The sequence below is a fragment of the Tyto alba genome, unplaced genomic scaffold (assembly GCF_018691265.1).
Source record: "Tyto alba isolate M040663 unplaced genomic scaffold, T.alba_DEE_v4.0 Super-Scaffold_14, whole genome shotgun sequence".
NCBI lineage: Eukaryota > Metazoa > Chordata > Aves > Strigiformes > Tytonidae > Tyto > Tyto alba.
In genome coordinates this window covers 53,052,103-53,196,281 of record NW_024881276.1, presented here as the reverse complement: position 1 = coordinate 53,196,281, position 144,179 = coordinate 53,052,103, and the positions used below count along the sequence as shown (strand labels likewise).

At 40.0% G+C, this 144,179-nt stretch overlaps 4 protein-coding genes across 10 annotated transcripts; 3 read left to right on the top strand and 1 right to left on the bottom strand.

The window, feature by feature from the left end:
- The first annotated feature begins 36,246 nt into the window (after positions 1–36,246).
- On the top strand, positions 36,247–61,514 carry CCDC80 (coiled-coil domain containing 80). The gene is made up of 8 exons (XM_033005245.2): positions 36,247–36,924; positions 37,295–39,195; positions 43,137–43,293; positions 48,291–48,427; positions 49,062–49,210; positions 52,458–52,561; positions 54,176–54,256; positions 56,948–61,514. The coding sequence occupies exons 2-8, from the start codon at positions 37,303–37,305 to the stop codon at positions 57,292–57,294; spliced, it is 2,868 nt and encodes a 955-aa protein (XP_032861136.2). The 5' UTR covers positions 36,247–36,924; positions 37,295–37,302; the 3' UTR covers positions 57,295–61,514.
- A 1,041-nt stretch (positions 61,515–62,555) lies between these two features.
- SLC35A5 (solute carrier family 35 member A5) lies at positions 62,556–73,968 on the bottom strand. 6 transcript variants are annotated; one of them, XM_042788655.1, is made up of 7 exons: positions 73,823–73,968; positions 72,624–72,776; positions 71,733–71,831; positions 69,909–70,042; positions 66,652–66,719; positions 64,792–65,587; positions 62,556–63,633 (listed from the first exon to the last, which is right to left on the bottom strand). In XM_042788655.1, exons 2-7 carry the CDS (start codon positions 72,751–72,753, stop codon positions 63,565–63,567), a joined length of 1,296 nt encoding a protein of 431 aa, XP_042644589.1. In that variant the 5' UTR covers positions 72,754–72,776; positions 73,823–73,968; the 3' UTR covers positions 62,556–63,564. The 6 variants fall into 6 exon arrangements, with proteins under 6 accessions (XP_042644589.1, XP_042644590.1, XP_032861196.1 ...); XM_042788656.1 differs by having other exon boundaries at positions 73,880–73,966; XM_033005305.2 differs by lacking the exon at positions 73,823–73,968 and adding an exon at positions 73,010–73,774.
- A 352-nt stretch (positions 73,969–74,320) lies between these two features.
- On the top strand, positions 74,321–98,577 carry ATG3 (autophagy related 3). Its single transcript, XM_042788791.1, has 12 exons — positions 74,321–74,479; positions 77,577–77,618; positions 80,862–80,911; positions 82,116–82,186; positions 83,934–84,041; positions 86,081–86,130; positions 88,125–88,206; positions 88,732–88,766; positions 89,522–89,677; positions 90,319–90,446; positions 96,631–96,699; positions 98,340–98,577. The coding sequence occupies exons 1-12, from the start codon at positions 74,408–74,410 to the stop codon at positions 98,419–98,421; spliced, it is 945 nt and encodes a 314-aa protein (XP_042644725.1). The 5' UTR covers positions 74,321–74,407; the 3' UTR covers positions 98,422–98,577.
- Positions 98,578–99,338: 761 nt separating this feature from the next.
- Positions 99,339–141,980, top strand: F5 (coagulation factor V). Of its 2 annotated transcripts, XM_042788704.1 has the most exons (26): positions 105,573–105,724; positions 106,306–106,491; positions 109,535–109,626; positions 111,013–111,135; positions 112,413–112,625; positions 115,507–115,650; positions 116,585–116,806; positions 117,553–117,718; positions 119,349–119,526; positions 120,545–120,647; positions 121,032–121,243; positions 122,032–122,182; positions 122,594–122,806; positions 124,564–126,505; positions 128,390–128,555; positions 129,729–129,965; positions 130,454–130,661; positions 131,670–131,849; positions 133,604–133,720; positions 134,170–134,241; positions 135,476–135,570; positions 136,893–137,048; positions 137,908–138,052; positions 138,211–138,359; positions 139,131–139,313; positions 140,081–141,980. In XM_042788704.1, the coding sequence occupies exons 2-26, from the start codon at positions 106,331–106,333 to the stop codon at positions 140,267–140,269; spliced, it is 5,817 nt and encodes a 1,938-aa protein (XP_042644638.1). In that variant the 5' UTR covers positions 105,573–105,724; positions 106,306–106,330; the 3' UTR covers positions 140,270–141,980. The 2 variants fall into 2 exon arrangements, with proteins under 2 accessions (XP_042644637.1, XP_042644638.1); XM_042788703.1 differs by lacking the exons at positions 105,573–105,724; positions 106,306–106,491 and adding an exon at positions 99,339–102,500.
- The last annotated feature ends 2,199 nt before the right edge of the window (positions 141,981–144,179 follow it).

The following is a 144,179-nucleotide window of genomic DNA, read 5'->3' as shown; positions in this document are numbered from 1 at the left end:
AAACAAGTTAGGCAATGTGGCAATGTCTTCTTGCATGACTCAAAACTAGCTTCACTTTTTTTATTCCAATTGAAATATTTCAAGCCACTGGAATGTATTGTAGTCTGGTTCTTTTGTGCATTTGGGATTACAAATATCCAAGATACTTCATTTTTTAAATAGTCTTCTATACTGTGGAGCTAATTTTTTCCTCCTAATAAAAAGTTAATTAAAGTCTGCTGGATACAGTTGGATTAATTTCATAATGCAGAACAGCACGTGAAGCACAGATCTACCACAAAAAACCCTCAGTTCTCTCTGTTCCTCTTTTCTATTCTTTTGGCTTGTTTTGCTTTAGCAAGGGAAATTTCATCATGTGAAATGTGCAGCAGGATAAATTCTGCACTCAGTCCTCCCCACTCTCACCCATCCAGCCACGTACATTTCAAAGAAGTGTCCCCATTCCGCAAGGATGTTCCTTTTGAGCAAGCCAAACCTTCTGCTTTGGCACAATCACACTAGAAAACTGGGTGACGAAGCCTAGAGCTGCACTATGATCTCATATGATTTGTTGCTTTGAGATATTCAAGACAGCTCTCCTATGCTCCCAAAAAAACTGACTTGTCAAAGAAGGAGACATTTTGCATCTCTGCAACCTCCCAGGCTGATTCTCTCCCACTGACCTGACTCACAGAAAGACTCTCCATGTGGGGATGTGCAGCCCAAAGTCCATAGCTGCTGTCAAATATGTCATGAAACACACTTGACACTGTTAGCAACTTGCATGCTCTACCTAAAGGTAGATACCAACGTTTCACTGAGTGCACCAACCAAATTCTCCACTAATATGTGCAAAATAGCTTTTTTCAGTGTCAAATTCATCACCTAACAGAGGAAAAATTGAGGGACTCCAGTGTAGAGCACAGAGAAATGTGTATGCAAGAGAAAGAATATATATGCGTTATTTGACACCTATCAGCATTAGTGCCATAACTGAAGCATCACCATAGCCCCGCGACCAGTCTGTTGAGTATTTAGTGTGACCTTCAGTGTTTCACCCTCATATCTCAAAGCAACCTACAAAGAGCAGGGAAGGTCTTTTGAAGAGATCAAGATATTTTACTGAGGAGGAAAGCGATGCAGGCTGACATAATGTAAACAAGGTGAGCAATTTAGGCAGCAATATAGTGGGACATTTCTGAGCACCTGGTGAATCTCTGGAAGAGCAGTATTATGTTCTAATCATTTTGAAACTAGATGAAGGAAAACAGAAGAAAGTTCCTTTTTTTTTTTTTTTTTTTTTTTTTTTCCTCTCAATAAATCCATCATAGGTCAATCTATGCTTTCAGTAGCAACAAAAATAAAAGAGAAATATCATCTGGTTCTTCATCAGCTGTGGAGTACATACTCTACCAGTTACGGTAATTTCCTAACTCTTCAAAGGATTTAATACTCTCTTATTCACCCCATCCAAAACAGAACAATAAGGCCTGTAGAGACCAAAATTATTCAACTACATAGTACAGTTTCCTCAATAAAAAACAGCTGGTACTGCACAAAACAACAGAGCCAGGGACTAGCATGCTATTCGCAGTCCTGCACCCTCAGTAGTAAGAACCATATTTCTTTATTTAAGCAGAATGCAACTCAGCATGAGCCATGAGATGAGAAAAATAGATAATTAAGACACAGCCTCCTGCTACCTTCTAGTTCTCTTTCACTGAGTTTTAATTCCAGTGTTAACAGTTGCACAGATTTGATTAGAAAATGAGAGCATTACTGCTCAAGTGTGGCAGGTGACATAAAGCATTTCAAGGGACCTTGGACAAAGGCCAGACAAAAACACTATCTTGTATAAACATCAGAAATACAAGTTTCAACATTTTTACAGAGCCAGACAGAGCATTTTATTTAATTAAAACCTGTGATATAGATATCACTTTGTCCCAGCCTTAAAAATAAGCTACTAACAAGATCTGATCAGAGCCCATTAATCTAATGAACATCTACTGGCAAATATGAACATCTATCTGACCAAATATGAAAATAAAGGTTGCCCTGTCTTACTACATTTTTCTAAGAATCTCTCATGATAGTTTCATTTCTGCAAGAATACATGTGCTTTTAGTAATCTATTTGTTCACAACCTCAAGTATGGTAGATGGATCAGTTGGCTAGGAGACCCTAAATGACAGCTTGGATGACCCAACCAACCTTGGTTTTCTTATATATACACCTTATTCACAGAGGCATTTTCATATTTCAGCTTTAAAATAACTATATTTACTGGGGAAATAAATAAATAAATAAATTTAAATGTTCCAGGTAGCTAAAGGATTAGCAGAGAGAGAGCTGAAGAACGGTGGGCTGGGCAAGGTTATCTAAACTCTGAAGAGAAACATCATTTTTAATGGAAGATTAATGGAGGCCAAGCAAACTCATCTGGAACATGGAGATGAAAAACATAGGACAACCTGAGTAAACAGTGATGTCATCAAGTGGCCAGGCAAGATATGCTAAGCATCATTCTGAGGTCACAGGTGGCCGTGAGATGAATAAATCCAAATGAAACCTGAAGGTCACTTATCCTTGTCTCTGCAGCAAGAGAATTAATGCAAGGAGAGAACATTACAAGAGTATTTTGTATGTGTGGCCACTCAGCCACTAATTATGGATGAGACTACTGCTTCCAAAATGAGCTAGCTACAGTGCCCTGCTGTGACTGGCAAATGAGAGAGCTTGTTCTGCAGATGTAATGGTTGCAGCTTGGTATCATGATGACAACTCTTAGGGTTCCTCTGAGCAGAAAGCCAGCTTTCTGGTCAGGAGAGATACTCCAGTTCTTTTTTCAGAAGCTACAAGAAATTGCCTCTACTGTTGGGAGCAGACTCTGGCCTGGGTGACTGCATTCCACCTTCTGTGGGTAGCCTGGACTCTGATCCATATTCATCCAAACCACCACAGTTTGGGATTCAGATAAAAGGTTTCAGTTTATTCTTATTTCTGCTATGAGATGTAGATTTAGTTTGGTGTCACAAAACCTCACCAATTTTGGTTTTGTTCCACTAGTTCAGGCATGGGATGGTCCATACCACTGTTCCTTTATAACTAAACCTCACTGGATGGATGGGTAAGATGGTAAAATTCCAGTTTTAGATAATTTCTCTTTATAAAACACAGATGAAACTGGCAATGGCCTTTTACCTTAAATTACATTAATTTTTGCTAATGAAGTGGTAGAGCTTGTCAAAAAGAGCTTGAGTATCTCACATTTCTGATGTTCTGAAATGGGAGCTACACAGTATCTACTCTTTACATTAACCTTACCAGGCTTTTCAAACAGCAGAGGATATAACGATTGGTTCCTTTTCTTTATTTGCATGAAACATACTTTAGTATGTAAAGTATACTTTGCAATTTTCTGCCATGTAGAAAATACTGTTGCAGTCTTATCTCTGAGTAAGATCACTCAGAAGAAACTCATCAAGATTCAATTATCCATTAAAAAGCAGAAGAATTTGTAATAGTAAAAGCAAGAGGCAAGAGTCAGAATCCTTCCAAGGCAGAAGCTCAGTATAGTCAACAGAACTATGCCACAAAGCTGTCCCCTCTTTAGAAAAGTTGCTTTATTTAGTAAGATGCTTCCCAGCACATCCAGTGGAAAAGTTGTTTTTGATGTTTTTTAACCAGTGGAGAAGTCATCTTTCTTGTGGCAGGGCCTCAGGACATTGGTCAGCCACAGTTTTGCAACCAAAACTATCCTATGGTTAGAGGATATAAATACCAAGGTTTTAAAAAAGGAAAGCCGAGACAAGCTCTAGGAGCAGGGCTTGTTTTTTCTATAAATACTCACCTAAGTGCAGTGCAGTAATTTCTAATACATCGAAGACAGATTTCAACAAATATGTCTAGGAACTAGCAAATCATTGGACCAAATGTTTTAAAATTGTTCCCTGGCAAAATTTTGGTTTTTGTCATTCCCTCTAATTATTAAAATTATCTTCAGCTTCTCAGAGATAACTCCTGGCAGGTTCTTTCACAGCACTGTTGACTCAGGGTACCACAGAAATGGCTATAAATACTCAGATGCGTTTAGCATGTACAGACAGGTTTTCATCCGTAGGGCTCTACATGCTCAGCAAAGAAAGGAAGGAGCAGATTTTCATCATTCAGATAAGAAAGATTCTTATCACACGCAAGATTTTTATATCAAGACAACAGCTGTTACTGCAGCTAGCTCCTGCCTCCTCTGCTGATCAGTACTGCTTGCGACAGCAGACCTGTTTGTGTAGCAAGGCACTGTTTACCACGGGCAAGGGCACAGCAGTCTAGCCAAGTGCAACTTGTCTGACACAAGTCTGTAGAAAAGCCAAGTAGATGGATTCTTGAGATTTGCAGCAAAAATGCCCAGAGTCTAAAAAAGATTTTTAAATGATAATTTGGTGAATATGCAATTGGCTGTTGACCTAAGAGAGCAGTTAAATAAAAAGAACAGATTAGACTGTGATGTCCAGGGCAGGGATATCAGATCTCACTTTCCCACTGTAACAGACAAATTGAGAAGACTGCAGTGAATATGAAATGCAACAGTTTAAAAACTACTAAAATTACATTATTTCCTCACATCTTTACTGCTTTTGCCTCTGCAAAGTCAGGTTTGGTGAATCTTTGGACCTAGTTAGATTAGTTGAAGAAGTTAGGAACATGGATAAAGGCAACTTTTAGTACAACTTCTTTACTTACAGAGGTCCTGTTTAACTGGGAAGAGGAATAGTGAAAACTACTAATATGTTTCTTCCAATAAAAATACCTTCTTAATGCCTCACTTATTCACCACAAGTACATAGCTCTCTTGGTTTCCACTTCTGTTTAAGATATCTGTTTATTATACTGTTTCCTCAGCTGCAGCAGCACCAGATTTTTCCCAGCACTGGGAAGCTGAATAGGATAAATTCCTCATCTTCAAGTCCACCTTTCTTCAGTAATGGACCTGGCTGAATTACAGCTAAGCTGGTACCAGACAAAACCCTGGGTCAGGATACAGAATTGTTCAGCCAGCATACTTTGACAAGAAACATGCAATCTCTATATATCCCATTAGTTCCAGTTCACAATCTTTTTCACTTTCTTTCTCTACTACCACTGACTGCAAGATTTTCCACTTTATCTTCCCAGACTTGATATTCTTATCCGCCCTCCAGGAAGACACTGTCATCCAAAGAATAAAAAAAGATAACTGCAAGAAATATTTATTGACTTCTATAGAACACAAAGCATTGAACTGCCTAATGTTGCTCTATCTTACTGATGTTATTTATTACCAGCGGGGGCCAATATTTTTTTGTGGAGTATTTGGAAAGGAGTTGTCATTCATAAACTTAGTCCCTGTAAGCTACAGAGGGACTCTAGATGATAAATTGTGATGATGGAATGATACTGGTTAATCCTGTTTTAATCCAACAGTCTGATAAAACAAAGTTTATTGGATAGTCTAGTTCTCAGACAGTCTGGTGCTTGCTTCCCAGTCAGCAGTCTTCACTTCCAGATTTTCATAAGAAAAGCCTTCTTCAGGTGAAGTACCATGTCCCTAATGTTTGAGAGCCACTATCCTACCATGGTTAAAAGCTAGAATAGAGGGTGACCACACTGTGAACTAATGCATGAGCTGCACAGGGTACTGCTCTAGCAACACAGAATGGGAGAGTTAGATCAGCTCAGGCTACAGAGCAGGTATGTCGCAGATGAGCCTGCTAGAATTAAAAAGTGTCAGTCTACAACACAGACATGTGTAGGACTCAAGGCAGACCAGATTAACGCTGAACTGAAGATGCCACACTAGCATTTGCCCCCTTTTCTTCATCTGTCAAATGGGTAGGACTAACACACCGGTACTTTGCAGTGGGGGTTACCAGAATTAATGCATTACTATTCATAAGTGCTCAGTTGCTGCAGAAATTATGTCTTTTCTGTAGCTAAATAATAGCACACACTTAAGTGCCCTGTAGACTGACTAGTGAGCCAGTGCCAGATGCTGGAGGGGACAAGAGATAGGTGCTAGACAAGGAGGCTTTTTTTATCTTGCATAGTAATTTCTTTAGATCAATCATTTTCTTAGTCACCTCAGGCAAGTTTAGCCCAGTGATATATTTAGAGTTGAAAGTTTGTGCCTTTTGCCTCCATTGTTTCAGTTTTGGCATGTAGAGATAATGAATTTCAGTAACTGACAGTACATGTATTCATTGGCACTGTCTGCTGTTGATCATGGGAGTCAACCCGACTTCTTTATGCTCCTTTTTGGGAAACTTTCAAACAGGGATGAGGAAAGGAAGTTGACTCTCAGTCAGCATTTTAAACGTCATTCCCTACCCCTCTGCCCTCCGCCCTCCTCCGCAATAAACAGCAGAAATATTACAGTTTGCCTAAGTCCTCAAACTGCTCTAATTTTGATCAGATGTTATGAAGGAACTTCATCATAACAGAAGTAGAATTAGTTTACATTCTTTACTTTTCTCTGAGGCATTGAAAATATTAACACTGGCTCTGCCTGAGTAGCATTTAATGTCAGTATCTCATCATTTGAGCCAAGTGCAATGCTGACTTCAAAAGCAGGCTACAGTTTAAAAAGTGGCTCATTGAAAGTGATATCGGGGCACTTCATGTTCAGTCTTGTTTATCTCTTGCAGAAAAGATAAGAGTAGAGCCAGTTTATTCTTAATTTTTTAGCTGCCAATGCTCTGGTATTAAAAATACTGGAAATTCTACCAGAAATAAGCACCGAGAGTTCAGTTGACAGCCTGATGAAGAAAGGAAACAAGTGCTAACTCATCTTCCTGTAGCAGGAGTGGCTGGATGTCACTAAAAGAAGAAAATTTCTCAGTAGCTCAACTTTCTCTTCCTCATATCAAAATCTGCAAACACATAAAATAATACCTCAAATCCTGCCAGTGCTACCTTCCACAGTTAACTGATGTTTAAAAGGATACCTTATAGAAGCTCTGCCTTTCAGTTTTACTCATCATTTTTTTGTTGTTTTTGACAGAGGAAGTCAGGATATGCAGCCTTCATTCTGTGTGCTTTGTGTTAGTGTAGGTAAAGTAACTTCATACCCATGTTAGGCTTTTATTTGACTCCATGGTTTTATGGAGAAAAAAAGAAGACCCAAGGCTTCAAATGAAAAGATTGCCTACTCACCACTGATCAGACTAAGAAGCAATGAAAAGATACATGACCTGTTTTCTTTTTACCACCACCGCACACACCACTCTCCAGTAGAAAGCACATCAGACACGAACAGCTTCAGTACAAGAGGGTTCAGGCAGAGGCTTTGATTTCATTAGTTGAGAAGATGAGGTCTACTTGCAAGTATTTGGAGATGGGCTGATCACCCTCAAAGATCATGGCCATTGCTTCCTTCTGCTGTGTAAAGTAGCAAAGAAAAAGGAAGTTAATCTGGAATGAAAATATTTGGTGGGGATGCTTCCCAAAATAACCTATTTATTAAAAGACCACTGTTAAATATTTTTAAGTTAGACCAGTTAATTAAACAATTAAGGGTTGCAGAACTTGCCCTGAATATAGGTCAGGTGCTGAAAGACTCTTTTGTAAATGAGGTAAACTGCTGTGACTAGACAGAAAGCAAACTACACGCAGGATCACAAGCCCTCAAAAACCAGTCGCACGTAAAGGACTTTTAGAAAAGCAAAAAAACAAACAGGGAGCCATTCAGTTTTCAAATCAGCCAGGAACAAATCCTCTTGCTTTTGAACAATTTTTTTCCTGCCAATAGCAACAAGATGAGGACGAAAGAGCTCTTTAAAACAGTTATTTCAGATCTGCAGAGTGCAAGCCCACCATTCTAGGTGAGATCAAAAGCATGACTCCACATGATACTTCCTCCTCAAGGTGGCTGGAAAACAGAATGAGAAAACTCAAGACCAAGTTACCCAACTCGACAAAGACAACTGCAACCTTTTAAAATGATAGTCTGAAACAGCCCATTTTGTCAGTCAGTTTGGATGCAGGAGAAGAGAAAGAGAAGTCAACAACAACCTGAACTCCTAAATGAGTGAGTCCAATTATCCATGCCTTAGTGCTCTGCTTAAACTGAGGACCTTGGAGGCAGATGACAGGAAATGTTCAACAAATACAAGTACAAATACAAGTTTTGGGCTGGGATAACTGAGCACTCTGCTGGAAAGAAAGGAAAAGCAAAACAATGTAGCTGTATTGAAAGGACTTGCCCATACACAAGTGACAACTACAGATGCCTTAGCACCCCACGGCAGCAGGAATTAACACAGTATAGGAAGTTATTTTCTTGTCCCATGAACAACTTCAAAGTATTTCCAATCTGAATAAACTGTCAAAGGACCAAACATTATGCATGCACCATAATTATCACGAAAAATTTTTCTATCTGAATCACTAAAACATTCCGTTTCTATACCCTTTAAGTACTTCAATGAGAACTTGAGAGTGCAGTTTTTTTAAAAAAAAAATGTTATCTTGCTTAACAAAGCAAGTCAAGTCATTCTGCATTTAAAAAATCTTTTTTTTTTTCCTTTGAAAATTGCATTTTGATGCATTTTTTCTTGTAACATGAGTCAGCATTTGAAAGTGACTCTTTCCAAGTCGTTACAAGAACTTAGGGGTTTTCCGGCAAGCCGAAACATTTAAACCAGGCCTGCTCTGGAGAGGATGCAGTTCCCTCCCATCACTGCCATCCATACCACCCCTTTTATCAAGGCCACTCTCAGAGAAGAGGATAGTCTCCTTTCTATTTATGCAAGATCCTACCAAAATAAAGGGTTCAAGTACTGGCTGTTTCTAATGCAGTCCATCCTTGCCCACCTCTGATTTGCTGATCTAAGTATGCCCAGTGCTTTCCAGGACCATAACTAAGCCCCGATAGAGTAGGCACAGGCCTTCCTTGTGCAGCTCATGGAACAGAGTTGTTTCTGCAAGGTCTTTTGTGCTGGACCTTGAAATCCTGTCCACTCTGCCCAAATGCTAATAAACCCACTGTGTTCTTCAGAGTTATCAGGGTTGTCCTTAAACAAAATCTCACTTCATTTTCCCTGTCTAGGCAGAAAGTCCAGACCTAATCGGATGCATTCTCTCTCTTCTTCAATGACTAAATGCAATGCTGATGTGTGTATATAATGTCGGAATCACGTTATTCATAGGCACACAGATTTCAAAGCCAAGAGTGCTGGTTGTGATGACCTAGTCTGATCTACAGTGCAACACCAGGCATAGAATTTCTGCCAGTGATTCCTGCCTCAAGCCCATGAGGGCTTGCACCTCAGCTCCCATCTGTATAAACTGAGTTGCAGCTTCCAGGCACAGCGTTTGTTATGCTTCTCTCTTCTGCATAAAAGAGTTCTTTGTTCCCAGAAACCTTCTACCACACTAAAGTCTTGTGGGCTCTGACCAAGCCACCTCTTCACCGTCTCTTTCCTAAAATGAATAGATTAAGCCTCTTAAATCTCTACCCCCAAGGTAAGGTTTCCAGGCTTTGAATTATTCTATAAAAAGACCACACAGGCCTACGCTCTTGCTATCTCACAAAAATCTTGAAGATATGAGGCTCTTCAGTATGGGCTCTTCAAAGGCCACACAGTTAATGATTCAGAAGTTAGTCATTTCAGGCCTCCAGTTGGATCCACAGCCTTTGCTTTGTCCCTGAGCATGTGTGTTATGTTTTTAGTTATGTCATCACCTGATATTTCTCAGTTTATCCATTAGAATATCCCTGTTCACAAAGTAAGTTTTAAATGGATCTCAGCAGCTGCACATAAACAGGGATGTGGGTCCATATTCAGAGCAAGGGCTCAGAAACTTCACACACACTCATAACAAACGCAGGGCTTGCACCAAAAGCAGTTATCAGAAAGATTTAAGCAATTAAATGGGCTATCACATGAAGTCTTGGCTGTTCTGGTCTGGACTTAGACTTTTAGTTTGGTCTGTTATTGCTGACTTAGTCCTTTAAAAAACAAACTTGGCTGAAAGAACTGCTCTCAGCACTTCCCATTACTCTGCTTGAGCTGCCATACTTGTATGCACATCAAATGCCAGCTCACCAAATGTGATGTTCCTGTAATTGCTAGCAAAAATGCATGTATCCATGTCAAACTAGCCCTAATTTTCATGGCAAGATTCTCAGGTTTTGCAGTGATCTGATGTGACAGAGATCTCAAGTAGTTCACAAATATTGAAAAGGACTAACATTGTCAATGGGTTCATGAGGAAATTAATAACATGCAGAATCCCCTTTGTCCTAGTATCTTAGTATCTATCTTGGATAGATATATAGAGATATATGCACACACAACTCCAGTTTTCAAAATCCTTGCACATAATTGCATTGTAATAGTCACTGATTTTAAGAGAGCAAGTGAGATTTGGGAAGTTTAACAGAGATGCTTAAGTGCCATGTAAATCCTTTAAAATGTCTAAGATATTAAGCAATTCATAAGAGGTGCATGATATCATAGGGAAACCATCAGCAAAACTGTTATCTAAATTGCTCTAATCAAGCTAGTGAGAATTGAGAGCTCACTTTAGAGAATAAATTTGAAGTGTTTGTTTTTCAATGTTTTTTCAGATTTTTTTTTCATTTGCCAATTTCAATCATATTTTCAGTCATATTTTTTTTAATAAGTTAAAAGGTTATTCGTCCAACCCCCCCTTGCAATACACAGCAGCTTTTACCTGCTTATATTTACCACCTTTTGCATTTTTAAAAACTGGGAGTCAGAAGAGGGAGAATCTTGGCAAACAGAGCAAGAAAAACAGTATCAACATTTTTCACTAAAAACTGTATTTTAAAAACAACTTTTTCAACAAAATATATTTGTGAAAACCACTGCTCTTTTTTCATTTTATTATTGAAAATCCATCAGGTATAAATACAGCAAGTATAAATACAAACAAATTTTTAAGCTGTTATTTTGAACTATCTGCAGACTCCAAGAATGTTTTAAGGTTATTTTCACATACAGTAAAACTAGACACGTCTCTTTCTTTTCTGTGAATGCCGGGAGTCTCAAGCTCTGTTCAGTGGTAATAGATGGTCTAAATTTTTGACATACATTTGGCACTATTAATATTTAAGTATAACATTACTTTTTTCTTGCCAAAGTCTGAGGTGCACAGTTCATTGCCTGACTCCATACTGAGTGTGAGGTAATGCCTCCAGTCGCTGGTCAAGAGGAAACCTAGGAACCAGAGAGCTGCTTTTTCAGCAGAGTCGAGTTGGTGTTTTCATTTTCAACATGCTTTTCACTAAACATCACTAAAGCCCTTTCACTAATTCTGATCTTGTGATTTCTGCCATTGACAAGTAGAAGCAGAACCCAGCAGAGCAAAGTGATGTAGCATTAGGGTATTGTTTCAAAAGCAACATCTAAATGTGACGGCTGCTCCATTGTCTGGCTCTTTAAACCCAGCCTAGTATTTTCCTTCTGGGACAGTGCTCCAGCAAAATAAATAAATGGGCTGTAGTCTAAACTCCAAAGCCCTCTATAAGATGTTATTGTGTTCCAGGCTCAGCAATAATAGGAGAGACATCACATTACAGCAGACATACACTTCTGCACTTTTGGAAAGATCAAAGCTTGCCTTGTCTGCAACAACTTTGGATAGATGCAAGGTGGCTTGAGCCAGCATGCTCTAAAACACAGCAGGGGAAAATGTCATCAACATCCTATGGGTTGATTTAAATCCCAATTTCTTCATATTGTCTCACCAACTGAAAAGCCTGAAAACCAGCATAGTTGCATGACAGCTGGTAAGTACCTCAATGGTGGTGGAAACTGCAAGCAGAGGAAGAAGCACCATAAAAGGGCTTGTGCTTCTAGGGGACTCTGGAAAACAGAGAGAGCAAAGAGCCCATACATTCAGGTTGAAATGCTTTAAAAAGAGCTTAATTACCAGAAGGCACATTTCCCATATTTTCTACACATCAGCCTCAAAAACCAAACACTCCACCAAATCTTGACCATTGCTCTTACAAAATGGCACAACTCAGGCAGAGGCAGTTCAAGTCAAGTGGAGCAGTTATCACCAGGTGCCAGATTACTCCCCCATGAAAAAAATCTCTGTGTAGGTCACTGGTTTGGATCCTCCATTACCTCCAAACAATGCCTCCATACATTGAGGTAGGGGGCCTGACGTTTCCCTCATCATCTTTGGATTTTCTGCCACTAGCTCTGACAGAAGCTGAGTGAGATAAAGGCTTGTACTCACTTTACCCTACCCGGGGGATGAAGTCCAGACTGTGCCTGGAGGTCCTTGCCCCTTACAGCAGGGAGGGCTGTGTGGTGGCTGGCAGAGTCAGGAGCGGAGCTGAGCTGCTGTTTGCCCACAGCCTCCCAGGGATGGCACAGCATGGTTGTAACAGGCTGGGCACACCACCAGAGAGTGCACTGGCTGAGTCTCAGTGCACTTTACCATGTCACAAATCAACCTTCAGAAACAGCCCTTAACTTCTGAATTACCTCAGCTTGAGGATATTGGCTTTTGGACATGGGGCCGTTTCAAGAGCTCAGCACCCCCCCCCCCCCCCCCAGATATTGCTCTCCTGAAGGGACAGTCCCAGTGCCTGGCAGGCTACAGCGATCCCACAAGAGCTGCAGCCCCAGGATGGTCAGTGCCCGGGACACTGGGAGGGCCACAGCCCCAGGCTATGGAGTGGGGGGCTGCCAGGGGGGCCATGGGCTGGCTGCAGGCAGGGAGCAAGGAGGTCCTGGAAGGTGTTCCTGAGGGCTGCCAGCTTCCCCACAGGAACCCTTGGCTGCATTTTCTGCTGTGCTACATGATGATCTGTGGGCTGTAAATCTGGATGTTCGTGCAGGAGCAGTGTGTGCTCCTATACAGAGTCAGGACTCAGCCTTTCTTACTCACTAGGGACAGCAATGCCTCTGGAAAGTTAAGAACAGGATGATCATGACTTGCTCAAAGACACCGAGTAGTTAAACAGGACACATGATATAGCTCTCACTTCTCCTTTTGCCTTCAATCTATTTCATTCAGGGTTGAGGGCTGATCTCACAGTCTTAGGAGTGCTATTTATTGGGCAGCTAAACATGGGTTAGCTGACACGAGGTCTGGTTGCATCATGTGTCTTCGGTCAATCCCTTTTGAAACAGAGTAGTTACACTAGTTCAAAGACACAAAAACTAGTACGTAGCACAGTGTATTCTTCCAAAGTATGAGATCCTACTGCTGACTTGCTGCTCTCTGGCGAATACTTATAAAACATCAAACGTGTTCCTCGTGCATCATTAGATAATCAGCCACGGACCCTTCAGCTGAAACACACTGTATCACAGTCATCCCACTACAGATCAAAGGTAATATTTCATCCAAATCAACACAATAATTATCCCAGACTTGGTTTAATGCTTAACTGCAGCCACAGATAGAACTGAGTTTTGTGAAAGAGTGAAAGTAAGTATTAATATTATTATTATATGCACTATTTCTCCTGTAGCATCCTTTGGGGTTCCAGTGACAGAAAAGAACCTTGCTATAAAAAAAAACTAGAGCTAAATGCTCTTTTGTCACACAAAACCAGAGCGAAATGCTGAACTTTGTTCATCTACAAAAAAAAAAAAAAAAAAAAAAAAAAAAACCACACCAAACCAAAACCATGTTCAAATTTGATGCAGTAAAACTATAAAACCGGGACCATTTGGGTCTACAACCCACCATTTTCATCTGGCAGTATGAAATGGCTCAAGAGGATGATACAGGAAAGCACCTAAATGCAGGGGCAGGAAGGGTGCAGAGTAGAATAGGAAAAGATGAAAAGAGAACTGATTGCAAGCAGCTGAAACTAGCCAAGATTAAACTGAATTTGTATTGGTGGCAATACACAAAACTGACTGGAAATGTGGTGAAATTCTGGGATCCCATTTCTCCAGTTTCCACCCATCCAGCCTTCTCACAGACCTTCTAAGTGCAATAAATCTACAAGTCCCTAGGCAGCCATTGCTCAACTATCCTTATGGCTAGAAAGAGTTTTGGGGTTTTTTGCCTCCTTTCTTAAAGAACTAACACAAGTCACCTTTGCTGAATTTAGACCAACTTCTTGCCTTACCCCATCTTGACCTGTAGAATCGATTATTGTCCTATCTGTAACACCCTTAAAAATATCTGAAGACTATCATATTTCCCACCTCTGCTCCTGCCATGTTCGCTTCCCTAGATTAAACAAAACCAGTTCTCTCAGCCTTTACTCACAGTTTATGTTTTCTAAGCCTCCTATCACTCTTGTTGCTCCAACAGTGACTCTTTCAAGTTCATCTACATCTTACTATTGGATGTACTGCACTATCAGAGAGATCTGTTAGGGTATGAAATAGACTTACAAAGAAAGGAGAACACTTGTACTGTAAGAAGTATAACAAATTAATTATCAGCAGTAGAATAGTAGGATGCATTTCATACTGCTAGAGATTAATGAGGCGAGACCAAGCATATTGTTTCAACCTTTGGTTTCTTCTGGAGTGGAAGTAGATGCAGATGCTGCAGCACTGACTGTTTCATCAACTCATACTTTCACAAAGTCACTAATAAGACAGCCCCTCCCCTGTCTCTGGAAAGCAGTCAGTGCCCTATCAGTGAAAAAGCTGGAATGGAGGATCCTGTGGCTCATAAGCTCTAGTGCCACTAACATGCTTTTGTCTAATGCTGAAGAAGCAGCAGCATGATGCTATCAGATCACAGGCACACACATACCCTGTGAAGCAAGGGTGTAGCAAAAAAAGCATGTCCATCCTGTGCAAAGGAACATGGTGAAGAAGCCCTTCAAACTGACGTCCGGTGTGCTGGCCCTGGAATAGGAGGCAGTACTGTTGTATCACACAATTTTGTATCAAAACAAAGCCAAAACAAAAACCCCCTCCTCTCTCATACCATCTTCTAGGTCCACAGAGGATTCTCCTTGTGCAGCTTTTCAGCCTCACCTAGTGTAAGCCTGGTTTGGTTTATGTTTATTCGCAGGTGGTGGGTTTGGTGGGTAGGTTAAATCAGAAAGGTTTCTTGCAGAATGGAGCCCCTGTGGCATGTTTATCAGCCAATGCAAAGCCCATCAAAATCCCTTATTTTTTTCTGAGCTCTGAGCTGACTTTTTTGTTTGGCACTGTCTAACACAGAGGTGGACCTTAGCTGCAGAAGTAACTTACTCCTCTACCTCATTTTTTGCCTTTCCAGAAAGATCAGAGATGGACCCAGCTCTGCCCCATTCTGCTGTGGGAGTTCACTGGGTCTCTTGCTGGCCCATCTGTCAGCATCAGCAGCAAAACCTGAGAATCTTTCACAGAACAAGCTGGAAAAGTGTGAGAAATTGGGGGTGAGGGGGGGCTAGGAGGGTGGGGTGTGGGTGTGTGAAATTGGGAAAGAAAAAGTGGTTTACCTCTAAATCTTAAAGGAAAGTTTAAGCCCACAGTATGTTTATATTTTTATTTTATTTGAACTTTACCATGGGAAATAAGGAAGGGGAAAGCTAGGATTGTGTGGAATAGGCTCAGATCCAAACTATGTTGCTGAAAAAAAAAAAAAAGAAAAATAGTCAGAATAGCCACATGCACAAACAGACAGCTAATTCCACCAATTCTTTGTTTGACCACATCGTTTCCCACCCTGTGCACCTCAATTACTGCCTTCGCCGACTTCATACTAGGGATTATGCCATGCTGCTTCTCCAGTACTCCCATGGGCTCACAGCCCGATTCTTTACTGTCCTGTTTCTTTAATCATTCGCACCAATGGCAAGAGTAAGTAGAAAACTGTCAGGTCAAAAGCCAGATCTTCAGTTAATGGAAATCAGATAGCCACCATCTGTGTTAGCAAGAGGCTTTCCCCTACTGCACACCACTTCAGAGTGAGATAGAGAGAAGGGAGCCCTGTGATTCCTCTCTAAACCCACCTCAGTCTAAACCTAGACCAGTACCAGTACTTTCATGAATATCCCTTCACATTACCTCTCAATAACCTTTTTCTCACTGACTCCCCTTCTGCAGCTCCCACCATCTCCAGCAGCATTTGTAAGAGGCCTTGTGCCCTCTCAAATCTTCACCCCACGGAAGAATCCTTCTCAGTGTTTCCTCTTATGTGTTTGTGTGGAAGGGGGAGGAGGGTGTTTTTCAGGTTCTCTTCCTGCTTTGATCTCACTCCGTGGGAGAATTTCAGACCTATCATTTGCAGAGAGGGAAAAAAAAAAAAAAAAAAAAAAAAAAGAAGAAAAGAAGACTGCATGGTAAGCATCCTGTTGCAGCACATCCTCTATTGCTAACCTAGATCCCTTGTCAGAGACTAAAAAAAAAAGGGGGGTGGGGGAATTAATTTAAATCAGAACTTAAGTAATAATACTATCACAAAATAGATATGTCTATTCTCCTTGAATCTTTGATGTTAAGCATTTACAGATGGGAAATATGGACATCCTTCTGCATATTATTTTTCCCAATGCATTTTACTTGGCAGCTCAAAACCCTTATAGCAGGAAGATGGCTGTAGAATTTCAGGATCAGTTCAGTCTTGTGCTGTAGCAGATCATCTGGTGTTTGAACTACACACAAACTGAAAGCCTTGGGAAGAACACCTCCCTGGGATTTTAAGAGCCTTTAAAATCAATATCTGTATGGGCACTGTGCACATACACATTACATCTAAAACACACACAGGAGTTCAGGTCCTAACAGGAATTAGGACCCCACTTGATACCATTCACACACAACAGCAAAAATAAGCTGAATTTCCTATATGCACTCTGCTCACTGACCAAATTCAAGCCTAAGTTACAGCTCAGGTTAATGACTTGACATATGCCAGGCCTTTCACTAAGGTTGGAGCTATAATACTGTAATTAACAGGTTAGGCAGTCTGAAGCATACACAGTTCTGGCAGCTCAGGTGGCCTGAGGTAATCAGGCAAATGACCATCACCTCACCATCTGTCTGAGCCAAAGGCACCTCAGTCTCCCTCCATAAGGATGGATTGTAAGATTATGAATTTAAATTGGCCTCCCTATTCCACCTAGTCCCTGCGCTCCTCGCCTAGCCAGGGAACAAGTGTTTCCAAGGGCATTGTTTGCGATGCACACGTTGAGAACATCTACATCTGCATTCATAACCTCCAAGTTGGCTTCAGGCGTGCACAGCCCAGGCACACGCAGGCTGCCCTGCTCCCCCGGGCCTGGGATCACACGCGTGATCCAGTCTGCCAAAACACGTTGTGTTTATCTGCCTACCGGAGCCAGCACTCCCCTCCTGCCAACAGCCATTTTTGTTTACTCTATATCTGTCTGCCCTTCCTGGCACACCGTGTTACAGCATCTAAAAGCCAGCAAGGCACAAGCAGTTGGATAGACAGACTCATTTCATTCAGGTGCCCAAATAGGCAGTGGGTGGGTAATGGCTTTTGGTCAAAAGCCATGCTAAGACAGTGTTGAAAGGAAGGCTTGACAACAAACTACAGAACTTTAAGTGCCTACTCTCTAATTGCAATGAATTTAAATGAACTAAAAACCTTAAAAAGCAATTTCCTTGGGCATTGGAGAAGTTCAGATCACACTGGGAGTTCAGGATTCACATTGTGACCCATCCTAGGTGACATACTATGCTTTTATTCACTTACTTTTCTCCAAAACAATCACTTGATGCTTTAGAATAAACATCTGTCAGGAAACAGATCATATCCTATAGGAACAGAAGGAGGAAACTAAGCTTTGTTCATGAAATGCTAAGAATTTATTTTTAATGACAGAGGCCTGGGGCAGTTTCCCATAATTAGTTTACAGGAATAAGTCAGAAAGGCTCTGGCAGGCTGCAGAGTGCTCATAAATCTGCAGAATTGCAAAGGGTTCCAGGGTCCCTTCAAAGGGGCTGGACCAGAGGCAAAAATAGCAGGATGCCCTTCATGTGGTAATCCCAGCCTCTGCATACCAGGAGGTATCGGAAATCTTAACGAGGAGTCCACTCTCTGGAGACTTTTACCTCTAATCTACAGCAAAGAGAAGGGAGGGGAGAATAAATAAATAGAAGTGTTCACATTCTTTGACAGATCCCAAACAGTCTTATAGAGTCTTTAATGTTCCCTCACTGTTGACTAACCATGACCCTGTAGACAAAAGAAGTCAATATATTCTTCATTAGAAATAAGGCCAAGTTCCCAGGCAAATTTAAACACATTTCCACTGCGTCACCTGCACTTTCTCCAAGAGAATCCCTCCAGTGTTGTATCAGGTAACGTGGAAGGTAGGATGTATTTTCTGCCAGAGTGTAGGAGAGAATCGGAGCTGGTATGTTCAAGATTCAGAATGAGACACCTGCTTCGGTGAAGTAGTCACCCGCAGGCAGCCTCACAGCACTGGGAAGCTGTTTGAACAGGAGAGCAGAGCAGCCGCCTGTATACCCAGGAGGGAGAGGTGGGCTTTGTCTCCAGTGAGGTACCTCCAGGAAAGACTGCAGTCGTCCAGTGGTTTTGGTTTGTGGAAATGGTTTCTTCCCATGAAGATGCAAACACCCATATAGCAAATTGAAAACAAATTTCCACTAGTTTCTCTTAATTTTTCTTTCAAACCCTGGAGGTGGTGTACAGAGGCCCTGATGCTATGCTGATACTCTTGTAGGTGCCACAGCAATAATGGAGAATCTTCTGCTTGCTTGGGGGTTTTTTGCCACTAGGGAAGAAGGCAAATGGCCAGAAGACTGGATGGCCAGTCATCATTGCTAGCCATCCTTACAGCCCCCCAACACACCTCCTTTGCTTGCCCCCCGCAAAGCCATGGAAACATTTCTTTATTCTCTGCTTGTGGTTTCCACAGACTGAGGATAAAATCTGAGCAAATCAAGAATGAGGAAAGAATGAAATCGAAACAAGAATACTAAAAGAGAGAGCAGTGCTTATTAGCTACTTCAGACCTCGTATTCAAGCATCTTAAGGCACTTCACACAGTCCTGATGTGCTGGTGTTGCATGGTAAGTGCTATTGCCCTTTTCAAAGCAAGGGCCACTAAGCCAGAAAGTAAAATGCAGTCTACTGACAGCCAGATCAGTGTTTTAGACCAGAAACTGCTTATTGTGGGGAAAGGTCTTACCAGACCCCAGTCTGCATGTTAACACTGAGATAATAAACTATTCCAAAACAGGGACACTTCCATGAAAAATCTCATTTCCACACTGTTTAACAACTGTTCTCCTTAAATTAGCTCTCACATATTTCTTAGTGTTAAAAGTATAAAGTGGGTGGAGTTTTTTAACTTCCAGGTAGTGTGATGTACTTTATTCTTAAATATGAGTTAAAGCACATATTCCATTTGTCAGCTGTTATCATTCATCTATTTTTGATCATAAGACCAGATGGTTTTGCTTTCTGGTTCTTGTGAACTAGCAAAGTCCCTGTGCCTTTTGGAAATATGGTGTGACACAGGGCAATAACAGTAAGTTAAATGCATTCAGTGAAAGAATGAAAAAGCTTTATTCAAACCTTCTCTTGAAATAAACAGAGCAAAGCTTGCCCTTCAGCAAGTCCTTTTAGAACATACGACTTTGAGTCCATCCTGAAGTGTTTATTCGGAAGTAATACAACCTGAGCACACCAAGGAGAGTCAAAGCCTCCTCTATCTTTAATTCCTATAGAATTTGTCATAGTTCTGTCAGTGAGAGATCTTGGGACCACCCCCTTGATTCAGCAGCCTAAAGAAGCTCTCATGAGGACCTTCACCAGGTTAGACAACATGATTTGCCTCTTTCTCCCTCCATTTCTGCCTCCTATAAAACAAAAATGCTTTCACTTTGTAAAGATCTTTGAAAATTACAGAAGAAAAAACTGAAATACAATGAACTATCATCCAGATCACTTACCAGTATATAAACTCAAGGATGCCAAGATCTGATGCCCAAGGCAATGCCTGCTGAAGATATTTATCTTTCAACCTTAGCTGAAGTAATTGTCCAATATTTTGCATTTATACCAACTCCAGACAACTAAAAGCAACACTGAAACCTGAGCAGCCCCACTGAACCCGTGGCTTTAATTCTCATTATATTCAGAATGGTGGGGCCCAGCTGGGAAAGGCAATCAGCTAACTTCTCACCAGCTGGCAACAATCAAGAACTAAGTGCATGGAGTGAGTGAGTGCTTCACTTCAGACACTAGAATGAAGTAATGTTTTACAGTGCTAATGTAAATATAGTTCAATGGATATAGTTCAAATGGATGCTGGCAGGAAGCCACAGCAAGGACATAAATTCATGGTGCTGGAAGACCAGCTTGGCTTGGCCTGCTGAGGTAGTTCACAAAGCAATTCTGCATCTCATACAAATAAACTTTTTACCCAGATAGTAAACCAAGAGAAAGGCTGGATTTTCTATCAGATGTCATGATTTAACAGATGGTTCCATTTCCTCCACAACTCACCCTTGTCCTGAAAAAGAACACGTAAAATTAAAGAGGTTCTCAGATATGTCTGAGTTATCTCAGGTAGACAGTTTAAGTGAACAGTGCACAAAGCAAATGAGAAGCTACTTTCTTCTTGTTCGTTCTAATTTGCATCACTTAAGATGTTAACTGATACTGTTCCAAACTGGGAGATATGGGCTGTGAATATATATCTTCAGTTGCACCTCCAAAGAGAAGAAGCTCTCCAAATGTTCTTCCAAAGAGAAGCCATAGAATCTTCTTGGATTATTAGTTACTGGCATTCTGTAGCCTTCCCATTTGTCTCTTGCAAGTTCTTTATAAACACTAAGTCTTAGGAATGGTTGGGAATCCCTCCAGCACCTAGTTCGACTGACACAGGAAGAGCAGTGGAGGCGGATGATGTCTGTAGGCATTTGTTCTCGCTGGCATCTGCACATAGTCTGATGAAGGCACTCAGAACCCAGTGGAAACACCACAGAGGGATTTCACCTGTTTTGATCCTGGTAAATCAAGCAACTGTATCTTCCGTCATCAGTAATGGATTATGCCATAGATTTAGTGTTTCCTCAAAGAAGGTCCTCAGTTTACCTCACTGCTTGCAGGCTCCCACTGAACTCTGCCAGTTGCAAGAGCTGTAGGGCTATCCCTTGCAGGCTTTCCATTTCCTTCTTCAATACCTGCTTCCTTCAGCTTGAACCTGTGCAGTGGCTGACCACAAGTAGCTACTACATTTTTGCTCCCTCCCCCGAACAACTCTGCTCATGTTGATATTTTGGGAAATTTTTTTTATGGTTGTCTTTGTTCTCTCACAGTATTTCAAATAAGCTGGAATCACATGTTCCTCAAACCACCCTGCCTTTAATTAGAGAATCACTATGTCTGAAAACCTATATGTGGCCACCAAGACTGCATATTGTAGCATAATGTACCTACAAATTCCTTCTTCCTGTTCTTGTTTTGGGGACAAAGCAAAATTCTCTTTTCTCTCAAGTCATATGAGATCACAGAGCTCCACAGACATTGCCAGCAGACGTTCCAGAATCTTACATATATCACAGCATTCCCTGGGGGAAAGTGATCCTTTGTACAGCTGTTTGCGCAATGTTCAGAAACCAAGGGAAATACAACAAGCTGTTGCTGTACAGAGGACACCAGCAGTGCAGCATGCTGTCTCTGCTCTGTAGGATGACACCTGGGATGACTGAGCTCAAGAGGAAGGCTGCGAGTGCAGGGTCTCTGCTTATATCTGGAATTCACATAGTGCAGTACACAGTCCTTGTCCTCACCACTGATTAGTCCTTCTCTTATCTCCATAAGCATCAGTGCAGACTCCAAGGTGTGATTCAGTATGGGTGCTTTTACCTCTAATATCATCCTGTGTCCCCAGTATGATTTTTGAGTCTGCATTTGCCTGAAGAAGCAGAAATTAGTTTTACATAAGGAAGAATAACATGAATTACTAGCAACTTTGGATACCTGAGTAGAGATGCCATCACAAGGGGCCTGGCTTTCCAAAAAGTACCAGATTCACAGTTTTACCAGTCAAACATCTTTGATAACATGTTACCTGTACAGTAAAAGAATGAGGCAAACATACCCAAGGCATTTCTGCAGTTTGCAGACCCGGTCCAAACAAACGTGAGTCCTTTCTGAAATCAGTTGCTTAGGCCATCTCTCCAACATGCTCCATCTCCTCTTCCTCATCAGAACTTCTAATGTGCTAACAGCTGGGACTCAAACTTTGGACTTGGAGGGTCAGAATTCTCACATCTGGGACTGAGACGTCATTGCCATCTCAGACAAGTCATGCTGACAGTGGGTGCTGCAGGCGGTGATTTAAGATGTGGACATTGCAGAAGTGGAACTGAACTGGACAAGAAGCATCAATGTAGTCATTCATACGCAAGTAAACTCCAATCTCACAGCCAGGGCAGAAAGAGAGAGAAGAGGGAGAAGGGGTCATACCCCATGAAAGAAATGGAGAGCTGCTGACACATTCAGAAACAGTGGCATGTGTGGAGAGTTAGAACAGTAGTGCATACAGAGCTACTTTTAAAACCCAAGGAAGAGGAAAACCTTTCCAACCATGGCCAAGGTAGAAGGGAAGGTACTGAGCACGGAAGGTTTAGTGATGAGTTGCAGTTCGTATCCTCCATCCTGCCATCAACTGCCAGTCCATCAGCCAGGGTGTTTATGCTGTGGTAGGCAAGGCCCTTCTGTCTCAGTCCACTTCGCCTGGGTGAGCCTAGAAGTTGTCACCTAGCCTTGAAGCCTGCCCTCTGCTCTCCCTATCACTGCTTTCCTAGTGTGATCTTGGATCTTCATTCCTTTTGGTTTTCCTTTTCTATGCACAGATGACTGCCAGGCTTGCCAAACTCTAAAAACCTTTCCTGACATAAGGACTGCGTAGCCATTGCTAGCCATGCAACATTCTCGGTAAACAGGAGCAGGACACTTTGGGGTTTTTCAACAGATAAACCCACAGCTAATGCTGTACCATTCTATGGGATGGAAAAACTGCATGAATGGGAATCCTATCTTTTGTGGCTAAGGACAGGAAAGGCAGAAATACACAGATGAGGTGATGAGAGGCCCACTAGTAGCAGCAACAGAAAAAATACATTTTAAAGAATGAATCATACATTCCATGGTTCAAAACAGGCAGTGTGCTAAGACTGGATGCTTTTAAAAGGACATTATGGGCATTTATAGGCCATGCATTTTAGAATTAAAATGAACTCATGTCATATCTTTAGGAAGCTTTACAAGGTGATGCACAAGAATGCAGGATCATCCAAATGTTTGTTCATGTACTGTTTCTCCCTTCTGCCTAGTCCACTGTTTCATTGACTAGAAGAGCTGATAAGAGATAAACCCACTTTCAAGAACAGCAGGTCTGAGTCCATGTACTGTGCAGACAGAAAGGGAAAGGGAGCTGATATTGCTGAAGTCTATTCCCAATAGGAGTGACAGATCAAGTCACTGAAATTTCCTACACCTTTGTTTCCATATTTGCAAACTGGCTAACATAAAGGCTGTCATGAGGCATAGGATGTATTTCAAAAGTGCCTTGCAGAGGCTTGCATATTGCTAAATGTCAGCTTTCAGTTATAGGATCTCAAATAGGAAATAATAGATATAGACAACATTATCCTCTAAGATAGGCCACAATGTGTGAAACAGGAAAAAAAACAGCATTGCCAGAACAGCTCCTTTGTGAATGGCGCGACAGGGACTGAGGCTTGTATTTATATGAGTCTGTACAGATCCACACATAAACACTGGCCTGAGATGGGTCAGTGGATGTACTAAATGAAGGCACCATGACATTGTTCTGCATTGTCCCACTTGATTCTAATAAAAACACTTAGCAATGCCTAGCCACATGTATTTGTGACCTGCTAAATAGTGTGTTATTATACTTGCTTCCTGGAATAACAGAAAGGGAACTTAACTTCTACAGAAATGGATCTGTGGTCAGAGATTTTATGACTAAAATAGGCTTATCACACAAACAGGGCTTCTAGTTATTGCTGCATTGCACACTCACAGCTTCTGTTCAAACAACAGGCTGCCTTCTAGAGGGCACCCAGTATTTAGCATGGGTGATGGAGAATTCCCCTGGTCTGAATGTGTTCAGTTTTTCCCCACACACAGATGGAGTGGAAAGTTTTTAAGTACCATTTTTCCCCCTACTTGTGAGTTTGGCCGGCGCTGAATGCTGCTGAAAGAAGAGCGTATTCCTTAATCACATAGTCCTCTGGGTGTAGAGTCAGCTACAGAGGGGGATAAGGGAAGAGACGTCTGTTTCAGATTAAGGAATTGTTTCAAAACTTTTTGTTCAATGCAAAAAACACAACACCAAATGTTTGCACTGTGAAACTGCCGGAACTCTTCAAAAGGGATGGGTTGGGAAGAACACAGTAGATGCAAAGTAACTTCTTGTTATGACCTGTCCAAGGATGGCAAATGGAAAATCAGAGTAAGAATGGTCATTAGAAAGGGTGAGAATTAAGTTACAAGCTTGCCGCAGGAGAATAAGGGCTTCACCATTCCTCAGAATCATTACATTTTTCAAACATAAGGTTTTCATTAAACATTTTTTTAAGTAGAGAAAAAAAGTATCAGTTCCAAAGTAAAAAATCCAGCAATAATTCAACACTTTCCAAAATATTAAAGTCTGAAAAAGTATGGGGAAAAAATTATTTGTGGCTTTCTAGACAGCTAAAGATTATGGAAGGAGGTTATTGGCTTTTCTGTGAGTCAGTATCATTCTTTTTCCCTCTCATTCCTCACAGATTTATAAATCTTGGAAGCTTGCTATGTAGCAGGCTCATCAAATGGGGGACTCATCAGTAACTTCTCAGCAAGGCTTCTATTTTAATGGGTCTCTGATTAAGCAAAGGATATTTTAATTCACTCAAACAAGAGCACTGGTATAATTTACATACTGTGTTTACTCAGGGGTTATTTTTCCATGAAACAGAAATGGAAGTGTTTTTTTATTGACATTAAAAGTAGAGGAGCCCTTGTATATCATGAGGCCTCACACTGAGACCTGAAGTTGTGGTAGGACTGTGAGTGACAACCCAAATTCAGTACAGCCTGGGAACAGATTATTGCTTCAGATTCAGATTCAGCTCAAATCCTATGGATCAAATGCTCCTCTCATATCCGTTGGTCTAATTGTCACTGCTATTAAAGGTAAACATTTATTTTCCTTGCAAAACCACTGGCTGTTCTATTCAGTTCAATAAAATTGGACAAAAGTAAGTTTGAGTGCGTTTGAGGCATCCATATGTGTCACTAGATGGCGTTGCAAAACAGTTACGGTATAGTTCAGTGGCAAATCACAAGGCTGTGTTACCGAGCAGCGCCCCAGAGAACGTGTTTATGTCCACATGGCCACTAAAACAGGCTTGGGTACCAGCTCCAATCTCTTTTAAGCTTGTCTAATTCACATGTGAACAGATTGAAAGAATCAACACATAGAAATAATCAGTTTCCTTTCTCTAAAACAGCCCCTGCATGCTGCTGCTGCGAGTGTAGCGACACACTCGCTCATACCAAGCTAATCCACTGAAACCAGGGACAGTGGCAAAGTTAGGGCTGTTTCCATAGTGAATATGGCCCTTACTTGGAAAATCTGCCAGGCACATTTCTAATGTCAAGCAGAGAACTTGTTCACTGCCTTCCCTTAAAGCCTGTGATGTAGCTGATTTTCTAAAAATTGTATGGGCAGGTGTTATGTCTATTAAGATCAGCTCATCAAACCTTAACAGTTTAAAAAATAAAAGCTAGGAGTTAGATTGCCACACAGCTGGGAGCTCTGGAAATCAAGCTTGTACCCCGTCTCCTAGTTCACCTGGACCAGGGCTGTCAGCTGAGTTTAGCTCTGAATTAAAACTGCACTGCCACTTGCCTCCCAGCTCTGCCTTCAGTTGCGGCTGCGCGGCTGTCCCGGCGGTGTTAGAATTGGCAGGTACAAGAGGGGAGAACAATTCAGCCATGCCCTTATAGTTTAGCTAATGAGTTTGCTGATGATGTGTGAGCCTAGCAGAGCCCAGCTCCCTTGCCAAGAGCTGCGCTTGTTCTGCAGGGCCAGCAGGCTTGTGTTTACATAGGGTCAAATCACACCTGAAGCTCAGGTGGGCATTTACTATTCTCCTTCTTCTTTCTGCATGGGACGTTTGTATGTGTCCAATACTCTCCAGGACTGGAATGCCAGAATGAGATGGAACAGATGCAAAAGACCAATACAGTCATCTAGTACTTAGTCCCCTGCCAACAAGATATCCTCTAGCACTCTGCCTAGCTCAGATTTAGGTGACTCAGGCACCATGAGCTCTTGCCATCTCCCTTGGGAAGTTACTTACCAAGTTTGAATATATCTCCTCCTTAGCCTCAAAAGCCTCACCCTAGTCTTGTCTTTGGTGATCCCGTTGCCCTAGCCCTCCCAGTCAAAAATCTGCTCTGATTCTCTGTATCACAGCCTGGTGGCTTGTCCTTTGCCCAAGCTTAACGTATCTACTTCTTTCGCTATCTCCTCATAACTCAGTCTCTCAGACTCTCAATCACTTGTGTTGTTCTTTTCAAAGAGAATTAAATCTCTCCCTCTATAAATAGTTCCAGTCTGCTGCTGATCTTTCCATTACCAAAACTTCTTGACATTTTATAGCCCACCGTTTGCTGTGCATGATGGCATGCAGATGTTAGTCATACAGATGTCAGACATTTTTGGCTACCAGTACAGCAATAAAGAAATATTTCTCTAACACAAAAACTTGAGATCTTGCCTCAAATGAACTAAGTAATGAAAGGTTAGTTCTGTATTGGGTTCCCTTTGCTTCTTGCTGTTGATGAATAAAATCACATTTTGCCACTTTACATTTGGGAAAAAAACCCACGCATTCTTTTCCTTCATATTGTTCCTTAAAAATACCTACAACCTCCTCTTTGCCAAGATGCTCCCACAACACTGCCACTGAGTTAATTGACATACCTTTGGCCACTGGTGGGCTACCACAATGGCCTGGCACTCCTGCCTCCATTCTCTCATTGCCCCTTGAGCTCTTGCATCCATCTGTCCAACTATTGTCTTCAACAGAGATTATAATCTCCCTGAAGAACAGATTTTCTTGATGTCCTGGGTTTTTGATTGCAGGTACAGTAGCATCCTGTTCACAGCCAGGCTACTAATAGACACCATGGATGAAATCATAAAACCCTACTCCTTAAAGGAATTCTTAGCACTTAACAATAATAAGGTTTTATCAAATGTAATAATATATTTCCAAGTGTGAGATTAAGGACAAATAATCTCAGAGTGTTGGTCACAGTTTTAGCATCAGACAACTATTAGCAATATATATTTGCAGACAGTTTTTAAGAGAGGGGTCATTAGTGAAGGTGTGAAACAAGTACATTCCAGTAGCTAGTTTTTGATAAATTGCAATGTTGTTAGTCCATAATAGGATTGGGTTTCTTTCTCTGTTGTTTTGGTGGTTTTTTGTTTTTTGTTTTTTTTTTTTTGTCCTTGTGGGAGGGGTAGCAACTATAATATTAGTAACACCAGTGAAAATCAGAGAATAGTCTGTGGAAAAAGAATGAAATGGACTGGGTATCTGGTCATCTCTTTTGTATCCTGCAGAGATGTGATAGACACCGAATAGTTTTGGAGAGCGTGGATATGTGGCCTCATGCTTCTGGAGATTTGAAAATCACTCACTATGGGAGGTGAAGTGAGTTGGCTACTTTATAACCATCTGTGTCGTGTGACCTTGTAATATTTGTCACCGCTGTAGAAAGGACACTGAAGAGAACTAGAGGTCCAAACACAGTGGCATTTCCAACAGCAGATGTGTTGTGCCAGATACTTTCACAGCTAAGGTGATATCAGTATAAATTAGACTTCCTTACTCCAACAATAGGGCTTTTTAAGATATCTTCAAGAAATAAGATATCAAAATCATGTTTTACCCATGCCTACATCACTGTACATTAATTGGTACTTAAGACAATCTCCTCTTGGCAGATAGCGGTTTTCAGTTCCTTGCTCTCCATTTTGAGTGCATGGACATGTATACACTCACAAAATTTTGTATTTGACGAAACAATGTCTGCTGTATCTCATTTCTCCCAATGCTGACACACATGAGTCAAGCAGCTTTAACAGTTCTGGTCATTTGTGTGTTAAATTTCCATTGCTACTGGAAAAATCCCAGGTCACCTCCCCTCAGTGGAAGCAGAAGCTTGCTATAGTAATTACGGAAAAAATAACAACATCCAGACATGAAAACTTGGACCAATTATTTCACCTGGGATCTCTTTCACAATGTATTTGCTTTCTCATTTCTTTCTCTCTCCTCTTTAATTTTTTGGAAGGCTGTGATCTCCCTTAAGTTTTCAGTTTAATTTTGTCCTATAAATATGACCAAAATCCAGGAGTCTTCACTGAAGACAGGAACTTTGCCATTGATTTCAAGGCAACTGGGTTCATATATGAGGAAAAAATTTAGTTTTACACACAAGGCTACCTTTAACGTGAAGATAAGAAAGCAAAATCAGCAATGGAAATATCAGTCCTTACTAAGTATTCCTCTTTTTTGTTCTTTTTGGAGATCATGAATTGCCAAGGAGATTTTGTCATTATTTTATCATTAATATAACTCTCTAAGGTGAAGTGACAGGGAAATAAATGCACTTCTTTTGGTCTTCCAGGTGTGCTCAGCAGAGACCTCCTGACATTGTTTCTTCTGTGACACAGCCCATTCATTGAACAGAAATAATGGCAACGTTGGACTGCTTTATCCCATGTATTTAGACAGAAGCTGCCTGGACTGAGAAGTCATTCCCTAGTCATACAGTATGTACAGAGGTACCAAACTCCATGGTAAAAACTTGCTGCACTATAGTAAGACTAGTGCTTCTAGTACATGGGCACTAAAGTTCTCCATAAATGGTCCACAGCAATGATCTATTGGAGAAGGACAGTGACAGTTTGTCTATGAATGCTTAAAAATATCAATATACATGGTCTTTGTATATTGTATGGGAATTACATTCAAAAACTAAACCTTGAAATGCTATTTGATATATAGCATATCAGATGTGTCATTTCAGTGGTGAGTCTCTACAGGAATATAATCCAAGAACAGCAGCAATATATTAATAAAACATGCTTCAGCCGCATTTTTCTGGCAGATAGTACTTTTGCACTGTAGCCCAAAATATATAATGAGATCCAGATCTCACTAGTTGCTGGAATGTCCTTTGTCAATAACTGTGAAAAATGTCTCTCACCCTGCAGTGCAAAATTGAGCTGTGGAATTTATGTGTATAAGTTCTTCCACCCTTAAAAATTATTCTTTTATCCTCAATGAAAATACTGACACTGATTGTGCATGGCAGAGACCACTCCCTACCTTTTCTGTATATCCTAATCCCTTCTGCACCAATTTTGTTTATGTGAATTTATTGCCTGTGAAAAGGACTACCTCAACAACCTCAAAAACACAGATTTTCTATTATTGTTTGATTAAAAATTAGTACTAATATTACCAAATAGGAAAGAGATGCCTATGTACATCTCCACAATGTGAGATGCTGTAACAGGGACCAGGATCCTTTTTTACCTTTTTTATTCTTTGCTTTTTCTGCTAGAGAAACCATTAAGATTCAACTGCATTGTTATCATTTGGCATAGTGGAAACCTATCCGTATGGCACCAGTTTGGGTTTGGTTCCAACCTGATCTGAGACTGGGTCACAGACCTTAAAAATAATAACAACAAAACCCCCAGTTCCCAAATCCTTAAAAAAAAAAATAACAACAAAACCCCCAGTTCCTAAATCCTTTGGACCAATGTCAGGGCTCAAGATTCCTTACACCATTTTGCACTCTATTCCTATGTTTTTAGTTGAAAGCACCAGAATAGTCAGCATTGCTCTATCACCAGCTGCCGACCACTCACCATCATCTCATGAATGATGGTTTCAGAACTATCTGCCTACAACATTCTGCACATACTTCTGCTTCCAGAAGTAGCACAGGAAGGTCACTGGATTCATGTCCCTGTAGCCTGGTGGAATGATGAGACTAACTAGCTTAGCTGTTCGCCCCCTCTCCCAGGTGAGTAGGTTCTGCCCCTACACAGACACAGAAGGGAAACAAAATTCTGCAAGGCAACAGGAAGAACTGTATTCACTAGCCAAATGGCATATTCAGGAGGCTGGCATGGACGTTCCCAAAGAAAATGAAACCCCTCAGAGGAGGCTATGGATCTTCATCCCACTCTAAATGATTCCACAGCTTTTGGCTTGATTTTCTAAATACTCAATTTTAAGTGGATACTTGCTCATTTCTTCTCTGTCTCCCAGTGTGCTTCCCCAAGGTTTGGGCAGTAGATGCTGATTCCGAAAACTAGTTCAAGGAAAGAACTTAAGAGCCTTGGGCTTACAACTGCTTGTACTCCTTTTCCCCACGTTTATCACCCCAACTACAGACTCCAGGCCTGTGGAGCACTTGACAGTCAGAGCACCCACTGCAATGGGTGCTCCCTTCCTCTGCCAACCACCTCGGAAAGATCGCGAAAGTGTCTGGCAGAGAAGATCTAGTTCAGCCCAAAGGAGATGAGGGAGAGCCACAGCTGCCACTGAAAGAGACATTCACACAAAGGAAAGAGAAGATTAACTCCACTGAAGATTAAATACTGTAATGCACATGATAGCATATAAATAAAGACAAGGACCATGAATGCCTGGAAGTGAGCATAAACAGCCTGACAAGAAGAGTGGTGCATTATCTGCACATGATAATATTTTCAACTGTCACTTTCAGGACTGAACTGTCTTCAGCCTGACCTGAAGCAAAGGGACATAAATATTAAATTCTCATTCTACTCCAGTGTTTTGCCTTGTCTTGCCTCCCTTGCCTCCCTAGAGCCACACGAGCACTGAAGTGAGGTGAAACTTCAGTATATTCTTAAGTGCTTTTCTGACTTAGAACCCTCAGGGGATTTGAATCCTCTCCATTGACTAGTAATGAATGTTAGGACCAGAACGTGCGCAGCCATGTAACTAGTAATTTTTTATATCCATCCCCAAAGCATTCTGACACGTAATCACTGAGAGTAATCACTACATACAGCCCTGTTTTGGAAGGCTCTTCTATTGCATAGCACAGTCTGGTTTCTAAACACGATCCTTCTCTACTCCTACCCCTTCAATTTCATAATCAAAACAAGTCTTTAGAAAAAACAAACCAAAACCAACAACAAAACCCAAGCCAAACAATTTTAAAATTTAAATTACAGAAAAATATTTGTAAGCCAGAATGTTTTAGGACAGATAATGAAGCCCACAAATATGTAAGGAACAACCCCTCCTGAATCAGTGGGCTCTGTCTTCTGGCAGAATCTCATTGAAGTCCCTCTAGCAGTGCAGAAGAGAGCTGAGTCTTCCTTGGTAAGTGAATGAGCTGATTGTATTGCAGGACAACTTCTACTTGATCTTCTTCCAAGTGTGCAAATCCATAAGTGATTGTATTTGGAAAAAAAAAGTTGTCAAAGACATCAGACCTGGGAGCTCTGCATTAAGAATCCAAGTCCTAGTATTTGTGCAAAGAGAGAAGTTGAATAAGTACCAGCTTTCATCCTGCTTAAATCTGCTTTGTACCACAAAGTGGGGCCATGAGAGCCAGGAGAGAATTCCCCCTCTGTTCAGAAGGGCTTGACATCAGCTGGCAGTCCCCCAGACAAAGGAAGGGAGAAGGACAAAGAAAACACACCAGAGAAAGGAGGTGTTCAGACCTATGATAACATAAAGCCCTCCTGTGCAGACGTGCAAAAAGCGAGATGAGAATCCAGGACCCTGCAGCTGGTGGGTTCGTTGCCGTGGCCAAATTCATTTAGTCATGCAGGCATATGATTTGAGAGAGGTAACTAACAGCACTTCATGGGACAATCCTGAACATCAGCATCGTGAGATGCCAGTAGTGCAGCTTCCCTGTGGGGCTATACTGCTGCAAGAGAGGGATGTTGGCCTCACTCATTGATGATTTGAGCTAACGAAATCTCCTTTTTCTAATCATCTCAAGAACTATTTCTGTGAGTGACTGTTTGTAACTATCTCAAGACTATTTCTGTGGTTTTCTGAGTGCTACACCTTGGCAGCTGTATCACTGAGAAGTCATTTGCAAGTACACTGCAGCGGCTTTATCACTCCCACCTGCCTGTGGCTAGGTAACACTGCTTGCAAGGCCGGCAGATGGCAATCTTTGTATTCATTTGCTCTCATGTATAACACTTTCATCTTCGTGTACATAACATCAGTTGCATCAGTCAGTTTGGGGCAGAACTTGTGTCAGTCCTGGCCAGAAGATGTTTTGTTCTCCCTGGCTGATGTTTCCATCCCAGATGTCAACCAGATGTAGAACAAGAAATGGATCTGTATGAGAGCCTTCCTCTCACCACTGAACTGGACAAGGAGAGGTGCTAAACTCAAGGTCAGCTAAAGCTCCAGCCAATAATAACACCCAGATATCAGAATTTCACTGCATCTCAAATATAGGCTGAACTGTTGGAGCTGCAACACTTTCAATACCTAGGAGGCTCAGCCTCAGTTTAAAACATTCAGTTTTAAAGTTTTTAATATTTATTTTTAAAGCCTGAAGTGTCACATTGCATCACCTGTTTCTAAGCAACATTCCTGGGGACTCCACAGAAAAAATGTATATTTAAAAAATGGTGACTCAAATGAGGCCAGCCTATTTATCAAAAGCGCCTTTCTATTTTAGGTGCTTGATCTCACTAACCAGGCCCTGCTCTTTTTATTATGGGTCACTGCTTTTGCAAGCTCCTCTGTACTGACTCCTTTCCCTGCTTACATACAGGGGGCTGCAGGGCAGTTCCCCTGTTTACACTATTAGTTGTTATTTCCCCAGCTGCTGGCTGGGTTACGACCCCAGTCAGATCACTAATAATAGCCTCCTCCCCTCTCAGGAAAGCGAGGAACCAGCGGGGTTTGAGAAACCTGTCCCTTCTCAGAGCATCAACAATGTCTGGCTTCACAGGATCCAGGCTCTGGTGCTCTCCACTCTAATAACCTCCCACCAGCATCAGCAGGGGAACCTACACCTGCACTATACAGAGCAGGGGGTGCCAGTTTTCCCAAGCCCCTCGCCTCCTTCCACCTTCCCTGCAAGCAGTTTTTCCCACATTCTCTGGAAGATTGCCTGGAAGTCTATTGAAAAAGAAAGCTCTTCCCACTCACTCCTCTGGCTGTCTCCTTCTTGCTGTTACCTTATTTCTCCAGGTTTTGTAGGACAGAGAAAGAAGCCTAATTCAGGAGGTAGTTGACTTTCCCATTAATTCCTTAGCAGCTGAAATAGTGTAGTTGTGTGCACACCCCTTGACACACTTGGTATATATATTTTTAAGTCTGATACCTAAAGCAGAATATAGAAAGACTCACAGTACTGCCATCTTTAAACAGATACATAATTTCCCTTTGTGGACATAGAATTAACTTTCAGTTCCTTATTAAAACCACTGAGGGCTACAGGGTTTGTACATTGCATTCCACCTTTCTCAAATTGCTCATGTCAGTTCAGTGGGCTAAAGAATTCATTTCCACAAGCCTCCAGAGAGCTGCACTCTTCAGGGGTGGGTGCTGTTTTGATCTCAAATTTCCCATACAGATGTGTCCATAGGGATCTCGTTCCATCCTTTTGCCACAACTTCCAGTCCAGCCAAGAAGGTCCCTTAGAGCCCTGATTTGAAGACCAAGCAGCAGAAAACCACCACATTCTTGGGGAAATTATCCCAGCGGTTAACTGAGATCATTATTAAAAATTGCAAGTAATTGCAATTACTTCAAGTCTGCATTTGTCAAGATTTACTTCCTAATCATTGGTTATCCTTCTGCCTTCCTCTGCTGGATTAAATAGCAATTTATTTTCAGAAGTGTCTTTCCTGTGTATGCATGAGAAGATCGTGACCAAGGTGTGGCTGTGCCTTCCACGTAGTTATTTCCCCACCTCCATTTCAATAAGATCATATCCAGGCATCAGGTCACTTTTTGAACCCTTCACAATCCATTTGAAGAGCTTGTTGTGTGTGGCATTAACCACCTAATTGACTCTACATATGACTTCCCAACTTCTCACTGGCATGCTGGCAGACTTTCTCCTTAGTGTGATGCTCCTGTGGCAGCATCACACTAAAAGCTTATTTCCAGTGGCTTATATATTGTGACCTTTAAGTCCCTGACAGAACATCTGCCTTCTAGGATACTGTTCTTCATCCTATTAATATATAATGCATTTTTTTTTGCTTCTTGCTGTATGACCTTGCATTGGCCCTTTAAAATACACGCTCACTTTAGCAAGAGTCCCATGTTGGCCTGTATAAATTATTTACTTTTCTAAGAAATTCTGATGACAAATATTTCCAGCAGTCATTTCAAGTTTATTCCTCACCTCAGACAGATACTAGCAAATATCAGCCTTGAGAAGAATTCCCATGTCTCCATGTCTTGTGTACTACTCCCTCCGTACAGCTGCCTTACAGCCTATCCTCTTCACTGATCTGCCACCCTTTGATACATTTAAGACAGGTTCCGTAGCATGCTGCTTTTTAAATCAGGTTTGGAGAGCAATGCAAAGTCCTCACAGAAATTCTTTACCATACCTATAAATGGATAGGATAGACAGCAGAGCTAATATGGAAATCTGTTTCTTACCTTCTTTGTCATGTGATGAGTATGTTCTCCTTGGCTTCATTAGACCTATGCAGATAAATGATGTTTTGCCTCTGTATGGTTTGAAATTATCACAAAACCCAAGAAAATTGAAGTCATTTAATTTGGAGTTTTTTAAAATTAATTTACCCCAAATTAAATACTTGTTTTCAGCTTTGTAGGGTCACTTCTTATTTAAATCTTTGTAATAAAGATGGAGGAAACATTGAAATGAAAATATCATTTTGAATTATAGCTTCTTTAAAATGTCACAACAAAACAGTGTAATGTTTAGAGACATTTTTTTCTTGTCAAGATTAATAAAGCAGTAGTCCTGACACTAATTTCAGTGGAAAATGTTACCCACCTTGCTCTGCAAAACTACAGTTTTGTGATCCTTGTGAGAGGTGCAATCCTCCTACCTCCCAGCAGATGCAGGATATGATATTCTGGGAAAGGCTGAGCATTTTTGCACTGATGTTAATGTGAGCACAGGCATTCGGCATCCTCTACCTCCAGGGCAAACCACTGGCCACAGAATGCAAACTGTGGACATGTATTAGCAAAACCACTACTAATATTTATCAGCACATTGGACAACTTAAAGTAAAAACGAAGCAAAGAAGGAAAGAGAGAAAGAAAAGAAAGTTTTACAACCTTAAAACATTAATTTAAAGGGAAATAAAATGCACACCTTCTTCCCCTCCCCCCAAGATAACTGAGGTCAAATCCAGTATGTTATCATGGAAATGTAACAGCATCTCTGTAAATAAATGAAATCTTGGAACAGTAAAAGTAGTATTAAGGTCTTGGATGTTTTTAGGTGTTATCCATCAACTACAATTAAGTGGTGTTTTACACTGAAGGTGCACGACACGCTGAAGCCAGTGTGAATCGGCTAAAGACCAGGTGCTGGCAGCACAGCTCTGCCAGTTTACGTCAGCTCAATAGAATGGTGTTATTTACACCATGAAGGGAGAGCAAAGGACGTGACCCTGTCTTTACCCATGTCTTTGTAGGTATTTTTGCACTTTTCTCTTTTTTTTTTTTTTTTTTTTTTTCACTGCTAGTGCATATTCATGGAAAATACACATGACTAATTTTAGTGCAATAGTAAAAATCCTGATCTCTTTAAAAACTACAAATTAGCAAACAGCTTTGCTTATATGATGTTTGCAGAAAAGACTATATCAACATACATGGGGACTTGAAAGAGAAATTAGTTGGAAAGTGGAGAGAAATTGGATTTCACTGGGGAACTCCCAAGGAGCAAACAAACAAGGAAAAGGGGAACAGGAGGAAAAAATAATGAGGTTAAAAACAATAACTCTTAAACGCCAGTCCTGTTATTGACATCGATGGGGAAACGCATGTCTCGCAGAACTATTTTTTATCCAGATGGTGTCCGTTTTATGGGAGGAAAGAGAAAGCCGAGGCTGGGGAGTGCCAGGGAGCCGGGACGTGTGAAGGAAAGAGTTAAAGCTGGAGTCACCCTCTCTGAAGTGCTGTGTGATGCTGTGCAGTATTTCAGCCCCCAGAGCCTTCCTCCTCCTCCTCCCTCCCTGTGTCGGAGTGGGGAGGAGGCGGGTTCTGCTGAGCTGTTAAATCCTGAGTGAAGTGTCCCCCATTTCCAGTGGCCACCGTTGTCTGAGGCTGGTTCGGAGCAGGGCTGGGGTTACCCTGACATTTCTGGGACTGTGGCCAGCCAAGAAGGGAAAGAGAAGACGAATCTTTTACAATTTGCTTTTGTCGAAGTGGGGAGAAAGGGGAAAGGGAAGTGTCTTTTTTTTTTTTTTTTTTTTTTTTTTTTTTTTTTTCCAGCATCACATTCCTGTGTTTTGCTTCAGCCTGGAAAATATATTAATGCTGGTGCTTTCCTCTCTGGAAACAAAGGAGCTAAACGGGACTGAGGAAGGAAGGAGTGGGAAGGAGGCTTGGGAAGTTTAAAAGCGAGATACTCAGAGCAGCAGGGAAATCTCTTTTCTTAAATGAAATCCCTGCCTATGCGGGTAACCAGTACAGCAAAAAGCCAGACCTGCAGGTAAATGGAGAAGCAGAGATACCAAAGGAAATTTCCGCTAACCTCATCCTGCTTGTCAAGAAGGTGAAGAAGAAAGAAAGTTAAAAGATACACAAGGAGACGGACGGGCTCTGGGACCTGTTGGGCTGCGTAAAGATAAATCACTGGGCAGCAGCAAAGCTGCATGGCATTGGTCTCCTTTTAAAGGAAAAAGACGTGAAACCTCGTCTCTGGAAGGGGAACTTCCCTGAGAGTGTAAGTCTCAAGTCAAATTCTTGGCTTTCTGCTCTATGTACCAGACCTCTTCTCTGTACGTGTTTGCATGTGTGTATGTGAGAGCATGAGAGACAGAGAGAGAGAACGATGCAGATCACATTGTCCTTTTGGATAGGCAGTCGTGTTACAGATGGATGATCTCATTTTTGCATAAAATGATCCCTTCTGTGCTCTTCCAAAAAATAACTGTAAACTGTACAAAGCCACCGGGGCAGGACTGAGGTGTAATCAGCACTTTTAAATCACAAAAACTAGCCACCCTGTGCTTTGCTTTTTTCATCACTTGCACAAGGTATCATCATACTGTTAATATCTAACTTTTTCTCTTTCTCCTCCTCCCCTCAAGCAGATTGCACAATGAACTGGGGGCCAGCTCTCAGCTTAGCCCTGCTGTGGGCGGCATGGCTGGTGTGCGGCTCTGAGAAGACAGGGAGGATAGCAGAGAGAGGAAGCCATGGAGTGAGGAAAGTGCCCCTGACTTACCGGGCTCCAAGCAGCCTCCTGAGAAGGTCTGGAGCATCCCTGAGGAATTCGAGCCCAAATCCCCAGCACCCCGTCACCAAGAGGAATTCTTCTGGACCTGCAAAGGCACCTGCTAACCTCTTGCAAGGGGAAGCACGTTCCCAGGCCAAGAGCATGGGGACCAGAACGAGACGGGTACAGAGACTCACAGCTGCAGCCAAATACTCCAAGTCTGAAATGATTAAGGATGAAGGGATATCCTCTGCCTCACAGTCACGAGTGGTACGTTTCCCTTCAGGGTCAAGTTCCCCCAATGTCCTGGCCAGCTTTGCTGGGAAAAATCGTGTGTGGGTCATTTCTGCCCCCCATGCCTCTGAGGGCTACTACCGGCTCATGATGAGCCTGCTGAAAAATGATGTTTATTGCGAACTGGCTGAGAGGCACATCCAGCAAATTGTGTTATTCCACGAAGAAGGGGAAGAAGGGGGAAAAGTCAGAAGGATAACCAACGAAGGAAAAATCCTGGAACAGCCACTAGATCCCGCCCTCATCCCTAAGCTCATGAGCTTTCTGAAGCTGGAGAAGGGGAAATTCGGCATGGTGCTGTTGAAGAAAACTCTGCAGGTGGAGGAAAGGTATCCTTATCCAGTCAGGCTAGAGGCCATGTACGAAGTCATTGATCAGAGCCCCATCAGAAAAATTGAGAAGATGAGACAGAAGGGCTTCATCCAGACTTGCAAAGCAGCTGGGGTGGAGGGACAAGTGGTTGAGGAAGGCAATAATGGGGGCAGCACCCAGCCTACCCCCGGCACTGGACATATCCAGGTGTCAGCAAGGAAGGAGGAGCCGAGGAAGAGCAATAATCAGCCAACAAGGACCAAAACAGTGAGGAAACCAATGACAACCACAGTGGCCACTCCTCTACCTACAGTAAGGACCACTACGCTCCCTCCCACCACCACAACTACTCGTGCCACTACCCGCGCAGGGACAACAGCAAGCCGGTCTATGACAACTACACCCCTCCCTACCACACAGAGGACCTGGACCACAAAGTCACATTCCACCCCAGAGTACCACAGGCTGCCAGTAGCCCCTGATGCCACCACACCACGAGTCACAGCCTCCGAGGATTTCTACTCTCCTGTATGGAAGGCAAACCGCAGGGACCGGCAGCGCGGCCACCCGGAGAAACACCCATCGGCCACACGGAAACCAAGCAAAGCTGCCCGCTATGATGGTTTCACAGAAGTCCCAACAGCTCCCTCAGTGCACTATACAAAGGCAAATGTGGGTAGATTTAAAGATAACCGAACAAACAGAAAGGACTATAACCATAGGGACCTGAATGTCACACCGGGGCAACACAAACTGACTAAGACTAAACTACCAAAAAAGAAGGTCCAAGAAAAAATACTGAGCAATGAATATGAAGATAAATATGATCCAAGCAAGCCTGCTACTTCCCATTTAGAAGAAGAGTTTGCAGCGGGAAATATTCCCCCAAAGAAAGGAAAAGAATCAAAGAAGCATGAGCGAATGGATAAACCTGAGAAGAAGAAGAAGAAGGACAGACCTGACAAGCTGCAGAAGAGTGAGAAGCAGTCCAAGAAGGACAAAGCTGAGAAAAAGAGCAAGCAGGACAAAGACCGTAGCAAGAAGAACAAGAAGGGGAGCAGGACTGAGAATGAGGATTTCCCCAAGCCCAACAAGAAGCCTTTCCTACAGCCTCCCAGGAAATCGGTGACTGACCTGCTGGAATATTTTGAAGGCAAAAGGCGGCTCATTGTAAGTAACTTGTTCATCTCAATCTTCTTACCTAATTGATGTCATGTCTCCCTCCTAGTAGGAATATGTGGAACAGAAAGTTTATGGTGGTTTTGTATTATTCTTTTTCGGTGCTTTTGTTAAGAGGTAAAATTTCTAGACCCAAACAATCATTTCCAACACACAAAGTTTCAGAGCCTCATGTTGGAAATCTTACACGCAGTATGAAAATGTCAGCCAGGAATTAGTCTAAAACCTCTTCTCAGTCACTTTCATGAGCCACCATATAGCCATCAGATTATTTTGACTCCAGTGGATATGTAGGTGTCAGGATCAGTATAGTTATGATTGATAAAATGAGGTTCCAGTGTGGATTACATCCATTCATCGCTTTGGGGTGCTTGCCAATGTTACCACATTTCGATGCTCAGCATGTCCTGCCAGCTGGCTCACCTGTTTTATATTGGTGCTGGTGTCCTAAAATGGGAGGCAAGCCAGGTGGCTTGGCAGCGCTAGTGCATGTCTGACTGAGGATATGCACAAAGGCGTATGATCAGATGCCCTGAGGTAGGATTGCTACATTTGCTATTCTTTCTGATGGGAATTTGGCATTCAAATCTCCTAGACATCTTCAGAGGTCCCGTGCAAACTTTATTTTGTTTTGGGGTTTTTTCCTGCTGTTTTTATTAAACTGTAACACTGTGGTGAGTTTTCAAGTCTGAGAAACTCAGCATGGTCTGGAGTTACTTGTCCCAGAGTTTAATAGTGTTGTATGTTTTCCCAACTACTTATCTAAAAAAACACTTCACCTGGGACAGGAAGCAGTTTTAGCTGTAGCACAAATGTTTTTTCTGGCAGATGGCACATACCCTGAAAGGTACACTTTGAAAAACAGTTCTTTAAAAATATTATTGTGGGAGCTGGTTTCTTGCAATTATTCCACTGCAAGCTGGCCTGTTTCACAGTTATTGTCCACTAGTCAGTGTCACAAACATAGCTTTGACTTTCATGCCCCATATTCCAATAAAAATAGCTAAGATGCCAAGCTAAGATTTCAACCGTTGGAATTTAATTAATCATTCTGTTGATGATTCACAGACCTGAGCAGAAGGCAACTTTCTTCTTCCCCTCCCCATTCTTCCAGCTGGAGGGGCTGTGCAGAGCTAGCAGACTTGCATTCCCCAGCATGTTGGAAGTGGAGAAAAGCCATATATTTGAAAAATTTGAACTGAGTTTTGCAAATAATGTCTATTAGTTATTTGTTCACTAATAGTTAGCCAAATCAAAAGCTCAGAGAGATAAACTTCACAGAAGTTTGAGATCTCTGGAATTTGGTCATGTATCTCAACGTTGTGGCTTCCAAGAATATGTGTATCATCAGGACAAATAAAAACAGATTTTAAAGAAGAGCCAAAAGCAGAGCTCACAGATGTCAGGCTGCTGATTCATTACACCAACACAGTCCTGGAAACTTAAAGGATGGTCTGAAATTTGGACCTTCTGGTTCTAGGCCACCTCTCAGCTGGATCTCCAAGAAAAGAGTTGCACAATCTCAGGTTGTCAGGCCAAAACTCATTGAAGACAAATGATTATGCCACGCTGTGCTTCACTTTTCCAGTATCTAGCACCATCCTCAACCTGGTGGCTCTGGAGTTTCTTGGAGAATAGGTTTGATCTGGTCATCAGCAAAAGCAGTGGCTGAACTCTACTGTCTCTTTGCCACGCATGGCACGTGGAAAATGAAGGACTTCTCAAGCTTCCTTGGATCCACATACGTGCCTATTTGCATCCCTTCCTATCAAACGGTTCAGTTCCCTTAGGGTCAGTATTTCCATCTAGATGAACTCTGTCATTTATGAGTCTTCAAACTACCTCTCTAGAGAATTAGCCCACACTGCTGCAGAAGTGGCTCTACCTGAGCTGTTCCCCATTGCTTTGCTACACTTTTGTATTTCAGCTGCTTTAATAGACTGGTTCCCAAGGACATTGTTTCAGTCCTCTCCCAAAAGTCTTTTTGAGAAGGATATGGGTTTTTAAGTCCTACACATCATTAAAGATTTCAAATTGCAGATTTCACTGTGAATTTCAAACATCCAGAACTTTGAGGGCTATTCTGGGTTAAGTTCAGCTAATGACAAATATAGTACACAGCTGTAGAAACTAAAAAAAAAATGTCTGTTTTGAGCCCTGCAGCCCCACCTGTCTATAGTGTGGCTTTTATTATAGTCTTAATAATGCTGAGAAACCTTGGCTTTGTGACTTCGGGTTTTTTGCTTTCTCTGTGGTGATGAAATGCTCACTAACGGTTTACATACAATGCTCCATTTATACTCACATGCGCATATATGCACATGCACATACACACACGTGCATGCAAATACAGACAGATACAGTGTATATACTGTTAAAACAGTCCTGGCACAAAGCTCTCATTTGAAGTTCACTTTGCCACTTAAATGTTCCCTGCTTTGTTCTACAAGGTTTAATGAAGTACATCAAATTCAAACTTGACTGTGCGTTCCTGCTGACAGCCTCCGAAACTAGGAGGAAAATACACACCAATGATCTGGGTTTGATTCTCAGTCCTCAACTCCTTTTCATGATCCTGTTTTCAGTTGAAGCATTTCTATGCAATTTAAAAGCGATGTGTTACATGTTATGGCCCAGAAATCGAATCCTCTTTGTGTCTGACTCTCATTCACCTTCATGTCTCAATGCTGTAGCCATGCCAGGGGGCATTTGCATAAATGAGAGTCAGATCTTTTAAGCCCAGAAATGTCTCTTACATTTCAGTACATTGATGAACTGGATTTATAAGGAGTATATCATAAAAATTAGCCTCCAGGCCCCACAAACTTAAGAAGACAGCTAGAAGATGGTTGCACCTGTTACAGACTAAAGCATAAGTTTTCAATTGAAGGATTCTGGTGATTATTTATGACCTTAAACCATAAAATTTGGATCCAGATTCCAACTCCCTTTGTGTTTGGGGAATCGGTGATGGGTGCTTGATTGCAGTTCACCACTGCCAGTTAGAATGATTACATTGCTAGCGCTGTGTCAGTCCTCTCTACCTTCTGCTGGAAACTGCTGCACAAGACCACTGCACATTGCTACACACACACACACCTTCCCTGGAATATTTGCATCTCAGTCACTGATGAAGGATCTAAGTTGTGTGCTTTAAACTTTTAAAAAGTTGAATCTTTGCAATTGTTAGGAGGTTTTTGAAGTAAGTACTATAAACTGTAGAGATTTTTATACTTTTGTTGCTGTAATTTTTTCTCCTCCTGCTCTTCCCCCATAGCCATGCCTTCTCAGCAAATACAAATCCTGTAAGACATCGAAGTGAATCAGAACAAACAAAAGTTAAACCAGCAATTTTCGGATGAGGTCACAGTGGCTTTAGTCTTCAAGGTCTAATTATATGGCCATCACTTAGTTAAGTATTCATATAGCCCTAGCTGTACTCACCCCCTGACAGTAAAAAAGGCCACTGGGACCCCTGCCTGGACCATGGGCTGAGGCCAGAGTGGCTGCCATGTTCCCAGTGCTTCCTCTGGGCTTGAGCAGGGAGAATCTTAGATTCATGGAACCACTGAAGGCTGTGAGGGAGACCCGGCGGGACTGGCACGGCAAGAGATAATAGGAGGGTACGTGGTTTTCTGTAAAGTTCTGTGCCATTTCCTCTACCAGCACTGTGGAGAGGCAGTGGAGAAGCTGGTGCCACCAGCTAGCCATGCATCCTAAGGTTTTCCTGTAGCTGCTTGAACACCTTTGGGTCAGGCCTGGGCCTAAAGGTACACACCAAACACAAAAAACTCAAATAAGGCTACAGAGCTGTCAACAGCTCTATGGAAAAGAAAGCAGTTTGCAGACAGTGATTAGTTTTCCTTCAGTAAAATACTCATCTTCTTCATTCCTTATACTAAATAAGCTCTTTTGTCTCTGCCACCAACCAGCTGATCACAACCCCCAAGGCGGACAACACCATGTATGTACAGCAGCGAGATGAATATCTGGAGAGCTTCTGCAAGATGGCAACGAGGAAGATCTCTGTCATTACAATTTTTGGCACCATGAACAACAGCAGCATGAAAATTGACCACTTCCAGCTAGGTTCGTTTTTTTTTTTTTTATAATTTCTTACTATCTTGTGGGCACAATACAGACAGCAAAGGGAGAAACCTCCCCAGCTGGCATCAAGATCTAAGCAAGATCATTTGTTGTGGTCCAGTTGCATTTTCTAACCTATTCCTCCCCCCTCCATGCTAACCACCCCCATTTGTATTTACATAAGAGTCTCCGGTATTTTCTATGTTTAGGCTTCCAGTGCTGTAACTTGAGCACCTTCAGCTTTCTTTGTGGGAATTCTTAAAGCCAGTAAAACAGTGAAACAGTGAAAAGGCAGAAAAATGTGATGAGGGCATGGGACAGAAAGGGGAAATTAGGCTCAGCTCCACCAATAACTTGAATACCAACTTCATCGTCTAACTGAACAGCTGCCCTAACACAATCCCCCCCCTGCCCCCAACCCTTGGTTTTTGCAAAACATCAGCCATGGGTGGCTAGATACTGGCTAACATGATCTAAACACTTCTTAAAGAAATTGGCTATTGTCATGAAGAAGATGAGATTTGGGACAGGAAATGCTGAAGGGAGCTGTTTGACATTATATTCAAACCTTGCCCCAAGTTAATCCTATTTTGAAGTTTGAAATCATTATCTCCCCACTCTGCCATATAACATTTTCTCATGCCTTTCTACTCCTCACAAGGTCATGGAAAAAGATTAATTTTTCAGAGGCATGCACTGGCTAAACCCGGGTCAGAGAGAAAGGTGCTAACTAGACCCTTTGCTGCAAGTTCCTTTCCTTCCCAGGATCAGCTTTCCTAGGCTTAAGGGCTGACTTTGATACGTTCACAAAGTGAATATTCTCCACAGTAAGGGGAGGTCCAGGCACATTTTCCCCTCTGTACTGGTAAACAGATATTAATTCAGAAGATTTCAACCATAGCCTCTAGGTGTGGACAACCTTACAGATTTGCACCAGCATACCTGATATTAAAAGGTTTATCATTTGAAGTCCTAACATCTCTCTTTACCTGTAAAGCAAGTTATCTATCAGTGTGACTGCTTCTTTCTGCCTATTATAAAGAGATTCATCTCCTTGAAGCCAGAGGTTTTGGAGGCAGAACAAATCAGACCACACAGGACTTGCAAAGTAGCTCATTCAGACATATTTAGTACCACCTTCTTTACACACAGAGTTCCCATATAGACAGGTGACACTTGGTGTCCATCTCTCTTAGGCAGCTTTGAAACAATTGGCGTCAATGTTCAGGTCCTGGGGAAGCACCCACCAAAGCCAGTGAGAACCTTTCCCTTCAAAACCGTAGGGTTTGGACAAAGACTTCAGGTCCCAGTCCAGCAAAGCACTTGAGCTTAAGTGTCTCTTGAATCACGTAAACAATCTCATTCCTGTCTGCGCCTAAAGGTTACCACCACCATGAATGCTCTGCTGGATGAAGGCAAATAAATAGTATAAAAACTGCTGGTTTTGCTTATAAGTCCAGTACATTTTTCCTCTGGAAGTTCATCTAGTTTTACCAGACCTTGTGAAAAGATGTGTGATGGAACAGAAAGCACAAGACCACACCAGCTCCAGTGTATTTCAGGTCTGGCATACAACAGGCCAGAAGATCACAGATGTATGTCTGGCTTCCAGCTGTGCCTCTACTACTCTCAGAGGGAGAGCACCTAGCAGGGGACCAGGAGCCTTGTGTCCCTGAATGACAGCAAGTCACAAATCCTGCCAGACTGTCCATTTGTGCAACTCTGACAAATATGGAGCAGTACAGGATTTTCCACATCAGGCCAAGGTTACTCAAGGTGACATTTTGTGTACCTAGACCCATCTGCCTGTCAGTGGACTGTTTAAGATTATATTTAGCTCCAGTATGGCTAATAAACAGACATTCACTCTGACATAGACCATACTCTTTCAGCCTTTTCCAAACTTAATCTATACCCAAACCTTCTCCAAACCACACAAGTGCATATAACAGCTGAATTCTCACAGAAGGAATTAACTTGTTGAAGTGAGAGACTTAGAAGGGTGTAAGTAAACCTTACATGAAGTTCACCTTACATTTTTTCCCAAAACACCAAATCCTGAGTTTTTTTAAAAGTTTAAATAATACAAATATCTTTCTATTCCACCTCTTCTTCTCCTCTACCCTTCCTGCTTGCATGGCCTCTTCATTGCTCACTCTCTGTCAGCACCAGAGGCAGCAAAATCTCCTAAGAAAAATTTTTATGAAAATATTTTATGAAATATATTTATTAATATATTTTTATGAATATATTTTAATGAATATATATATTCATAAAATATATATATATTTTTATGAAAATATTTATGCTGTAGTGAGACGCCTTAGCACTCAGCATGATGAGGTCTACTTGTAATGCTGCATCTTGAGACTGAAATACAAATGACAACAACAGAAATGTCCACAGAAAAGACTTTTCACTTGAAATTTCAAACACATTTAGAAGTAGTGAATGAAAGAGAGCTCATTAATGCTGTTTGGCCAAGATCAACTCATACTGAAACCAAAGAGAATTTCCCAGTTTCTGACTGGAATGACACAAAAGCTGAGTGTCACTGCAGGGCTCTTCTCTTCACCCAGAGTTAGCCATGTGGTCTCTTTTCCCCAACTCATGGGAACAGGGATTTAGTTAGCCAAACACCAGCCCCAGGCTACCTATCTTACAACATACTGCTCAACTTCTTTGCAACCTCATTTGAATTATTTCTGAAGAGTGACTCATCTTCCCAGCCTGTCTAGCTGCTAAAGATGTATGGAGAAAAGTTTCCACACTCTTTCAGTGACCTTTCAGAAAGGCCAAAGAGGGTGAGGACTTTGCAGGTAGCAGCACAGTCTCAGCCCCCACTGTTCTTCATGCTGATCCCAGATGTCCTTTATGAGGTGGAGGTCAGGGACAAGTATTGAAATAGAAAGAGGTGGTTGGATTAACTTCTTTTCTTTCTTCATAGAAATCACTTCCAAATTTGAAAGACAGGCCAGCCTTTGTGGCATTATTTTATTTCCCCCGAAGCATTTTTCCATATCACTCTTGTAATTTAATTTTCTCCTTTACTTTGTAAGTTTTGAAAGAAAACATCCTAACAATGGAACTCTAAAGTGCTATTTTCATGTTGATATCTAGAGTCTTTAAAGCAGAAGAGTGCCATGGGTCAGTTAGTCTAAGGTACTTCACCATACAGGTGTTTTCCATCACATTTCACACTAATGTCTTTTGCATTATTCTACCCCCATATAGGCCAATAAGATGGCCTTTGCTTTTGTAGGGAACTGTTTGCAGGCATAAGTATGAATTTTTGATCTATGTTTTAATGGTCATGCTTGCCATTAGTAACATGTAAATCTCACTTATGAAACACTGATGCATGATTTACATATGCTTTACAAAGTGAATAACCAATCAGCACATCCAGCAACTCATCCCACGGGGAATTTATCACATTGCCTATAATTTTTCACAAAACTTTCCACTGAGATACATATAACCATGTAAAACCATATAAATTATGTCTATAGCTTGATTAATATAACCAAATTTTAACATTTGCTGGTTTGGATTTTTTTATGTAAGAAGCAGGTCCAAGGTGTGAAACCTATAGGTCAGATTCTGATTCAGACATTTTCCCAAAGTTTTAATTCAGAAGTTTTATTCAGTCTATTACACAGATTGGACATACTGCAAAATTTGAATCAGATCAGTATGCTCCTTAAAGGCTATGGATGTTTAGAAAATTATTTTAAATGCCTTATTGTACAATGAATCAAATATTTCCCGTTGCTGTGTGCTCAACTCGGATCAATTCATCTCATCTTTATTTGTTGGTGAATAACGGTGGAGCAGAGGACTGGAAAGTTGTACCTCTAGATTCTAGCTCCTGATCAGCTGTCATGTCTCTGTTTGACTTCAGGCAGGTCACTTAGGCTGTGCCTGGGATTGCTAAGTGAGGATATGAATATTTATATTCATAGTGGTGTCACAGGGCACAAGCAAGTAACATTGGCAGAGAGGTCTTGGGTGCCCAGGTGACATTTCACTTCGAGTGTGACTTAACCTGTCTTTAGCTTTCCAGGCCCACAGCTGCCTGCGGAGGCCTGTTCTAGCATCGCTGCAGCTGTACAGAGCTGTGCTGGATGCGATAGCTGAGGCTGAGCTGGTGACACTGAGGCTTTCAGGACTTGGCCCTAATATACCCTCCACGGGCTTGTCCTGTACATGCTTCAAATCTCTGTCTTCAGGGGTATTTTTCTCCTCCAGCATTTCTGAATATTTTCTTAGGGTAGAGCAGTGAGTAGGTACAAATCATTTGCAAAATTAATTTTTTCCTGTCAGGGTGCTAGAATGGGAAATTAACACCAGCAAGCTGACAGAGGAGGAGTGCCACAGCAGGGTGTATATAGAAAGCTGAAGAGCTAGGACTACAGTATTCAAGAAACATTAAAAAGTTTCTGGTTTCTTGTAGTCACTAAACTTCCCATGCAATTTTTTAAGACCAGCAAGGTTAACTCTAGTGTCCTGGCCAACCTCAAGCTGTTCTGGCTACATTTTACTGACCCATAATCTCTATGATCTTTCATTTGGATATGGTGCTTTTCAGCTCTTATCCTAAATTGTTGATCAGTTTCTATTTTCTATTCCAGAAGTGGCTGCATTTCAGGAGCTGGGGAAGTGATTAGTACATGCATATACATGTATAAGCACATTGAAAATATTTAAAAGATCTTTCCAGGAATGAGCAGACAACCAAGATTTTTCAAAAGCAAGTAGAAATGTTGACTACTGAAGCGCATGCACCCTAGGATAGATGGATTTTCAAAAAATATTTGGATCGAAAACTAGACAGTTAAAAGCCATAGTGCCATACTGACTTTTTTTAATAATTTGCCTACGCATCTGGAAGAGGGCTTCTGAGAAATTAATTTCCCCCTTTCGTTCAAGGTGAAATTAAAGGTGGAGTGCTGTGTGATTCCATCACTACTTTTATTTCTCCTTTATCTCACATTAAGATAATGAAAAGCCAATGAAAGTGATAGAGGATGAAGATCTTGTGGACCAGCAGCTCATCAGTGAGTTGAGAAAAGAGTATGGGATGACCTACAATGACTTCTTCATGGTGCTGACTGACACTGACATGAAGGTCAAGGTGAGGGTTTTGACTCTTTGCAAGAAAAGCTATTGGAAAAATATTAAAATATTGAAACATTTTAGGAAATTACACTACAGGCTTGCATGTGAGGCACATAAGACTCATGCAGGACTTGGTCTTTTGCTGGAGGACATGAAAAAGGATGGTATGAGAAATTTTCAGGAATTAAGTAGTGATCTTAATTTTCTGCAGCTAGGGGATTTCAGGAATTGTGTTGTTCTGCTGGGATGGTGAGCTAACAACATAGAAACAGGACCTCCCACTGGCAGGGGTTTTAATGTAGTACCTGGCATTCTAAAACACACAGTTTGGCTGCTCAGTGGGTTGACAGCACATTGCATATGGACAATGCTCTAGTTGGATGGCCTTACAAAATAATATAATGACAATTTGTTGTCAGCAATGGCCTAGCCTTATCACATTGGGCAAATACTGAAAATATGCCACTTCCAAAGAGCAGTTCAACTGCAAAAACCATGTATTCTCCATGGTTTCTAATCTGTTTTAGGTCTTGTTATCTGTATGTAAATAGGAATACCTGAATTTTTATTTAACTTACAGTGCTGTGATACATGCAGAAAGACCGCTAATATGTGCATCCTTTTATCCATCTGTTCTTTTTTCTTAACAGCAATACTATGAAGTACCCATAGCAATGAAGTCTGTGTTTGATTTGATTGACACCTTCCAGTCACGAATTAAAGACATGGAAAGACAGAAAAAAGAGGGCATTGTCTGCAAAGAAGATAAGAAGCAATCCCTTGAGAGCTTCTTATCCAGGTATTACCTTCTGTTCTTATCTGCTGCTAGTTCTAACAATTATTGTCTTATTGGAAAAATACCCATATGGCTATTTCTGTGATTTTTTGGTATAGATTTCTCAGTATTTGAAGTGCTAAGAAAATGCAGAGATGTAGCCACAGCTGAATGCAGTCTTGTACAGAGCACTGGAAGTCAGTATGCATGTTGTGTTTCTTGACTGACTGCACATTCTTTGGACACTAACTTTCTGTTCCTCAGTTCCCCCATCATGACATGGAGATAATACCACTGATTTGCATTAGAAGAGTAAATAAGGATTAATTCACAGATGTTAGCTCAGTGTTTTCAATGTATGAAGCACAATGTTTATGTATTTCAATCATCATCACAATCTCATTAATTCCATTCTAATCCCTTCCATGTAGATCAAAATGGTAATTAATTTTCTGTAACTTCCTTCTTATCCTGCTTGAGGTAACAGTAGGCCTTTGCCAGTATTAGTCATGCATATTATTAAGGGTCTTACAGATGTCTCTTGCAAAATCTTTGAGAGACTTTCTGCAGAAAGACAGCTTTGTTTATGCAATCTCTGTATGCCGTGTTACTGCTCTACCTACAAGACCTAAATTCCAGGCCATAAACATGTCTGACTCTGGGAATTCAGATCCACAGAAGAGCTGTGCAGCTGTAGCCCTCGCTATTACAGGATAATTTACGTGAAATTAGGGCTACCCCATCACTCTAGGCTTTACCTGTTACTACTGAATCCTCCTCAGCTACAATCAGAATTCCCAGGAATACACTGTTAATGACAGATGGCTATAAAAATAACTGAGGTGGCATGATGGATTATGACTTGAGGAGGAAAGGAGCAACAGGTAAATGAAAAGGTTGTTGGTTCATAAACATTTTAAAATTCAATGGCCACTTCAACAGAAAGAGAACCTTTAACAAGATCCGCCCCACCCACCTCACCACCTCCTGTTTAGGTCTCAGTGATTCATCCTCAAGACCACCAAGAAGAACCACAGTTTGGAAACAGCTGACCAACACAAAAAAGAGCTTGTATGCTGGAAAGTGACAGGCCCCAAATCCTTCTTTGCTTGGAAACAGACCTAGTAATAAACACCCAGTAGAAAAACAGGCAGGCAAAATGCAGAATGTTGCATCTATAAACAGAACCGTGGCTGCACAGAATGCATTTGTTGTCTATGAAACGAGCATCGGGTTTAAATATTGGGTGGACTTCACTAGCCATATTAACTGGTCAGATTCCCAGCAAGATTCATTCCAGTTTTGTCCAAGATTATCTTCCCAGCTGAACAAGAGTCCTGGCACCATCTCCCTGGTGTTACTCATTGGGGAGGTCAGTTACAATAATGCAAATATTGTTCTTAACAAGTGTGGCTGGCATGAAAGGAGACCATGAGAGCCAGAGCTGGCTTGAGTAATGCTTAAAAGCCACATGTATCTGGAGGAGGTCCTTGAGTTTGGGGTAGGGGGGAGTCTCCCTGTAACACCAAGACACTGGCTGTGCTGCTCTCTGGGCTCACAAACAAGAATGGGATGCAAAATATGTAGAAGAGGAAGAAAAGATGCACAGAGGGAAGAGTCTGGCAGATTTGTCAGGACAGGAGTATTGGTCTGTGGCTTTTGCTGTCAGAAATAAGGCATAAATCTGTACATTAGTGTTCATGAACTAACAGCTGTGAAGGACCAACTGTCTTAATAGCTCAGTAAGATGTAGCCCCAGACAAGCACACCAAGTATAGAGATTACCTGGGGCAGGGCAATAAACAGTTTGAGTTACTTTCAACCCTCTTCAGCTCTGTGCATCTCCAAAGGAGACACTCAAAAATACAGAAAGAAATTAATAGTATCTTAAAGAAGCTCATAGGTAAGATTCTGTCCTGATTTATGCCTTAGACAAAATACGATCCAATGTTTACAATCTCAGTCACTGTTTATAGGTAGCCAGATGCTTTTATTCTACAAAATATCACTAAGATTTTTTCCCCCCATTTTCAGAATAGCAATACAAAATCACACCCCTCTCCTTCATGTCACATATGTGATTCTTAATGCTTCTCATTTCTATTCACATAACTGTATACACATGCCTGTATCTCTGTTTCTCCTGGGCAAGTTTAAATTGGGGAGCTTTGCTTTGAAGGATTTACTTTTTAATTATAAAAATACACACAGTATCACTCAGTCAACAAGACAAAGACATCAGCATTCCCTGCTCTTTCAGCAACTTCTTCTGTGACTTTGAGCAAGTCCCACCATATTTTCCACTTCTCTCAAGTGGAACAGAATTGACCCATTACATTAGCCCTTATTTTGAGATCTTCACATGGTGCTCCAGAAAGGCAGGCTATTATTGTAAGAATAACATCTGCGTTCATTTAAAAGATCATTTCCTGCTATAAAAATATCCCTGCAGCTTTGCAAATTCCTATAAACCTGATTTATTTAGGTTTAGTGGAGAAGTACCTTTATTCAAAAAGGGGGTTATTTGGAGAGTATTAAGACCCCCTATATTAAGAACTTTTAAAGGTTTCAAGTGGCCTTATGGCATTGCCTTTCCTTGAGAGGACAACAGAAGGTGGTCCTTGTGCAAAAGTTTGGTTAGATAGGGCATCCCATATTAAAGAAATATCCAAGGTTTATCTTATTGCCCCATGCATGCCTTATATAGCCACAGGCTCACACAACCACATACTTACAAACAAGCTCAGATTTAAAGCCATGTTAAAGGTATTTTGAGCAAGTGTGGTATAGAAGAAAAAGAGGTCAGTATTTACACAGAAGTATGAGTTATGTCTGAAATGAAGATACACCCTAATTCTCAGACAGCCCTTGGACTGCAAAATAACTGTGTAGTTCCAGCAGTGGTGAATGACGTAAAAGCTAAATGTCTAGTGAGGAATTCTACAAGAATCTTTCTTTCTCTTGAATATACACTTCTCATCACTGTTGTAACTACTGAAGGGGGCTTTGGGCAAAGATCAGAAGATTTGCAGTGTTTGTTTGGCAAAACAGCAAAACTGCAGATGTTTCTTTGAGAGTTTTGGAGTTGTAAAATTCAAAACAAGCTTTATCCTCTCCCACTGATGGATAGAACTGGGAAGATCTCCCATCCAGCTGTTACTTAGAAGTTGGGAGAGGTATGATGTATCTCAGCTTACAGAGAACAAAAATGCTGAGAGGACTCAAGTCACACATCATGACTGTGCCCTGTCTCTCTCTCTTCTCTTTCCAGGTTCCGATGGAGAAGGCGGCTGGTGGTGATCTCTGCTCCCAGTGATGAGGACTGGGCTTATTCCCAGCAGCTTGCTGCTCTCAGTGGACAAGCCTGCAATTTTGGTGAGTCAAAAGAAATTACACTCTTGCTCCCCAAAACCACATCCTTTCTGGTGATGTGATGGATTTCTTTGCTCAAGTCTGAACCTTGACAGTCCAAGGAGCCTGACAACTGAAAAAGTTTGCTGTAGCTACTCCAAATCCATATGGAAAAGTCTGTGCTAAGCAGGTAGTATGGCACACCCTGACAGCTAAGACAGCTAAACAAAATGTTCCCTGGAATCATTTGTGTGAGGCAGAAAAGGTTAACACTCTGAAGCTTCTCTTTGAACTTGTACTTCAGGAGATTGTAGTATTTTCTTTTTCTTACTGCACAATTAATGACATAAGTACAATGCTGTGGGAAGAGCAGATCCCCTAATACCAGCTCAGAACTGGGCCAGGTATCAGGAATATGCATGGACATCAGGTTTTTTTCTTTTCCCTCCTGTTTCATTCCAAAATATGTAAAAATATTAATGGAAACCACTTTAATCCAATAGGGACCCTCCCAGCCCAAAACCTAGGTACTTAAGATCCAACTACATAGTCAGTGGAGAGAGATGGGCTCCTCCAGGAGGCAATTAGTAAGACCCAGAAACACTCTTCTCTCTTTCTTTTATGAAGCCCAGAGAGACTTACTCCTTAACCTAGGTTCCTAGTGATACAAATACCATGCAGGGCCTAGACTTGACTCCTACAACAGAACGAAACAGGTCCCATTCAAAAGCCACTATTTCAATACATTTCAATTATGCTAGAGGGGAGATGTGCACAGTATCACTGTTCATTCATAATCACTTGGCTTTCATTCAGAGCATCAGCATCACCTCATCTGGTAACTACTGAAGTAAACTGTGACATGGAACACTGTAAAATGTTTTCTGAAGAATAGAAGATAACCAAAACAGTTAATTCTCCCTACCCTTTGTTAGGGGACAGCTTGAAGGAGATCCAGCGAGTTCCTAAAGCATTTGCCCTCAGTGGGTGTTTTAACTGATATGTTTCCAAGCATCTTACCTTCAGGCTGTAAAAACAGTTACATCAAAGATTTTGTAGACTGTACAGACTCATATGACATGAACAGTTTCTGCAGCCCCTAAGGTCTTTCTTCAAAGCAGAGGCAACAACCCAAGCCTCTGCCCAGAACAAATGAAAGAAGTGAATGCCTGTCATAAGCCATTTGCCCACAGCCATTCTGAGTTTAACTGTGATATAGGTTAGATTGTTTCTAATTACTTTGTTATTTTGTGTATGATAAGTAAGAGCTTTACTAGTGAACAACAGTGCAGAAACATTCTGAATTTGCAGAATGGCCTCTGCAATTTACCAGTGTGTCTGATGCTTGTATCCCGATGCCATAAAACCACACCAAATGCTGTTGTGCTTGGGACACTAGCAGCAGCTTTTATGCAACTGATACCACATTTACGTGACACACTAGCTCATCCCCATGTTTGGGACAGGTGATGTGACTGGCAGAGACTCCACAGAAATCAGTAATTCTTCCTCCTAGAGGGCTGGCTGAGACTGGCTCCTGATGAAGCATGCACAGACCTGGCTGATTAAACAGAAATCTGCCCAAGAATGAAGAGAAAGATCCAGTCTGACCCAAAACCTCCTTCATTTCCTCCACAGGTCTCCGCCATATAACTATCCTCAAATTGTTAGGACTTGGAGAAGATATTGGAGGTGTCTTAGAGTTGTACCCAATTAATGGTAAGTGACTGTTTCCAGTTTCTTCAGTACTACCCATGAAGGGCATTACATAGTGCTGAGTGTTTCTTTGCTGTAATTTCTTGAGAGGGATGGGTATGACTGTGGTTTCATATTGTGTTTTGTTTCTTTTAAGAAACAAGATGACACAAAGGCAAATAAAAAGCTTTCTTGGTATTCCTGTCCTAAACATTATATAGTTTCTTCAGGACAGAAAATACCAAATATCATCTGGAAGTCATCTTTATTTTCCACCTAAACATACAGTCCCAAGTACACTCCTCTGCCTGTCTTGCTGTCAATGACAAAGGAACGTCTCTGCCTTTTACATGCTCAAGAGTTTTCAGGGCTAACAGAACACAGACTCAGCAGATTCTATTACATGGGTCCCTCATTCATTTTCACAGAATGGTTTGGGCTGGAAAGGGCCTTTTAAAGATTGTCTAGTCCAACCAACCTCCCTGACAAGGCCCTGTCCAACTTGACCTTGAACACTTCCAGTTATGGGGCATCTACAACTTCTCTACGTAACCTGTTCCTATGTCGCACCACCCTCATCCTAAAAAAACCCCTTCCTCAATCTAATCCAAATCTACCCTCTTTCCATTTAAAACCATTACCTCTTGTCCTGCCTCTAGGGGCCGTGGTAAAGTCTTTCTCCATCTTTCTTATAAGCCCCCTTTAGGTGCACCCCAGCAGGCTACTTCAGGTAGCTGTTCTTAGGAGGCCGCACTGTCAGGGTACATTTCAAAGGCTACAGGTTCTTCCACTGTCTAATCACAGCAACTGCCTCCACCAGTGGAGGAACAAAGAGAGGAAGGAGCTTATTTATCCCATCACCATTCTGACTGCTCTGTACATGAAAGCATCCTAGTCCTTCCACTGCACACAAACACCAAGTCCGTGCCTAAGAAAGACTAAGAACAGAGGAAGTAGATGTCATACTTCTTCCACTTACTTTTCACTGAAGGACTTCATGACCTTGCTTATAGTTCCTATTTATTAAGACCAACAGGTATCTTTTCAATTTACTTGCCTAATCTCCCTTTGAACTCATGTTAACTTCTAGCAAGTGGCCTCCTGTAAGAACCTCTACAGATCTGCAAGGTACCTTTTATTTCTCCTGAGCATGGCCCCTATAGTTTTGTATAATATCCCTTATCTCTGTGTGGAGAAAAAGGTGAACATTTAATCCCTATCCGTCCCTGCCGTGACATACTCAGTCCTGTGGACATTCTCCCTACCCATTTATTTTAGACTGTGGTCTTTATTTGGTCATTTCTCATACAGAGTTTATTTCAAACCTATGATCAACCTTGTTGCCTTTCTGACCTTTCTCCCCAGTTCTACCATATTCTTTTGAGGAGAAAGAACCAGAATTTCATATAGTATTCAAAATGCACACAAACAATAGGTTTCCAAAGTGCCATAATAATACTCTGTTTTGGTTTTTATTATTTTCCTCATGGCTTGCAACATCTGTTTTGGATTTGACCATCAGTGAGCACTGAATTAGCCTTTCTTGAAACTTTCTTTCACAGCCCTAAGATGCCAATGCTGTCATAATGGTCAGACTTTACCATTTCTTATGTGGAATTAGCAATATTTTCACTATGAGCATCACTTCAATCTGAATAGAAATTCTTTCATCATTTTATTAACAAGTCACAGAGTCTTACAAGGGTCTTCTGCAATGCTTCACAATCATCCCTGCCCTTCCTATTCTGAGTATGTCCACACCCTCAGTATGCTTCCTCAACTCCATGCTCATACCTCATGTGTGTCATTTACAAATACATTGAACAGCACTGGCCCCGGCACAAACAGCTGTGGAACTTCACTGGTGACCTCCCTCCACTCTAGGAACTGATCATACACTCCCACCTTGTTTCTGCCTTCCAACCAAGCTATTAACATTCATTTTGAAGCCCTCTGGAAATCCACACAGCCTTTATCAGCCAGACCACTCTTAGACACCTGCTTGCTGACCTCCTTCAGAGAACCTCAACAAGTTTGTAAGGCAAGATGTAACAGAGTCCTGTTGCCAAGCCAACTATGTATATATGTGTGTATATGCATATATATATCTACAGGTGTCCACTGGTCTTGTAGTTTCTACCCATTTACTCAGCACAGACTTCACACTTACAAGCCTGGAGTTCACCAGATTTGTGCTAGAACATATATTTTAAAGTGGACATGACATTTACCACATCCCATATCTCACATATCATGACAATTCAAGAGTGAGGCTCTATACTGCCATTAATGACCCAGCAAATTCATCCTGCAATTCTTCACACTATCACACTTCAATTCTTGTGAGTTCTTTCACTGTGACTGTTTTTCACACATGCCTTCTACATTATGTGAACCAGTGACCCAATTTGCATAGAAGCCAAAGAAGCACATGTGCGTTAAGTGAAAAAAAGGTGTGCCACACTCCAGTAGCTTCAGCCTAGAGAATAAAGGTAAGTTTACTAAACCTAACAAAACTGTTAAAAATACATCTTTAGTTCACAGTGAAGCAGTTTAATTTTGGAACCAGGAAATCCTGAACTTGTAAATGACAAGAATCTTACATTGCCAACTATTGGGCTGTATCCTATCTCATGTTGCTAACTTGCTTACCTACAAACTATCAACATTGTCTAAACAAAATATCAATGCTGTTTTTATGTGATCACTTTCTAGGAAGCTCTACTGTAGACCGAGAAGATATCCCAGCTAATTTGGTGAAAGACATTCGAAATTATTTCCAAATTAGCCCAGAATATTTCTCCATGCTTCTAGTTGGGAAAGATGGAAACGTCAAATCCTGGTATCCTTCTCCAATGTGGTCTATGGCGATTGTGTATGATCTGATTGATTCCATGCAGCTTCGGCGACAGGAAATGACAATTCAGCAATCTCTTGGCATGCAGTGCCCAGATGACGAGTATGGTGGGTATGGTTACCATAGCTATCACCAGGGCTACCAGGAAGGTTACCAAGATGACTACCGTCACCACGGAAGTTACCATCATGGATATCCATACTGAAAAGAGCAATTTAGCCTCCAACTGCCCTGTGTCTGTCTTCTAATAGTTAACCAAGCAACAGGTGGCCAGTCTGGCAGAAAGTCTTCCCAGGCCACCTAGATATCCGTGCCTTGTTCTTCCACTGTTCAATCAAGGGACTTTGGTCATTTGCCTTCTAAAAACCGCAGAAGCCTTTACAGTGAAGCAATTCAAATCAGTAGTATTGAAGCTTTAAACAATAAAGACTCCTTTATATTTTTAAACCTTTATTAACAAAGGGCATCAGCAGGTGCTGTTTGTATTAAAACCAAAAAAAAAAAAACCCACAGCTCCAGTCCATGGACACTACTGTAGGGCAGGACACAAACTGTCCAACAAACATTGCAATGGTCTTAGTATTTTTTTTTTCTAAGGAGGAAAAAAAAAAAAAAGTGTATTTATTGGAAAGTGAGATTATATTGTGCTTATGAAGAGAAGCAAAGAATCACACTTCAGAACTTTCCCAGAAAAGGAAAATTTAAGAAAGAAGCATGGGGCAGGCTCTTTAATAATAACAACAACAATAATAACAAAATCCTTTTGAAGCTCCTTGTCTAAAAAGACAACATCTCTTCTACAGTGCATTAACATTGTAATTAGCTGACTTTATCAATAAAAATAAGAATTTATGGCTACGGCAGTATTTGTTCCGATACAATATAATGTAAAGTTCTTAACTACAAAGCTTGCTGCATGGCCATTTACTCTTTTAATTGAGGTCCCTGTTCTCTTAGGTCCTGCCTACCTGACAGTTAAATCCAAGTTATTGAGAGCTAAGTGGAAACATCAACCATGGCTAGCATTGCCTGAAATACAGAAAACTGAAAAATATTATCTTCATCAGAAAAAAAGGAAAAAAATTCTCACTCAAATATATTTTAAATTAGTTGTAACTAGCTCTCTATAATAATGTTTTTAATTAAACTATTGCTCTAAATTTCAAATCTCCTCCAACCTCTTCTTCTCATGCCCCTCTCTATGAAAAAAACACAAACATCTACGCTAAAGGTTTATAAAAATATTTGGGCGTAATCTGATCTGTTACTAAATCAGCTCTGTTTCTGCCACACCTTCTGAAATGGCTTTCTTCTCCCTTCTCATTGGTGTCTTTGGGCATTGGATCTGTTGCACCACCCTACTCCTACTGAAATCAGGGGCAAGAACTGCATGCATAGACATGCTTTCAACACCGCTTGGGTTAGATTTCTAAACATTAAAGACCCAGCAGAAAGATTCAGGAATATCCTGAATTGAAGGTGGTATACAGGCCTTCACAGTGCCACAGAGATCACTTCCAATGTTGAAGGCACACCTGACCAGTCGCGTATCTTTTTATAATCCATTATATGGGTGCACATGTCATATATAGATACATGCAACAGGGCACTCTTAGTAGGTTTTGCCATCGCAGCAGTAGCACAGGAAAAGGGAGAAGCTACAGCTCTAAGATGGCTAGAGCATGCCCCACAGTTTGAGTTTTAGCATTTTCCTGATCCTTTTTTTTTTGTTTTGTTTAAACACAGATGAAAACAGAACTGGGTAAAGCAACAAGTTTACTCAAACCAGATGTTTTCTTTAGAACCTCAGTCACAAAAGGTCAGACCTTGCTTGCTCTTCTGAATGTCAGAAAGGCAGGTAGATGTGGGGAGGTCACAGGGCCCAGACAGTTCTTCCTTAATTTTACAAACCTGGTCACTCTCTGGGGCAAGGCTGCCTTCCATACCACAAAGACAGCACAGGGTACTGCTCCCGACTTACCTCTCTAAAGTGACTGGAGCTAAGTGGGGAAGGTAGGCTTTCCACAGAACCATTTTGAGAGGACTGCTGACTGCAGAGAGCTCCCAAGCTCTCATTAACTACTGCATTTACACAGCTGAAAGCAGTGGATTGAGAGATTCAAAAAACCAAGGACCTATAAAAAAGAATCACAAAACTTAAGTGCTACTAGAAGAAAATGGGAGGTCCCATAGCTCAGTTTTAGAACACAAGTGCTTATTGCATCAGTGTATTAAAGTCAGCTGCCTAACTTTCTTTGCCTAAAGCAAAAGCAGAGGAAAGTATACCAGATGTCTAACAGCCATCTCCTGTAGACAAAAAGAGAAACACCTTTGGGGTGTTTTCTTTCAGGTGTTCATTTCAACTTTCCTGTAATCTTGTTTTTCATGTACAGTCTTTAAATGAAAGCCCTTTTAACTCACATTACAAATCATGGAAACTAAATGTCCTGTGCTGAGGAGGAGGAGGAGACAGTTAACTTACAAAAGAATGCAACACCTGATCCAAATTGCCTTTTTTTAATCCCCTCTCCAGAATTCAAAGTTAAGTCGTGCAAGTTTCAAACCCAGCCTAAGCATTCAGTGGGAGTTGCATTAAAAAGACAACTCCAAACAAGTTGCGCACTTATAAGGGAGGTTGGGATGGGCTCTACGCCAAAACTACACATTCAAATATTCATAGAATTTGAAGAAGGCTCAGTATTATTCTACATTCTGATGACAATTCCTACCTTCATTACAAACTGGCTCAAAATTACCAGAAACTTCTAGCAATGACTTAAAATCCTGATTTTGCAACCTACCTCTCCCTATGGAAAACCAAAAGCAAAGTGTGAAGGAACACCAAGCCAAAAAATTCTTTCAACAGCGGCATATAGTTATCTTAAAGACTTTAAGCATTTAGGAGCTACAATACTCCAATTAAAACTTCATTTTGCAAAACACAAATCAAATCCGAAGCACTGGATCTGTCCTTGCAGCATCACTCTGAGGATAGACTGACTGAGATTAAGGTCCTATTTCTACAGCCCTTAGTGGGAAGATTCCATATGATAAAGAAAAACTTTTTTCTTATACATATTTATGGAATTTGATTCAGTTCCAAGATGGCTGTTTTCATCCACAGGCTGCCTTTCAAGCACCATGGCTGGGTTGCTACATTCACAAGTAGTTGAAATTAAACAAAATAAATATTGCTTTAATTGGCTTGTTATAGACAAGAGAAGCATGATCACATCTCTCTTTTTGGAAGTTTTTGTGAACTATTTCCTCAAACCTGGAGGGAGGAACATAACATTCTCAGCAGTAATTAAGTTCAAATGTTTGTGAATGTGGGCTCTAAATCATAGCTTAGAAAGAGCTCTCTGCTCAATGTATTCATTAAAGACTATGTGCCAAACTAATGCTGCTCTCCAAAAATCTCCTCATACATTTCCTTATTGTCATTTGAGGAGAAAAATAGTAAGCTTTCCAACATGGAGTAGGTCAACAACCGTACAGTGGAAATACTTAATTAAGTCAGACTCACATGATGTCTTTGAAATGTGCAACTCTATAGAATAGCTCCCTCTTGCTAACTAGGGCTGCTCTCAAGCTAATAGTCATTTAGTCACTTGCTCTAACAAATCTCATGTACACACTAAATTCGACTTGCCATGGATAGTACAGCTGCACAGAATTGCATGGTTATAGTTCTGGGTTACTTTATACACTTTTTTATCACTAAGTTGATGCAAATCCTTACCCATTTTCAGACCCATTTTTAGTTAACATTCCTGCTGCTGCAGAGGGGATATACAGCTCTCCTCCATTAATAAAAGACACCTGCCTGGCCAATCCAACAGAATCTCTCTGAGACCTCCAACCTGAAGACAACAGAAAGATTTCTACATGTTAGATAGGACCAACTCTACAACGCAAGTAAACTCTTGAATCAACAGTTACGTATCTGATATCTTTGTGCAATTTAAGACTTTGGCAATTAAGCATGATAGCATCTGTGAAATTTATAGAGGGAAAAATCATTAAGCAGGACAAGAGTTGAAAGCAAGAACTAAGTGCACTTTATAAAATCTGCAGATCATTCATTTCCATATCTCATTTCTCTTAATGCAGATATTTCAGGCAGGAAGGTCAAACATATGGTTTTTAAGACATTAATCTTTAGTTGGATGCTATGTCATTAGAGGTATGAGGCCGATTCCTATGTTCTGACTTAATGCAAGGCAAAGCTCTCTGGAAAAGCTCATGTAAAAAGCCACTGCTCATGTAAACGCAAAGGAATCTAAAGCTAACAGTACTTTCGCCCTTCTTGGAAATACCTGCTAAAGTTGGTAGCTATGATGGAAGACAACAATGAACTCAGGCAGGTATATATTGCAAAGCTGTATGTAATGGGAAAAAAAAAAAGAAAATGTCTTACTGCAACTACATCTTTAACAGTTTGAGCATTTTTTTTTTCTGCCTTGATGTTTCATTTTCCAAACTAGGATACCATAAACCAATGAAAAACATGTTTCTGGAATTTACAGTAAAATATGTTTTCTTATTAACTCTGTACAGATGCAAACAACTAGGATTCCTTTTGCTGAAATGGCCTACTATACAAGCACAATGAGATTAGCTGTAAAATTTTTCAACCACAACAGTTGTAAGTTAATATATGCTAGAAGCTAATACTCCCATAAAAAAGTAAGAAATTAGAATAGTAATTTTAGATTCATAGTTTATAACTTGACAGTCATTGGCCACATATGGAAACAGGCTGCCCCCTCTTGATGGATCAATGACAGGAGGTATGTTAATTAATATAGCAATGAGCCATCAATACAGTATGCATAAGTAAGCTGTTACACACAGAGCCTGGAAACAGGATGGCAGAGGGGAACAAAGGCAGGACTGTCTTCAGTCCACAGAGTAATGCATCACTAACTGATTACTATACACTGTGGTATGAGGCTTTGACACTGACCTCATTGCTTATCTTTTTAAGAATTCTTTTGACAGTATCTTTCAACTATGAAAGACACATTTTTGAAGGGACGAAATTATAAACCAACATCTTTTCCACTGTTCTGAGAGAAGAGGCTTTAGGAACGTACCAAGAATCTCTTATCTGCATCCCTATTCCCTCCCCCCCCTTTTAAAATTCTCTGAATTATTTGGAACCTATTTTTCATCTCACTCAAAATACAACCCAGCAGACACCTCAACAGTGATTCCAAGATCACTATGCCTGGCACTCTGCAGAACGATTTCTCTCTCTACAGAATAAATGCAAGACCTTACCAGTCCAACAGGGTGGAGCAACACCAAATGATACTACCACCCGCACCCTCTTGCTCAGTGCTCCAGATGCTGAAGGGCATCACTGTAGCTGCACATTGCTTTCAGATAGTGGCCTCAGTGCAAGCTAAGCCTTCACACATAGCCTTTCTAAACACAAAAAAAGACCCAATGATGCATTCATACTGTATAACACACTTTTGTTTTATTTAAGCTCTTTCAAAGTTAGGCCACGTAAGTTGAACGTAAAATCCACTATCTGCTAGAAAGGCATTCCAGATTTCCATTTCCCCAGACACTGGGAGACAGGCACACAACAGTCTCACACTGAAAATGTGAGGAGAACTATTGGCTCAAGTCAGTGCAATCTATTCTGCTCTCAGTCACATCAGATAAAATCAGAAAGAACAGACTCCACAGGAGTCAGTACAGAGTTACACTGATGTAAAAACAGGAATGAGGACAAAATTAAGACCATTCAAACAAATTACACTAGAGATCTGATTGACAGATCAACATACCTTTAACTCAAATTATCTGATTCATTATACATTCTCAAGTGAAAGTTTGATGAAGTTGTTTCAGAGGGACCCTTTTACTCAGGTAGGGATAATGTCAATCTGAAATGCCAAAATACAGTAAACCAGACAATATGGCTCATTATTTATGAGGTTATTAGTAATGTCTTAAATCCTGAAAAGAAAACTTACTGGAGCATTTGTACATTGGAAGATGCAGCAAAAACATTAATCAACGCTCATATCACTTCTGCAAGGTGAAGAACAGTTTTGTCTCTGCTTTGCTAACCAAGGAATTCATACAGGAAGTTGCAGTGACTCAGGACAGTCAACCAAAGCGATGAAAGACATATGGTTAGAGTCCAGGACTGCCTTCCACAATATAGCACGTCATCCAGACTACTGAGTCCAGGGTCCAAGACTCTTCTTGTTTGCATCAGTTACAAATTTTGTTTCTTTGAGCAGATTTTGAACTTCTAATTTACACGACTAGGAAGAGGGAATACAACTGTCCATATCTAGAGCTTGAATGTTTTCCTCATCCACCTCTGACATCCAGCCCCAAAATAGTCTCAATTGCTCTGCAAGTAGGGAAAAATATCCCTTCTCTATGTTAATAAAACAGTAACGTTCTCTCACTATGAGTAATAACACTCCTCTGAGCCAGCCTCATGCTAGAGGGAATCTTCATCTGTATCAATATCACTGCTTGGTTTGTTCAATCTCTCAAATTCTTCTCCATCCTACAGGCAGGAATCAGAAACAAAAGAGAACAATGTCAGCAAAAGTTATCTTGTTATTACCATTAAAAAAAAAAAAAAAAGTAAAGTTTATTTTGAAGGCATCACTTATATAAAATCAAGACCCTGTAATTTAAATCTCTTACCAGTGTGTTATAATCTTGCTCTAGGATATACATACTCATAAAAAAACCTATTGCCTGTATCTTTAACACTTTTTAGTGACTCACTCCCTAAAACAGTTTGTAGCCCATTCCATCATCTAGAAGCCTGCTCACATAGTGCTATTTGTTTTTACCACAGCTGCTCAGTTGTGCTAAAATAGATAATGCCTGGTATACCAAAAATATACACCTTTGTGATATTTACCGCTTGTTAAACTACAACCTAAAAAGGCACCATTCTGAAAAACATATCTTCCAAGTTTAACGTTTCTTACAATTAAATGGAGACAGCACTCTCTGCTGTTTGCAACGTGTATTACAGAACACATCCGTACACGCAGAAGTACGCAGACATTAGCCCTTCCACCTTTGACTGACTGTTCAGCTAACTTAAGCGACATACCTAAGAGCAAGCCCTCCCTGCCATGTTCTAGTTAACTAGATTACTATTCAAATTAGGACAAAAAACAGTAACGGGCCTGGAGGATTCCTAATAAAAAAACGTGTTAAAACTCTATATATAAACATTACACTTTTGTCTTCAGGTATCTTTGCCTGTTAAAGTAGAAAGAATGCTAACATCAAATATATTAACTTCTTCATGATGTGGGCTCAGCTACACAGATTTATCAGTTCTACTTAAGCACAATTATTTCCTATGCGTCAATTCCAATTTCTGGATACCCAGGGCCAGTAAAATATTTTGGTTATAAAGGCTTCAAGAAAGGATTTGTACAAAGCCAGAACTGCTCACAGGACTGTCTATAGTCACAGCAGGAAAGCAATGCTTACCTAAGCTTCATGAATTGAAAAACTGGAATATGCAGAGCAACACCAAATCATTTTAAAAGATTTTAAAAAATACTAAGGAGTTTTGGTGTTTGAGTTGAGAGATGAGTCCGGTCACATGTAAAATTAATCTTCTAAACATTCCATAGCATGAATGGAGGTGAAACAAAAGAGAAACCAAAGGAGACAAGTACTGAAAAAGCCTCACCCCACTTGACCTCTCCCATGCATCTCCTTTGGCGAGTTTGCCCCTTTCCCGCAGAGTGGCATATTCCAGTCCTCTTGGTTTGCTGGCATTATAGATGAATATGGAGAGAAGCACTACAGGAGCTTCCAAAAAGAACTCTAGAGAAGGCCTGAAGTCAAAGATGACGAAAGAGACAGTGGTGATGATGACAGTGGTGATCTGAGCAGTCATAACATGGAACATATTGTCTCGGAACTTCAAGATGAAGGCTACAGACAGCCCCAGGAAAGCTGTGACAAATATGAGAGCCACTGAGAAGATGTTGTGCCCATAAAAGAAGCCACAATTCCCTATCTGTCTCCGGTCCTTAGCCCGCAGTCCCAGCATAAGTCCATTGAACAGCACCCCAAAGGCATAGAGTTTGCTGTTCTGCATGAAGATGCTTTCAGCAAGCTGATCTCCATCTTTCAAGATCTTTTCATTGTAGATGTTAGCCAGAGCAGAAATGAAACACTGCACTAGAATAAGCAGATGGCCCAGGCTGAGGCGGAGAGGTTTCAATGCTCCTGCCATGGTACTGGTGACATTCCACTGGAAGCTGGGAAGGAAACTTGGTGCTACGCAATTGCCCTTTTCCAGGCATGCTTCCTCAGGTCCAGCATAGAGAAGGCAGTGGTTAGATGGGCTGAAAAACATACTGTGATGGAATCCATGTGCAGCCAAGCTTTGCTGATGGCCTCCAGTGCCTAAAGTCAGGGCAACGATGGACAGGAATAAAATCACCAGAGATGCCCATTGTACCCAAGAGAGTCTTCGCCTAGGAGTAGACAAAAAAAGCCACCAATTTTAGAAAGACAGTGGCACAAATTAAATGACAGAAGAACAGGCTCTATCAAACACATAAAAGACACCATGCCACAGATGAGTAGACAGAGACAGGCATAAAGAAAAATCCTGGCTTTTCAGAATTGACAATAAAATGCCAAAATGCAGCATGCTTTTCTATGGCTAAGGGGGCACAGCCTGGCAATCACAGAAATACAAAACGGATTATTCCAGAGAGATAATTTAAGAAAAGTCTTTCAAGATCATGCTAGTTCTAGATACTGACTGCCTGACAACTTAAAAGCAACTGCTGTCTCCATGGGAACACAGGTGTGATGGATAAAAAGAAATGACAGACATTCAAGTAATTACCCTCTTTCTTTGGTAAACTTCCACTACATTTCACTTTTCCCCTATGACTTTGTACCCTTTTCTAATCATATAAATCTATGAAAGTAATTCGTAAGACTGTTAGAACTATTTATGCTATTTTTTCACTCAAGAAAAGCCTGTTTATCTTGGGGAGCACATAAGACAGAGTCTGGCTTTTGACACATGAATAATGAAGAGATGGCATATAACTACTTTTTAAAGCATACTATGCAGTTGACCAGAAATACATGAGGGCTGGCACAATATTACCAAAGACACCTCTATCTTTCACCCTTACATATATAATTCCCTCTTATTAGATTATATTTACATTCAATTCAGAATTACAAGAGACTGGAAAGTACTGCTAATCATGAAATATGAGACAATGTACAAATGAAAGTACCCAAACCTTAATTCTGACCATCCAACAACTATATAATCATGATTTCAGTTGTTTTCTATTACAGTTGACTAAATGTGTAGAGATATGTAGGGACTCCTAATAAGCTATTACTTCCTACTTCTTCAGATGTGGAAAACAAAGCCAACTCTCCAAGCTGGTATAGCCACAAGAAATGAGAATTACTGTTCCCACCAGACAAAGAGAAAGAATGTACCTTAACTTCTTCATCAAGGCTAGGAAGTTACAATATTTCATTAGTTTTAGTAAACAGTACTTACTTTAGCACTATCCTGAAGAGAAGAGCTGTTGTTATAATGACAAAATTTGAGAAGAGCACAGCCATTGCCTAGAAAGAGAAGGAGGGGGAACAAAGTTATACTCCAGACATAGTGTGGACATCAAAAGTCCACTGACGTCAACTGTTCACCTTTTTCCAAGGTTCCAGAGTGAAAAGCATCATCCTGGTACTGAACTTTCTTCCTCACCCAAGTAGCAGAATAACACGCCCCTAAAATGACATTTAAGTTGCATTTCAAAACCTCAAGCAAACCACAGAGCCTAAGCTCCACTATCGCGGGGAAAGCTGTACTGAAACAAAGATGTGAGGAAACCAATCCAGCGGAAAACTTATGTAACAAAAAAAATGGTTTGGTTTTCTGTCATATCAGTTCCCCAGACAGGTTGACCAGTCAACTGCAAAAACATCTGTATCAGCACAAAATAGGAAGCCACTCCAAAATGAAAATAAGAAAAGAATAGGGGAAGGTGAGGCTGCTTCTGTCTGCATTGCCAGCTTGCAGTGTTGATGAAATCCCAGACTTGGACAAGGCACTTGTAGAAAATCAACTTCTTGTAGAAAATCAACTTCTTGTATGTCAAGTGCATTTGCTGCATCATTTATCAAAGGTAAGGAGGTGATTGACTTAAATTTTCAGGACTGCAACTGTACTAAAAAAATCACTTATTTCAAAGTAAAACTGAAGACAGCTCTAAAGTTCCCATCTAATTTGAGAATAGCTGTATAATAATGACAGTGCCCTAGTCCATGGCCATGACCCCAAGCTGCTAACTCCTTGTGGCAAGGATTGTCTTTTTGGTTTCTGTATTAGACACTATACTGGAACACTGGATCAAGAGGCTCTTTTAGGCCCTGCAGTTACCATTAAAGACCAGAATCTACCAGCACCAGTGGGGAAAAAAAAGTTCTTCTTGGGGTTTGGGGGTGTTTCCCAAATTGTGTGTTATTCAGGACTGCCCTGCATAGTCAGTACACATACAAAAATCTAGGCATCTGAACTCTTTCCTCCAATTCAGCCTTAGAGTGAGATCACCTTTTTAGACAATTTTACACAAAAACATACATGGATTCAGAAGTACAAAACACAGATTTTATCTTGAACTTTCTCATCTGCATTTCCACATTCCCAATTCTGCAATAAACAGAGCCTTTTTCATTTACCAGAGGAAAAGCATAGGCACTTTTCCTATCACCCTAGTTCCACTCTATTCCAACATACTATCTGCTGAACAATTAATCTCATGAAACAGCATGACACAGGGTCTCAAATAAGCTGAAAACTGACACGAGACATCTACCTAAGACACCACAGATTAATTTTTTGCTTTGCAAAACTACAACTCAGTAAATATTCGTGCTATGGAAGGAGAAAAAATATTGAATAAACAAGTGAATCTAGCAGAAACCACACAGGAAAAAAGAGGCTTGATGCCAAAATTTGTGAGTGTTCCATGTATACTCTGGTTTTGCTTTGCAGTCAAAGCCCCCCCATCCAACATCTCTGGTAAAATAATATGATCAAAATCTATAGCAGGATAGTTACAATGTATTAATTTTGAGTTGGTTTATTCTCTGAGGCCTCAAGGGACCTCTGTCCTAGATAAGAAGAAATAAGAAAAAAATTTACGAAAGATCACCATGCCACTAACATGTCACAAAGTTTCTAAAAAATAAGTCTTATCACCAAAAAATGCTAGCCACTGAAGAGTATCTATAGTTATAGCTGAAGCTTCAAGCAAGAAATTATCACCAAAGTAACTCTATACTTCAAGCAACTGCTCATCCAGGTACTACTTAGTCCCAAACCTACTTAAAGTCACATGAAACCAAGTTCAGTCAGGTACAGTCTTCTTTCAAGCATCTTGCCTCCACCTTTCCACTTTCACAGTCTTGTAAGCTGTCAAGGTATTCTACCTTACAGGTATTTAGTTATCTCTTTTAATATTTGTTTACCACGATAATCCTACAATTTCAGCTAACCCTCATAAAATATATCCAGTTAGAAGGTATAAGACTCTAAGAGTTCTAAAAAAGAAGAATCTTATAGCACATGTTCTGAGGGGAGAGACACAAGGTGTGTGGGAGTGTGTTTGCGTAAAACATAAAAATTGTGCATATTACAAAAGATGACCTTAACTGAGCCAAATCACTTTGCTTAAGGAAGCAATACTGTTTATGTAACCTTCTAAACCTCGGGCTTTTCTATTACAAACATTACAGCTGAATTTCCTTCCTATAGTAAAAAACAAAACACCACCAACAAAAAACCCAAAACAAAACAAAAAACAAGCCACACCATCAAAAATCACACACACCACAAACCACAGAACCAAGCAACCGTGCATGTTATTTTAAGATACCTGACTTCTGATATTAATTAGATATTTCCAGCCAGGTCCTATTCTAGACTCTGGTCTGTCCCTGACAGAAATGTACACCTAAAAGGACAATATTTTAAAGATAAATTCCGAAAGAGAAGGAACAGAAACATTTATACTTATTTTTAATTTCAAACAGAGGAAGCCACAGTATTTTATAGCAAGCACTAACCATCTGTTTCCATCTAACTTCAAACATAGATTCTGAACCAAAAAGTATCCTAGCATAAAAATAAAGCACAAAAACTGTACTGTTTCCTGAGCATATGTAGATTCATCCAAAAGGATGAATGTAAATAGAAGAAAGTACCAATTGAATTTTGTACTTGAAGATAACTGTTAAAAAAAATGCAAAAATTGAGTCAAACAGTTTTCTTCCTCCCCTCCTCAGTTCCTGTTACACTTACTGCCTTTATGGGATTACATTTAGTCAATTATTTTTTGAGTCAGTGAGGAAAGAAAAGAAGCCATCATGTGAAGTCACATACATAAAGCGGTAGAAGCCGCACAAAAAGCACAGCTCAAATACTAGAAGATGAGCAAACGTACTGAAAGAGAAATACAGAGTTGAAGAAACCAAAGGAGGGAAAGCACCGAAAACCTGCTTACTACTTAAGCAATTCAGCCTATTTCTAAATCACTGCAGATGGAGAAAATGCACAGAGACTCTCCCCTACTGAGAGCTGTACGACACTGACCAGTGGGTAAGAGAATGGATGTGGCTGGTCAGGTAACAGATCATGCTCTTACCTGCAAATCTTGCCTTGCCAGTGAGTGTTACAACTGTAGATAGTCCAAGGGCAATGTTACCTACCACTATGACATTGGAAGATACTTTATTCAGTACATGTATACTTACTGGCTCTAGGTAGGACAGTACGTAGAAGACAATCAAGTTATCCAAAAAGTAAAGAAAGGCAGGAATTGACCATTTCATGGAATTACAAAAATTCCTCCAGGAAAGACATTCAAAGGGATGATCCAAACAACCCTCTGAAAGGAAGAGAAATCAGTAAGACATCTTTCTTGTTATCAACAGCCCATTCTCTTATAACAGAATATGTACCACTGTTCTCTTTTCCAGAACACTCCTGGACAGAAAAAAACTAATGTACCACAGCCCTCTGGCAACACAGAGGACAGATCCAGGGCAGAACACACAGCTAGAGCAGCAATCCTGTGTCTACAGGCATTCGCCTCTTTCCTTCAGCAGAGAAAACACCAAGGAACCTGTTAACCCCATCGGAGTATTTGTCCACTGGGAACAAAAATTATCAACCATTCTTTGAGGGCCAAAAAGCATTCCCAAGGTCCCCACCCAACAGTGACATCATTACTGGGTACAATTTTCTGATGATTATCAATCAAATCTAGAACTGAAACAATAACATAGACAGTGGATCTGTTCATATAGAACCCAAAGGGCAGCCAGTAATGTCAGAAATACAAAACAATCCATAAGTTGGTATCTGTAGCACACAGCACATGAGCTGAATAAAAAGAGAACGTATAGGAGGAAGGAAGACAGGACGGACAAGGAACGAAGAATGACATTTACTTAGGTATTGAGGGGACACACTTTAGGAAGAAGAGTGTGATAAACACTTAGACTACTCTAGACTTGGTGACAGAAGTACTTTGTTAGCATAGATTTAAGACTACACAATGGTATTTAATCCTCTTCTGAACCACCGCTGAGTTCAGCAAAAATCAAAAATCCTTTCTGGAAGGAAAAGAACAACAATTAAAAAAAAAAAGACAGACAACCAGAAAACTTGTCATCAGCAGTAGGTCAATGATGGCAAACACTGACTGAATGCATTGACTATCTTAGGTAAGTCTATACTAAATGGTGGAGGTAAAAACTTCATCAGCTTGCCAGACTGTTACATGGACAAGTGGACAAAACCAGTCGTTCAATTTAACACGAGTCTCCAGTGCCTAACACCCTCTCCCAATTTAAATGTCTGTTCTCTACTGTTTTGAAATGCTATGAAGTTAGCCTGTCATCCTTTCTACATCAGGAGAGAAAAGCCAAGAAAGAGAAAAATAGCCTGCAACACAAAAACCTGTAGCTAGTGAAGCCTGACACTGCTTTCTCAGAACACCAGCCCCAAGATTTGTCTTTGCTACAAAGCTACATTGAATTATAACATCGATCTATTGCTTCTAACTCAAATACCAACACACACACAGACAAGACCTCTTCAGCGGAAGGTTGCAGTGCTTTTAAATAACTGGTCAGAACAACCAGAACAACACAACATAAAAGCCAATCCTTGAGTCTGCGCAATTTGTAAGCTTCTATTCAGTCATGACTTCACAGTGAGGTGATTCCTATTATCCTAGTATGATACCAAGTTAAAATTCTGAAAATGTTAGACAGTGTCTTCATTAAACTTTCTAATTCAACTTACCTGTTCCCATTTCATTTACCATACACACAACTCAAAACCACCTGAATTTGTAGCATGAAGTAGAGATGTAAAAGTAAAGCTGTTACAATTCTGCATGGAAGACACAATTCCAGTGGACCTTACTAGCAGGACCCACCCTATTACATGTGAATCTATCATTTAAAGAAAAAAAAATACAAAAAAAAAAAAGGGGGGGGGAGGGATTTGAAGTACAGTAAATCTTAGCAAGTCAACACATTTTAGTTATTTTAAACATAGAAACTTACCTTTTTTCTTAACCCATAGTGCCAACACCACACACAGGACCAGTTTTACTACTTCAGAACATATGTTCACTGTTGTAGGAAGGTAATCGTATTTGTTATCTGTGGGATTCAGCAAATCATAGAGAGTACACAATCAGATTCTGTCTCCTGCAACCATCATTAGAGCAAGAAACTATTTTAACCCCTTCAGTCAGAAGTTTAGTCCCTTTCCATATATGTAAAAGTCTATGTCAGCACTTTCACTGTAAATATTTCAATTTTTATGATACACAAGTTCCTTTCTGGGCTAAAATCTTTCCTCATTTGGTCCCGGTTCACAGCAAAACTTTTTGGAAGGCCTCAAGAACATCACTGTTTAAAAAAAAAAAAAAATGGGAATGTTTTCCCCAAAGCAGAGTATCTTTGTTTTTTTTTCCCCTCACAAAAAAATGGCTTCCAGGATGACATGACCTTCTTCTAGGACTGTATCTTTTCTTTGTTAGCATATTTAGCTAATATTTGGCAAAAGGGGAAGCAGTAATACCAGACAATTATAGCCTACTCACTATGATACCACTTTTCTCCTAAGCCTGTTGCAAGACAAATATTTGTCAAGACATGTTATGCAACAATTTAGTCTTTGAAAATCAGCTATGAAATAATTCACTGTCTCATCTTTTCAGGACAAATCTCCACACCGATCAGATACCTTGCAACCCAAGTTATCACCCTGTGTTAGATCAGTGACTGTACAGAGACTTTCCAGCAGAGAAGTACATGTCACTATTTATATAATAGAATGCTTATGCTAAGAACTCTGCAGGTGGAGACCTATGCTATCGGGTATCCATTTTACCCCAAACATCAATTCTTTCTTATTTGAGGTACAGTATGTTTATTGCCCAACAGCACCTTCATTGGCAGAATACTTCATGAGGAGGATTCGACTTGAGCCCAGTGCAATAAACACTCCTCCAAGCAGAAAGGTATAGATGGTTGTCTTGGAGCAAAATACAAATCGACTATAGCACTTGGTCTTCATTCTGGTGTCTTGCTGTTAATGCCCTTTGGATGACAAAATAAAAATACCTTGTAAATAGTACTTCCAGAAACTGGATAAGCAACGTGAAATGTGTACATTTTACTGCTTTGTGTTATTTTATACAATGATGCTTACATCACAAGCCATGATCGCATTCTACAATTGTATTTTTTTTTTTTTTATTTAAAACAATTAATACAATTAAGAGAGAAGGATATGTGATGAGGACCAGCAAAGGGGAATAAAGAATGCATACACGGCAACTCAGAAGGTAGCACAAAGAGGTCAGTTTGTCAGAAGGGCGCATCCACGGAATACCGATTAGCTAGAAGGATGAAATAAATTACATGCTTATTTAACGTTTTGGGTTTTGTTTTTTTTTTTTTAATGCTCTTATTCCCAACTCCAGCAAGGAAAACTTTTACAGCCGTCGTGCGAGAGCTCCACCTCAACAGATGACCCGGTGCTCACTAAGCGCCGGCTTGTGCCCAGGGGGCCGGAGAAGAAGACGGGTTGCTGCGGGCGGAGCCTGAGCTGCGCCCGCGGCCTCCCGCCCCAGCGCTGCCGACCCGCTAACGGGCCCACGGGTCCGAAAAACGGCTGCCGGAGGCGGGGGAGCCCCTCGGCGCCGGCTGCGGCCGCGACACCCCGTAACGGCCGCCGGGGCTCGCGCCGTGCCGCCCCCGGGGAGCCGGTGGGCGGGCGGGGTTGGGGGGGGGGGGGGGGGGGGGGGGGGGCGGCACGGAGCGCAGCTTCAAGCCGGGCCCTGCGGAGGCACGGGGTGAGCACCCACCTCGGAGCGGTGGCGGGAGCGCGGCAAGCGCCGCCGCGCGCTCCCCCGCGCTGCAGGAAGGGGCTCGCCCGGCTTTTGCCGGCCGCCGCCCGCCACGTCGCTGCCTCCGGGCGAGCCGGGCCCCGCAGGCGGCGGCAGCAGCCGGTGCTCAGGCGCCCCGAAACCGAGCAGGCCGGGCAGCCACGGAGCGCCGCGGCATCGCGTCCCACCCCCCTCACCCCCGCTGCGCGCCCCCCCAGCGCCCATCACCAGGCTCGCCGGCAGCCCGCGGTGTACCCGCGCAAAGCTCCGCTCTTCTCCTCGTCCCGTCCCGCCCCGCCCCGCCGGCCTCACCTGGCGAGGCGGGGCGGGGCCGGGCCGGGCCGGGCCGGGCCCTCCCACCCAGCAGCGCGCGCTCCCTGGCTCCCCTCCCCGCGCCACCACCCCGCGCGGGCGCGCGCGCCCCTTTTTCTTTGACAGCCGACCCCGCCCCTTCCTGTGGCGGGGTGGGGGGAAGTAGTCGTGGTGGTGGTGGTGGCGTGGCGCGCATGCGCGCGAAAAGTCAGCGGCTTCCCGCCCCGCCCCTCCCTCCGCACCTTCCCGCCTCGCGCGCGCGCGCAGGCACCGAGGAGCGGGGCTGGGCCCGCTCTCGCGCAGGCGTAGGAGCCGCGCCGCTGGGCGGGGCCTCGGCACGCGGCGTGGTTAGCGCCGCGTGTGTCGTCACGTTGCATGCGACGTGGAAGAGCTCGGGGGAAGGGGAGGGCCGGCTGCGTCACGTGACCCGGCGGGGGCGGGGCGGCCGGGGCGGCCGGCGCCGCCCGAGATCGCTGGCGGAGGGGGCGGGGGAGGCGGTTGTCCTCCGCGCGGGGCCCGCTTGGCAGCATGCAGAACGTCATCAACACGGTGAAGGGGAAGGCCCTGGAGGTGGCCGAGTACCTCACCCCCGTGCTCAAGGTGCCGGCCCGCGCGGGAGCCGGGGGGCGCGGTGAGGGGAGGCGTTGGGTAGCCGTTAATGGGGAGGACGGGCGGACAAGACAGACGCGGCTCTTACGGCGGGGCGGCCGCGGAGCCGCCGGGCTCGGGGGTGGCGACGGAGAGGCCCCGGCCTCCCGCGGCGCGGCCGCCGGCCGCTCATCACGGCCGCTGCCGGCCCGGTGGGGTGCGAGGGGTGCCTGGCCGCCCCGGTAGTCGCTCCGCCTTCCCGGAAGCCGCCCTGCGGCTGCGGCTTCGGCTTCGCTTCTTACCCGGGCCCGGGGAACTCCCCGCCGTTGCGGCGGGTTTACGCAGCCGGCGGAGGGTCTCGGAGGGCGCGGTGCTCCCTCACGCCGGAGGGGGAGGTTCTGCTTGGGGCAGCCGTGAGGCGGCGGAGCCGCCCGGCCCTCGTCCTGCACCGCGGCGTACGGGGCGGAGGGAAGCCGAGTTGGAGCTCGCACCCCTTTAGAGGCGGGAGCGTTCACCGGGGAGGTGCAGCCCTTCGAAGGCCAGGTGTTGCTGGTCCTGCTGCTCGGGGAGTAACTTATTTGTTGCTCTTTGATATTAAAGTGGCTAAACTTTAACTGACTGTGTGACCGGGAATGGAAATCCAAAGGTGCTCGTGTACTGATAGGCTTAAGCCTGGTTTCGGGAATGCGTTGCAGTGGTTATTTTGGGTAAGAGTGCAACTTCTTCAGCTGATGGAGAAAAAAAAAAAAACAAAAAACAAAAAAAAAAAAACCCCAAACACTAGCCACGTCTTCATTATGTGAGCAGGTATAAAATTATATAGCGTAGCTTATTTCTGTATCAATATTCCTATATTAATATAAGCCTCTGCGCTAAAGTAACTCTATAGTAGAAATGGGCTGTTTGGTCCTTGGCAGTGAATTATAACAGTCTGCTTGTAAAGGTGGGTGGCACATCTGTTATAATTCCTATTACTGTTTATTTAGTTAGAAGTAAATTGTGTTTTTCAGCAGTTGTTAGACTACATCGCATCTGCTGCCTCCTATTTACAAATACTTTTTTATGTAAAACCCAACTTTGTGTATGAATGCTTAACTTAGCAGCAGTTCTTTCACTACTGACTCACATTTTTCCATATTTTTGAAAAACTACTTCTACTGTAGTTGTTTATGACAGCAACCTCTCTGCCTGTGGTTTTATGGTGTGACCTTCTATATGCCTTGTACTCCGCAGCTTAGATCTTTGGGCAGAAGACAATGATAGTCAATTAGTAATTGAACTTGTCCCTCTGTAGTATACAGTGTACTCTTCCCTGGGTAGTGGACCTTTCTAGAGTTGCCCACCAATGACATATGGACTGCAGTGAAATTGTGACATGGAAAGGTGGAGTGACTTGTTTACCATACTGCCAGTTGCTGTTGCATGGCTGGTGTAATAGTAGAGGATTTCTTGTGCCCAGGTGTATTACTGGGAGGAGGCTGGAATAGAACCTACATTATAGTGATAATATTATGTGTATGTGTTTCTTTTACAAGGGATTGAAGTAAATACTCCAACCTGGTAACTTCAGAAAGAACCTAGACCTCTGTCTGTCACTAGCTTACATATTACAGAATGTACAGAGATGAAAAAGTGAACTATTTACCCTCAGGGAAGAGAGGATGGATATTTTACATATTTTCCTTATGTAATTCCAGAAACACAAGTTTGTGCATGTTGCCTACTACTTAGAGTTCATTTTGAGGTTAAATAGTAAGTTGCCTCCACTGTGGTGCTGCATAATGTGTTATTTGAGAGTTCTCAGTTTCCAAGCAATCCAAATTGCTAAATTAGGGTTGTTTGAATTTCTTTGATTTCTTTTAGCTAGCATATGGTAATGTTAATGGTGTTTGTACAACTGTTGTTTTGCTTATCTTATTCATGTTCTTAAATGCTTCTTTAGAAGTGAGGGAAAAAGGAAGTGGTCAGTACTGTATGAAGCAGGTGTGCTCGTTTCCTTTTACATAGCACAGGTGATAGCATGTGCTGGGGTGAAGCATCAAGTTAAGCAGTGGCTGATTTTCTTTAATGATTTCCTAATGATTGAATAAGGTGAAGTTGTAGCCAAAAGTGAAGTACTTTTCAGTTGCTGCTTTTAGTCTTGATAGAAAAAAATCATGAGTTTTTCAGCGCAAGAAGATATTCAGTAATTGATGATGCAAAAACTTAAAAAATGAGCTATGCCATGGTTGAAGTTGCATTCTTTTTCAAAAGCCATTTTAATATAGCTCTAATGCTGGGGAACAGTAGGTTTCCTTGGTGCTTGAGACTTATCTGAAGAAAAAAAAAAACAAAAACAAACTCCTGTTGTCAACCAAAATAATCTAGATTTGAATATGCTTAAAAAAATGTTGTATCCTTAAACTTCAGTTGTCTTTAGTGCAAAAGTGCTTTGTTCCTCCATGCAGAACTGAATCACGTTGCTGCTTGCCATCTACTCTTTCATCCATAAAAAAACATAACAACATGAGAAAATCAAAACTGTTTTCATGGGGTGCATAATGAAGGAACAGAAATTAGTATTAAAAAACAAAACAACAAAAAAACCCATTGGTGACTAAATCTTCCTGCATAACTTTTCCTGCCACAGAGGAAAGTCAGTCTGGTCATTCATTTCATGACCTTGCTTAACTGCAAAGCCTCATATTGATGCATTGCAGTGCTGTTCAGTGCCTAGAACAGTCCCAAAGTCCTGGCTGTGAGAATCACCAATTCCAGCTGGTTTTCTGTCTCTTACTGGCAAATGTAATACTGAGTACTGGCGGTCTTTACTTCATTATTGATATAGTTGGCTGTAGCAAAAAAAAAAAAAAAAAATTTTGTATGTGTGACCTTTTTTCTTAATAGCCCATATTCTGCAACAAGTGCTTTTGTTGAGTCTTACATTATAGGGTATGGAAGTAGGCTGCCTATCAGCCCTGGCAGAGGTTGCCTCCAAGCTGATTCACAGATCTCTGTGGACTGAGCTAGTTCCAAGACAAAAGTAGAGCAGATATTTGTCTTACCGGAAAAGTTGGGGTACTTTGATTTGTCAGCAGTTCTCAAAATCTCTAAACTTTCTTTACTGCAGGAGTCCAAATTTAAAGAAACTGGAGTAATTACACCTGAAGAAGTAAGTATTTGGAAACCTTGAAATATATTTTGGAAGTAACGATAAATTTTACTCAGAATAACCATGTTAATCTCACAGGTATGTCTTTGCCAACTAATTACTGCTTCTTGAAACAATTTCCACACAGTGGAAGTTCTAAATGGCCTTTTTACTCTACAGCTGTAGATCAACATAATTCCTCTTGAGATGATGCCTGACATGAATATAGGATGCTTTTTTCCTGTATTATGTTGTGAAAAGCTTGTAAGGAAGCTCATGCTGGGTCAACGGCTTCATTTGTCATGGGAGTTCAGAACTAAAACAGGAATATATTGATTTCAAAAGTCTTTCCCGTAAGCAACTCAAAGAGAATCCTGTATCTTGGGAACAGTCTATGCTTACCTCACTTTGGTTACTTCCAAGACTCTGGCTAAATCACTGCATATGCTTGTCTACACCAAGTATCCAATGATTATTATTTTTTCCCTCTTCTTCTCTGTAGGCTACTTAAGGCTGGTTCTATATTGGATTGCTGCATATCAGTTGTAGTTTTTTTAAGGAGTCCGCTGCGAAGAGAAACAAACAGGACTTTTTCTAGAATCACAAAAACACAGATTGTACAGTGCTATTTTGACTTCCCCGTTCTGCTTTTTCTCATATTAAAGTGCTACTGTTCTGAAAAGACATTGTCTTTACAGAGATATAAGAAAATAATATTAAGACTGTTAAGTAGAATGAAAGAAGAATGAGACAGAATTCAGAAATGTGAAGATGAGATGGAAAAAGATGGAACAAATGATGACTGATGCAGATAGATAGTGTGGACAGAAGTATTTTTCCTAATGTTGGTACTTAATTTTTTTTCTGCTACGTTGCATGGCAAGCAAGCACTTGTACTTTCTATGATCCAGAAGAGTACTGTTCAGAAAAACAGGCCTAACATGGTGTTCTCTTGTTCTGATAACCATACACACGTGTATCTGTGTATATAAATGTTTATATATTACATATTTTAAAACTATTATGTATGAAACAAATAGAGAAAGTCTAGACAAATGTTCTACTAATGCTTAATTCCTTCTTGATCTATGGGAGAAAACTTGGCAGTAGTACTGAAAGAAAAGGTACTTTCTATAGAATTTAGCAAGAACCACACTTAGATTAAACAGTTTGCAGTATTTAAACACCCGTAAGAATGCGAATAGTATGTAATCTCTGTGTAAAGTTAGATGCTGATAGGATGAATAAAGTGGATCCTGCAAAGCAATAGTCAAGGGAAACAATTTTACAGCAAGATTAATTTTTTGTTAAATTTAGATGGGACTGGAGCATGGATCTGCTGATTGTCCCTTTGACAGTCTTTCCTCTTCCCTGATGAGTTGGTCTTTATATAACTAAAGAAGAACTGAAAGTGATCCATGATGATGGTAGGATGTTATCTTTGAATGAGTTTGGATTTCTTGGGAAATTAATCTCAATTCAACTGTATTAGTCTGAGACACTGTCTATTTTATAGACTTTGTGAGGTTCCTGTGGTTTGCCTCTGAAGATGGATCAATTAGCGATAAGGCTAAAGATGGCTCATTAATCAAGCTCAACACCTACTCCCTCTTTTAATATATCTGTGTGCTTGATTTAAATGCAGCAAATTCTTGCCCGTCATGAGTTCTTACTAGTTAATACCTTGGAAAGATAACACCTGTTTTAATTTTTATATGTAAGTACAGGCAAATCATAAATACTACACTTTCCAGGAGTAGAAATAAGATGTTGTTTTAAAATTGATCTCTTGCCAGTTTTGCAGTATTGATTCAGGTATGAGATAGCATTAGTGCTTGAGAAATAGGAAGTGAAACCAGCTAGATAATTTTGCAGCCTAAACTGACAAAAGTGCAAATGAAATTTCAAGTATTTTTTTAGGTTTTTTCATCTGTGTTAGACCCACAAAGAACACTTCGATTTTTTCTTTAATCTTTAATAATGTATTTTAACATTGTTGCCACAAACTGTGTTTCATTTCCTTGAACAGATAATTTTAAATAATTCTGGAGTATGTGTTAGTTATTGTTATGTAAAGGCTAATGAGTTTTTAAATTTCCATGTGAGTTGGGAGGGATTGCTGTTTAAAGTGAAGATTTCACTTTTGCTAGAGTCTTTTGGAAAATGGGTGAAAGAAGGCACTTTTGCAGAGATTAAGTCTGTTAATCCACATGCAGTGCGTGTTGTGGTGTTTTCCACTACACTGACATGCCTTGATTTGGAGGACGTGGTGCAAAAATGGCTGACAGGCTGCAAGCCTGTTGTGTCATGCTACAGCAGCTTCTGGTCAGCTAGGAAGTACCTTGTTATAAAATGGCATTTTAAGACAAGAAAGCAACTGTAGCAATAGGCGTGCACCTCTTTTTCAAATGTTTCAAAATGTAACTGGTGCAAAGACCACACAAATCACTTAAGTGCAGGCTTGCCTTGTTCTATTTGTGTGTACAAAAAATAAACCCAGTGAGTTAGATTTTGGGTGAATTTTGAGTTCGTACACAAGTCTAGCATGAGTTTTCCAATATTGCTTTGCATTAGTGATGTAATTTTATAAAAGCTTTTATCTCTGATACTAAGAACAAGTAGAGTGAAGATTTTGAAAAGCTATTTCTTCAGAGCAAAGTTATACATAAATTTTTCAATGTACTAAGTACTTGGTAATCCATATTGAGTTAACCTCAGTGCTAAACTATTATAGTGATGGTCATTACTTAAAATGTGTATTGTTTATTCCACTGTTGCAATTCTCTCACTGATTCAATGAATTTGACAGTCCCACTTTTCTTCTTGCTGCAAAATTGTTTTGAACACCAAAAGAGAATTAAATATTTTTTTCCCATAAAGCTCTTCATCATCTTTGTAAGGCTTCGAAGACTGGCAAATAGAACCAGTTTCTTCACCACAAAGTAAACAATATTAGTGATCTAGAAACTTTTTTGCTTATTACAAGACTGGTAGGTAATACCACAGCTTTTTAAACTTTATCTGAATTTTCTGTTGTGCTTAGAATGCATTTCCTTCAGGTGAAGTATATTTAGTCTTTGGGTTTTCATGGTTAGCTGGGAAATGGAGTTAAAATAAAGCATCAAGCCAGTATAAATGGTTATTAGTTACATAGTTAATCTGTCAAAGGAATGTGGAACTAAAATATTAATATTGAGAAAAATTTCAGATTGTTTCTTTATGCCATATTTAACAGTACTTTGTTTTATTTTTCTTCTTTACCAGTTTGTCGCAGCTGGAGATCACTTAGTTCACCACTGTCCCACTTGGCAATGGTAAGTAAAATCAAAAGAACTATGGAAAGCTAGCATCCCTACATATGCTTTGATGTTTTTCCATTGGATGCAACTATACAGTTGTCTTATTTCAGAACAGTACATGGACTCTTCCTGCTGTGTTTATGATGAAGATATCTTTAAGTCAGACCGGACTTACTTATTGCTCTGTGTAGCAGTAGTTGAGATGAGGCTTTGTTTGGTTTTTTTTGTTTATTTGTTTTCTTAAGGTTTTAGAGGAAATAAGCTGGTACATACTGTAAATGCTTTCAGTGCTTAGCTGCAAGAGCAGCTTGTCTCCCTGAGCTTGTCTTGATGATTGAAAAAAGATTATGTGCAACTGGAATTGCTAGGAAGTAGTTCTAATTGGTATATTTTAGACCAGCATTTGTTAATTAAATATGTTCAAGTTGAGCCACATCAGATCACTCTGCAGTGCTTGCACTTGGAAATCCCTTATCTTTCATGTAAAATAAGGCTCTTCCTCATGTTTTACTGGTGCAAGAGCATTATAAAACTAATCAGTGCCTAGATGACTGTTGCCTGTGCAGTTGGTATCATCAAGGTTCTTGGCTTTATACTGGGCCATGAATTGCTGAAGGAGGAATTGTTATGCTTCAGTCATTATTTCTTGCTCTTTTACTGTCTCCTTCAGAGAAAACATGATATTGAGTCTGGCTTATGTGCCAGCACTTTGGAAGAGGGTATTTAGAATGTTACTCTTATTTCAAACCAAAACCCACCAAAGATGAAAACAAACACTTGAGTAACATGAACTTGCAAAGATTACTTGAGCTCTAGTGATTACGGGCAGTTTTTTTAGTTATAAAGGTCTACTTCTTGCTTTTTCTGAAGTGGTTTTCTTCAGACATTTGGGACTATGTTGCTGATCCTAGAAAATTTCATACAGACTAGATTGTTCTGTCAATCTGGTTTTGCTTGGCCATTTCAAAGTGAAAGTAGTTTTTGAAGCAGAAAATAGTTTTGATTCAAGACTTGGCAGTTTAGAGGTGGCCAACCTTTTTGATTGCCATATGTATATCGAAGCCTTTTTATAGGGAAGAGTAAAGTCATAGCAAACAGATTCTGAGAATAGGTCAAGAGGAGTATATAAAATATTCCTGATATATACTGAAAATAGAAGCGTGGTTCTGCTTGCAGATCATCAGATTCTCAACCTTTTATGGTGCACTTCATTTTACAGGGCTTCAGGAGAAGAACTAAAAGTCAAGGCTTATCTGCCAACAGACAAACAGTTTTTGGTAACTAAAAATGGTAAGGCTGAAATTTAAATACAAGTGTTTGTAGGATTGATAGCATGGTTGACTGTGCTATCAACTCTACTGGTTGCCTGTATTGATAGGGGAAGCAAATATCTTGCACTGTGGATGCTTTGGCTTTGCAATATAATAACAGGTTTTTGCTGCACATCTAAAGTCTTTTCCGTAGACCAGCTGTTAGCAGGGCTTTATACTAATAATATGGCTTGCCTTGATGAAGTAGAAATGAAGTTTAAACGTTACAGACCTTCTTGTCTGTCTTTCCTTTCTCCAGTCCTTCAACTCATATTCAGTGTTGAAAAGGAAAATAAGATTATTTTCCTCTTCCTTTTGAAAAACTCAGGCTATTGAAGTGTTCCCAAAATGTCTTTCATTGATACTTCTAGTTCAGATATGTAATTAATGTCGCTATCCCTGTCAATAACAATAATATAAAATACAATTTTAAATTAAATTTTGATAGCCTTAACGGTTGTGTGTGTATAATACTTGTGGTGGCTACCTTTTTAATAGATAAGAAGACGCAACCATGTGAGAAATAATTTTTTCAAAAGATCTTGTATCAAAATGTGTCAAATAGTGCTATTAGATGAACCTGTAGCACTACGAACAGCCTGAGGGGATTTTTAAATGCAGTGGGTTGTATTTTATATTTGGATTTCACTTGCTGGCTTTTGGAGTCTTGCAGTGCAATATCATGTGAAAATGCTTTTACAGTAGTGGTGTTGGACAGACTTTCCTAAGATGGCCCTGATGGCTGGGTGGCCAAGTAATCTACTTTGTTTCTTTTTCCCCCCACTTCCAGGGTCTCTCACTGCTCTGATCCTTCTATATCACATGTCAAAGTCATGTTTTTCCTGCTGCTGGTGACACATTGGCCTACCCACCTGAGTAAAAGTTGTGGGCTGTGGGTGAGGCTGGGAGCCATCCTACAGACCTCATTTTGGAAGTCTGGAGAACTTCTCTTCACTGTGATTTTCACACCCCTCTCCTCCCTTTCTGAAAGCTCTAAGAGCAATTTACAAATGCTGCACTTCATGCAACAGTTTGTTTTTTTTTTTAATCTGCATTAGTAGAAAAGGAGCATTTTTAACATAGTCCTTGTTTATGATGTTGGAAAATGTCTGGTTTACCTTATTCAGATCTGCATTCTTTCTTTGACTATTTTCAGAAAACTTTGTAGAAATCTGTACTTGTATGGCCCTGTAATGCATGTGAAGTTATTCTAAATAACACATTAATTCTAACATCTTCTAAACTTCTAGATGTTAATTTATAATTAAACTTGCCGAATATATCGCATAAATAGCTGATGCAAACTTTTAGCAGAACTGTAAAGATAAATCAGTTCAGTAAACTGATGCTAATCCAGGCAAAGTTGTACTTAAACTAAAAGTTGTGTAGCGATGTGAAGAAAACTAATAGGTTGTCTCCAGTTGTTAGCAAATGAAAAGTTAATTCTTTTCTAATCCTTAAGAGTTTGGATGAAAGTATGCTAATAAATAACAGAAAAATGAACTTTTAAGGCCATTGTAAGTGTTGTACTGTATGTGAAAGATCTGGTGCAGCACATCAACATATTTAAGTTCATGCTTTTGCATTTGAAATACAGCTTTAGTATTCCTTAAATAATGAATATGAGAGACTCCCTTGTTTCAGAAGGCCTCGTAGGACAATTTCATGCTCCAGTCTGGTTTTGTATAGGAATGTCTGCATTCATTTTGTTTTGCAATTTTTTGCAGTGCCGTGCTACAAAAGGTGTAAGCAGATGGAGTACTCAGATGAGCAAGAAGCAATTATAGAAGAAGATGATGGTGATGGGGGATGGGTAGACACTTTTCACAATACAGGTATTCAAAGTCTTGCTTCACACCTTGCATTTGGGTAACCTGAACGGTTTTCAGTTTCCACTCTTAGAAAGTAAAATCTTTCTTACATATAGATAGCTGTGTACTAGCATCTGATCTGCAAGAAATGTTACGTTGCCAACTACCCACTTGATTGGTATGTGACTGCTCAGGTGTTTAACTGTATGGCTGTATAAGCCTGAAACAGCCTACTTTTTAGAGGTGTTGACAAATTATTTCAATATTGTCTTATTTAATAACTTCTAGGAAATTATTTTTTAAAATTAGTTGTGTAGTGGCTCATTCCTTATGAAGAAGATTCTGTAAAGAGAATACTGGTTTAAGTTGTTTGAAGAATAAGCAAATTTCTCTTTTTTTAGTAAGATTGCATATGAAGTGCATTGAGATCTTTATCTTCTAATGACTTCAACTGACTTAATTATTTCAGTGTTTCCCATTCTGTTGGATTGAGTTAAAAGGAGGAATCATTAAAAAATAGCTATTATCTTAGTATCTGAGACCACTGGGGCAAGAAGGGCAGGGGTCACTAAAAAGAAAGAAAATGTTAAATACAGAGATGAGTGTGGAAGATGATCCTTTTTTACACTAAGTCCTTAGATGAGCTTGTGTTTATAAGGAAGTCTAAAAATTACTGCTTAATCTGTATCATTAACTTTTCTAGCACAGCTTCTTACAAATCCTTTTGTTCTTTTCTAAGAATTAGAGATTTTATTAGTTTTAGTCTGTTTGATGTTCTATCATGAGTTAATAAAATTCTGTCTTTCAATGATATTTTCTCCACTATTTCCAAACCTAGAAGGCGTTCCACTCAGTTTTTACTTTCTTCGGTGTAAATTTTTTGCTGTAATGTGGAAGAAGTTCTCTAAATAGTTCAGCCAGGCTGGGGAGAAAAAGGGTGGGAGAGGATGCCTTTTGTTTCTGAAGATGTACATTTTTAATCATTGACAATTCTTAAATGTGTCACATTTCATAACTGAACACCCCACACCAAAGAAATTGTTTGGCATAGCTTTGTCATATCCTCGAATTATAGATGCATTCTCTATCCTTGCTGTGGATAGACTCCTCCGCCAAGCTTTTCCTTTTAGAGTTGATTGGTTTGGGCCCCATGCTGTGGTAGCACAACTGTAACACTGACTAGACTTGGCCAGGTGTCCAAACACTGTCAAAGGAGATAAAAAAAAAAAAAAAAATGTTTCCACCCATCTGTATAGATGTCCTTCATAACACCACTTTTTCTGGTAGGAGAAAATGAATGTAAATTATCACACAGCCATTAGAAATGCATTGTTTCCAAACAGCATTCAACTGGCATTCCATTTCTTTAAACAGTTATTTCTGATGAGCAGTTACTCGATTCCAGGTTCATTCACCCTAATGTTGTAGCTTAATTGCAGCTGAAGAGTTATTTTAGATACATTAGTACATTAGATGTACTGTGTCAAAGCAGAATCTTGTTGCACATCCCAAAGAGTACTGGGTGAGAGCTGCAGTAAAACTAGAAGGCTAATGGGGTGGGACTCAAAAGTTGATACTACTGTGATTTGGGATGCTTTTTACTTCCTCTCAGCTAAAAGCATTGCATGTTCTGCTGCGTTATGCTTTGTCATGAACACCTTGCTTTCAAGATGCTCAGAAATACTCATAAATTCATGCCTTGCTCAGGAAGTTAGGTTCCATTATTGTGACATGAATGCCTATCCTGAATTCACTTTTATGCAAAAATTCCTGAAAATAAATATTCAAATTACTTTGGAGTATTCCATCAACAAAATTTATATGACATTCAAGAGCTGTGCTATTGTGCTCCATGTTCCTGGTGTGGATTGGTTATAGCTGTCCAGCACCAAGCATGCAACCAATACCAAATAAACAGCCCTTCAAATATCAAAACTGTTGTGAGGTGTAACTTGGAAAAAATCATATGCTGCTTTCTGAAATCTTTGCAACCTCTTTCTATACCATTCTGTAACAAAGAAACAAGCTTTTTTTGTAACACCAACTTCTTGTTCAATTAACAGGTGTAGGGGCTGCAACAGAAGCAGTTAAGGAGATCACACTAGACAGTAAGGTACTTGTTTTTAAAAATTCCTCTTGCTTTATTACAGGACCTAAAGGTAATAGAAGTATTACCTGCAGCAATCTAGTACTGCCTGCAAAAGAGTAAAATTCACTTTTTCACTAGGTGTGTTGCAGATATGCATTGACCTTCAGAGCCCATGATATTAGTCTAAGCATGTGCATCTCCTTATTGCTGTGTGTTTACTGTAGCAGTGTTCTTGTTTGGAACATCTTTAGCCAGTGTGCTCTTTGCTTCTATGAACTGACAATTAAATTCTGTTTACAGTGATACCACACCTTTGTGTCTCAAACTAATGTTTGGGGATCCAGTGTAAAGAAGTTTTTATGTGGAAAAATAATGAAGGGATGTAAAGCATTTCTTCATAATCTTTAACTATTGCAAGCAGCATTTTAACATATTTGGTCCTGTTTGACAGGCTTGTGCACTCAAGTTTAGAAGTACTAAAACTGTTTAAATGTATACGTCTTAATGTCATCAGTTTCTGAACATTTCCAAAAAGTCACTCTGCAGCAGGAGCCAGATCTGAAACTTAAGTCCTCAGGAAACTGAGAACAGTTGGAAGTACTTGAAATGGCAATGTGTTAGCTAACGCGTTTAAGAAGTGTGGAGAAAGCCAGAGACACAAAATGCTTTTAAAGATTAGTTGATTGTTAAAGTGGAGTTCTGTCTGTGTGCTATAAGAGTTTGTTTAACCATCCAAGCACAAAGCTTTGGATTCTAAAAATCAGGGGGAAAGAGAATGGGCTGCCACACGCTACCGCACAACTGTTAACAGCTCAAAAGGCTATTGATACGATGAACTGTGAAGTACGTGTATTTCTAGTGAGACTGTGCCCAACATAGTAAAAATACTGCATTTTCACAAGTCAGTAACATAAAGGTGGAAGAAACACTCTAAGGAATACCTGAAGGTGATTGCTATTTCTGCAAAATTGTGATTCATAACTGCTGTTGTGTGCTAGGAATTGGATTTCACTTCTAATATATTGTATGTAGAAAAACTTGTTTGTTGTACAGTACTTTATTTCTTGTACCACAGGTCCAACCCAGAAGGATGACTCTTTTTCTGCTAATGTTCTATTTGCCAAAGCACTTCACAACTTAGTTAGTTACTGGTTTTTGGTGTTTTGTTTTCTTAATGAGGAAACCAGCCACCTGATGCTTACAATGAGAGCAGCTTCAAATTGTAATCATTATTTGGAGTATTCTCCTAAAGTCTTCATGAAGACTGTGTAAATCGAGACCTCCCCCTTCTGAATTTCACTGGGGTTGTCTCTTGGGTTCAAGTGCTATGCATAGGCCCACAGTGCCCAAAAGAAAAAAGCTTTTGCCGTATTCATTTCTGTTGGACTGTGCTTCCTCAGACAATGATATCAAAATGGGATATCTTTTGTGACTCTCTTGTGTTTTAAAACCAGTTATGGAGCTGGACGATGCTCTTAGTTTACAGACATGGATGATGTTCTTAGTCATATGGCTTAGTTTTAGGTAGTCCTGTGAGGAGCGGGGAGTTGGACTCAGTCATCCTTATGGGCCCCTTCCAACTTGAGATATTCTATGATAACTGTTGCACAGTTGGCTGTGTGTTAGGACATGCAAAATATTAATCTATATGTGCCAGTGATAGCTGTTTAGTCATTGCCTTTCATTTGAGATAGGTGGGTTTTTTGAAATTAAATCATGGGCTGTATAACACTGTGTTTATTTTTCTTTGCTTAGGAATTAAATCATTCCAGGTTACAAAGTCAAAGGTTTTTAATCTGCTTTTTAAGCAGATTTTTAATGTCATGTTAGGTTTGTGAAACTAAGATTTGTTAGTAAGCAAATATGTGAGTTCAGTATAGTCCTTCTTAATATTGCAGAAATTTTTTTTCTGGTTCGCTATATATATTGATTTGACTTATACCTTAAATTTGCTGGGGCTGTTAGGCTGTGTAGATGCAGCAGTCCTTAAATCAGTGTTTTCAATTTAACTTCTAAAGGATAATATAAAAATACCAGAATGTTCAGCATCTTGTGAAGATGATGATGAGGAAGATGAAGGAGAACCTGCAGACATGGAAGGTATTTCCTTAAATTGGGTGGGGCATGCTTTATTTCAGGCCTTTAACTAAAGGAGTACACTCTTAAGAAAACACTACTCTTTTGGTTTTTTTTCATGGAATGCATGCTGAAAAATTCAGCACGCATATGTTCTTTATCATCTTTTGTATGGTCTTATTGATGCATGTTTATTCTAACTTGTGTGAGAAAACCTAAATGTTGGTGACTTGGAAATTATTTTGAGTAGCAGAACAGATCCGAGCAAGTATAAATTAGGGATTTAGCTCAGCTTCCTTCCTGCTTCATACCCACACTTAAACTCGATCTGCCTACTTAAAACCACTTAAGGATTGCTCATCATGTACCTACTGTAGTCTTAGTCAAATTTGTATTAAAAAAGGTGTAGTCTGGTTTGGGAATTGGGAAGTTTACACGAATAAAACATCTTTAGGAAGATGTAGGTTGTTTTAAAGGCTTTGTTTATGAATGAAAAATATGACTACTAGCTACAAGCTGAACACAGAATTTTATGGGTCTTCTTTTCAGAGTATGAAGAAAGTGGGCTATTGGAGACAGATGATGTGAGTGAACAGTTCTCTCTCTTGTCTGTTACAATGCTTATCACCAGTATGAGCACAAGCAAAGTAAAAATAATGATAACAAGTGGATGATGTAACAAGCTTCTTATGAGCCTGATTTCCTATGGGTTTGTCTCCTGCCAACCTACTGTAGTAATCTTAACTCTTAGGTCCTCAAAGATTTTAATCACTGTAATTTTGCTTTGTTTTGCCAGTCCTTTTCACTTTGTTTACACACAGTGCTGTATTCACAAGAGGTAAAAAAATGCAGTGGTTGTTCTTGAGGCTTACATGTGGGGGATGAGTGGCTTTATAGGTTTGAGAGATTACACTGATGCACCAGACTGTTATGAGAGAAAACAGAGGGCATTGTTACTTGTGGTGCTCTGCTAAGGTCTTCATGAAACCTGCATAAACTGGCATCCCTGCCTTCTGAATTTCATTGGAATTGTCTGTTGGGTTATTGGTGAAAGAAGGGAGGGGGATCTGATAATGTAGTTGCATGCTTCCTTAAGAAATCAGACTTTTTTTTTAGAAATAAAAAAACCCACCAAAAATAAAATCAAAATCTACTTGGTGGGAGAGAAATTGATACTCCTAATTTAAAGATAAAAACAAAACCCAAAAGCCTATGTTTTTTTTAATGCTCACTTAAGCACATTAATTTCAGTTTTACAGCTTTACATAACTATTTAGGATAAGAAAGGAAGGAACCCAAACAAAACTATACTAACGTTGTTATTTTTACCTTGAATCAGGCAACGCTTGACACAAGACAGATTGTAGAAGCTAACAAAGCTAAAGTTGATGTTGGAGGGGAAGATGCTATTCTACAGACTAGAACTTATGACCTCTACATCACTTATGACAAATATTACCAAACTCCAAGGCTCTGGTTATTTGGATATGATGAGGTATAGCTATGTTTGTTTTTTTCTCAGTTCTGTGAAATTGGACTCACCATGTCAAATAGAAATGCTATTTTGTTGCTTATTCACAGTGGAAATTTAAAGGAAAAAATGGTGTGAAAACTGTTACACAGTTAGGATTGCAGACAGGACTTATGATACATGCAGGAAGTAGGAAATATTTCACCAAAAATTGTACTTGGTAACCTAGCATGTTTGGCAGGAAGCAAATCATGCTCAGTCATTTGGCTTTGTTAGCTATGCAGAGCTAGTGATAACCCCAGTGAACTCAGTCAAGTAAGCACATATGTGTTTTCATGATCTTCAGAGGGAGAGGATTAGATAAATCACTCTTCCCTTTAATGACCAAGTTTCTTGTTAAAGTTGGTTAGGGATTAGATGGTTCTCAGATATATTGACTTTACCATTCACCTGATATATGAAACACAAAAATTTGTGCAGTACTATTTGTACACCATGTGGTTTTTAACACACTCAGTTCTTTCAGTGTACCTTCAGAACTGTTGTATTTTAGATGCTTGTAATTTATGGTGCTTCATCTGTTAATGATGTTAGAATTGCTGAGAAGCAGCAAAAGATTCTTTGTTAGTAATGCCTTTGTTCTCGTGTTCCCTTTTCCTATGTAGCAACGGCAGCCTTTAACAGTAGAGCATATGTATGAAGATATTAGTCAAGATCACGTCAAGAAAACAGTGACCATTGAAAACCATCCTCATCTTCCTCCACCTCCCATGTGCTCAGTTCATCCATGCAGGCAAGTCTTTGTTTCTGGTCTGATTCAGCATGCAGACACAAGGCACTCCACTAGTCTTGGTAAGGATTTGGTTCTGGTTTTCTGGACATATTTCTACAGTTAGACACCACAGTGGTCTGTTAGCTTCTGAAGCAGTGTGAAAGGAAGATGTCAGCAATTGTCTGAAGTCATTCATCCCAGTGGTCACTGCTGCAAGTGTCTTCTGCAGTTACAGCCATCTTCTCTCTGCTCAACTTGCTTTTCCTCCAGATTCTTGTGGACTCCAGAAGATGGCAGAGTACTAGAACTCTGTAAAATAAAGTGCTCCAGTACTTCCATTTGCTGCTTTTTTCGGAGGGTAGAAATATAATGTATACTTTGGAAGCAGAAAAAGCTGTCTGAACATGAAATAACTCTTTCTTATTTTGTAATAAGTACTCTTCTCCCCCAGAAGTCCTTGAAATTTTACACTCATAAATAGAGGTCCTCTAATTGCCACACTGAAATATTTGTTGAACACAATTGCAAAACACACTTGTGTTTTTAGGGTGTTTTCTATTGCATTTTCCACATTTCTCACCCAAGACATAGGGAGTCTGTAGTTCAACTAGCTGCAGAGATATTTTTTTCAAGGTCTTTGAAAGGTGCCTTTTTTCTTAGATGTAGACCCTAACATCATTTTAGGTGTCTTAGTGATACAGAGCTGATATCTTAAACAGCGTAACTCCTCAGATTCTTGATAGTATGAAGTTCTTAGAGATACAAATTTGGGCTTTTATGTAATTTTTAAAAAAGAGACACCCTTTGTAGTCTTGCACATGCTTTTTTTTAAAAAAAAAAAAGTCTAGATTGCCACTGTAGGGCAAAAGTCTTGTAATTTCTTTTGACTTAAAGGAACACTTCTTGGATCTGTGTCACCAGCTGAAGTATCAAATAATCACCTTGTTGACGAGCTTGTGGTAGTTTTTGCAGACTCCAAACATTCTTGCTTCTGGTTTAGGAATGATTTGATCGTAAGTTTAGCCTTGGATAGGGTATACCATTCTTTAGATTGAGAGAGAGCAAGGGAGCTTTGCACCATGTAGTTCATAGTTACTTTTGATCTTATTCTGAGGATGTATATTCATGGGCTTTGTAAATCTCTTACCTCATGTTTTTTCCAGTTCATAGTTCTTTAACTAGTGCTTTACAACAGTCTTTGCTTTCACCAAGCAGTCAGGCTTATATCTGGACAATATTGAGCAGAGAAGCCACTGTACAACTGGGAGATAGCTTTTCCCTTTGTCTTGTAGACAATTTTAAAGTGGTGAAGTTTATTGTTGGTCTTTAATTCCTTGGGTTTAAGTCTACACTAACACAGTAGACCTGTGAAAATGTCAGTCTTGGTGCTCAAGAGTAGAATAGGAAGCAGAACTTAGAAAACCGTTAGGAAAATAATGAAGAATAGAACAGGAAACAGCATAAGGCCTCTATTAATCTGTGGGACCACCCACATGTTGAATATTGCAATACAGCTCTGGTCATCTGTTCTGTAGTCTGCGAGATGAAGGAAGACTAGAACTGAAAAAGATACTGAGGGGTTGTCTAGGATAACTGAGGTTATGAAACTCTTTTACCATAAGAAATGATTGAATAACCTGGGACGCTTCAGCTTTGGAAAATGCAGCTGAGGAGGGAGTTATGATTTCAGTGACCTTCATTATAAATGCCACGGAAGGTGAAGTAATCGATGTTCAGTTTTCCCCAGTAGTAAAACTGGTGACACAGAATGCTGCTCACTGCTGGCGTGTTCACAGCCAGAAGAAAGATTAAACTCTACAGACAGCACTTAATTAAACTAAATATTTATTTAAGCAATGTTATGTTAATGAAAGAAAAATTTGTCAAGAGTTGTTAAAAAGTGAAGTTATTAGAATGCTTCAGAATTAGGAAGTCCCTGTGTTGTATACTGCTAGAAACTAGTAGTATTTTGGAGAAGGCATTGCTAGGTGCTTGCTCAGGCCTCTTTCTTGAGCATGTACTGTAAGATAATAAACAGGATGAGGTAGACCTTTGATTTGATCTAATAAGGTATTCTTGTACCTTATATGGACATAATAGTCTTAATATGTCAACCAGTAAGTGACTTTGACTGTCTTATTGTTTGCTGTCTGTAGGGTTTTGGACAAAAAAATGGTTGCAGCTTTTTGTGCAGCTACTATTTTTGAAGGAGTGTCAGGTGTGATGAATGTAGGAAGACTTAACAGACTAACTAGGAAGGTCATTAATAGAAGAAGAGGAGGGAAAAAAGCCTGAAGCCAAGGCTTGATTTAGTGTTTGCTGAAAATCCTGCTAATAAATTGGTTGGGAAGAAGCTCCTGTTGAGGGATGCAAGCTGGGAGGGCATTCTCCAAAGAAACAAAGATGTCCAGATATTTGGGCATGACAGCCCTCACTGACTAGGTAGACCTTTGGGTTTTATACTGGGCTGTGACTATAATGTAATCTGCTTAATTTTACAAACACCTTTGCAGAGTAAGAACCAATTTAATGCAGAACTCGTTTAATGCTAGTCTCTGAATGAAAGCATGTTTTCACTTCTTCCTCTGAAGCCAGTGAAGTGCCAGTGCCTTTGTTATGTAATCCACATCTACACTCGAAGAAATGGTTTACATCATGGCACTTGTTCCAATTAGTCTTTTAAGCATGAGAGAAGTGATTGATATCACAGTGAGGCAGATTTGTTGGTAGTCTTAAATGTGGAGGAAACTGTCTAGTCCTTCTCTAGAAGCAATCTGGTTGGCCAGCAGCTGTTTAACATTGGAAAGGTTTGAAAAGGTCACCTTGAGACTGTCAAGAAAGAGGCCAACAATGTATTGAAAATGGACCATACTTTTTAAGTATGGTCACTTACTCTCCAAGGTGAACTATTCTATTTTCTTAAATTGGTAAGGCTAACAGCTAATGAAGTCTGGGTTTCTGAGGTGAAAAATAGCAGAAAATCTTTTGTTCTTAATTTAGCTAGGAAGTACCCTTGTTCAGCTCTGCTGCTGTTGCTTCCCTGCACCATAAAAGAATTGTGTAATTTAGGGGTATGTGGATAGTCCTAAACATACTTGGCTGTTTCTTCTGATGTGTATATATCCCTATGGGCACGCGTCAGAGAAAGGAAAGGACTGCAGTCTGGTGCCACTGTCGGCAGCTTGAGATTGCTTCTATTTTGAGTAGTTAGTTGAAACTGTTCATCTTGCAGCTTTGCTCGAAGTTGTATTTCTTGTCAGCATTTTTATGGTACTGGGAGGAACATAGTCAACTTCCTCATTAATTGCTGCAAACTGGTTTAATTGCAATTCTCAACTTTTTTATGTTGGTGTTATGGGGGGACTATCAACCCGCTGAACTAAACACATTTACAATTAGATCTGAGTTACTTGCATTAATTCCAAGGGCTTATTTTTTCTCTATTTCAGATAACTCTTTTTCCTCCTTATGTCCTCTAAATATCTGTAGGGAGGTGACTAGAGGCAACCGCAAGGGTCAGTGAATTGTAGATCTTACTGACTATTGTGGATTCTGAATGTTTCTTCTAAGGATGACTTCTGTGGGTTCTACACCTGTCTCACTGTGTGTGAGCAGTTACAGACACTGAATCAAATTCATAGATAGTCTTTTTCTGGAAAGTATGTTGTCCTAAAAAATCTTGCATTTTATCCTCTTTTATGGAAGCTTGTAGTTATGCACGACACTGAAAGTCCCATGGAAGGCCTTTTATCTCTATGAACTGCAAGGTGGAGGCAGGGGAAGGAGGCATGGTGGGAATTAAATTTCTGGTATTCCCCATATGTCAGGAAGGCTTTTATTTTTTACTTTCTGATGTTATGTATTTATCTTCCAGCTGATATTTAGACAATGTCAGTATGTCAGCTCTGCTGAATTTCAATGTGAAGTTAAATATTTTGACTGACAGCTTTGGTCAATTGCAAAGCAGGAGAGGGCTTCTTCAGCTGGAAAATGAACAATCCTGATGAGAGCATAAGTGTCATCTAATCAATCTAAGAAATCAGCTTTCAACTTTAACCCTTTAATATATGGTTTTAACTATGTGTATCTCAATTTATTTTCAATAGCAACAGCAGTATTTCTGACTTGGAATATGAATAATAATTAATTTACATTACTTGAACCACCTCAAGTGTTGGTTGATATACCAGAAAGCAAATTAAAGCAAAAAGCAAATTAGGTGATTTTAGTAGATGCTTTAAATGTCTGATATATTTGATAGCTGAAGTGATCTGCAAACAGTTCCTGGAACAAACATTGGTGAGCACATAATGTATTCAGTCATCTGGAGTTAAGAGCTCTTTCGGGGAGGCTTTTATTCAGAAGTAAAAAAAAAAAACAAAAAAAAATGGAGATTTCTAGATAGCAGGATATTTTAGATGATTTTTCTCCCACAGTTATCTTATTTCTTTTCATTGGGGGTTATACATATTAATTCTTAACATTTTCTTATAGAAGGAGACTGAAAACAGGAAACAAACTTGAAAGTTTATAAAGCACCTTGCAAAGCTTTTCATGAGTAACTGTATGACAGTAAGAATGAGCATTACTGTGGCCATTATGGAATTCCAGATATCTAACTAGTCCTTAGAAAACAGAAAAGAACAAATGTCATTAAGATGTATGAAGTTGAGCCAGTATCTTGTTGAAGACTTCTAATAGCTGTAGGGTGACCTGTATTCTGTGCCAGTACGAAAAATAGCCCACGGTTATGGGTGAGGTCAAAGCTTAAGTTTCGACAGTGGCCAGGTCCCTATATAGAAGCAACTGGCCTTGGCACCTGATATGGTATGTGTTCTGTTGGGGCGGGATCGTGAGGATCCAGAATTGGAATCAGCTGTGAGGGTTGCCTCATTTGCAAAGACCAACAGCACAGCAAATGGCAAATGCTGACCTTTAGTATTTCCCCAGACTTGCGTGTTCCTGTTTACAGTGTGTCTTGCTAACTTTGCAACAGCTTCCTTCCTTGTGTTTGCAGTCACTGGCAGCGTGATTAACTTTGGAGGTAACTACTAAATGCCAGTTACTGGTCAGCTATTTAGATTTGCATAATGGTATCAAAGCATGGTCAGAAAGTTAGGCAAACTCTGCTTACCACTCTTCCTGGTTCTCAGTAGGCACATAGGTTGTTTCAGGACAAGTATTTTAAACTACTGCTGTTAACCAGCTTGGCAGTGTTGTGCAGGTGGATGTCCATAGCCCTATATGATATCACTGATCAAGATTGCTTACAGAATCATGAATTTAAAACAAAGTTGAAATATAGATGAAAGTAAGATGAGTTATACAACCTGGGAGTTTGTGTTAAAAATAATCTGTTCTAGTTTACTGTTCATTGAGCAAGGAGGGTTAGATTAGATGATGACCACTCTCTTCCAACCTTAGCTATTCTGTGATTCCATGTTATGTTCCCAGGATCATCTTCATACACAAATGTTTGTGTGGTTCATAGTACATCTGGTATTTCACTGATAACTTAATGTCAACCACAGTGACCTGAGGAAATGTTTGTCCTCCCCTGTATTGCTTTACAATAACAGTCAAGAGAGAGAATCTAGCTTAGAAACTGTTGATCTTTCATAGAACCCAAGTTACCACCAGAGGAAGTTTCCATACCCTAAGTCAGTCCCAGAACAACAGTTCTGAATTTATATGGCTTTGGTTTTGGATGCCTTCGCTAGGAAACTATGAATTGTTTAACTGTTTGATACCTCTTAAATTCTCCAAATTTAAGAGTGCAGCACAGGTAGCTAAAAAAGTTGCAGCAATTTCTAGGCATCTTCTGGTGGCTTACTGCTGGTGAGGATTACCTTCTGGGGGCTTATGTGGTGGCTTCTTTGGCATTTAGCAATTAACAATTACACTAGTGACAAACAATATGTATTGACTCTCATGGCACTCAGTCTATGTTGTAGCATAGAACATTTTTTGCTTTCCTTGTGAATGTAAGGATCTGGCACATGATGTTACATTCATCACTTAATATTAACTTTCAGTTACTGTTGTTTTTTTTTTTTTTTCCTCAGTAAACTGAAAGTTTCCTCTTGTTGCTTCTGAACCTAACAGTCTAAGACTACTTAATTTGCATGAAACTTAGTCTTATTGAGATGAAAAGGGAGTTACTTTTTCCTTAAAATATTTTCACTGTTTCTGATCTGTTTTTCAGGCATGCAGAAGTCATGAAGAAAATAATTGAGACTGTTGCAGAAGGTGGGGGAGAGCTTGGAGTTCACATGTATCCTTTTGCATTAATACACAGTATTCTTAAAGATTTCTTGCAGTATACGGAGCTGTTACCTCAGGGTTCCTAAACCGGAATGCAGTTGTGTGTGAAAGCAGTAAACAGTGCTTGTGGTAGCACTTACTAGAGTTCTGGGATGAGCTCCTTTGTGCAGACAGAGTCTGCTAATCAGTTTTTGGGAGGGCTGGGGGGGAGAGTGGCAGAAGCAGTGGGGAAAGGAGGTAGGATTAAAGGGACAGGATTGAGCCCTTGTTTGTAGGAGTGTGAAGGAGGTAGTTGTGAGTATGAAACTGAGATCCCAGTGGGGGATAATGAGGCTGGAGGTTCACAGACCCTGGCCAGAGTGTAATCCCTCCTCTTGGTACAGCAGCTTCTGTATTAAATGTGAATCTGAGATCCATTTCTGAAAGGTGTAGAGATTCCATTATTCTCTACTCTGCATGTGAGCAATATCTTGATAAAACATTTGGCTGACAAAAAAGCAATTACAATTACTGAAATCGTTCTGAACATCAATATCAAATGCCTCTCAATTAGAATTTTCTTTTAACTGGTCTTAGTTATGCTTAGTAGTAATTGATACTATGCTTTCTGACTGAAGTAATCTCCATGTGAGAAGCAAGTGTGTCCTATCAGAATTGTGTTCTTTTGCTGCTATAAGGCAAGCAAGGGGGGATTACTGAGCAGCTATACGCCCCGAATCAATAAAATTCTCTTTCCCTATATGAGTTGACTTGCTCAATTTGTGCAGCAAGCACCAGAAACTAACTTGTCAAGATAGTTCAAGTCTTCTACTCGGAAAAAGCTTATTTTTCAAGATTTTGATTACTTTTTTTGCTATTGCTTAACAAATTAAGAGGGTCTTAACAGGCAATTTCTTCCCTCATTATGTAGTTTGTGTTTACCAAGAAATGGTCCATGAGACTGACATGCCAAAATAGCAGGGTTTACTTATATCCAGTACCAATGTAACTTAATTATGAGTAGAAAGTGGTAGTTTATTTTAATTTTTCAGTTTGCTCTCTGCCTCAGTCCCAGGTGGACAGACACTTTAGTTTATAATTATCCAATATACTCCAAAATGCAGATTGAGGCCCAGCATGCATTTGAAGATGGTATACACAAAGGAAACGAGGAAGGCAGACTTCTCAACTTATCAAAGTTAATCTCTTTACTTTCCCTCGTCAACAGGTAGGAGCTCTTTCAAAGGATGGTTCAGAACAGGAACCTATTTCTCTTTCTGAGCCACTGAAACACTGAGGAGGAGCCTGCTTTCCCTGCAACTAGGTAGCTAGGGATTAGCTTTGCTAGGTGCAATTCACCTTGTTTGTTTTTTTTTTTTTAATAACAAATATTAAGTATGTAAATGGGATTGTAAATGTTTGTGCCATGTTTGTGAGATTGATTGAAAATAACGCCTGGTTCCCTGCTTTTACTTAAAACAGGGAGGTCTGTAGGTTTGGGAAAGCATCGAATGTCATTACCAGAGTTCTGCTGTATTCATTTCCCAGTCTCTAACTGTATAATTACTAGGTGTTAATTTCCTATTAGCAAGAAATTCTGTTGAGCAGACCATTGAATGTGACTTCTGCTTTTTTCTAGCTATTGCATGTTTTCCTTAACAAGAAACTCAGGTACCTTCTTATTTTCTTGAAATTTGTACAGGCGGTCATTCCAACAATAGAATATGACTACACGAGGCACTTTACAATGTAACTAAAATAAGAGATGTTCTCCTCTAATTATCAAATCTTTTTTTAAATAACCCATTCATGTGACTTATACAACATTATACACAATTTCTGTAACTAACCTTTTATCAAGTTGATGCATTAAAATAAAATGTTCCATTACCAGCCTTTTTAATAAAAATCTGTGTGTGTAATATAAATAAATCACTTTCATTCCGATACAGACACTGCACTAAGAGATGGGATTTTTTTTTTTCCATAATTCCTTCAATTTCCTTTCAAAGAAGACTATTTTTCTCTATATCGGAAGCTAAAATTTGCTTTCCTAGTAGAATTCTAATGCTTCTGGCTTCATTGCTGATTTCTGAAAATGTGCAATTTTTTTGTTATTTTTTTCATCCCATTTAAATTCTCTTGAGAGTTACGTGGGTTTTTTTCCCAGTTATGAATGGTGATGTTTCCTCTAGCTGGAGGAGGATTTTAAAAGCTGAAAGAAAATAAGTGGTCATCTTGTTAGGAAAGTTTGACATCTTAAACTAAAATAGCTGTAACTAACCAATCTTTGAAAGGTGATTTAGATTTACACTCGAGCAAGACTAGTGTTTTGAGATGGAATTTTTGGGAAGACAAAGGAGGAATATTAGTATGTAGTCTATTTATCTTGTAATAAAGGCAACAAGTCTTACAAAGTTACAGCTTGGTGGTAAAGGGAGAAGGTTACTATGGTAGAGCAAGGTTCAATCTTGATTACTTGTCTGCCTTGGCTGCACTAACTGGTAGTCTAATAGCATGGTTTTCTTTTCAGGGTAAATGTACATGGAGTTGTTTATGGATTCAACCATTGCAGATGTATCCAGGCTTTAGTAGCCACTTTCTGCCCTGTAAAATGTTTTTTGTTAATGGGAGGAAAGGACCATCATAGATTTTATTTTTTTATATATATATATGGGGGGGCTGCGGTGTGGTGTGCGTTATTCATATTTATTAGGTTCACTGAAACTCTGTTTAGCTTTCAGGACAGCATCTTTGTCTCCCAAACACCCAACTTGCATTCTGCGAGGTAATTTGAAGCTGGGTGCCTGCAGCTGACTGAATTTACTGTTGGGTGGGAAGGTTGGTCCCTGTCCTGGCACAACTGGTTCCTGTCCTGGCTGTCCTCTCTACCATACTGTTACTTACATGAGAGCCTGTAATCAAGTTCTGTGTATGATGCTTAAATTGGCTTTCCTCTTTTGATACTATCTTCACTTCCTCTTTCTTGGACATCTTAAGCAATGTCTATATAAGTGAAGAGTAATGCTAGCTGAAACCTGTTAAAATTTAACCACACCCACTGAGTCATGCCATAAGATTTTCCCTATCAGACTAATCTCAAAAATGTTTTGGGCTTTTTGGTAACAAAGGAAGTAGCTGTCCTCCACCCAACAAATAGGGGATTTTGGAGGGGAGTAAAGAGGGAGTATGACTTAAAATAACCAGCAGTGATGTATATTATTTTTTTCTTTGGTCTGTCAGATTCTTTTGAAACATCCTTCTGCCTAAAAGTGTCTATTCTGCTCCTTCAGGAAGGTGAATTAGTCTTTCACTGGTCTCTAGTATATTGAGTTGACAAATACCAGATTCTTCTTTGTCAGACTGTTGACAGAACTAAGTGGCATGATTTTTATTCTTCTTAAAGTATAAACTGATGAAGGCCTTTTTCTCTGACTCTAGCAGAACAGAGGAGCAGCGAAACTAAAGAGAATTTGCCAATGGCTTCCATCAGCACCATGATATTTAATGACTTGTGGCGTTTGTAGCACAGAAATAGCTAGTATCATAAAACCTGATGTTTGGTGACTAATGTGTGGTGCTCTGCTTGGCTGGATGTTGAGGTGGCTGTACCTGAGCAAGCAAATTTGAGCTAGGTACACTTGCAGCAGTTGTACTGTACGTTAATCCTTTTCTTCTGTTCAGGAGTAGTATTAATTCCTGTTGGAAGTGAGGATTGCTGCTGTAGGAACTGCTATAAACATATGCAAAGACAGTAACCTTGCTTATAGCTTCTGGCAAATCCTACATTGTCATTAATTGTCTGAATTTTGCCTCTACATCAAAATAGCTCCTAAGAAGTTCTGCTCCACTGGGTTCCCTTTCCTACTGCACATCTTACAGTTCTCATGGCTCTTGACTTGCCTTCTAGATATCTATCTCTTGATCTTGCACTTTGAGTACATTCTAGTTTAGAGGTGCTGCATGCAGTGAAGACGTGGCTGAAGTTTTGATTCCACTGTATCTGAACCAAAGTTATGCACAGGGGAATGAGTTATGATATAAAGGGAATAACCTTACAGAGATTTAAGATAATGACCATCACAAGTTCTGTTGTCAAACTTAAGATACCTAGTCCTCAATTTTCATTAAATACTTTTAAAATACAAAAAAGACTTGTTTCCAATTAAAAAAAAAAAAGAGAAATTCAAATCAGTAACTTCCAAGCAATACATGGGAAGTGCACTTATGTATTTAGTCTTTTAAAAGTCTAATCGAAGCCTGAACTATAAATAACGAAGGGTGGGAATAGTGTTAAAGAATGAGGACAATTTCAACTTTGTCGTCCTGTGGCTGTAATTTTAAGTGTGGGAAAGTGGAGCTTGTTTAACCAGCTTGCTAACAAACAGTCTGATCTATTGCTAGAGAAGTAGATTTCCTTCAATGTTGTAAAGTCCGTATGGACAGATGTAATTTAGTGTCTTACTATGCTAAAAGCTTACTGATTTCATGACTCTTCCTGAAACCTATTTGTTTCCTGTTGGAAAATAACCTTCTCTGCTAGTAACTTATAAGAATTGTTCAAAGTGTAATTTTTTAAAAAAATAAGGAAAAAAAAAAATGAAAAAGATACCTGGATGTAGAAGATGCAACCATATGAGAGAATAAAAAGTTAATTAATCCACGGTATCATATCTATTGTTGGAAGTAGGTATGTATACAACTCATGAAGAGGCTCTCTTTTGATAGTCCACTTTCAGTTCCAACAAGGATTTATGATAAAAAGATGCAAATCTTCCTACTTGCAAACTCTCGCAGTCCTGTACCACCTGCTTAACATTGTGCTGTGGGCACTGATATTCTTACTACTTTTATTCTCTACAGAAAGAAATCCAAGCTGAATATGCTGCTAGTCCGACTTAGCATGAGGACAGCTGGTCTGATTTAGCGTGTCAGTTGTAAGCCTGGGCAAATAAAGAAATCTCTGTAGTAAAGAAGACAAACTGGAACACAGAGAACACAAACAGTTTAGAGTGGGCGCAAAATTCTTTGCGGAGCCAAACTGAAAATTTTCTGGCAAAAATTAAACACACAGAGAAAAAAAGGCTTCCTTTGGTTCAGTCCAAAATTTTGAGTCAGATGTTATTGACATAGCTTTTGAAGAGAGGAAGCTAGTGTATCTTCCTCTCTTTGTTCCTTAAAATGAATTTTTTCATAGTGGTCTTAGACAAATTTGTTAAAGCACTGAAATTAGATTTTACAATATTTAGAAAATCATACTTCTTTTTCTCTGAAACTGTTTATTGAATTCAGCATTCCTGTGCAAATAATTTTAGGTCCTACTAAATAAGTGGTTTTGGCAAACACGGACTGGAGAAACACCTAATTCTAATCGAGAATTGCTTTTCTCCTGAGGAAAAATACAGGTTTAAAACATGTTAATGTATTTAGGTTTAAATCAACATGATTATGTATCTTCTGAATCCTTTAGCACCAACAGTCTGAAATGCTGTTCTGCATTCTTACTGCCTTGTAGTGTGTGTTTGACCACACAAGGGCCACAGCCTGCCTGCCTTTAACAACTGTGCAGAATCTGCTCTTAAATGAGTTGCCATCAAATACTAAATGCATATATGTATTCCTCCTGAATAAGTTGTTGTCTGAAAGAAAGCCTGAGTTTCTCTTCCATCTCTTCTTTTTGCCTGCTCATGTGGTTTTCAACACAGTACATCTACTTTAAACTTCTAAAATGAGCTGTTTCACAGATTAACCTTTCTTGGCTTTAGTGCCTTCTTGCAGAAGTGGAGATATTTATCTGATGGGTTCTGTTCCGAGTTGTGTCTGGCAGATTTGGTAAGTGCACCCTCTGGCTTTTATCTACTTCAGAACGATGTGTTCACTGCTGATCAATAATTAACTCCTTGTTTGCCCATGAAAGTCCTTTCACCCTGCATTAAACAAAATATGCTTGCGTGACCATTGTGCATTGATTTGTGTGTTTGAATGAGATTGATCTATGTTAGGGCATTGTTAGCCACCAATTCAATAACTGTTTTACAATTTGTCTATACTAGCTCCCTCTCAGTCACTATAATACAATTGTTATACCCTGATAGCTGCCATCAGTTTTGGCTGCCTGCTAGCATTTAGGAGAGTGTTTGTGATAAAGTAGAACCAAGTTTATGGTGGGTCTTAATATATAATTTGCAGAAAGTTGCAAATTACCACTTTTACAGCTCTTTTAAAGAGTTATCTGTTCTTGATTGCTCAGACTCAGGCCTAGGCTATTACGGGTGGAAAATTGGCAATCCCAGTTAGTTTTAAAGGTCAGCATTAGAGCAATATTTTGAGTATACTCTTTCAGTATGTTTTCACGTATAGCATAACAACGAAACAAGACCATTGTTACTGAGTGTCAGAATAGACAGCAATCTTCCCCAGTTAGAAGATGCAGACCAGATTTTAATGTTAAAAAGTATTGCTTATTCTTTCCACGCTTTCTTTTCATTTGGCATTTCACTATCAGTACATCCAAAGCTACTGCTTAATTTTGGGAATAACACTGTTCATTGTGCTGCAGAGATTGTTTTGCCAGTATGGACTAGACCGATGCTCCTCCCTGCATGGCTTTTGCCCACAAGATCTTTTGATGTTGCTGGTGACCAAATGTAAATTACATTTGAGCACGTGGGTAAGTAATGAGACAAAAATAGGAAGTTTGCTGCATCTGCAGTGTTGTGAAGTAGAATAAGCTAAGATCATGGCTATATATATGAATAGACAATAAATTTGCATTGTCTTGGAAGACTTCAGCCTGAGTAATGTATTCTGTAGTCACTTGTCACCTGACTAATAGTAATAGCTTGTAGGCAACCAATGCTAACTAAAAAAATTTTGGGTATATATTAGACTTCCACCATGTCAGACAGAGGGTATAATTGCACATATTAGAAATTAATGGCCAGGTGAAAGGGAACAAGATCTTTGGATTATTAATAATGATTTTCAGAACACTGTGAAACTTCCCAAAACCTAGAGAAGACAATCTAATGCACTAGCTTAAAGAAAAAAAGAAAAAATCCCAGGCTGACTGAGATAATTTCAGGCGGCTCAGTCTTAACATTGATTCTAAGAGGTGCAGGAAGATGAGAAGGGAGTAGTCAATATTGGACTTTTTGTTCTTAAAGTATTAAAGAAGGGTAATACATGCTAATCCATGTTGCTTAATGGAAAGTATATCTGATCTAATTTGATACTCTTTAAAACTATCAGTATTATCGGCCAGCCTTGTAAAAGTAATTTTACTGATGTAATGCATTTTTTAATTCCTTTTACCATTTGATTGGTACTGCACAATTCCTTGGCTAAAAAAATTTGAAAAAGACAACTCCCAAATTCATCAAAATGGATAAAAGAAAATTAACTCATTGATATCAGCTTTGATGATTGCCAGCTCACAGTCACAAAGCAAGGGGTTTTAAGCAGGTATTCTGGGTATTACTTTTAGCCTGCAATACTTCAGCTTTTATTACAGGGAAGAATTAAGTATTAGAAACCTATAATGGAAAATTCAAATACTCGGTTCATTAAACAGAATTATGGGAAGACTTGTTTAAAATGTATTTTAATTTCATCTCCTCAGCCAGTCACATAAATACACAAGGTCTTCAATTCCCTGTATGGGATTGAGCTTTAGGAACAGTGTTGTAAAGCCCAATCGGTATAGATTGAACTCAAACATCAATCAGTTTCTGTTCTTATAAGGATGCATGATATTTTCTGTGTGCTCCTGTATGAATGTTGAAGACCTGGAGATGAGACAAGCTAACTTAAAAGTGAAGATGGTTTAGGTTTAACATAGTGTGCCAGGCATTTCAGCATCAGCTGCTTCCCATCAGTTGTGGATTGAAGGAAGGAATTGTCTATCTGCTCAGAGATTTATTTAATAAAATCTAAATTATATGCATTTTCACACCAACTATCAAAGTCTTAAGCACCAGCACTGAAATAGATCCTGAGCCAGAGATGAGATTGGGACCAGAGTGGAAATGAGATATATATTGTATTTTTTTATTAAAAATTATTGGACTAGTTTACCAAGGATTATGGTGAGTTTTTAAATCAATAATCAATTAGTAATGAAATAGTATCAGACTGTGTTTACCTAAAATTTTGTCTTCAGTATCAGTGCATGCTTTCTAGTCCAGCGTAATTGTTGCTGGATTCTGGGTTTTGAATCCTTTTCATACATAATGTATGTGTCAAAATGGCTCATGAGAACAAGTGATTAACTCCAGCCAGATGTAATAGGATGTAATTTAAATTCAATTTACTGCCTTGAAACTGTTTCGTGATATCTATAGTCTTACGCTTTCCAAGGGATGATGACTGTTTTCAGGTTTAGGAACCAAACTATTTTGAATTTGGTAGGGACCATTCAGCTATTGGTTTTTAAGTTTCTTCCAACCATTTTCCCTATCTCTTCTAAGGCGACATGGTACTATATAGTTTGGACAGAATTAAACAAGCTGCCAGTTAGACCTTTCTGTGGTTGAACAATATATCAAACCTAGATCAGGTTTTCTTTTGAAGTAGTCTGAGGAAATGTCCTTATTTTTGTCTGGATCTGGAGTGGAATTATTTTGATTTGGGTTTTTAAGTAACTTTTTTCATTAAAGCATTAGCAAAGCAGTATTGAAAAAGTTGTTGTGATCTTCCGTCCATGGAAAAAAAATAGGTTGGGATTTTTCTTTTTCCAGTAATCCCAATGTATGGGAAACACACTCAACAATTTACTTGTGGTTTCAACAAACTCAGCACTAGCAAAAGCAGGGAAACATTTTTGGTGATATAATTGACATGGGGAATTACCTTATCAAAAGGTATTTTCTTAATCATTTCTCCTTAGATAAATGTCAACAGATCCTAATCAATACTAGATTGGAAGAATTCTGCCTGTGGGTAAGTCTTCAGGCTGACCTGTTACCTGCCACTGAGAAGCCAGTTCATTATCCAGTACCTGGGATACTTGAGAGTGTAGTAGAAACCAAACTGAAGCTGACAACATGTTTGGAAAGGTTACTGGATTACTGTTATGAGTATGAAGTACTAGAGTTGAACTAGGTTTAGCTCTTCTAGTCCCCACACCTAATCCCTTAGCATTTTGCTTTCTAACTGGGAATGATTTCTTAGGGGATGTAGCATCTAACTGGGAAATTTCCATCAGTGCCAGCCACGTGCTGGGTTTCTGTTTTCTGGGAAGATGGAAAATATACCCGCTTCTTCCTAACTATGCAACTCAAATATCCTGTAATTGTAAGTCATCTAAGTAATTGTTTTCTGTCTCAGATATCCTGCTGCTTTGGTAGACAATGACCCGACCACAGTCTGTAGTGGGACTGAAGCTGCTTCTCCTTGGTGCTTGTGTCTCACTGAAGATGGTGTGGAGGAGGGGAGGGAAGGTAGTTTAAACAGGTTTGGTTTTTTTTTTTTTTTTCTCTCTGTTGGATCCCTGTCAGCAAGGGGAGGAGGAGGTGAAGAGCAATGACCTGAGCATAGCAAATGCTGTTACCCTCTTGCATCACAATTATTTCATTTCTGAGGGGAAGTTAGAAGCAGCAACAGCAATAAAAGCAGCAGTTTCTGCCTTGTCTTCCAGAGCAGCATCAGCAGGCATCTGTACCATGACGCTCCACTGCACACGTCTTTTTCTCTTGCTTCTGCTTGGTTCATGGTGGCCAGACTCAGAGAAGCATGTGGTGGGAGCTGTGAAGGTCAGGGAGCACTATATAGCTGCACAGATCACTAGCTGGACCTACAAACCGGAATCTGAGGAAAAGTCCAGGTAACAACGTACAGGATGAGAAGAATGAAACTAGTCTTGTGACTGAAAGTGTCTTATGTCTCCCATCTCCTGTGGAATTTTAGAGCCCAGGAGGACTTTAGAGCCTGATCTGTTGACTTCAGAGGAACTTGTGTGACTTTAAACAGCATGATCTGAACTGGAGCCAGTGAAGTATTAAAAGCTCCTTGTTATTTACTTCGTTAGTGGATAGAATTACTTTTATGTTTTCAGAGCACGTTTGTAAATTTGTTCCAGGGCTTGCTTTTATCATCTGTGTGGGCTGATGTTTGGCTTTTTTAATGTAATTATTTTAGGTATATATGTTTTGAGCAATATTAAATTCAGCCGTGTTTGGTAAGATTTTGAAAACTTTCAGACTTTAGAATTTGCTGAAGGAATAAATATGTTCTCATTTGGATACTCTCACTTTCACTTAAATCAGAGGCTGATGAACTTTGGAACTAGCTATGTTGTTTGAGTTGTTCAGTAGTTTCCGTGAAATGTCCATCCTGAGTTCTGCCGAGTAAAGTTTGTAGGAGCAATCATTTCTATACTTCATTAAGTGAAAATACTAATTTTTTTTTTTTTTCAGATAGCATTGCAGAATGGCCAGCCTATATGTATATGTAACTCAAGCATACAAAATATCTTATGTGCATTACCAATATTATCCCTAGGATAATAAACATTGCAAGTGCAATGCTACAAATAACAAAACTTGGGTGTAATTTAGAATTCTGTTTAAATTAGTCTTAATTTTTATGCTGTGTTCACTATAGTCACCATACACAGCTTTTATTTGTTCATGAAATGGCATAAAATGGTACAAATTACTTCTCCTACATTGAAGAGTATATTTGGATACTACTGCATTTTTCTTATATAGTGGATGGCTGGTTTATTTTTGTGTAGTTTGTGATTTTTTTTTTTTAAATATTACATTTCTGGATGTTATGGAAGGGACTTTTCCAGTTCAGATTTAGACTTTCTACCTATTTTTTTTCAAGACTTAATTGAAACAAAGTTTCTATGATTTCCAAAGCTCCCCTTGCAGGTTTAATACAACAGGTATAGGCGTAATGTCAAACTGGCAGTACAGATGAAAACAGGATTTAAATGTAGGAATATGAAGTCAAATGCCATTTAAGTATTGATGCAAGCATGTGAATTTAGTAGTTAGAACTTCATTCTCATCTGCACTGAATCCATCAATATAAGCATCAACTGCTGTTTCATTAAGCATTACAGTGTGAATAGACTGTTTTCGTGCAGTAGGAACCCACAAGACTGCCTTAAACCTCAGTTGAAATACTCTGGGATTAGCTAGGCGTTTCTCATACACAGTGCCTATTGAAATATCTCACATAAGTAGTTAAAGAAAGTCACATCCCAAATGGGTCTGATGAGCTTTGTAGAGTTTATAGAAATTCAACTCAAAAAAAAAAAAAAACCCCAAAACCAATACAGAGGTGCTCACTAAGGAAGAGCTAATGGCTTGGATCCCAAAGGCATTTGGTATGTAACTTGCTCTGATTTCAGTACAGTGTAAGAACCTGATACTTTGCTGCTGTTGGTTCTAAAAAACTGAAAAGAGGCTGAAAAGAACATGGGTTCTTCCTGAACTATTTCCTTAATTTTCCAATCATACAGGCTATAAAATGACACTTCTTTGAGTGTCTTGTCTTTGTTGAGATTTGTTACCATGTACACATGATATTTATAAGGCACTTCAGAGCAAAATGAAAACGTATTATCTGTGCATGCAGCATTGCTGCTGCCGTTCCCAAAAGTTACCTAACTAGACCAGCTTGCACAGTCTGAGATGTCTGAAGTGTTAGTAAGCTATACGTTTTGTTCTTTCCAGCTGTATAATTTACAGTGAAAAATTTCCTCTTGTGACCCATAGTCTTATGTGCGCATTCTACTGAACATTGCCATACTACAGCAGCACTTGTCAATGAAGTTTATGGATCAGGTCCTACTCCTTAAAGAGTGAAACAATTTTATCAGTGACTTTAAAGAGAGGGGAATTAATTGAAACACGAACTGCTTCTGCCTGACTCTTCTGTTGTGAGAGTGTTGCAGAAGAATTTACAAAAGATCTCTATGAAAAGAGATCTCCCCCTTATGGACCCTGGATGTCACTGAAGCGAGCTCACTGTTCTCTCTGCCCAGCCTCTATGCTTGAGCAGCCCATCAGCTTCCCACTATCAAAAGTGCCTGAAAGGGCATTACAGAAAAAGCAGGTGGAATTACTGTTGGATCCAGTCATTATACATACTATAAGAAATCAACCAGTCAATGTAAAACTAAATACAAGCTATTTAGCTCCAGCCCTCTTGTCATCATCACTTCTGTTCCAGAAGTGGTGTGTGCTGGTTTCCTTCTGCTTGTCTAAGTATTTTCTAAGAAAACATTGTGTGGTCTACTGGGTGCCTGACTCATCTACTTAACAAGACTAAGGACACTTGCAGAGTTTCTTAGAAAGCAATTTTCTGACTTGCTGTGAGGTCCTTAGTTGTTGTCAGGGAACAGTTTTGTGCTTGCCCCCAAGGTCATTGCTGATACAGGAGTTTGCTGTTAATGCTGTTGTAGAGTCCTTGTGGTGCCTCTTGAAGTTCAAGTATGAGGCTGAGTAAAGAGAAATTCAGGTTTCTTTCACTATGTTTTGTCATGTGATTTCTAAGTTAGGCATGGTCAAGACATTTTCCTTTGTCCTAAATGGACAAAACAAGACATCTTCATCACAGAATCAAAAGAACCTACAGAAATCACCAGCAAAGTCAGGTGTAAACTGTGCTAGGTACTGTAATTGAACATCTAATATGAAATGTCCTAGCTTGGGAACATCATAGATTCAATAGAGTAAGAAGGAAAGGGGAAGATACTACAAAGAGTTGTACTGTGTGCCTTGCCTTCAGCAAAACGTGCAAATGATTAAATGTAATTCCAGGATTCATTTTCTGACATATCCATTAAACAGCAATGACATCTCTGGGTATCTTTATCTTTTTAAATTTTCTTGTAACTCTTCTGGTTTCAGATTGGAACATTCAGATCCTGTGTTTAAGAAAATTTCTTACAGAGAATATGAAGTGGATTTTAAAAAAGAAAAGCCAGCAAATATATTTTCAGGTAAACAGGAAGCAAGTGTTCTGAGTATTTTTGTTTGTTGTTTGTTACAAAGCCAGTAACAAGCTAAGCAAGCTTGTATTTTTGTGTCCACTGATTTGCACATAAATCAAATAGGCATGGGGGTGGGGTCTCTGCAGTGCACTAGGCTTTCAAAGGCCACAGAAAGGTTGGATTTTCAGCAGCTGGGGCTCAGTCCTATCTGCAAATTAATTGCACAGTACAGAGTCGTTCCCTTTGTTTTCAGCAGCTGATGAGACTTCCCGTGCACATTTAGACTTGTACAGCACGGTCACAATGGTGACACTATAAATTCAAACAGAAGGAGCTTAAGGCCTGAGGCTAACTGTATTCCTGATAGGTCAGTGGAAAGGAAAAGCAAAGCTATGAGGTTGGGTGTGGAAGATAGTCCCTTGCCTTTGCATCTCTTACTGCGTGAAGACACTTTAAATGGATGGAGGCAAATTCTTGTACTTATGCCATACATAAGTATGGTACTTCTCATACTTATGCAGAGTACTTATATAGTTTATCTGTGCTTCATATTAATAGATAAAGTAACTTCAGATGTTAGATGTTCAGATTTAGATTTCAAAGTAAATGTGTGTGAGATTGCTGATATGAAATTGTGACAAGTTGCCCTGAAAAGTCTATGATCTGATTCCTTCCAGTTTTGTTTGTTCCCCTGTGTTTTCTGAAACTGCTTCTATCTGTTCAGATAAAGAAATTTACAAAATAATTTTCAAGGAAAGAGACTAACAAACCAAAGGTGGTTTTTGCAGGTTTCTTCCACTGCTTATTTTTGCAACATGGGGAGTAGGGATACAAGTCCCCCTTGAAACCTTTTACACGCTATGCCTCAAGAAATTTGCAACATGGAACTGATTATTTCTTTGGATAATATCTTGAGATTGAAAGTTCTTTTTGTTTTGTGACATCTGGCATTGAGAGTGCTATTCAAAGATATATGCTTGGATGCATTTCTCTAAACTCTTAAATTGTAAGATGTCTGCTTTCCTAAAACTATTGAATTAAATTGTATGTGAAGGATTCCTAGAAATTCCCAATGAACCTCAACATGAACCTTTTGACAAATTTTCTGTATTTGAAAATAACTTTTTTCCAAATATACCATTTTCCTGTGATTTTTAAGTGCTAGTTGCCAGATACACAATTTATAACATTCTTGACTCTGAGCTCCAGGTTTTAAATCCCCATGTGCCTTTTTACAGGTAAATCTTCATTACAGTGATGTTACGTTCTCTGCCTATGTTAATTTTGCAACTTGTATTTTGAGAGCTCACATTTCCTAATGGGGGGAGAGAACTCTGCTTCACTAAACATACTGTTTTGCTCACATTATCCTCTCTCTATCTTGAATAACTACAGGACTTCTGGGACCAACTCTGCGTGCTGAAGTGGGAGATACTTTAGTAGTTCACCTTAGGAATATGGCTGACAAGCCAGTCAGTATTCATCCCCAAGGCATAGTTTACAGCAAAAATACTGAAGGTAAATATTGTAAAAACTCCGTGTTTTGTTCATTTACTTGTAGACTACTACATGAAACACTGAGAGGGGCCCAGACCAATGTTTGAGGATATGTGTAACACAAATATCTGTTGATCTTGGAGTAAAACTTTACACCCGTTGTTAGTTCCTTTCGTGTTCATCAGTGTAACAGTAGGAATACGAGTGTCATCTGACATACACAGTTTCCTGACCAGCTGCCTGTGTGCTAGTATTGTTTCACAGAATCAGTGGTTGAGGTCAGAAGGCATCTCTGGAGGTCATCTGATTCAACCTCCATGTAGTTGTAAACTATTCTATTTCTTCAGGACATGTAAACTCTTAAATACAGGTCTTTTAAAAATATTTTCCAAATATTTTGCAATAGCATACCTCAATGCATTATTGGTAAAGCCAGCTGACAGTGCTGATCATGTTGTTCTGATACTCAGGATTTCACGCACAGCTTTGTGGTATTTTGCTCCTGGAACCCTCATGAGACTAGCAAAAAGAGATCATAAAATGTGACCAAATTGACAGTTAAATGTCTGCACTACCACAGCTTGAGTTTGATGGCCTGTGCTTCATGGATTGCTCTGCCCTGGATGCTGAGCCAGAGCTCTGACCTGCGGTTTACAAATTTATTCAAGGCTTTGTACAAAAGGCTTTTCTTGGTACAAAAAGAGTTTTGCAACCTCATCTAATGGAGTTGAACAGAACACGTTATTGGAAGTGATAGGCAGTTCAGTTTGACTGTCTTATTGATGTGCCTTTTGCACCTAGGATTTTGATCCTCTGACTCCCCTTAGTCATACTGCAGATTTGTTGGATATGGCAAGCATAGACATGAGCCATTACTGCCATCTGGATATGCAGTGCACAAAAGGTCTAAGGCAACAAGGCAATGCTAGCCTGTGCAGTGGCTTTATGAGACAATTAGAAAATTGACAAAGTGGGCAGTCTTCCTCCACAGAGTATCAGTGAGCAGAGGCTGAAGCTTCATGCCATCCTAACCCCAGTCAGAATGGTGAAGAGCCCCACCTTTTGGCAGTGATGACAGTTCTAGAAAATCTTTAATCTGTAAGAAACAGGGTGGTGGAATAGCTGCATTCCCCTGTGCTACTCTCCACATTGTGAGCTGAATGAGTAGTTGTCTCTTTGAAGATGAAGTATCATACAGGCAAGAAACAAACCAAGCTTTTTGAATTGTAGGAGGACACTGCAGATGCTTTAATTGCTCTTTTGTCTTCACGCCACCCTACTGACTCTTTTCTTGGCAGGCTCCCTGTATGATGATAGAACATCATCTGCAGAAAAACGAGATGATGCTGTACTTCCAGGCCAGGTCTACACATATGTGTGGGATATAACAGAAGAAGTTGGTCCAAGAGAAGCTGACCTTCCTTGTCTTACTTATGCATATTATTCTCATGAGAACATGGCAATGGATTTTAACTCTGGTCTGATTGGAGCACTGCTTATCTGTAAGAAAGGTAATGAAATACTTTAAAACTACTGTAAGATAATAATACATTGTCATTTCTTAATAAAGTTAAGGTTGTATGATATTGAGGGAAGATATGTTACTTTCCTTTTCACATCTTTACATGCAGTGTAAAGTAAACGGTTTTCAACATCTTTCTCTTCAATGTTAAAGTTTTTAAATGGAGCTTTCATGCATCTCCATCCTATAATTATAGGATGGACAGAGAGAGTGCTATTAATAGATACATTTGCCTGCACTGGTTGCATTTTCAGTTGTTTAACTGCTAAATATACGACCTCAAATTTCCTGTCTTAGAAAAAATATTTTTTAAAGCTTTGTTCAAAATGATTCAGCCATTCCAGAAAGTAAGGCAGGAAATAACTGGTTTACCCATGCCTTTTAAAGGTTGTCTGATCAAGAGGCTGTAGCACACACTCTTGTAACAAGGGTTTGAAATCACAGAGCAGTGTGTATTTTACTAGTCATTTGAAAATACGGCCAAATTTGAACAGATTATAAGTCTTTAAAAATGGCTTTGCATGTGATCAGGGACGTGAGATTTTAGCAGTTGGAGTCACTGAATTCCACCTCCATTGATACAAATTGGTGCTTTGTAGGACTTGTAAACAAGTGCTAGGTACATGCCACTGATTTGAGGGAAGTGTGAAACAGCATGCCACTATAGTACTTAAACTACTTGTTGGTCCCTTAAATACTAAATTTTTCCAAGTTATATATCCTTCTTTTAGTGAAAGCTCTGTGACTTATTTAGCTTGATCCTCTTCCCCTGCAGTTTGAGTCAGACACTCTGTATAGACTGCAGGGACTTGGACTTTGAGGCTTTCCTGAAAGTAAACATAAAACCGGTTCAGTGTGGGTTGTACAAGGGCACTCTTCTCACTGATAAATATCTATTAAATGTAGAAAACACCTACTCATATCACCTCAAAGGAGTGGCATTAGTATTAATATGTTCCTCCTGAAGATTTTTGAGAACTAATGCTTTTAGTATTATCTAGGACTTGTTATTTTCCTGATTTTCTTGGGGTTTCTTTCTCTGTGTTTGTGTGTATGCATGCACTTTATGGCATACTGGTGGAGTTAATCTGGACAAATGCTTTGGAATTACTTGCTTTTCTTCCTTCTCTGACTTCTCAAATTCATGCACATATTGCGGGTTTGAGTTGGATGTAAGTTTGAGATGGATTAGTTTGACCACGACCTTCAAGACAATTTGAGCATGTGTTTCTAGCTAGAGCAAAGACAAACATCTAACTACTCACATTTTAAAGTTTCTGAACAGGGTTTCTTTGACTGGGCACTGCATGTGGTAAGTGTGCAACATGCCCATATATTTGGTCTGACTGGTATGGAGTTACTTGCTTCACAGCAGCTCATATCGTGCTGTGTTTTGGATTTGTGGCTAAATAGTGTTGATAACACACCCATGTTTTACTTGTTGCTGGACAGTGCTTGCACAGTGTCAAGACTTTCTCTTTTTTCCTGCTCAGACCTCCCCACCTAGTAGGCTGAGGGCAAGTGAGATGTTGGGAGGGGACATAGCTGGACAAATGAACCAAACTGGCTAAAGGGATATTTCCTACCATGTAACATCATTCTCAGCAATAAAAACTGGAGGTAAAGGAAGCAGCACTGTGAAGAGAATGAGGAGTGTTGACTTCCAAGGTTCCTGAGAGACTGCCTGGGCATCAGTCTGCTTGTGGGAGATCAGTAATTTCTTTCGTGTTTCTTGGGTTTTTTCCCTTCTTTCCTTCACCTGTTGAACCATCTTTATCAACCCACAAGTTTTCTCACTTTTTTTCTTCTTATTCTTTTCCCTTGTCCTAGTGGAGCCGGGGAAGCATTGAAGTGGCTGTGTGGGTGCTTGGCTGCTGGCTGGGGTCAACCCACCATAGCCTGACACATTAAGAGCAGCATAGGTGGTATAACCTAGGAAGATTATAAGAAGTAGACTTCTGAGTTAAAGCACTGACTGAATGTTCATTGTGTGACAAGCAGATAAACTTCTCTGTTGATCCGAGACTTCGTTTATGCAGAAAAACAGGACATTGTAGCCTGTCATAAGTAAAAAGTATTACGTTAAAGATAACTGCTTCCACTGCCAGTGTCTCTTCCTAAGTAGAATAATCAGAAAGCTCCCAAATCTTTAGTTCCTATAGTCCAGAAGGACATCTATTTTAATCCTGGATTACATATTGGGAGTAGCAAATGGAAGTTTTTGATGTGAGCAATCTATGGAAAGAATCAGTAAAATCACACCAGTTCTGTGTGGCATGTCCAGAATTAATTCTACTTGTTGACAGAAATCACACCTGTATCACAAACTCAACTTAGATGGTTGCTTATAATTGATCTGATTCAAAAGTATTTGTTGAAGTCTTCTGTATGTAAAGGTTGTTTGTCAAGTGGTTGGTTTTATGCTTTTTAAAGGAGCTGATGACCTCAGTGTAGTGCTTGAAAAGACAGTGTTCACACTACAGGTGACTCTGCCATCTATTCTTCTCCTTGCCTCACAGTCTCAAAAGAGAGGCCAGCATCTGATTGTGGATAGAGGACTGTTTGGTGCTCCCATTCATTAAGGTGATCCCTACGATGAGTTGCCAGAATTGTCTGAGACAATACATTGCAAGTTGTTTAATCTCCTCTGGAATATTACAGACTTTTGATTTTGTGGTTACCTAACCCAAAAGTACTTGTGTAAATAAAAATCACTTTGAGCATTCTTCAGGTCTTGTTTTGGTCAGGCTCAGCCAGTACATGCTTAACAGATGAAGCAAGCTCATTAAATGCACATTAATGCTACCACATTGATGTGAAAACTACTTTACTTCTGCTTCAAATTAAGACCTGTTGTTTCTTCTTCACAGGAAGCCTAAATGAGGATGGGTCACAGAAACTTTTTGACAAGGAGTATGTGCTGATGTTTGGTGTGTTTGATGAAAACAAGAGTTGGCAAAAAACAGCATCACTCAAGTACACAATCAATGGCTATACTGATGGAACATTACCAGGTACTCTTCCAGTTTATGTGAAATGAAATTAACATTGATGAAGACTGAATATTACCTTTGTCTTTTATCCAAGAGAACAGGAATGTGGAGGAATGGGATACAGCCTTTTTTAGAACATGTCTGTGAGCATCTAAATTCTAGAAGAGAAACTGTACTGCTGGAAGGAATGCATGCCATTTTGCTGATAAGAACAACAAGATTACTTCTAAGAAGAGTTTTGCTTGAAGAACAGGATTACTAACTTAAAAAAAAAAAAATTCCTCCTTTTTTTTTTTTTTTTTTTTTTATTCTGCTGATGGGGAGAGTGTGATATGGTTAAGTGAACTGCTGGTTTTACAGCATATAGAACATACTAGGTGAAGAACTGCCTGAAAGTAGGAAGTCAGTTCCCGTTAAATTAAACTGTTAAGTGGGAAGGTGAGGAAGGTGGTAATGGGAGTGTTCGGTTGCTACTGTTTTTCACTTGTTCTCCTAAGGACCTACTTTCATGTCTCTGTCCAGTTCATTGAGGAAATATAAAAGACTGTCTTAGGGTTGTTTTTTTTTAAACAAAAATTGCATAGGGTAGTTACTGTCACTAGATACAACTTTAGCTTGTATCCTTGCTTTCCCCCCCTCCCTCCCAGCCAAGGACCAATCAGCTTTCCAAAGGAGGCTTCTGGTTTTCCTCCTTCCCCAGCTCACTATAAGTCAGGTTGTCACTTGCACGTAGGATTTAAACACTTAGCTTCCACTGACACACAGGATTTTAGTATCTGTTTCATTTACAATCTTCCGAAACTTCCTCTTGTTGCAAACACTGATCACAGGAGTCAGTTTTTTGTGCTTTTTTTTTTAATAATGTTTTGAGCAAATATTCACTTCAGACCTAGTGTCCAAAGGGAGCTTGCATGATTTGCCTGTATTCTGAACCCTACTCTCATTTCTCTTTCAGATTTAGAGGCCTGTGCATATGACAACATTAGCTGGCATTTGATAGGCATGAGTTCCAAGCCAGAAATTTTCTCCATTCATATCAATGGCCAGTCCATGGAGCAAAAACACCGCCGAGTTTCTACTGTTAACCTAGTGGGAGGAGCATCAACCACAGTAAACATGACAGCGGTTGAGGAAGGAAGGTGGCTGATATCTTCTCTTGTCCAAAAGCACCTTCAAGGCAAGGAAACATCTATATATTAGGAAACTGTAGAGGTGACCTTCTCTTCCTTGTCCCAAATGGCTTCTACTGTTTTGCAGTGGTACAGTTACCCTTTCAGACAGATGTCATTTCACTAAAACCACTGGAGAACAGGAAATTCTGTTGGAATGAGAAGTGCATGATGAACTAAAAGGCATTCTTATCTGCAGCTTTACTGCTGTGTGCAGATTACAGAGCAACAGTGAATCAGTACTTCAGCTTCTAAGTCTCTGTGAGCTGTTCGGATATAAGCACTGTTATAAAATGAGTAAGGAGCCATCAGTTTCCTGAGAAACTGAGCCCTTTCATCTAAGGGACACTCAATCTGATGAAAACATTTGCTGTTCATCATTTGAAAGCGGGTATCTCTCAGCAGTGATCAGAGTTCTGTTTTAAAGAATGAGAGAAATGTCTCTCTTACAAGAGCTGAAATACATGTTTGGGGAAAAAAAAGAAAAAAGCTTTCTATCTGTTCAGCTGGTATTTTCAAAGAGGGCTATTTGAGAGAGCTTCTATAGTCCATTTGGTTAATATGGGCTCACTCCTTGGAAGGCTCCCAGTCTTTATATAGTCTACATGGATGCAGCCTTTCCAAACCTGAAGAGGTGGCAATCAGATGAACAAATGGTTGCTGGCAACCTTATCTAAAGAAATTAGAAGTGCAGTTGAAGTGGTAAGGGTTCATAAAATGGAAAATCACTATGGTACTGTTTCTTCTCAATTAGCTGGAATGCACGGTTACCTCACTATAAGAGACTGTGGGGACAAAGAGGTGAAGAAGAGTCGTCTCTCCTATAAAGAACGTCTTATGGTCAGAAACTGGGAATATTTCATTGCTGCAGAAGAAGTTACTTGGGATTATGCCCCAAGTATTCCAGACAGCCTTGATAGGTAAAACAATACTTTGTCGACATAATATGGGATGTTAGTGTGAAATCACAGAATAATTCAGGTTGGAGAGGATCTCTGGGGATCCAACGCAAGGTTGGATCCAGTTGCACAGGGCCTTATCCAGTTGAGTTTTCATTGTCTCAGAGGATGGGGACTCCTCAACTTCTCTGGGCACCTTTGCAACTTCACAGTGAAAAAGTTTTCCCTTGTATCTAATCAGACTTTCTCATGTTGTACCTTATGTCCAAGATTTTGCTTGTGTGTCATGCATTCTAGCTTCACAATGGTGGCCCTCCAGTGTGGCCACACTGGTGGACCCTCACCAGTGTGTCAATGACTTTCTTTGCTGAGGAGCCCAAAAGTGGACACCTACTTTTGCCTTTAATCCAGAGCCCAAAATATGGAGATGACTTAGGAAATCCGCTAAGTAGCATACAAGCCTATTTTCTAAATTACTTTTCAACTTGAATTCTGCTGAAATAAACAATGCTTAAGGAGGAAGGAAAGGGAAGGAGGGAATATTTCTGGAGAATAAGTTTTTAAAAGTTCAGTACAATAAAATGTTTAGGGAATGGGAGAAGGAGAGGTCTCTATAAATGACCTTTTTATGGCACCAATGTAGATGTCGTAAAACACATAAGTAAGCATATTGGGTTATTTTGTTCAACCTAAGGTAAATCAAAGGAATTAGGTAACATACGTGAGGTCATTGTACACAATGCTGCCAGTGCACTGTAAGATTAAATTTGCAATCTGTCAGTTCCCTACTGCTAGAATACTGGTGACTTTACAAGCTGATGCTCATAAGAACCTTTAAGGATTTAAGGAGAACAAGACAAATTCCTTACGATGTATGGGGTTATAATTTCACATACCTCTTTAGAGTATAGTGTTCACGTAAAGTATTCCTCTTTCTTTGGTATGATTTGCTTCCCTTCTTATTTGCACTGGGACTGCATGGAGCAAATTTATATCCTTCCCTGCTAATTATGTGGCATTACTTAACTGCCTCAGTGCTCTCATCTTTTCCTCCTGCGTTCAAAATAACAGATCTTATCCCTGTTCAGTAACCTTTTTGAAGAACAGGTGACCAGGACAAACACATTACTCTGTGTTACTTCTCAGTATTTACCCTAGTTTTGTTCTCAGCATTAACAATTCTAATGTTTTTAAACCTGAGTGTAATACTACTTATTGTATGGTGCTTGACTGGGATTAAGATTATCTGTTCCTGTCTCTCCTCCAGTCTTTGCTATTGTAAGCAAATTGTTTATTTTTTCTATACTCAGCTATGCCTTTTTACAAAGAGAACAGTGATTTCTGCTATCTTATCTGAAAAATGTAGCTACTGCTTCAGTTTGTTTCTCTCTTGCATGTATACCCTATTAAATTAAATGTAAACTCTGGTACTGATTGATGATATGTGATACTAAAACACAGATAATGTTCCAAGTTTCTTCCTACCTAATTTAGGTTAGAATTTGAGGTGAATAGCATTAGGTTAGTTTAGGGTTTGTATTTTTTTTCAGGCAGTGAGGCTTCTACCAGTTACTTGAGTACTAGTTCTGTATTCTGATAGATGTCACTAATCAAGTTTTCTTGATTGTTTGTGTTTTCCTTTATTTTTAAGACACTATAAAGCGCAGCACTTGGACAACTTCTCAAATCTCATAGGTAAAAAGTATAAAAAGGCTATTTTTAGGCAATATACTGATGCCAGCTTCACTAAACGTCTTGAAAATCCTCGTCCCAAGGAAACTGGAATCTTAGGCCCTATTATCAGAGCTCAACTCAATGACAAAGTCAAAGTAAGTAACATAAATTCAGAGATTATTGATACTATAGCATAATTTTCTGTTGGACAGAGATACAAAAGAACTAGTTTGATATGGGTTTTTTATTAAAAAAAATATAGCTGATGTTATAAATATTGGCCCTACTGAAAGGTACGATCACAAATTGACAGTGTTTAGATGAAATTTTTCAGCATTCTCTCTGTAGTCTCCATGATTGTACTTTATTTCACAACATAAACATACTTCATTCACACTTTTTGTAAAATATGCTGACACTAGTCCAAAATAGAACAAGCTAGACACAGGTGGACTTCTGGGGGGATTTGGATGCGAGGCCAAACTTCATGAGCCCCTCATTCCTTATGTTGTTATTTTACCTGGATGTTTTAGACAATGGTACTCAGTTTTCATAGTTAAATGTTCTTTCATGGGGTTATAATATCAAACTACAAAGCATTTGCATTACAAGCTTGTGCTGCTGTCACATACATGTGTCTGTTGTCTTAATGATGCATCACAAAGTTTCATGACCTTCAATTGCCACCGTGACTCTGACTCTGAATTTGAATTTAGTACATTTCTTCTTTTTTCTGGTTTTATCAAAAATAGGCAGGACATTTTGCCTTTTCCTTCCATATCCCCTCTGGATTGTGGAATCTGGGACAAGATTTGGTTTTTAATCTGCTTAAATTTGTTTTCTCCTTTATTTAAGGTTCTCAAGAACTTTAGTCAATACCTTCATATTCCTTGAGGTAATGTGTGCCTGAGTAGCTAGAAGAACTGTTCTTTTTAGATTTTTCAGAGACAGGGTGTAAGAAGCTCAATGGCCCCAGCACCAGGGTACCAGCAGCATTTAGACTGGATTTATGTTATCAGACAATATTTAAGACATTCTTTTGCCTTTCCAGCACTTCCTGGGCTGAAACCAGGCAAATTCTACTGTTGTTGAAACTTTGTTATGTATTTAAACAAGGATTTGCTGAATACTAAATCCATTTTTTTCTTTTTTCTCAATTGCCTATCGATACAGATTGTATTCAAAAATAAGGCCAGTCGACCCTACAGCATTTACTTCCATGGAGTGACACTTTCAAAAAATGCAGAAGGAGCTGATTATCCTCTGGATCCCACAAGTAAGAAATTTGTGGACTACACTTTGCCTACTGCTAACTGATGTGGAGGGTTTCATTGCTTTGAAGGAGATGCTGTGGCTAGGAATGAGCATGACTGGGAGACCTCAGTTCTGTGCTCTGCCCCTGCTGACCTGTTGTGTAGCCTTATAGAGAAACCAAGGTAATATCTGCAAAGCATAGACAAATGCCCTTTTTTGGTGTCAGTCTTCTGTTCTTATTTATGATTTTAGAGAGAAACAAAAGTTCATGCTGAAGTTCAGGTATCGCAGAGGTAGCTTGAAATGGCATAACTGCACCAATTTCATTAAAAGATGCGGCCTGATGTTTATATAAGGATGTGGCTCCAAGTTTGTATCATTACTGTTCTCCTTTATTTTTCCTTAGGCAATGGCACCCAGAGTAGAGGAATTGAACCTGGGAAGACTTACACTTATGAATGGAAAATTGCTAAAACAGACCAACCCACTGAACAGGATGCACAATGTATTACAAGGCTATATCATAGTGCTGTAGATATTGAGAGAGATATAGCCTCTGGACTGATTGGCCCACTTCTGATTTGTAAAAGTGAAGCACTGACACAGAAGGGCGTGCAGGTAACGTGTTCAGCAACCTCTTAGAGATAGATTTTCCTCAAATAATATTACTTGATCTACAGTAAATTTGGTTTTGCTCACCTTAGAGAACTGTTGTGTAGAGAGCAATTAAACCAATAGGTTCCTGAAGAAATTACTTGAAGGAGACAGTCCTCTAACTGTCTGCAGCAGTAGAGGAATTATATTCTGATTTTCTTAGCAAGAGCAGCATTTCAACAGAAGGTCAGCCTGACTTGAAAGTCTATTTCTAGACCTAATAATAAACTTTCTTGCTGCTATTATACTTCCACACTCTGAAGACATTCAGATCTGAGCTGGTCCCTTTCTGTAACAGATATAACTCAACAGTCTGATTGTCTCAGGCATAACTAAATCCAGAGCAACCCAAACAGCATGGGAGACTTCTGAGAGAGTGGTTCTCTTTGCCATCCATTGAATACTTGCTTGACAAAGACTTGAGCATCCCCTGGGAGAAAAAAATGTCAAAAGCTTGTGCTCAGGTCAAACCAGGAGTCTGGTCCTTTTACAGAGAACCTAGTTGTATGCCATCTGCATATCAGCAGTGCCAGTGGCTTGCTCAGTGCTCCACTACAGGTTGGTTGCAGTAGTAGGACTGTGACCTTGAAGTCGTGCCCCCTACTCCCTTTCACTTAGCCATTGGATCATGCTTACCACAACTCTGGTGAAGCTTATCATGCTTACATAGTAAGTGAGAAAGATAGTAGGATTCAATCTTTAATACATATCTCTGCTTACAAAATGTAACTGCTGTGTTGATTGTCTTTCAGAAAAAGGCAGATGGGGAGCAGCAGGCAATGTTTGCTGTGTTCGATGAAAACAAGAGCTGGTACATAGAGGATAACATCAAGAACTACTGCAGCAACCCTGCCAGTGTTAAAAGGGACGATCCCAAGTTCTATAACTCGAACATAATGCACAGTGAGTGGGATGTCAAGCTGAATATTATGAAAGCTCATGTGAACTTGAGCATTCAGTAACTGCTTGTTCTCATATGTAGTGCAATGAGGGAATTCTCTAGAGAGTCAGTGAACTTCTAATCATGCCAGATGGCACTGTACAGAAATATGCAATATTTTAGGGAGCAGGCTGGCTCTGGACCCTGAAGCAAAGGTGAAGGTTATTTAACTTTGACGCAGCGCCCTGCTGCCTTGGAAATACTATTTCCAGAGCTGGAATCTGCATCAAGGTTATTGTGGCTTCAGCCCTGTGCCAGTATCTTTCTAGGTGCAAATGTGAATCCAGTTCAGTGGACTGACATCAAAGAACAGGAGGTTTTAAAAGTCTTACTATGAAAATATTGAGAGAGTTTTTATTTTGCTTTCCTTTTAGCAATAAATGGCTATGTGTCTGACAGCAGTGAAGTCCTTGGATTTTGCCAAGATAACGTGGTTCAGTGGCACTTCTCCAGTGTTGGCACTCATGATGAGATTGTCTCTGTTCGCCTTTCTGGGCACTCTTTTCTGTATCAAGGGAAATATGAAGATGTGTTGAACCTTTTCCCAATGAGTGGAGAATCAGTCATAGTGGAAATGGACAATGTTGGTAAGTGGTAAAACCATAGTGTTTGACAACTCTAAGATGTTTTTTTTAAATCTCCTGTCTGTAAGGACTTACCTAAATAGGAAAGAAAGCTTTTCAGATAAACATGGTGCTGGAAAATGTTGAATCATTCTCTAGTGCAACCAATGTGTATGGAGTTTTGTTGGCTACCCAGGTTTAGCACATAGCATAGTTGTATGCTGTACCGAGGCTCTTTTTGGTTGGTTGGTTGTTTTTTTTCACTTCACAATTAGTATTTGGGTTAGCAGTGATATTTTTAAGGCAATTCTAAGATTGTCCTTGGAAACAATCCAGTATCAACTCCGTTGTATGATTCCCAACTCTGCCACGTACTTGTCCATCCTGAGTTAACTAAAATGGGCCAAGACTGTCAAATGAGCTACACCTCACTTTAGGCTTGTGGTCGTTTAGCAGCAGTAAAATTTGCCTGGCTGAATTGGATCACTGGACCATCAGTATACCTCTCAATGTCTAAATAGGATTAATACCATACCTTGAAAAGGTGATGCTAGAACCCATGTAGTCCGCACTTATGGAATTACCTGCAAAAGGTAATACCTTCCTCATTGAAGGCTGTGAGTGCTTAGTGATCATCCTAAAATGCCACAAGGTTTAGGTATCCTTATCCTATTTAAAATAACAATTTTTTTAATACCTTTTATCTATTTAAACAATTAATTCTTTATGTCCTCAAAGCTTGTTTTTGATGATTGCACAGCTTCAAGTTAAAGTTAAAAAGGTATTGTATGTTAAATGGTTTTTATTGTTCAAGACTAGGGAACATGAAAACTCCATCAGACTTTACGGAAACCTCCCCAGTAATGAACTTCTGCTTGATTTTGTGATCTGTTCTTTCCATCTAGCGCATGTTTTATTTTGTGAATTTGCTAATAGAAATAAGGAAAGCTATGCAGGTCACTTCAAACTCTGATAAATACAGAAAAATTTTATGTGACACTTTAAATAAGAAAGGCTGGTTTTCTCAAGGTCTGTTAGTTCTGTATATTATGTAATTTCTGCTAGTTCCAGAAGCAAGCTGTAACAAGCAAAGAACATGGTTTGATGCTGTTTAGGGAAACATTGTATTTTGTTCTCTGGAGATCCTGGTTTCAAATGGAGAACTTGTCTTCTGACTGGGTTTTGGAGGGATTATTAAAATATTTAGGTTAATCTAAAATGCCTCAGATTGGCAGCTTAATGTTTTGTGTCCAGATTGGAAATTCAAAGGACTTTATTCTTTTAAAGATCATCCTTTATGCATTCAAAAGCTTTTAAAATACTATGTTTGTCAGATGCTCGTCAACACTGCCTCAGAATGTATTTGTTGTGTTCAGAATGCTCTACCTGTGTGGCAATGCATACAGCACTAAGAGCAGGACAAAATTAAAACTTTATCTCAAAATATCCCAATCTTATATCCAGATCTAAACATAGGATACTTTATATTGTTCCTTTCTTTTTTTTTCATGGTTATATGTGGACTCAGTTCCTAGGTACAGCTTAATCTGTGGAGAAGAACTGCAGCTCATAGATGTGTTTGTTTATATGTGCTATGAATTATTGACTTTTATTATTTTTCTTTGCAATTGAGAGCTCATGGAAATCCCAGGTGATAGCACTCTGCTAGAGCAGATACTGTAGAAGCAAACCAAGCAACTTACCCTGACCACTTATGTGATAGGCCATGTCCTCTCTAGTAACTACTACATATTAGAAAACCACTTCTATTTCAATTGCAGGTACCTGGCTTTTGGCATCCTGGGGTACCCCAGAGATGAGTTATGGCATGAGGCTGAGATTCAGAGATGCCAGATGTGACTATGAGGAAGATTACACATTTGATGTTGTGGATTTCACTTACACCAAGACTGATAAAAAGGCTCTTTCCACTTCAGTTGAAGAAGGTGTGCGAGAAGAATATGAAGGAGATAAGGAGGATTTGGATTATCAGGATTACCTGGCTTCTTTTTACTCCATCCGAAGCTCAAGGAAGGCAACAGGCAATGAAGAAAAACAAAACCTTACAGCACTGGCCTGGGAACAGTATGAACGCACTGATGGCATGAGTTCTGAGATGGCAGCTGGCTCAGGTCTGGCAGCTATAAATAGTAGTGAATCTGCAAACACCTCAGAATACCTAGAAACTCGTATCACTCCTCCTCCCCCAGTTGAGGTTGAAACATTCCAGTCAAATCACACATCAGTCACAGCAGAAGAGGACTTATTTTTAGCTAGCACAAGTGATGGAAAGGCTGACTCTGTATTTGAGAATAGAAGCCAAAGCAATTATGGAATAGATCACGATAACGTGTCTGCAGGTGAACACTTGTTGAGCAATGAGGAAGGCCAGATTAACATTGCAGAAGAACTTCCAACTGGTGGAAAGGACAGTAATTTTTTTTCAGAAAAGCATCAAGAGGAAAGCATAGGAAGAGGAAATTATAACATTAACAGTAAAAGAAAAAGGCGAAACACACTGGCCATGAAGTTTTACGCTGTTCAAAAGATGAATGCCCTTTTAAATCATGTACGAAATAAAAATGTTTCATTTTCTGACACAACAAGTGCACCTTACCCTGTGCATCATGCAGAAAACACATCTGATACAGACACGGTGGGAACTGGCCAGCTTCCACATGATTACGATGATGAACTGGAAGAAGAGGAAACAAAGATGGAAAATGCCATGAGTGCAGTTAACCTGACGCTTGCTTTGGACCTCACTGTAGATGTGTCTAATGCATCCAATCTCTCTGAACCCAAGCTATCCAAAGATAAACAAGCAGACACTTTTTCTTTAGATCATACATTAGGCAGTATAAGCCCTGATTCCAACCCTGCACTAGTGAAGAAATTACTGGAAGCATTGTTGCCTAGGACTGGGAAATACTCATCCAAAATGACAAATGAGGAATGGAATTTGGTGTCTGCAAAGGGGAGCCTGGGCTTAGAGGCAGATTTAGATAAATCTCTTAGTGGTAAGTTAAATCATCGTGGCAGGAATGGGACAGAATTCATAAATAAGAAGCATATGAAGAAGTATCAAGTGCTCTCACATCTCATGGGAGAAAAGCAGAAAAGGAGGCACATGCACCCAACTCTGAAAGGAAAGTTGGGGAGCAAGAATGATACTTGGAGCACATCTGGAACCTTCATCAAGATCCGAAGGAAGAAGAAGGAATATCCAAAAATGACTCACTTGCTGAGCCCAAGGAGTAAAAAGCCCCAAAAAATAACCAATTCTATGGCAGGGTTTGGCCGTACATTGTTTTTGGGTGAGACCAACCACACAACACTGCCGTGTTGTGCTAATACCACAGGGGCACCCAGTGAGGCCAACCATACAGTGGATCTGAGTAGAGCCAGGCACCGAGAGTCGCTAAATTACACGCTCACCCCACGGCAGCTTAAGCCATCAATCATGATTGGGCTTCCCCAGGAAAATGGAGACTACGAATATGTTACGGAAAGGTCTTACAGCGAGGAAACATCGGGTGGTGAATACGAATACCACTATGTGAGCTTTGATGACCCATACATGACAGACCCAAAAGTGAATATCAATGAACAACGTAACCCTGACAACATTGCTGAGCATTACCTGCGAAGCAAAGGGAACGAGCGGAGATACTATATTGCAGCTGAAGAGGTCTGCTGGAACTATGCAGGATATAAAAAAAGGTTTGGCTAAATCATTTACTTTAATTTTACATACCACCCTGATACATACTAGCAGAATGTTGAGTCACATACTGAAATTTAAGACCATCTCTAACATGCAATGTGATTTCCAATATTTCAGTTTCAAAACCCTAAGAATTTTCCATGGGAGGCTAGGAGCCCCCTACAATGTCATAGAGAGAGATTACTATAATCAAGAGCAACACAACTACTTAACCTGCTTTTGTAGCTCACTGGAAACACTCTTCAAAACAGAAGTTGAAAAACCCACTGTAAGAGGTCAAGAGGGGAAACTTCCAGTTAGTTTTGCTATATTGAATGACCTGGTTTACTTCCTTCTTGAGTTCTAGGGTTCTGTGATGGAGACAGGGTAGAGACTTTGTACAAAAGTCTTTCCAGGAATTTAATGGACAGACTGATCTAATGCAGACAGGATGTGCTTGTAGGCAGGATGAAATCACAGTTTCTAGCACTAGCAAGAAGCGATTCTGGTGTCTCAGTTCTCTACTGTAAAATGGGTAATAGCACTTTCCAAATTCACAAGGATGCAGTACTGAAAAATATATGAAAGATGCAAAAAAGAAAAAAAACCACACACTGGTGACTGCCTTATAGTTAAAGTAAAAATAAAGCTGCATGAATGATTGCATTGTTTTTCTTACCATTTAGAGAAAACAGGTGACTGGATCACAAACCCTAATGTTCAGGAGTTTTCTTACATTTTGACAGGGAAAGACTGTCCACTATTATGCCACAGCAAAAAGTATATGTGACTTGAGAGAAAACCTGTACTAAAAAGTCATTACCTTAATTCATACAAATTAGGATCAGTGCCCACCCTACAATGTGTAGAATTCCTAGTCACTTTTCATCAAAAAGCTGAACTTTGTGTCCTTTGAAATGAACAAGACCAAAACTGCCACAACTTCAGATGTTTATCAAAAGCAGCAAAAACAGGAGCATGAAAGTTTTCATTATACAAAATTCAGGTCCAAACATATATTATTTCTTAAATTGAATTTCCATTTTATTTGATTGATATTTCCCGCCAACACACAGTTGTAGTATTCTTCAGTTTTATTCCTATCTCATCTCAGTCCATATAAATGGCACTTGCAAAAATGTCAGAAACTGAAGACAGACTCTTTGCACACTTGCAAAATAAAGAAATCCTTATGCTCAGAGCTCTATATAGATCTTCCTGGTGAGGTTCATCCTCAGCTGGTGAGGTGCATAGTTCCAGTGAAATTAGCAGAGCCCATGGCATATACCATCTCAGTGTGTTGAAGATCTGAAAACCAGGGGTTTTTTCCTCCTAGATGACTTTGGTTAAGTTTCTGGGGTTTGCAGAATTGATAATGAGGCAAGGTTTATAGAGAATTACATGTTTTATCAGAATAATAGCATTTTGGTGCATCTAAGAGCTGTATAATGGTTTGAATGCCTAAAAGCTTATTTTTATTTACCAGCTCTGTGTTGCAAAATGCAGGTATAACCAAATGTAAAATGTTTTTCTGTTAGCTTTCCAGTGAAGGTACACCTGTGAGACAGTAGGATATAGATGGTGTGCTCACTACACTCTGAGCTAAGATCTGATTCAGATTAAGTCTAATGGTACAAAAGTAAAATAGACCTCAGCTGGGTTTTCAGAGACTAGTTGGAGTTTTTCAGTGATAGCCAACCAAATCTTTGAAGGATCTCATGCAACTGTAGAACTAGGATTGCTCAAACATTGAAAGTCATGATTTTCAGAATCATCTGACACTTCTTTGTGTGTTTATTCCTTATATTCTAAAATGTTCCTGCTGTATGAGTTCTCAGATTTCACCAAAGCTATTCTTTCTGATTCACTGTGTGGGGTTTTAATTGGGGATTTCCTTTCAGTACAATGATGAGTGACAAAACCTGTAAAGATGGCAGCACATATAAGGTGATTTTCCAAAGCTATACAGACAGTACCTTTACGACTCTTCAGGATGAAGATGAATATAAAGAACACCTCGGCATCCTGGGGCCGGTTATCCGGGCTGAAGTGGACGATGTTATCCTAGTAGGTCAATGTTTCAAATATGTGTGCTGGCTAAGATTCTTATGGTGATCTTAGTGTGACATAGAGTGGGTCTAAAAATGCCACAAACTTTTAAAGGATGATGGTGGGGAAACAGTTTTCAAAGCTAGAAATTGCAGTGTGGACATACAATCACAGTGATGTGTTTCTTTGAAAAACGTGTTTGTTTTTTTTCCTATCCACAGTAAATTCACTTGTTTTTCTTTCTTATGTTTCCCAACATTTGATACTGGCTTATCAGTGTAATGTAAAATGAGATTTAAGGTTACATTACACTGGGTCTGAAAATATTACTTTCTATATGTAAAGGGAGCTTCTTAATTTTTTTTTTTTAAGAAATTAGTAAATTTTTATTTAAGATTAATATATATATTTGTCCAAAAAGTATGTTTTCCTATGAAAACTTTTGCTGTAAATGGGTTGGTTAGTTCTAATACAAACAGCAAGGATGGAGAGGAACTGTATCCCTGGTGATACAGTGGTATATTTGCATTAGGAAGCACATTGCCTCTCATCCAGCCTTTCATCACACAGCGATGGAATTAGATGGGGGGAGTAGATCTCACTGCTTTCTGTGTATTTAAGTAGGAGTGGTGCACAACAAGAACACACTGAGCTACATTTTAAAACACGAGTAAGAGAAGGAAGAGGCTATTTTAGCTTGGGAGCACCTTTCTCTAAGAAGTAAATGTGTAATCTCCCTATCCTCATGACAAGCGAGAAGCACTTATTTTGGTGAAAGTGATACATGCAGAGGTCTAGTGTTTCTATTTTGCACCATTCTTTAATGTGACACTGAAGCAAATCATAAGAGGTAGGAACTCCCCATCTCCCTTCTTGCTGTAACAAAGCATATACAGGTGTGAGGGGCAGCAGTAAAAGTCCTAGGAACCTAGATTTAGTTTAAGACAGGGAGTTAGACTCGTGGCTTCTACTTTTTAATCAACTACCTGCATCAAAGAGGGTGACACTGCATGGAGATGTCAAAGCTATCCCTGCCACCTTTGCCATGCACGACATAGCCTGTAATCATTACACAAATCTTATCTTGACCCTGGTTTGAGGTCATGGAAATGTATTGTGTGGGGACTTCGCTCTATGCCTGAACTGACTGAACAGAATCTTTTTTTTTTTTTTTTTTTTTTTTTTTTTAAGGTTCATTTTAAGAATCTAGCATCCAGACCATATTCTCTCCATGCTCATGGACTCCTCTATGAGAAGTCCTCCGAGGGAAGCATTTATGATGATGAATCTACTGCTTGGTTTAAGGAAGATGATGAAATTCAGCCAAATAACAGCTATATATACGTATGGTATGCAAACAGGCGATCAGGACCTCTGCAGTCAGGAGCAGCTTGTCGGTCCTGGATCTACTACTCTGATTTAAATCTGGTAAGGGTGTCAAAATAGAAGTGATAATGTTGCTGGGGTTGATCACAGAATCACAGAAACATTTATGTTGGAAGGGATCACTAGAGATCATCTAATCCACCCCCTGCAACTCAGGCAGGGTCAGCTAGAGTAGGTTGTCGAGGACCATGTCCAGTCAAGTTTTGAATATCTCCAAATGCTGTTACTGTATTGCTGTAGAAATGTAAGCTGCAGACCACGTTTTGGATAACTGTCCTTTCTTTTGAGCCTGAGATTCCCATCTGACATTTAATTTCTTAAACTCAGTTAAAAGAGGATATGAGCTGTTGAAGAATTCAAGTTGGAGAACTGTTTGGTAGACTGAGCAGGGGAAAGTAAAGATACAAGGCAACAGCAATTCTGGCCTCTGCTTTAAATTTTGAGGGCCTGATGCATTTCTACAGAATGTTATGGGGTTTTTGACATCTTTTGGGAAATCCAGTTTTACATATGAGTTTATTACCTTCTAGGAGAAAGATATTCACTCTGGTTTGATTGGGCCAATACTGATCTGTCAAAAAGGAACCTTCAGTAACTCAAACAGCAGGACATCAACCCGAGACTTTTTCTTGCTTTTTATGGTCTTTGATGAAGAGAAAAGCTGGTACTTTGACAAACGTTCCAGAAGACCTTGTACTGAGAAGACCCAAGAAATGCAGCAATGCCACAAATTCTATGGTACTTATTTAATTTTGCCAAGTACTCAGTTTACTGGGGTAGAGGGAAAGGTATTAGGGGAGGTATCTCAGCTCACAGTGCCTATGAACACACGTAAATCCTACATGCTAATTATATGAACGGGGTTTTTTTGTTGTTCTCCACAGTACCCATAAGAATCATAGTTTTATATGTAAACATTAGCATAGATTGGAAATTTGTTATTAAAATGAAGAAAAGAAATTAGACTGCAATTTTCAACAGAAAATTTCTCTTTCACACTCACATACATCTACTCCTTATCTTTAAATAAAACAACAAAGCCCCTCTTTTCAGTAAGAAGCTAAATCCCTGAAAATTTTTTGCAAGAAATTTAAAAATATTGTAATAATTTGACAAATAAACTAGTTCTACTGAGGAATTTGAAGCAACTGTAGGACAGCCCTTCATATATACCTCTGTGGATACAAAGACTTTAGTCATTGAGCATTAAGTGGCTGACTGTTCAAAGGTAACACTTTTTTCTCTTTGAAATAATGGTCAACAATGAAGCTCTGTTTCCGTCTGAAAATCTGATGCTTGTGTGCTGTAAGTGATTATGTTTGAAAAAGACATGGTGAGAAGTGGAATCTGCCTTTTGAAAATATGATCTCTAAAATCAGTTATTAATTGAAGATGTCAGTTGTGTCTGTATGGCTGTGGAATTGTAAGCTGCAGAACACGTTTTGGATAGCTGTCCTTTCTTTTGGGCCTGATGTTCCCATCAGCATTTAATCTCTTACACTTCCTTGATGTCCTGGCTGCCATGTGTTGCAAGCAAACTGTGCTCAAATCCTCTGGTGAGGTCCCTGGATTTTCTGAACCAACGAACATAGACTACAAAGTGTATAGCACTTAACTTGGAAAAGGTGGCATTTTTCCCAAATGAATTGCTTCATTAAATATTTTACTCATTTCAATAATTACATTCTAGCGCTTTGAGACATGTTTTGTGAACATTTTTCCTTACTAACAATATGTTTTTTTCAGCCATTAATGGGATTACCTACAATTTGCAAGGCTTGAGGATGTATGAAGGTGAACTAGTCCGATGGCATTTGCTGAATATGGGTGGGCCAAAAGACATTCATGTTGTTCATTTTCATGGACAGACCTTCATAGAACAAGGAGAACCAAAGCATCAGCTTGGTACATACACACTCCTTCCAGGTAAGTATCTAAGTTCTAAGGGGTAATTATTGCAGTCTGTTTTCATCATACCAGTGTAAAGGTGACCAGAACTTGGCTTTGGGCACAGTAAGAAAGAGTTTGAGAGCACTAACAGTTCATTTGCCTATGATGGTCAGAAGGAAGATCATTGCTTTGCACCTCAATTAACACTGTGGGAGGGAGGGAATAAAGATGACATTGCTATCCTTTAAAACTGGAAATATGAGTTAAGTTACAGACAAAACTTATGTTCTTGGATAAACATCTTCCTCAGATGAGAAGGGAGATATATATATGGAAAATGAACAGCAGTATGGTCTGCAGCACTACCTTCTGTTTTGCACTTGCCTTGACACTCACCAGATATGTGAGCATCAGTGGGTTTCTCTCCTTTATTGCAAATCTTATTCCTCTCTGCAGAGTAGGTCATAGTGCTGGGCTTGGCTTTGGAAGGTGCTCAGCAGTAAAGTCCTCTATTGGAAAAAGAAAGTCAGTAGGATAGCATCCACCACCAATTCATTGTGAAATTACAAATGTAAAATAGTGCAGCCATCCTGTACATGTGTCCCCAGGCTTCAATACCACTGAAGTCTCACTGATGTTTGCTGGGAAGAAATATTGGTATCTGGCTCAGTATGGTGAGGGTTTATTTTTATAGTGTCAAGATATAGAAGAGAAAGAACAAATATGAGCCCTAGGAGAATTCTTATGTCCAGGAAGAAAGGAAATAGGCTAAAAGCATTCATTAGGCCACAGGATATACTCCTTTGTCCATCACTGGCAGCAGTATGAGTGTGCAATAACAGCACTTATGAAGCCTGTATTGCCAGCTACGAGTGTTTGTTTTGGCTTTGGTTTTGGTTTGGTTTGTTTTTTTTTTTAAAAAAAAAAAACAAAACAAAACAAAAAAAAACAACAAGCAAATAAACAAAAAACAAACAAAAAACAGAAAACAAGTTTAAAATAATGACTTGGAATTATAATTCCAATTATAAATCAAAAATTGGCTTAGAACAGTAAGAGTTTCTTTCTGTGAACATTAGGTGGTTTATTCACTATTTAATCATTTTAAGGTAATGTATTTCATTGACATCTACATACATTTTTGTTTAAATAGGAACCAGAATTATCATGTCTGCACTAACTAGGAATATAAGAAAAGCAATGAAGCATGTACCGTGCTTTCTAAAAAGTGCAGAAAACAGCCTAAACCCTACCTGCTTCCTGCTCAATCCTTGTCCCTCCTGGGTCATGCAGAAAGTGAGGAAAGGGTCCCTACATCTGATTCTCCTACATCTACTTGTGGCTTCTTTACATCCATTCTTTACTTTACCTGGACAACACATTGGGGCAGCAGGAGTAAGAACTATAAACAGCAACACAGAATAAACATCCCTACATTATGCAATAAACTTGATAGCATTGTTCATTACATGGCTCAGCACTGTAATAATGGGCTAATATCTGTTGTTACATACAGGCATCCAAAGTTTTGTACTTTGCACCAGCAGCAAAGGTTAGGTTTTGATCTGGTCACTTAATTCCAGCCTCATTTTCCAGCTGGAACTTGCATGACAAGAAAAATTAAAAAAAAAGTTGAGATGGTGGTAGCTATTGCTCTCTCTGCAATCTGTGGCAGGTTATTTCATTTTTCTGGATTAAGTCATATGATGATCTTTAGTTTAACATCCAGCCTCGCTAACATCGACCTTATGCTAATGTTTCTGATACATTTCTCTTCCATTTTTTTCAAGGCTCATTTAGAACAATTGAAATGAAACCACAGAGACCTGGCTGGTGGCTATTAGACACTGAAGTGGGGGAATATCAGCAAGCAGGAATGCAGGCATCCTATCTGGTTATAGAGAAAGGTACTGAACTAAGGTGTTTTGTGTCTGGGGGAGTCAAGCTGTAAAGTCATGTCTACCCTTTCAGGATCACTAAAAATAAATTTGGGAGATTGTTCTGCAAAAGCCCAAAGCAAATTCTATGCACTTTCAGGGAGGGGGTGGAGTGATTACTGTAAATTTATTCTAGAAGAAAAAACGCTTAGCCTTTGGCGTACTAGCTTAGAATTACTTAGTGTCCTACTTTTATTCCTTTAGCATACTATCTAGTGAGGTTTCCTCACAGAGACCAGTGGATCAATCTGCTGAGAGAAATTGCAGGTGTTAACTTGGCCTTCTCTGGGAGGAGAGTAGTGATTTTACAGTATTACTAAGAATTGTTCTGAATGATGTTGTCTTGAAAGATTCCACCAGAATATATATTGGAATAGCCCTACTTTTCTTTAACAACAAATGTACTGTGCTCTCTTTAGAGTGCAGGATTCCAATGGGTCTAGCGAGTGGAGTTGTACTCGATTCGCAGATTGACGCTTCACATCATATAGGTGAGTTAATACTTGAAAAGGTCCAGGCATGCTCCTGAATATCCCCAGCAAAGTATTGCAGTTTCATATTCTTTTGGCATCTCATGATATGTTGTACAAGATCCATTCAGCAGTGATTCAACTTACAGGTTAAAAAGCTCTCCAGTGATGCAAGCGGAGACTGTGAGCTGTACTAAATAGCCCTCATCACTGTATTTTAACAGTGTCACAGGCCTACTGACAATTTCACAAGCCTGAGAGTCAGGAAGTCCTCTGTCTGGCCTGCTGGATGACCTGGAACAAATCTAGCTTTATCTTGTTATCCTTTGGGTTCCCTGCTTGAAAATCAACACCAAGTATTCAAAAAACTTCTGCGATTGGCATATGGTATGAGATGTGAAAGAACAAACAGTGTTTCCCAGCACTGAACGCTTTTAGGATTCAGCCAGACAGGGTGCTGGGCCATCTTGTCTAGGCCGTGCTTTTGCCAAGAAAGGTTGGACCCAGATGATCCCTGAGGTCCCTTCCAACCTGGTATTTTATGATTCTATGATTGAAAGTGTATTGTTATGAAAGATTTGGGAACCTGGCGTCCAGAGCAATGACAGAGTATTTAATTTATCAAGTTTATTCCTAGTATAGAAGTGGGATAATTTGATAGAGAAATTGATAGAATTTTACACGGAGAGTGGCAAATCAAGGTATACAGGTTACACATGCATGCAGGAAGACACATCCTTTCCCTCAAAATAACAAATAGATTACTTAATTTGGAAAACTGATTTTTATGTGGATTTAATTTTCCTTTCTTCATTTTCCACCACAGCGTTATGAAGGCTTGAAAGTTGTGCTGTCATACATATTTCACATCAGTTTTTAACATGGAAACCTCCTTATGCAAAGGGAAGCTCTCTGCCATGAATGTAGAACACATTTTGTGTCTGATCCTGCTGGTGGCCAAAACTTGTTTAGCAGACTCTAGACCCTAGGTTCAAATCAGTAGACAATACATTGCATAAAATGTTATTTTTAAAATCATTCTCCCAACTATAAAACTTTGCAGAGTAACAGCTGACTTTCAGTTGTTGGCTATGTCCAAATTATCCTAGATTAGGGTTTTAGAGTCTATTGGATGGGGCTTTTTCCCCAAGACATTGGAAAATAACTGAAGCACTCAACATCAGCTAGTTACAGCTTCCATTGTTTTTTCAGCACCTCTCTTTAAATTCTTGCTGTGTTCATTTTTTCTGTCTAGACTATTGGGAACCTAAGTTAGCCCGATTAAACAATTCTGGAACATACAATGCTTGGAGCACTACAATGAAAAATGGAGAATTCCCCTGGATCCAGGTATGGTTGGTGCAACATGTGCTTTGACCGTCATTGAGCCTGGGTATGCCCATACAATCCTGTGTTGTGATTATCTTGCAGCTTGTTTTAAAAGGTCAAGCTGCTCTTGTTCTTGCTGAGAAGACTGCTGAGGAAAACTGAAAAAATGCAGCAAGCTTGATTGGTGATACCGTAAACTGTCCACCTTCTGTGGAGTAACCCAGTCTCTATTGCTATTGAGGCCCATTGACTGGACAGTTACCCTCACAATTTAGACTGTTTTGTAGGCAAATGAAGTAACTCTCCCCATTACGTGTTTAGCTCTGTCTAACAGTACATATTTATATTTATGTATGTTTGGTGGGTGATCATTTAAAGTGTAATACTCTCAAACATTGCTTCAGATAGTTTTGTGTGTGTTTGGTTCTGGATGCTTCTATGTCCAACTTGACATAGCATAGTGTGGCTTCACAGGAAAATTAAGCTTATAATTATGGCTTCAAGCACTATATCATTCAGTCACCTCACTTCTTCCACCTCTTGCTTCCATTCCAGTCGCTTTTGCACCAGGTAGCAAATTTGCACCCAAATTTAGGGAAGATAATGAGATTTGTAAGAAATCAATTAAAATTAGCAGTTGGAAGAAAAAAGAGAAGACTCAAACTAGTGTTGCAGTGTAAGTTCAACAGGTGGCTCTTATGTTTGGCTTGCTAACATTTGACATCCTGGCAAGTTAGTGGTGGTGAAGCAGGAGGAAAAGGTTGGGGAAACTAATGTGGAACTGGAACTAATGCTGGGAAGAGAAAGAATTTGATGGGGGGCATGGTAATGAGAAGCTGAAGCTACTGCAGTAAAGCATGGAGAGGTGTGGAGAGCATATCCCAAAGAATGAGTTTCACTGCTTATAGGAACGTCTTGCTGATTTGATTTTATGTGTTCAGCTTTTTGATCTGATACCAGCAGGAGTGGTGGATTTTTCAGCACTTCAGAATGTCGTATCCCTTTTCTCAGACTGAGTATCGAAAACTAAAGGCAGCTTATGAAAATGTGAGCCTTGGATTTCTCTATAGTCCTTTTGCCTATCTGTAAAATGAGGATAGCAGAGCTTGCCTAGCATGGAGACACGTTTTTGAGATGTCTCTTTGTGGTCCTGTGCTGAACACTATAAAATGGTCTCTGAAATTAAATGCACCCACAAATAAATCTGCCCGTATTTACTCTGAGGGTGTTAGTGCTGTGGGTTTTAAAATGGAGAGCTGAAAGCTATGGTGTAGATGTCAAAGAATGAAACAAAGATTTCACTGTGTGTTATTGGCCTTATAAACACTGATTGCTGTTCCTAGGTGGACTTTCAAAGACAAGTTCTGTTAACTGGGATACAGACACAGGGAGCCAAGCAGTTTTTCAAGTCCTTGTACATCCAGAAGTTCTTCATTGTTTACAGCAAAGACAAAAGGAAGTGGAGCACCTTCAAAGGAGACAGCTGTCCTGCACAAAAGGTCTGTATGTGCCTTAGGGGTTGCGACACCCTGGGTAGCACCACTGGATGATGCAGTGAGGTGACAGTTTTATGTTAAGAGATAGTGAAAAAAATTATGGCTTTCAGAGACTTAATAATACAGCTTGAGGCCCCAAAGAGCATTTACCAACCTAATCAAATCCAGGCCAGAAGACAAATTATAAGGTGAGGAACCTCCTAGACTGGGGTTTAGGTTGGCCCTGTGACCCTGACTGTATAGAGTCTGACTTTCTCACAAGCATCTCTCCCTACTTTTATTTCCTAATCCCATGTCAGCTTCTTGAAGCAAGCAGGAAGCTGAACTAAAAATTGGGCCCTACCTCATTTGAGACTAGATCCTTCTTCCTCTCCCTCCCTTCCTGTCATCACAACAGTTGACTGTTAAACTGTCTGAATTGCCTGCAGAAGGCCTGTGTTAATAAATGTGGCCATACCCTGCGAGAGGTTCATTTTATGTCCAACCACTCCAGCCCTACCAATTACAGCTCCCTTCAGTTTACCCTCAGGTTTCTGTGTTACAACTCCCAAAGTGAAAACCTGTTGTCTTTTACCTCTCCTTTCTCCTCTATGCTAATGTTTTCTTGCAGACTTATATATAGTGCAAGAAGTGGGTTGCTTATTTGAACTGAGACCTTGAGGCACTTCCAAGTATGCTAGGAAGTGACTGTGAATTGTTTCAAGTTGCCCTGCAGCACAGGATGCTCCATTACCATTCATGGGGCTAATGGCGTGAAAAAGATTACTTTTGTAACAGAGCAGGCTTTCAGCATACAAGCTTGTGTTTGCATTAAATTAACTGTATGTGGATATTTTTTTTTCTTTTCTTTTTTTTTTAATAGATTTTTGAAGGTAATTCTGATGCCTATGGGGTAAAAGAGAACATCATTGATCCCCCTATTATTGCTAGGTACATCAGAGTCTATCCAACCGAATCCTACAACAGGCCTACTCTTCGCATGGAGCTTCTGGGCTGTGAAGTAGATGGTAAGAATGGGTTGTGTGATGGTGCTTCCTTTCTGGCAATTTTTTTTACCTAATACATTAAATTAAGCTAAAATTGTGGGTGTTCTCAATTCCAGCACTGTTGCTTAGGGTATGGCTACTTGGAGGAACTGGAGATGACATGGTGCTTCTCTTAACAGGTTGCTCTTTGCCACTTGGAATGGAAAATGGAGAGATCAAAAATACTCAGATAACAGCCTCCTCTGTTAAGACATCCTGGTTTAACACATGGGGCCCTTCACTTGCTCGTCTCAATCAGAAAGGAAAGATAAATGCCTGGCGGGCCAAGGTAACAAATGAAAAATAAGGACAACAGCAAGACAGTTACAATTAATAAATCTGTGCTGCCTGTGTGCTCGTGTGCTTCCTGCACGCTGTTTCCAGTGCCAGAGCGCGGTAGGGTTACTTCACAGTTCTTTAGCCATCCTTTGGGAAGAAGCCTATTCAAGCTTTTCAGTAGAAATCTTGTTGAGCTTCTGGCAACAGCAATGAAATTGTATTTTGAGAGATAGATGGTATCCTCTGGGCCAGAGCCTGCAGCACTTCCCTGCAGAAATAGTCCTTTTAGTTTTGGGAGATTAATGCAGCTAGATTATTTGGCTCAAGCAGGTTAAAGAAAAACCCTTCCTGGGTTGGCATATAGGCAGTGCAGTTTAATGGATCTGGGGGTGGATGAGCTTCTGTGTCTTCAGAATGGAGCAGCATTTCTTTGAAGCACGTTGAGATTTGCTGGAAGCTATTGTTTGTTGTAAGCATTTGCTATTAGCATTATGTATTACATTTTAATACTGGAGATAAATCAGTGTTATTTTTTGTTATGTATTGAAAATTAAGGTGGAAATCTTAAGACACCAAATATAGCACCTGCAGTGAAGAAGTTAATTGTATGGGCCACCAAGAATGCTTGTGACTTTTGCTTCAGCTGTACTCTACTACGCTTCTTTGATACAATTCTGGTGCATTTTGATGCAGTTTCAACTATCTTTAAACAGGATTTTTCACTGAAGAAAATATGGACGTGAAGATGTTTGCTAATAAACAATCTTTTTATCAATTGTAGCTGAACAACAGCCAACAGTGGCTGCAAATCGATCTCCTCACGGTTAAGAAGATAACTGCTATTGCTACCCAGGGGGTCAAGTCTGTATCTGCTGAAAACTTTGTGAAAACCTATGTTATCCTGTACAGTGACCAAGGCTCAGAGTGGAAATCCTATACAGATGGTTCAAGCTCAGTGGCAAAGGTATCATCCTCAGCTCAGGCAATTGTATCATTGCTTGGTTTTAGGTGCTGAGCACATTCAAGGCCCAAAGGCAGAATATCCAGGCAAAGACATATTCTCACAGGACTTAAAAATGCTAGGGAGCTGGGGTTACTACAGATAATGTCATAGTATCCATCTGAGGTTGATCGTGTTAATTAACAGTAATAAAAGGAAAGAACTCCATATCTGTAGAGAATGCAGTCAACATTGTGATAAAAGGAACTGACACTATTTGTAAAGGAGAAATTGGAATGCATGGAGACACTTAACTTGAAACAACGATGGATTTCCCAGGGCCTCTTCTCAGCTTTTCAATTTCTGCCTTGATTTTATAGTGAAATTAGTGAGCAGTTTTGCTGTAACAGAGCTGGAGAGCTCCAGGTACCCAGGGAGCAGACACAACACTTTATATTGTTGCCCATATACCCTTATACCAACCTAACCCATAAGGGGTATTAGCAGAGGTGAAATAAGGGAAGTTTGGGTTTTTTTAGTCCATCCAAATTAGAATGGCAAATTGTGGTGTGGATGGTTTAATTCATCCAGAGTCAGATATTGCTGGCCTGAACTGGCTTTGACCCAGCATTTTAGGAAGAGACTTGATGTGGTCTTATGTAAAATCAGAAATGAGCCAGTCATTCTACCCTGGATGGCTAATGCAACTTAGAACCAGTTTAAAAAGAAAAAGCAGGGTTTTTTTTTTTAAGTGCTGCCTTTTTACTAATTATGTGTTTGTGTATTCGCAGGTTTTCCTGGGTAATGAAAACAGCAGTGGGCACGTCAGGCATTTCTTTAACCCACCCATCTTGTCCAGGTTTATCCGCATTGTTCCAAGAACATGGTATAATGGTATTGCCCTCCGGGTAGAACTCTATGGCTGTGATTTTGGTGGAGGTCTGGCTGTGAAAAGGACTGATGAGTCTGGGAGTTCTTAACCTTTTGGCAACATCATGGAGAACAATTTAAAAAAAAAAAAAAAAAAAAAACAAAAAAAAACAAAACCTTCAGAAAATCATATTTAGTAGTTTGCTTCCTCAAAGTACCTTATTGTGGTGCCAGCAAGAACTGAGAGAGATCTATCTGGCAGACGTTTCATTCCTACAAATACATACTTTAGGAAACAGCTTCTTTGGGGAGAAATAGCAGTCCCTTCTTATCTGTATTATCACTTCTTCATTCTAACCAGTACTCTGTATTTCTTTTTACTTAATTTTAAATTCTAAATCCCTAGGGATGGAGTCTCTGGCCTTAATCCTGAGCCCTGATTATCTCCATTTTGTAATGCTTCTGCAGGACAGAGGAGGAATAGAAAGCTACAGAAAGTGGATGTTCTCCATACATAGGGCTGAGAGGGAAAACCAGTGCAGATACGGAGCTGTGGTGCTGCATTCCAGCAGTGCCTCGGTAAGAAATGATGTGTGGGGGTGAGGTCACCCCTACAGTCTTTCATCTACACTGCAACAAAGGTAGAATGCACCCCAGCACGGAAGCCTGTGCAGCCCCTTCTCGGGGAACGTGGGCTCACATTATTGATTTGGTTCTTACATACCCAGCACACCTGAAATGCTGTGGATTTCACATCATTCATCTTTGGTGCTCTGGCAAGGGGAAGGGGGGGTCCGTAATATCTGTCTTTCCCAGAAATAAGAAGGGAAGTGATTTAACCCGGATTATGGTAGGTCATGGAATGGCAATGGTAAAACCAGAGTGAGAATCTAGAACTTCTGACACTCAGTCCCATACAGGCTTTTAGTCCGTGTGGAGGGGAATCTCCCTTGATTAGGAAGGTATTGAGAACTGTAGCTGTTCAGCGAGAATACAACCTGGTGGTGGCAGGAAATGGTTAGGTGAAACGAAGTCACAAACATCTGCACCTTCTTTACCATTTAGCTCTGACAGTGTTTTCACTAACGGAACTACTCCTGTGAAGAGAGTATACATGGATTTTTCCCAGGATGACCACATCTGGTGAAAATGTATATACACAGTCTATGAACTCATTATTCCAGCAATGTTTTAGCTAAGCTTTCAGTAGTGTTTTTGGCTTTTATCCTGTAAATTGTTTAATTGCAGAACTTCCACTTTTCACACTAGGTACCATTCAGCAGGGTGGATTTTTCAAAGTAGTCTGTCTTTGAACCTCATATGGTGTCATCCAAGTTATTTCAGTAGTTTTTCAATTCTTGTATCTTGCAGACCATACATTTCAAAATGAAGGTATAGAACAGGAGTTGAAAAAGTATAAAAACTAAACAAATATTTTCTCTTTTTTTACTATGCCAAAAACTGTTGTCATTTTTCACTGGAAAATAAAGATAATATTGTAGCATGAAAAACATCAACATTTTATTTTGTGTATTTGCCTTGACAGTAGTACCTATATGACAACAATTAGTGAAATTTTGTGTCATGAAAGTGGAATTTTCACCTTGATGGGAATTTTCAGTGCTAATTAGAATTAATTTCAAATGGTGAAGCTGTGTGAATAATTGCTTCATCTTAAAAGATCAGTTTCTTAATATTTTGTAATGGTGCTTAATTTATTTTTGTTTGATACAGCTGTGAAATTGCAATATGAGCCATATTCAGTAAAAAAAAAAGAAAAAAAAATAAACTTTGGAGTTGGGCTTTACACCAGAAAACAGATAATAAGTGGTTTCTATCTTCAGCAGAACCAGGAGTTTGTGCAATAAGTGCTAAACTATTTATATTCAAGAAGGCCATGATCTTAAAGGTTATAAATAAGTAATTGGTTCTTTGTATGTGTGTATGATTCTATATAAAGTTAGACAAATGCAAAATTGATTGCAGGAGCATGACTCAATATATCTGCATCAATTTTACAAGCTGGAGATTCTGCTGCTCCTTGCTAATGGATAGGACTTTGGTCAGCTGGGGACATCTGTCCTGATTGTGTCCTCTCCCCAACCCCTCGTCCACCCCCAGCCTACTCTGGGGCAAGGCAGAGAGGGGAAAAAGAAAAGCCCTTGATGCTGTGCAGACACTGTTCAGTAACAGCTGAAACACTCGCGTACTGTCAACCCTGGTTTAGTCACAAATCCTAGGGGCTGCTACCATGAAAACTGACCCCATAACACTGGTGTTCCAGTATGTCCAGTATAGCAGCACAGGGGCGGCAGCAGTGCCCGGGCCGTATGCCAGCCCAGGCACCTGGCCAGTGCTGTTGACAAAATGTTCCCTGGCACAACCAGGATGGTAAGTGCTACAACAAACAGTGCAAGTCCAAACCAACCACTTACCAGGCTAATATACTTTAAGCCAAGCAAGCACAGGACCCTGCTGTTTAACAGCTATAAATCCCACCTTGCACCGTCTGATGTTATCTCACAGTCCTCTTGCCCCACACTGGACACCAAAAAGGACTGTGGTCGGTTGACCCCAGCTGGCAGCTAAGCCCCCACCCAGTCGCTCTCTCCCCCTTAGCAGGTGGGGGGAGAGAACTGGAATGGCAAAAGCAAGAAAAACTTGTGGATTGATATAAAGGCAGTTTAATAAGTGAAGAAAAGCTGCATGTGCAAGCAAAGCAAAATAAGGAATTAATTCCCCACTTCCCATCAGCAGGCAGGTGTTCAGCCACTTCTTAGCATGCACCTAACAGTTACTTGGGAAGCCATACCCTAACTCTGAACATCCCCCCCCTTCCTCCTCGTCCTCACCTCCAGGTTTTTCACCCTGAGCAGGATGTCATATGGTCTGGGATATCCTTTGGGGCAGTTGTCCCAGCTGTGCCCTCTCCCGGCCTTATGTCCACCCCCAGGCTACTCACTGGTGGGGCAGGGTGGGAAAAAGAGAAGGCCTTGGTGCTGTGCAAACACTGTTCTGCAACAGCTAAAACAGCGGCGTGTTATCAATGCTGGTTTAGTCGTAAATCCAAAGCAAGGCACTGTACAGGCTGCTGTGTAAAAAAATTAACTCTATCCCGACCAGGTACACAAAGTATTTCCAAATGCAAAGAGAGCGGGGGAGAGGGCAGGTTTCTGGTTTGTGTTTACAGCAAGGAAGGTGTGAAAGCATATCTGTACTGGATCTGCCAAACCAAAGGTAAGTGATGTTTAGTGAGCCTGCAGATTACCGGAAAACAAAGGACTTCTATCAATTTTATGAAGCAGACCTCTTTGACTGAATCTGCCAAGGCTTTTGGAAATTTGTAATTATAACGGTCAGTCTTTCACAACCTTTTATATGCTGTGGAATGAAAGCCTGTGTATGTTGAAATTATTTGCAAAATACACAAGGAGAGCAAGAATTCCTGCAGTTTTCTTAAGCTAAAGAATAAAGATGATGGTTAGCAAACACAAGCTCTTTTGGACTGAGAGGGAAATGTGGTGCCAGAGTTCAGAGTAGTCACATCTGGCCAATAGTTTCTTCACTCACAAATCTGGGTGGATTCTTTCATGCTGCCCTTTGATCCAAAGGTCCAAAGTTAACCGCTTTTAGCCTCAAACAGCATTATAATGGAGTTGCTGCCCTCCAGTGCTCATCCCAGCTTCCAGGGGGCCTCGGGTTGCCCAGAGCTGTCCACCTGCAGGTGACAACAGCGCATGGGTGGCTGTGCAAGAAGTCTCATGCTTTACTCAGGGGGTGCCACTAAGACTTTCCTTATGCCTTCCAGCGGTGGTGCTCCTTCACGAAGAAGTTGTGAAACTGGTTGTGTCTGCACTTGGAGTGGAAGGGAGGTGGAAGCATGTGTAAAGACAGTTGAGCAGCATTAAAGTAGTTACTGCTGTGGTGCTGCTGGGAGTTTCTTCAGACTGTGATGCATTAGGCCAGTATTCAGACAGGTTTGTACAGACTGCCCTGTAAAGTCTAGAGCTGATTCGGGCA

What these genes read in the sequence shown, in the direction of transcription:
- CCDC80 (XM_033005245.2), top strand. Translation starts at nt 37,303, where the DNA reads ATGAACTGGGGGCCAGCTCTCAGCTTAGCCCTGCTGTGGGCGGCATGG. An exon ending in AAGGCAAAAGGCGGCTCATT is followed by an intron (nt 39,196 to 43,136) that starts GTAAGTAACTTG and finishes GCCACCAACCAG; the next exon opens with CTGATCACAACCCCCAAGGC. An exon ending in AATTGACCACTTCCAGCTAG is followed by an intron (nt 43,294 to 48,290) that starts GTTCGTTTTTTT and finishes TCTCACATTAAG; the next exon opens with ATAATGAAAAGCCAATGAAA.
- SLC35A5 (XM_042788655.1), bottom strand. Translation starts at nt 72,753, where the DNA reads ATGAAGACCAAGTGCTATAGTCGATTTGTATTTTGCTCCAAGACAACC. An exon ending in CTCTTCAGGATAGTGCTAAA is followed by an intron (nt 65,588 to 66,651) that starts GTAAGTACTGTT and finishes GTCTACTCCTAG; the next exon opens with GCGAAGACTCTCTTGGGTAC. An exon ending in CATGGGAGAGGTCAAGTGGG is followed by an intron (nt 63,634 to 64,791) that starts GTGAGGCTTTTT and finishes TCCTGCCTGTAG; the next exon opens with GATGGAGAAGAATTTGAGAG.
- ATG3 (XM_042788791.1), top strand. Translation starts at nt 74,408, where the DNA reads ATGCAGAACGTCATCAACACGGTGAAGGGGAAGGCCCTGGAGGTGGCC. An exon ending in GAGTAATTACACCTGAAGAA is followed by an intron (nt 77,619 to 80,861) that starts GTAAGTATTTGG and finishes CTTCTTTACCAG; the next exon opens with TTTGTCGCAGCTGGAGATCA. An exon ending in TGCTCAGTTCATCCATGCAG is followed by an intron (nt 90,447 to 96,630) that starts GCAAGTCTTTGT and finishes TCTGTTTTTCAG; the next exon opens with GCATGCAGAAGTCATGAAGA.
- F5 (XM_042788704.1), top strand. Translation starts at nt 106,331, where the DNA reads ATGACGCTCCACTGCACACGTCTTTTTCTCTTGCTTCTGCTTGGTTCA. An exon ending in AAGTGGACGATGTTATCCTA is followed by an intron (nt 128,556 to 129,728) that starts GTAGGTCAATGT and finishes TTTTTTTTTAAG; the next exon opens with GTTCATTTTAAGAATCTAGC. An exon ending in GCAATGCCACAAATTCTATG is followed by an intron (nt 130,662 to 131,669) that starts GTACTTATTTAA and finishes TGTTTTTTTCAG; the next exon opens with CCATTAATGGGATTACCTAC.